Source organism: Mytilus edulis, chromosome 11 (assembly GCF_963676685.1).
Source record: "Mytilus edulis chromosome 11, xbMytEdul2.2, whole genome shotgun sequence".
NCBI classification, from domain to species: Eukaryota; Metazoa; Mollusca; class Bivalvia; order Mytilida; family Mytilidae; genus Mytilus; species Mytilus edulis.
Genome location: NC_092354.1, coordinates 57,534,460 through 57,656,355, shown reverse-complemented (window position 1 = coordinate 57,656,355; position 121,896 = coordinate 57,534,460). Strand labels below are relative to the sequence as shown.

Below are 121,896 nucleotides of genomic sequence, written 5' to 3'. Positions count from 1 at the left end.
ATTGATTTGATTTTATATAAAGTAAATATAAAGTTTGTTCACCTATAGTTTGTTAGGTAATCAAATTTCACAAACCACTGAACAATATTCATAATATGTTTCTTAGGAAGTGCAAATTAGATATCTAGTTATATTGAATACTATACTGTCAGATAATCGCAAAGGAGTTATGCTTTCAAAAAAGGCAATACTTATAGAATTCATTATAAATTATAAAGTAAAAGAACAAATAAAATAAATCTTATTTTTGCAACCAAAGCACTTATCCTTCTTTACCAGGAAATATTAGATTAATTTGATTTGTTAGAAATTGCACGACGTTTTCAATTTACAGCTTATAACGCATGATTGTAAATAACTGGTAGTTAAACATATAGTTAATCAATTTTCATTTGTAAAAAATCTTGTTGATGTGTCTGTAATCCTACGCTTTATTCAAAATGAAAGGACATTGAACATATAAAAGAACAAGTTTTTCCTGGTTTGGATATTTAAAATTCACTGTGAACATGTTGCAAACACCTATAGACACTTTAAAACTGAATGTGTTGGGTGTGAATAAAGGTATGTACAACTATTATGTAATCTTGTTAACTTAAAAATATTAAATCAAAGTGTAAACAAATGTTCATCTTTTTTATTTATAGTATTAATCGATTAAAAAACACCAATAAAAGACATGAAGAAAGGAAAAACTAACGTAAATAAATTTTTGTAGCATACGTTGTAAACATATAATTAAAAATAGTAGGTGTTCTTCTGTGTATAAATGTCGTGTTTTTTATGCTAAAAATATCTTTTATGCTACCGCGTCGCACGTGCTATAATATCTTAGAAAGTTACATTTTCAGCTTTAAAACTTGTACAGCAGTTTTGTCTGAAATGCTATACGCACCACAATGAACATATGGCGGGGTTAAACAGTTTCGAAAAAAAAAAAAACGGCTATGAAGGTCATCTATTCCTGGGATAATAAAATCCTTAGTTTTTCGAACAATTCAAAGTTTTGTTTACAGGAAATTTATGCAAAAGACCATATAATTGATATTCATGGCAACGCCGACGTGCTGAATACTGGGCTGGTGATACCCTCAAAGGTATCAGTATTATAATTTAATAAGTGAGACGCGTATGTCGTCTACATAAGACTCATCAGTGACCCTCAGTTCAAGATGGTTATAAAGCCAAACAAGTAGAAAGGTGAAGAGCATGATATCGCATATATCTCTTTGACGGACATTGAAGATATTGCAAAATGCATACACATCTGTATAAATCAACTGAAAATGGAATAACTAAACAGAGAAGATTGGTATAAAAATATAAATTAACAAGAAATGAAAAATCGCTATTTGAGTTCTGGTTGATTTGATACTGTCATGAATACCCATGAAATATTAGTAATTGTACTTAAAACATAAATCAATGCAGCAATCTAAACTTTTATATTTCAATAATTTGTTTGTGTATTAAGCCCCGGTCACAACAGATCGTACGATTTTTTTTGTCGTGGAAGGTCTATTAAATCGGGGCACAGTCGTGCAAAATGTCAAAAAAATATTTCGAGTGGTCACATCAGCTACGACATGTCTACGATGATACCTCGATGGGTACACGACAGAAAACAAATTGTAATTGTACTGTCTTGGGTTGTGCGACAGTCGTACGACGATCGTTAGTTGTTTGGGGCTATCTTTTTAGGTTGTCATGTCATGGGAATCGCATGTTACTTTCTTGTCACTGTCGTGCCACTGTCGTACGTTTGTCGCACACAGTCACTCGCGAGTTTGACTCCGGTCTACTTGTATAGAAAGAAGGCTCGATTTCTTGGGTTGGTGATGCGAGGGGCGACCATCTACATGAATCCAACTAAATCACCGGCAAATTCCCGCTCCAACTCTTGCATCAGTGTACTATTGACGTATTGTAATTTTACAACACGGGGGAACTAGCGGTAGATTTAAATAAATAAGAAATACACAGGTTGTACTTTCAATGTTCTATTGTTGAATCAAAACTATCTCAATTTATAGTATATATATCAAATATATGGGAGTCAAGAAAATAATAACAACGGCACAGTCTGCTGGAAAGTCCTTAAAAGTAGCAATACGAGTTCCATAGTCAAACGTTCGGAAATCCTCACTGACTATAATTTCTGAATGTCTCTTTTTTAGCAAATGTTGAGTTACTCTAATATAAAAAGACACTAATTAATACAAATTTGATAAATTTGGTCTATTCACAAGAACTTGTATCCGTTATATCAAAATGACATTACGTTCTATTTTACTAATTGTACTTTAAGCAGATTACGACATATGGATTTGTGAAAGTTTGTCTCAACATAAAACAGTATTAAAAATTATGAAATAAAATCACAGAAATTTACACCATGACACTATCAGTCGCCGTTCGATCAATTGCTTTACTCCCCAATGTCGAGCGTTTCGATGGTTCCTATGCTGTGCACGGGCTCGAATCAAGGCTAAGAGTACCAGATTTTGCTCTTGTTGGAGTCCGACAAGGTGCCTATTTTACTGGGCCAAGCGTAATCGTTCTGGTGGAATAAAAATCCTCTTTAAACGGCAGACTGTATGTTTTTTCCAAACATTCATTCCCGCCGTAGTGTATTCACTTAAATAAAACGTCGTACATAAGACAACTAATGTTGTGCGAGCATCGTACGAAATTTGGTATTTGTGAAACAATTGTGCAACTGTATCACGAGTGTCTTGCGACAGTCATGAGATTATCTTACGACCGTCGTCCGACAGTAGTACGATTATTTTTTTTTTTTATTAAAATGGTTAATGGTGGTACCGCACGACAGTCCCACGACTGTGGTAAGACACTCTCACGACAGCCACAAGGCAGTGACACGACAAAAAAATGTCGAGTAAAAAAGGTGCATGTCCAATTTTCAACCCACGACACACTACAGCGTGACAATGCTCAAAATATCTTGCGACTGTCATATGACGATCACAGATGACCCGTGATTTGACAAAATTTCATCTCGTTGAGCTGCATAGATGTGGCGTGGGTTCGTTGTGACCAGGGCTTCACAGAAAGGAATGGCTGTACCAAGCCTGAAATACGGCAGCTGTTATTCATTCGTTTGATGTATTTGATCTTTTTATTTTGACATTTTTTATTGGACTATCGCTTTTGAATTTTTCTTGAAGTTCGGTACTTTTGTTATTTCACTTTTTACTTTTAGTTTGTACTGACTGATTTTTTTGCACTTGCCAAATCTTTTAAGTAATTAATGAAGGCAGTATTTCACATGTTTACTAGAGAAATTATTATATTGGTTTAACCGATAAGGAGATAATACCTCATCGGTTAAACCAAGATAATAATTTCTCTAGTAAACATGTGAAATACTGCCTTCATTAATTACTTAAAAGATTTGGCAAATGCAAAAAAATCGGTCAGAACAATGAATTTTCTGAATTGTAAAAAAATGATAACAATTGATGAAAACGAGATCAATATTCTATAATTATAAATACATGCACTTAGATAAAATATCATAGTTTCATGTGAGCCGTAGTAACAGCAATTTCATATTCAGAAATAAAACAATCACATCTTTCCTACACGTTCAACGATTGAGTTTGTCATATTTTTTTTCCTCTCACCAGATGTGAATGTATTTTTAATATGTTTGTTACAGTTAATAATTGTAAAAAAAAATCATATTTTGATTCAAGTGCCTATCGATAGCTTAACATAGCTATGAAATTTAACAATATCTTTAATAGGAATTGAAAAGTTTTTACAAGTAAGATAAGTCAAATATGATACTAATAATGTCGCATCAGTATTAAACTCAAAACACAAACAACATTTAGATTATATATCTCAAGAAAGTCAGTGACATATTTTTGGCATGAAATTGCTTCTGATTATGTAGCACGTTATCAACCCCTGTTTTGATGAGATTTGTATTGCTTAATCGTTAGTTTTCTAAGCGTGTCTTGTATACTCGTGATTTTTTTTTCATGGAGTTTTTAGATTGTTTTTGGAGTTTGAGTTTAAATATCCCTTTTTGAAATCTTTCGCCTTTCATTTCATAGACATCCTTTTCAGTAATCAGAATATCCCAGGAGAATTACACAGGTTTAATAACTAAACAAGCATTGGACAGGCATTAAAAACGCTGCACTCCATAATACGATTGTATAAGCTATAGCCACAAAACGGATGCAAGCCAAAATAACTCGGTCTCAGTAAATGCTTGTAATAGCTAAAACATTATAAAAGTATTTAACCTAGCAGATATATTCGTAGTAATTTAAAATTTCTATGAACTCTCTGTATCTCCCTAAATTTCCTTTAAGAACATTAAAATAAAATAGCAGGGAACAAGTAACAATATACAGTTTATTCAATAGGATTTTTTCACCAAAGTGTACGTGAGTTTTCTAACTTAAAATCTTATTTTCTTTTCGTATCCCTTTACTATATTCATGATATTCTGACAAAATAGAAATATTCATATGACATTATAACAATTTGTTTTTCAAATAATATAACAGAGGCTTATGTAATGATCTATAAGCATTGCCGTGAAACGTTTAAAATAACGAGCAATTTAACTAGTCTTGTACGTGTACTCTGTTTATTCATAAGCCGTTTCCTCATTACCATTTCTATGACTGACTTTTCTTCGACTGTTTAACTAGCAGACGACATTATGTTTTTAAACTAATTTAAAAACGATCTGGCATTTATTTGTGCGTTTTATGCTACGAAAATTAAAGAACAAAGTTGTATGGCATACAATAGAGGAAACATTCATCCTTGGAAGTATGAACAACTAGCTATGTATGATACTAGCATAATTTTAGCAGCCATGCCTTTTTTTACAGACAGTGTATGTGAGGAAAGTTACAAGAAATAGATAACAGATGTGACCATGCATGAAAGAATTATCTTCAGCATTGTAATCTGTTTATGCCACATCATTTGTAAGTTTTATGTTTCTTTGTATAATTCAAAACTTAAAACCTGAATTTTGCTATTCACACTAACCTGAAGATAGTTCAGATTAGATTCTAAAAACAAGAGGCCAACTTGATCAAACAGAATAATGAAAGAGAGTAATTATATTTTGAAAAAAATTAACTTTCAGATTTAGCATAATAATTATATGAAACATATAAAAATTTTACTTTCTTCATATATTTTACGTTCGAATGATCTGTTTTTCAATAGTAAATCGCCATTTAACATGTTTAAATGGGAACCAACTATGCTTCATTTCTTTCTGACTTTTTCCTTACTTCATATGAGGCAAATATCATACTTGATTTTTAAAAAGGTATAGTAACTATGTTGAATTCATCTATACAATTAAATAAAGGGTACTACGAATACAGTCGTGGACTGATGAATATAGTATGACGGCTATCTTGTTTTTGATACTGACTTTATTAACAAGATCATCAAGCGAGCCCGTAAGGGCGAGCTGTTGTTCTGACTGATGAAATTAGTATCAAAATATAAAATACCATTATTCTTTTATCGACAATTTGTCTTATTTGTATAGGTATTTTCTGGTTCAAAATCTGAAGTAAAGTGAATTAGATATTTAAACTAATTGTACGCGTCTAAAACGTTGAGATAGTCTATGAATGAAGTTGTTTGCGTTTTATATGACGTCAGACAAATGACGTCATTGCCTTATAATTTTTAATGTTAAGTCCTGTACATAATCTATCAAATATTAGGCAGATCAAATGGAAAATGTACAAAATACCGATAAAAAAGTAAGTTTAATTATATTTTGGAACGCATGACCGGCAAAAATATTCATACTGTGTTTTTTTAAATATACTACAATTTTATAATTCTGTCATTTATACATTTACAATAATGTGTTTGTTAGTTTTAGAGGCAATAATCCAAGTGACCAGTACAGAATCAAAAACATCAGTACCTTTGAATAGTTTTGCTAACATAAATGTTCAGTTTTCCCAAACACCAGTTTCAGTAACCTGGGTTCACCGGAATTTTAATGGATCTCAGACAACAATTACTATAGATGAGAACCACTTCTATGAATCGCCGTTTACGGTACTCATCATATTTGCAGTAGGTCGTTATGACCTGGGATTTTACGATTGTTTTGCCTCTGACGGAGTAGATAATTATCATCTTGCAATACCTATACTACTTTGTGAGGCAGGTGAGTGAACAGATTTGTTTTCAAATGTGTAATAATGTTGCTAGAATAAGATTTGTAACCCTCTTGCTTCCAGTTGTTTTATAAGGTTGCATTTCTTGCGCCAGACAATACGGCAGCTCGACATCTGTGACGTCAGATGCTCAAACCGAAAATTGGTCATGCCCAAATGACCATTACATTTGGGACCCATTGAAGAAAAAATATTGTAATGTGTAATCTTTGGTATTTTATTTGAAAGATATACAGCAATGAAGAGAAGTTTGCATACTTAAAACATGGACATCGTGATTAACGGAAATTCTGTTTAAAGGTGGTATGGATGTCTTTCGCAATCTTGGATTGTAAAAAAAACAGAAAATCTAAGGTCCAGATTTTCAATCAAGTTAGCAAAATTTGATGCAGGACTGCAGATAACTAATATGAATTTGCATATAAAAGAAACAAAATTTATAAGATTTTACCTTAAAAATAATAATAATTTTACTAGTGTAGATTATTTTTGCTTGATTTTCAAATGTTTTTAAATTGGCATTTTAAGGGGAGGTAACTCTGAAATAGCTCATTTTCTGAAGGAATCCACATGGTTTTTTGTTATTTTGTATTTTAGCCCGAAAAAACGCACGGTGACCCTACCTTTTCTTTTGATATTCTGAAAGCATTTTCCAAAAGCTATCTTTTCGTGTTTTATTTTACAATTCTATCATTAAGTTTACCTTTTATTTACATAGTGATGTTTTTTCCTGTATAATCTATACAAAATTTGTCATTTTGTCACAACCTGTGGCTTGAGAAAATGCGTGGTGACCTATTATTTTTATTATATGTTTGAACATATATCAATATATACTACGTTTTGGCAAAGTATGAATACATTCTATCATTTTTGATTTAGACAAACATACCACCTTAACTGTTTTAAATGCTTGGTAAGGTTGCTCATCTAATCTAATTTCATGAATATGACCTACCGAATTAGAATATTTACCGGCTTTGTAATAACATTAGCAACACGAAGGGTGCCACATGGGGAACAGGATCTGCTTACCCTTCCGGGGCACCAGAGATCATTCGCAGTATTTGGTGGGGTTCGTGTTACTAAGTCTTTAGTTTTTAATGTTGTGTCATATGTAGTATTATTTGTCTGTTTGTATTTTTCATTTTTAGCCATGGCGTTGTCAGTTTATTTTCGATCTACGAGTTTGACTGCCTGGTATGTTTCGCGCCTCTTTTATCTTCATTAAAGGGAACGTTAACAAAAATATTCGGATAATAATATGTTATTATATATAAAAAAAGAAGATGTGGTATGATTGCCAATGAGCCAACTCTCCACAATAGACCAGATGACACAGAAATTAACAACTATATGTCACTGTACGGTGATATATGTTACATGTATTACAGATACTTTTACTCGTCACTTCGTTAACTAAAATTGAAATTAAAATAAAATTGACATAAAAAAGTATTCAACAATTACAAAATGTCAACTATTTTAAGGAAAATATTTGATTTCAGGTACCCCGTCCGTAGAATCGTCAATGACATCTCTGGATATTGACCCGAGAGGTCAAACACTCGAACTGGATTGTACCTACACAGACTCGCATGTACCCTCTGATCCTAGTATGGAACCTGATGTTAGATGGCTTCATTGTGATATATCGCATATCTGTAGTCGTATAGACAAAGGGAACACTTTGAAATATTCCGGAAGTAATGTAACACATCCGTCCCTAACTATTCTCCTCTATGCTGAAGATGATTTTGGTACTTATTGGTGTCAGGTGGAAAATGAACTGGGTACATCAAGCAGTCACGTGATAAAACTAACCGGTACAGGTATGTTCAATTCTGGGATTTATATGCCTAAAATTTAATGTTTAAGTAGATGTAGATGAACAAGAAAATAATAAAAGAATCCAAGTTTTACATGTTCGCTACAATTTCTATTCGCATTATTTTTTGGCTCGCGAAAGTCGTGAAATACATTGCTGGCGAAAATGAGTTGGTTTACAGTCTATGTTGCGTATTATACTACTTGAAGAACATTCGACCATACTAGTAATACGTAAACTAAAATTGAAACTGTTTAAACAAACAGGGAATAGCTGCCATAAAATGAGTTCAACAATTCCTAAACTAAGTTCGTTGTTTTTTTAACGAAAGGATATGTAGGGAAACACATTGATGACAGTCAAACAAAACAAATGAACAAAATATGTTCAGGTTAACTTGCGATTCCTATCAGACAATAAATATATGTATACGTATACACATTAAATACAAAAATGGAAATAGAAAAAGGAAATGTATCAAAGAGACAACAACTCGCCCGAAACGCACAAAACGGCCAAAGGCCACTAAATGATCTTTAAAGATACGAGTAAAATCCCCGACCTCAAGCGGGTTTCAACAACAATATTTACTAGATTAGCGTAGATGGACCTTACATTAAATGTAACAGGGTTGATAATGCTTTATGATATCTCAACCCTGCCCCGATACCTCTATCCAATGCAGAATTAACATAACAACACGCACAGTAATAATCATTTAAAAAAAAAGTCTTATGTTAAATAACTGACAGAACTTGGTCAAAACTCGTACAAAGAAAAGCGTGGAATGTATTGGTATTTGAATAACAAATATACAAATGATGACTTAATTTGAATTTTCGTGTCATATTTTATTGAACAATATATTAGTTACTCACACTGCTTAGCACATGTACCTTCATGCTTTAACAAATATAGGAATGGTGTGTTCTTAGCTGCAACAGCCTACTTAAGGGTTGTGTGAATCAGATGTAATCAACAACTTAAACCCTCTGTTGGAACAATCAGTCCGTCTTTTGTTAAATTTATTTAAATTTTGTAGTAAATACTATGGTGGAAACAACAACAACAACAATAACAATACCAGACGCAACCACAACAACAACAATACCAGACTCAATCCCAACACCACCAGACTCAATCACAACACCACCAGACTCAACAACAACAATACCAGACTCAATCACAACACCACCAGACTCAACAACAACAATAACAATACCAGACTCAACAACAACAACATTACCAGACTCAACCACAACAACACCAGACTCAACAACAACAATACCAGACTCAACAGCAACAACAACAAAAATACCAGATTCAACCACAACAACACCAGACTCAATAACAACAACACTACCAGAAACAACAACAGCAACAACAATACCAGATTCAACTTTGACCTCAATATTTATAACCAGTGAAAATGTAACTACAGGACAATGTGGTGGCTATAATAGAGGTATATAAACATGATAAAGTACTGTCAAATAAAACACTAACCGTTCCGAAGGACATGAGATCAACCTCAATTTTGGTAGTATTCGCGTTACTCTGTTTTTAGTTATCTATGTTGTGTTTTTCTTCTTTCTATACTGTTGTTTGTCGTTTTATTGTTTATCATTTATTGCCGTGGCGTTGTTTGTTTGTTTTAGACATATTAATTGAGTGTAACTTTGGTATCTTTCGCCTTTTTTTGACATTGGCATTGTACCATTCAATACAGGTTTTCGTTCAAATTAATACACTTAAGCCCCAGTCCCACTAGACCACGATCGCACCACGCTCACCGCGATTTAAAATAAATTTAGATCGTGGTGAGGTCGCGGTTTGAGCGGCATGAAAATGTAAATTTTCGTTGCTACTACGTCCTCTCTACGCTTCTACAAAGATCCCGCTACGAATATACCACGTTCTCACCGCGCTTATTCTGCGACCTCACTACGCTTATCATGATCTTTCTACGCTCTTCACGTTCTCACTACGACCATACCACGAGTTATCCTATTGCAACACGATCTTACTGCGATTATAACACGTTCTTACCACGATTATACTACGTTCATAGCGCGATCTTACTACGTTCTCAGCAATAACGTCAACATCGTGTTCCATATCAATACAGTTAAAAAAAATAGGGTTCAATTCCTTCTATTTCTGATTAAAGCGTAGATTTCTCGGAAACAATACAGTCATGCCACCAAATCTACCAGAACACGTGGGCATGGTGGTAGGAGTTGATGTAGAGGCAGAGGGAGCAAAGTAACGAATCCTGATCAAGCAGAGATGTCGGACCGACCAATCCAACCTAAATTACAACCTATTGCTGGTCAATAAAGCTCAATGACAATATTTTAGTGATCAATAGCAGAGATGACGTAGATGTATCAATTTATATAGGAAGATGTGGTATGAGTGCCAATGAGACAACTTTCCATCCAAGTAACAATTTATAAAAGTAAACCATTATAGGCCAATGTACGGTCTTCAACACGGAGCCTTGGCTCACATCAATCAGCACACTATAAAGGACCCAAAACATTACTAGTGTTAAACCCTTTAAACGGGAAAACCAACGGTCTAATCTATATAAAAACGAGAAGCATGGTTGAGCCGTTAGAGCAAATGGATAATTACATTCAAACAAACAAAATGTAGGGAGCTTTTTTATATATTTTATGTGAAAATGACAATGATAATGATGGTCGTAGTGTGAACGTAGTCTGGTCGTAAGAAGAGCGTGATGAGGACGGCAAGGGCGTGCTAGAATCGTACTATGGTCGTGAACAGCGTGGTATAGTCGTAGTGGAAGCGTAGTTGGGTCGCAGTGAGAACGTGATGGTCGTAGTGAGGTCGTGATAACGTCGCTTTGTGATCGTAGCGCAGTCTCTCCGAATAGAATCACGCTTTCGCTACGCTCTCTCTACGATTGTACAGCGACCTTTGCGATCTTACTACGATATTAGTGCGCTCTCACTACGCTTCTACTACGACCTAATTCTGCCACGACCGTACCACGATTGTTTTGAACATGTTCAAAGTTGGCCACGCTCTTCACGATCTTGAAGACCTTACCACGACCGTGATACGACCTTACTGCGATCTACACGATTGCACTACGATCATCAAAATTTGCATTTTTATCACAGATCGTAGTGCGATCGTGGCCTAGTGGGACTGGGGTATTACATAAATAAAAAATATACGATAAATTTTGACATTGTATTTTTCTTGTGTCGATTTACAACCAGGTGTGGAATCCTTTTTGACTGTTTTAAATGCGTTTTTACTGTTATAGTTTATTCGTTCTTAGCTTGATTTTATATGCTTTAGCTTATCTTGATTGCGTTATTAAATATTGTTTCGTTTTGTAACTTTATTTGGGTGTAAAAGCGTTGACCAAATATAAAAAAAGAAGATGTGGTATGATTGCCAATGAGACAACTATCCATAAAAGACCAGAATGACACAGACATTAACAACTATAGGTGACCGTACGGCCTTCAACAATGAGCTAAGCCCATACCGCATAGTCAGCTATAAAAGGCCCCCGATAAGACAATGTAAAACAATTCAAACGAGAAAACTAACGGCCTTATTTATGTAAAAAAATGAACGAAAAACAAATATGTAACACATAAACAAATGACAACCACTGAATTACAGGCTCCTGACTTGGGACAGGCACATACATAAATAATGTGACGGGATTAAACATGTTAGCGGGATCCAAACCCTCCCCTAACCTGGGACAGTGGTATAACAGTACAACATAAGAACGAACTATAAAAATCAGTTGAAAAAGGCTTAACTCATCAGTTGGACAAAAATACAAGTGGACAGTATTTAATCCTAAGAATGTGCGCACGGTCACCACTTTTACAACCCTATGAAGTTACAAAAAGAAGAATACAATACTTATAATTAGATGTTTTAGCTAGGATCATGAACACTCGATTTTTATCAAGTTGTTATTTAATGTACCTGTGCACTTTATTGTGGAACCTAGTGTCACCATGATGATAAATTTCATTGTGTAGTGAAGTTGATTAAGGAATAACGTGAGATTTCAGTTAGCCAATCAGAATAAAGTATCATAATGAAACATACAACTAATGTAATTATTTGTTTTAAACTAGGTCAATAATTTGAGTCTTACTGTCCGGAATCCCTCAGGTTAATAAATAATAACTGTATTTACTATTAGATGGTTTACTCACAATATTAAAGTCTTATTTGTGTGACTTTTGGCTAACAGTCCTTGCTTTATGTAAAGTATTTTAGTTGTCTGATTAGATCATCGATTATTTTTGACGTGCCAAAACAATTTTATGAAAACTGCTAAACCCCCATATATGGTAAAAATAAGGTCACAATTTCTTATTTTGAATTTTTGTTCCATAGATCCATTGTTTCCCTAGAAATATAATACTCGTGCAGAAAATACGATCTGGAGCGGTGTTGAGTTTGAAATATACCGAAAACAAAAATATCATTTAACCATCTAAATCCATTAATATAAATATGTTGAGTATTGTTATACGAACTAGTATATGGATATCAATATTTTTTTTCCTCTGTAATACATGTAACATATATCACCGTACAGTGACATATAGTTGTTAATTTCTGTGTCATTTTTTTTTAATTTATTTTTCAGATGAAAAGGCTATCTTTATTCAATATGCAGGTGCGAAGATTTTAACTGGACGCATAGAAGATAAGATGAATATACGGAGCAGTATACGATGTGCTCTGTATTGTTTACAGTGCGACAACTGTAATGGGTATAATTATCAGAAAGCAACCGGATCTTGTCAGTTATTACAGTCCTCGCTATCCAATTATATTATCAGTAGTAGCTGGAACTTTTACTCTCAGCACATTTGAAGACTGAAGGCTATGTATGTCCTTGATAAAACATTTAAAAAATATTGGATAGCTACATGTATTTGGACACATTTTTTTGGCCCTTTATAGCTTGCTGTTCAGTTTGAACCAAAGATTCGTGTTATAGACCGTACTTTTACTTATTACGTGTTTTCTTTTCTAAATTGTTACTTGGATGGAGAGTTGTCTCATTGGCATTCAAACCTAACTTTTTATGTTTACATACATTAATAGCATCGTCCACAATTATACTAGCACTTAAATCCACAGCAACAGCTAGTTTCAAAACAGCTCTAAAAGCACATTTATTTTTTAAAGTAGTTTTTTTTTTTATTTGTGTGTGTATTTTGTCATTGCGATTTGTTTATCCTAGACATGTGATGTGCCAGCCGAGGGACGCCTCCGGGTGCGGTAATTTCTCGCTACATTGAAGACCTGTCGGTGACCTTCTGCTGTTGTTTTTTCTGTGGTCGGGTTGTTGTCTCTTTGACACATTCCCCATTTCCACTCTCAATTTTAGATAACTATATATTTTAATTTCGAAATCATATCCAGAGTTTCCATCTATTCCATATTATTGTATTATGTGAATGCAGAACAGATATCAATAATGTGGTTATTTTTATAAATTTCCTGTTTACAAAACTTTGAATTTTTCGAAAAACTAAGGATTTTCTTACCCCAGGCATAGATTACCTTAGCCGTATTTGGCACAACTTTTTGGAATTTTGGATCCTCATTGCTCTTCGACTTTGTACTTGTTTGGCTTTATAAATATTTTGATATGATCGTCACTGATGAGTCTTATGTAGACGAAACGCGCGTCTGGCGTACTAAACTATAATCCTGGTACCTTTGATAACTATATCCCGGTTAGAAATTTTAAATGTTAATACTCAATATAATTTTTACGTGTGTCATATTTTTTATACCAAAATGACTCTTGGTGATTTCTTTTTATCCCAATTATTGTCAATTTTGTCATAAATAAATTTTATGATAGTTTTAATTATTTTGTTTTATTATCAAATAATATATTTTGTACGTTGTATCAATACATCAATAAATGTAGTGGCTTTCTTTGGGAAAACAGTCTGCTCAAATATGTAATTAAATGCTGATTCAAACAAATCAAGGTTAAATGATTGAACATTTACATAGTAACAAATGAATTATATAAAAATTATATACTTAATATAAAGTGTAAACATCATAAAAACATAAGGAAATGGTATAATGCGTTCGCTTAATCAAAATATATTCATAAATAAAATGTTTATATTAATTACTAAGGATTTTCTACCCCGGGAATGTAATACCGTCTCACAATTTATGTAACTTCGTACTTGATTTGGCCCTTAAACATATTATTTCAGCGTTGCTAGTTCGTCATTTGTAGACGAAACGTGCGTCTACCATACAAATTATAAGCCTGATATCTTTATCTCTCTTTTTTAAACATTGCAAACCTAAAATGTTTCTAGGTATGGCTGTAAGATACATCCCAAGTTTTAAACATGCAGTTTTTCTTTCAGTGTGGTCAAAGGGGATATCGTCCGAAAAGGTAAAAACACTAAATGTGGGATAAATCAACAGGATATAGATAAGAAAAATAGTAAAAAACTGAAGAGCAAAACCATTATCTCTTTTTTAGGTAAAAAGATACAGTGAAATTCTGTTTCAAATTATTACGAAGCTAAGATTCAAGTTCGATTATGCAAAGTTAACCTCAGATGGATACATTCTTTACATCTCGGTCTATTCCGTACCTCAAGATGGAAAGAAGCGGAGTCATCTGATGTTAGTCGATTGCAGATTGATATTGACGTTTTTGTATTAGGCCTCTTATGATCATATACTCCTCATGCATGCAAGTCATAAAATATGCATGGCTTTCGATTATTTGGGTTTGACCGATCCTGGTGAAGATAACTCTCGAAAATAACCTGGAACGAATAATCGATATTTGAAGTTGTGGATGGGGTTTACAGAATAGTGAAAACTTGACAAACAATACAAAGAATAATGAAAATGAATGAAAAAAAAGGAATAAAGAATAATGAGGTGCTAAATTAAGAAAAAAAAGAGAATATGGGCAAAGGGTACAAAAAATAAAGTAAAATAGCATATAAAATAAAGAAAACAAACATAAAAAAATACCCCTTCCAGACCCTTATGATATGGTATATTTCTTGATTTGGTCAACTTAACTCTAGTTCTACAAAATTCTTTGTTTTCGAAAATTTAGATTTTACGTTCATGGTAAAATTAAATTTTAGAAATTACATCGGACCACCAAATTTAGAAATATTTTTTATTTATTATTTCATTCCAGAAGCATATATTTATAAGGACTTACTAAATATTCATCATGTTGTTATATTTTTTTTGTTGTAATTTATGTAATCGATGTTATAATAAATTACTTATATAAGAACGCTTTCATTTGTAATTGTTTCCTTTGTTGAAGAAACACATTAAGCATAAGAAAACACAAAGGGGAAAAACAAAATTTAACCAACCTTACGCATTCGTCTCAACTCGGCCGATTCCGTAGTAGCGGATTCTACCGAGGATTGCCGAATGCAACCTTAGGGAGAAATACTTGAAAGTCGAACAGCAACACTTTGCAAACAACCTATTGAAATATGAACATCAATTCTTAACTAATGTATCAAAAAGAAATAATAATGTGTAGGAACTATTTCAGAATTTAAGCTGCATAGTTAAAAACAGGATATTGGGTATCAATCCATGACACATAATCAGTATGTGCACATCAATAAAAACTCACATATAGCCAATGAACAGTACATTTATTGCTGTACTATATCTCAAAGTGACAGTGATAATAAATCTCATAGTTTGATTCAAATTTCACAAACATTCTGTTTCAGCAGTCAAATAAGGTCCGCACAAAAAATGCATATTTAAAAAAGTCTTTTTCACGTCCAAAAACTTGTTTAACACTACATCTGATGTTGTTGTAATATTTCAACTCTATGTCATTGCGGTATTTATAAGTATTGACAGATTCTGAAAGTCATTTTAAAATTTGTTATCAACTTTTCTTGCCTAAGCGCGATCTACAGCTTTATATTTTGTATGGATAGATGTTTATTGTTGGCAATAACGGTTCAATGGGTTATTTTTAGTATTCCGTTAACATCGGAAAGGTTTCAATTCTTCAGGGAGATAAAACTATGATTATTCTTATGTTATATCAATTTGTAATCTCTTCATCTAACGTTATTAAATTATCGCAAGGGTTTCACCAGTATTCATGATATTATAAACATAATGTCAAGTAATTTAAAAAAAAAAGAAATGAGAGGTTAAATACTTTCCATTGGTTCATCAGGTCCTTTTGATTTGTTTTCTTGGATTCATAAGTACCCGGTGGTCTCATCATGCACCAACCTGGGGGAAATCTAACCAGTAAGCCTCACAATGAATAAAATTTGAGAATGGAAATGGGGAATAAGTCAAAGAGACAAAATCCCGACCAAAGACCGGAAACAGTAAAAGGTCACCAATGTGTCTTCAACACAGCGAGAAAATCCCGCACCCGGAGTCGTTCTTCATGCAGCTGGTGCCAAAACTAAAATGTTTAGCCCCGCCACATTCTTTATGCATGTGTCTGTTCCAAGTTAGGAGCCTGCAACTCATTGGTTGTCGTTTGTTGATGTGTTACATGTTTGTTTTTCGTTCATTTTTTTTTTTACATAAATTAGGCCGTTAGTTTTCTCGTTTGAATAGACCACTTTCGAGTTCATCCGTCACCGGCAAAAACTCGTCAATTATGCACGCCTTTATGACGTCATTTACCAGATAGAGGGGCTCGCCTGTATCCCTGCACTATTTACGTTCATCAAGCGTCTAAGTGATCGTTTTTGTGCAGGATAAACTAGAAATAATGGTTGCTCTGTAGGTACTTACTGACAATTCCCTAATGACAGCAGTGTTGATTGTCTATTTTCAGAATTCAATTTGCCGAATAATTCGTACAAAATAGAATTATAATTTTTCAACCACTCGCTCAACACTGTAAGGAAGTGACGACGCCCCTAAACGCACAGATGACGGTGATAAAGGCGCGTATAATTGACGAGTTTTTTCCGGTGACGGATGAACTCGAAAGTGGTCTAGTTTCACATTTGTCATTTAAGGGCCTTTTATAGCTGACTGATACGATATGAGCTTTGTTGAAGGCTTATGGTGACATGTAGTTGGTAATTTTTGTGTAATTTGGTCCCTTGTGGATACTTGTCTCATTGGCATTCATACCACATCTTCTTTTTTTATAATATAAACCCGTATGCAAAGAATGGTCATCTCATGGAGAGTTAATGTCTTTGCGTCGGAACTACATGTAAACACATTTATTAAAAAACCAGTTGTTGGCATGACACGGGTTATATGTTCTTCTAGATCTCATATATGTTATGATGGTATGATACTAAACCCCTAACGGAAAGGATTGTGCCTAATATTCCTATAATGTAATCATAATTTTTCAATCAGTTTAATTGAAGTCTGGAGCTGGCATGTCAGTTAACTGCTAGTAGGCTGTTGTTATTTATGTATTATTGTCATTTTGTTTATTTTCTTTGGTTACATCTTCTGACGTCAGACTCGGACTTCTCTTGAACTGAATTTTAATGTGCGTATTGTTATGCGTTTACTTTTCTACATTGGCGAGAGGTATAGGGGAGGGTTGTGATCTCATAAACATGTTTAACCCCGCCGCATTTTTGCGCCTGTTCCAAGTCAGGAGCCTCTGACCTTTGTAAGTCTTGTATAATTTTAATTTTAGTTTCTTGTGTACAATTTGGAAATTAGTATGGCGTTCATTATCACTGAACTAGTATATATTTGTTTAGGGGCCAGCTGAAGGCCGCCTCCGGGTACGGGAATTTCTCGCTACATTGAAGACCTGTTGGTGACCTTCTGTTGTTGTTTTTCTATGGTCGGGTTGATGTCTCTTTGACACATTCCCCATTTCCATTCTCAATTTTATTTGAACGTTGTTAATATTTGTATCATTGGCAATCCTTCCACATTTCTTTTTTTATATTGAGTAGGAGAATTGCAACCTTGATTCATTTACAGGACTATGGCATCACTTATGAACGTGACTTTTCTTTGAATAATAAACCAACCGTCCTCTGTTCAATATAGAATGTCTGCCGAAAATGAATAACTAGTCATATGAAAATGTTGTACGTGCATATTTAGTTTTCCCGCGAGAACAGTGCTTTATGTCCCCGTTATTTATATAGTGATAGTTGTGTTATCCCACATATAGGGAGATAGATTGATTCTACGATAGTAAATCATAATTGTTTATGAATCTGAAACTTTATGAAAATAAATGTATCTTAAAACAAGTCTTGTCATATATTTTATTAATAACAATGGGACAGAAATTGGTATATATGAATTATTTATTTCAATTAAAGGATTGTTTCCGCGAAACCATTTAGCTTTTCACTAGCCAAAACTATTCATGAAACATTAAATATTCGAAAGCAAATTAAAGAGCGTCATGAATTGCTTGTCCGAATTAAATAATTCAAAGGAAAAATTGAAATGAATTGAAAAACAAATGTAAAATGTGCATAAAATACTGATGGCATTTTAATAGTCGTCTAATTGCTTTCCTTTGATTTATAGTCTAAATATATACATTCACATATTCTTTTATTCCATAAAAATTCATTATTGAATTATTATCTAGGTTAAAAAGTTTTGTTTCTTTTTTAAGATCATGTTTGTATAATAATTGAACGTGCACACTTAGTCCATTTTGCCATTTATCAATCGATCCAGTATAACAACGATACCAACATCCCTCGCCCCTTTTTTAAAGTTATCTTTCAGTATACGTTCTGTGGTTCAGCATAAGTATTCAAGAGATTTGTGTTTTTAGTTTTTTATGGTCTCTGTATTCGTTAAGATTTATTCAATGATTCGTAGATCTCATTTTGGTAGTTTCCGTCTTCCTTCTGTCATATGGAGAATCCTAAAATTTGTGACTGTATCTTCTTTATTTCTGGGGCTTGTTTTAATTTATCTAAATGGAATACATTCAAATAGAACATACAAAATTCACACATAATACATCATGCCTTCATATCATATCTCTATTTATCGAAGAATCTGCTAACTAGCAGACTGCATGTGCTGACACACTTGGGTCTTACAGGCGTCTTTGAAACCAAATTGTACAATATTTTGACTTCTAATGAATGAAATATATTTGAGGAGAAAATAGTTTATCCTATTAGTATGTGCCTGTCCCTAGTCCGTACAATTTTTTCAGTAGCTGTCGAGTGTATGTCATATCATAATGTTTTCTTTATTTATCATATTTGGATGTAATGTCGGAATTTTGAGATTTTTTTTAAGACTTGTTTAATGGATTCATTCACAATGTAGATTTAGACTCGGGCCGATGCAAAGCTTAGCATTATGTTCAGATACATGTTAATGGTTAAAGATTTTAAATGTCGCTCTCTAAATTTCGTTTGATATTTTTTGTCATTGTCTTTCTGCCTCATCGAAAATTGACGAATAACCCACATCTCCTCTTTTTTTTATTACGTGAAATCAACATAGCGAATATTTGCCGCTGTCACCTACATTTACCACACTCGTGTCGACTCATTTATGACCATTTTAAAAGAGGTATAAAACCAAACAAAGACAAAAAGCAACATTTAAACACTTCTCATGTTGACATGAATTAATAAAGTCGTTAATTAAAATATGGACCAGTCTTTCAATTTCAATTTCGGTTAATGTCATCAGTTTAAATAAAATGTCGTTTAAATTAATATGTTAAAATTGTGCAAACATTTAAAGTGGTTACCTTTACATGCATGAGTTTGACAGCTATAAAACAGATTTCAATATTATTGACTTAGTCTAGAAATAAGTGAAATTCCTACATTATAATTGATTCAAATGTCTATTGTCTGTCTTAATTACTTGTATCAGAATTGCTTAATTGAAGAGGGTCTGGAAGAAAACCTCAATTATGTATTCTTTAATTTCTAAGCCAATTTTCTTTGTATTTTTTGCCCATTATTCTCAATTCGTTATATTTTAACAACCAAGATTCTCTTTTCTATCATTTATTTTTTTCTTAGTGGTTTTCGTTCTTTTGTGCTGTATTAATGTATTGCTGAACACAATTTTAAACAACTTAGATTTATTGGAGCCACCTGCGGTCTTCAGACATGTCGTGGGATAAACGCTAACTTAGAATTTTGCTTCTAAACAACCTGCATGGTGTCTTTTACAGAGAAAATACTTTCGCAAAACATTATTTCGTATGGCTGCTAGCTTGAGCCTGGTTATTTCGTATGGCTGCTAGCTTGAGTCTGGTTATTTCGTATGGCTGCTAGCTTGAGCCTGGTTATTTCGTATGGCTGCTAGCTTGAGCCTGGTTATTTCGTATGGCTACTAGCTTGAGCCTGGTTATTTCGTATTATTGTTTTGTAATGACTTTTGTTTCTCTATCATTTTTGTTTTGCTCCTTTGTTCTATTAGAAGGAGGTGTAGTATTTTGCTACATGTAATGATACAATTATCCACCAAGGACTAAAAGAAAACGGTATGCCAGTGGCGGATCCAGGGGGGTCCGGTGTTGGGAACCTCCATTTTTAAAATGGCTGGATCCGCCACTGTATGCAGAATTGTTGGTTATCGTCAAACCATTAGAAAAAGTAACAAATGCCCACCAGAGCTCAAAACCCTTGTCATGGAAAGGTGCAAGAACTTCCCCTCTTTCCGTAATCTAACCACGCGTCTCAGTCGTGAACTAAATAATAAACTTTCAATTGATTACTTTTTGAGGATGTAAATGATAGATGATAAACTATTATAGTCCGAGTTGTATTTTCCCCAAATTTTGGACTTACGAGATTTGTACAATGTTTGACATAATTTATTGTTGATGGATTGATAGGTGGTTGCTTTACTCCGCATCGTCTATTGTTGATAATATTATACTAATCCCGAGATGTCTCTTTGTTATTTTCGTTGTTAGGTTGCTGTCTATTTGGCATGTACCTCTCATCTCTTCATTCACGTGATGAACGAGTTCTGATTTATGAACAATTTAAATACGAAGATGTGGTATGATAGCCAGTGAGATAACTCTCCACAAGAGACCATATGACACAGAAGTTAAGAGCTATAAGTCACTGTACAACCTTCAACAATGAGTAAAGCCAATACCACACATTCAGCTTTAAAAGGCCTCGTTTTAGTATTTTGGCTTAAAACGTTATGGTTTTGTAAATGTAAAGACTATTCTGACATTTTATCACTAGTGCAGGTTATGTAAACAGGTGATAATTAAAATATTGCTCATGATATAAAATGCTTGTACGATCATCTATTTTTTGAAAATGTTTAATGGCCTTACAACATTTCAAACCTGATAAAATTCCACAATTTGAAATTGATTAATAAATATCATATCGGATCATTTGAACTTAACAAAACATATAAATCTCCACGAATATATAATATTCTGTGTTGAATATTAGTTTATTTTGACACTGTACCGGAATACAATTCTATAGACGACCTTTAATTTTAATTAAAATACAATACGGTTAATTTGTTCGGCTTCAATAGCGGAATTCTCTCAGCTTCGGTTTTGTAAGTTGATAATGTAAACAGAGAAAAGTGTAGGTGGGTATAAAAATAATCAGACAAGTATCCAGCAAAGCTCAGCTGAAGTGGATTTAAGCTATTATAACCGGAGAGCATGAATTTCATTACCAAAATTGCTAATCTCCACCGGGATTCGAACTCGGGACCTCTGTTTTATAAGGTAGCGCGTATACCGTCACACAATTATGGACAACCTTATATATAGTCCTTTCTTCATTATTGAGTGTGAGCGCTCGTTCATCTAGAGCCAAAGAACAGTACACAAATAAAAATGTGTTCATATAACTTCTTTTTGGTTGCTTGGTTTTAAGTTTGAAAGATTTTTGTTTGTTTCGCTTTCTCATCGTCATGAATATGCAAGAAATATTTGCCACTGGAAGCCAAAACAAACAGCAATAAAGCAATATATGTGTCTTATTAAAATTGTTCAGTTGTTACAGATAGGCAATATGATACTAGAGCTTGATGAACGAGTGATGCAAGTAGTTCAAATACACACAGTCTCAAATCTGTCTGCTTATTAGGACTGTCATATGCACATGACCTAGTTACTCTTTTGCAATTTAGCTGTTTCACCTACCTACTATAGTTTTTAACAACCAAAAACAGCAAACGTTTACGTTTCAGGGGCAATAACTCAAAAGAGGGGATTGAAATTTTCATAGTAGATGATTTTGTTCATGCTTATAATTTTTGCAGTTTGCTCTTTTATGATTTAGCATAGCTTCTCTTGTTTTTAAAAATCAGGTTTGTAGTTTTACAAAATTCAGGGTAGATAAATGTAGAACGCGGATGTTACATGTATGATCATGTGTACCCCGTCACTTTTTCTCTTAATGCTATGTTAAGCAATATTAACCCAAACAGCAGTTTGACTTTTATGTCTAATAAATATCTTTAGACACTGTGACCATGCTGGTTGATCAACCTGGACGAAAATCACAATATGTGATGTTGAAGTTGTATAGATAAGATAGAAAAACTTATTTTCAATCCATTGAGCATTTTCAGAGATGATTAAAAAAAAGTTTACAGAAGATGGAAGACAGAAGACAGAGAGACCGATGAGAGATGGACCATCAACAGTTGTAAAGTGATGGCAAATGCTCACACATTTTTACACAATATAGTTATCAAGATAGACTTACTTTTTATGCATGAATGGTGAATGTATAATCTCAAATGTCCCTACCCTTGGTCTTTAGAAGTCAGACATTGAACATTCTTGGTCTGTGTTTTGTGGTAATGAGTTTTGCGATTAAGTTTCATAACATGTAGTTTAGGCAAACTAAAGTTAGAGAATGGAAACCAATTTTGGGAGGTATGTATGGGCTGATGTTAGTACAAACAGACGGACAAGGGTAAAACTAATCCCCCCCCCCCCCCCCCCCCGGCTACAGGGTGGGTATAAAAATGATCAAGTTTCCATATTCATGCCATTTAAACTTTAAACCAACATCACAAGCTCTCATCTTGAAACTGTGTCCATTCGTCCTTCAATCCTAGCCAAAAAACACATGTTAACTCAACTTACGAATTAGATCTAAAACAAGCGAAGAAAACTCTGTTGATATTAAGACTTCATATAAATGTGATGTATGTGGTATTGGTTCAAATATAACAATATCCCTCCACAATCATCACATTCACATTCAGTCTATTGTTCTGTCTGGTCCATTTACAATAGGCCAAATACATCTGTCATAAATATATCCATCCAAAAACATCCCATTCGGTCCATTGTTCTATCTGGTAATTTGACAATCAATTAGCCCATTACATCTGTATGACTCATTTATAACAATATTCTAATAATAAGATGTGGTATGATTGCCAATGAGATAACATTCTACTAGAGACCAAATGAAGTAGAAGTTAGCAACTATAGGCTATCATTCAGCCTTCAACAATGAGCAAAACCCATACCACATAGCCACCAATAAAAGGCCCTGAAATGACAACTGCCAAATCAGAACACTATAAAAGGTCTGATTTATGTAGAAAAACAATAAACTCAAAAACTGATAAACCCAATATTTTCAACTTGCTTATTTAAAACTGTTGAATCATACTACCTATCCTAGGCCTGTTCACCTCAAGTCTATTTCATAATCTATCTACAACTAGTGAAATTTCTAGTCATACTTCAAGAAATAAAATACAAAAGCGACAACTATTTCTATCAAATTGAACTTCAAATCCTGTCCCAATTCTGTTGTTAAAATTTTCAATATTTTTTTAATATAAAAAAGAAGATGTGGTATGATTGCCAATGAGACAACTACCACAAAAGACCAAAATGACACAGACATTAACAACTATAGGTCACCATACAGCCTTCAACAATGAGCAAAGCCCATACCGCATAGTCAGCTATAAAAGGCTCCGATAAGACAATGTAAAACAATTCAAACGAGAAAACTAACGGCCTTATTTATGTAAAAAAAATGAAAGAAGAACAAATATGTAACACATAAACAAACGACAACTACTGAATTACAGACTCCTGAGTCAGATATATTTGTTCATATACTAATCAGATTATGAATTTTATTAATTGCTATAATAAATATACAATAGTATGTATAACTATATCTCATCAGGTTTGTATAGACACTAAAAACAAAAACAAATTTTAAAACAAAACGGTAAAGAAAACAAATATATATTTCAAATTCATTGAAACATTAATACGTAATAGTACATTAGATACCATTTCTTAAACAATATATATAGTTCTAAATATAGCACACACATAAAGTAAATTGCACATCCATGTCTTAATGCAGGTCTAAACACCATTTTACAATTTCTCCACTTTACGAGTAAACAAAAATATGAATTTATAAATTAAAAACAGTAATGAATTTCATTGATGTACAAAATGTACATGCTCAATTTTGATTTTATTTAAAAAGGTTACTTTCTTTCAAAATTTGTGTTCCTTGTGTTTAAGAGGCTGATCTTTCAGCAATAAGTACTAGAAATAATTTCAAAATGTGCCAAATATTTGAGCATAATTTACAAACATAAAAAGACAAAACAATATTTTTTTTTATGTTATTCATCTAGACAAAATTAAATAAACACTTAAACATTGTTACAAAATGCCCTATCATCAAGAAATATCCTGAATATAGACCTTTTGAAGACAGTTCTATAAATGCTGGTACTAACATTTAAGTCATTTACATGTATGTATTAAAACCTTTATATAAATATTTATTTAAGAATTCATGCAGGAACAAATATGCAAGTAGAGAAATGCAACTCAAAATATAGTAAGGGCTATTCAAGAATTATTGAAAGAGGATAGAAGGTAAACAGGAAGCAGTCAATATTAATTATAGTGTGGTAGTGGGTTTTGAAACAATTTTGACAAGCTTAGGCATACATATTTTTCATTTGATTTTTTGGCTAAGGCAGTAGTCTCTCAGTTCATTAAAGGACAGTGGATCTCATATCTTATCAATCAAAGCACAATAAATGACTGGCCTATTGTGATATCTTAATAATCAAAACATTGTAGAATAGTTTTTTTCCAAGTAGTATTAAATTGAAGATGAAATGTTATCTGCATACTGATTGGTTACAGAATGTGATGGATTCACATGGTGAAACTTAGCTGTTGATTTGACTAAATTGATTTTAAAAAGTCTTTTCCACCCCATCCTCCCCCATTACATTTATTCAAAAATTTATAATATTTTATTTATATCTTTCTTGTGTTTTCCATAGATGCTAGCATACCAGTAGTAAAAAAAAATGAATTGAATACTCATTTCATTTACGCTGCTGGAATGATTAAACAGTTGTCATATTTATTCAAAAGTATAGTTTGTTTTCTCGACACAAAAAAAATGAAAAACTGTTAACATATATCCTCTTATTCTAAAAATAATAATAATATATTCTAACATATGAAACTTAGTACAAAGAATATTTTGGACCAATCATTTACAGGCTTTTCACAACTATGAATTTAAAGGTTCACATTTTACCACTGAGGTATTAAATTCTACATTAACCCTTGAACTAACTACAGGATTTTCTGCTAATGCTGATTCATCAATGATTTCTTCAGGTTCTACCTTAACAATTGAAGGATCAAAATTAATATATTTGTTATCGCCTAATCTAGATTTAAGTTCGTTAAACCCTATTGGCTCAGTTTTAATATCAGTATCTGTAAAATTGTCTGCATAATCCTGACTAGCATTTACAAACTCAAGCATGTCAGTTGAATTGTCTGTTTCCTCCGTACCGAACTGTCGACTTTCCGGGGACCCGTCTATATCTGTAGCAATGTGCATGATCATGTCAGAATATGCATCAGCTTTGTCCATTTCTTCATCACTGTTATCTTTACTTTCTTCTTCTGATGTTATTTCTTCTTCATCATCATCATCCATTATATCCTTGTATGTCCCTAAAATGGAAATCATTGTCTATTATTTCATTGTTTGTGCTTAAAAGTAAAAATTAGCTCTCAAATTATCCTTAGAGGTAAGTCTGTTAAAATTCAAAAATGGCATGGTTTTACATGTTTTACATTTGTCATTCAAGCCTTTTATAGCTCACTATAAGGTATGGTTTTGCTCATTATTGAAGGCCATTTGAAGACCTTTAGTTCTAAACTTCTATGTATGGAGAGTTGTCTCATTGGCAATCATTCCCATATCTTCTTATTTTCAAATGGTATTCATTTTACTATCAGTGCTGAAAATGTGAACAAGTCAATGCTCGGTCCTCATATTTTTAATTTCCAAACTATACAACTTGATAGGTAATAAGAGAATTGACTTTGAGACAAAAGGTTGAAAACATGAACTAAGCACATGTTACATGTACTAAAGTATATTTTTTTCAAACCATGTGCAAAGGGAGATAAACCTTATGATTTTACAAATTCAATATTGTAAATTCAGAAATTATTGTGAAGTTTTTCTTTATGCAAACAATGCATCAGGGGGATTCTTGAAATACTAAGAAATCACATCCTAATATCCAATATATGTATTTCTGTATGTAGCTTTTCCTAAAATTGAAATAATTTATCTTGCATTTATGTTCATTCTATAAAAATTACAATAATAAATGCACACAATCATTTCTGAATTACATTATTCTCAAAGAGTGAGTGTTATATATGAGAATTCTTAAATTCAAAAGTATAGAAAATGAAAAAAAACTATACTTTTGAATTTAAGTATGGCTATACTTTTTGGACCTTTTGGATTATAGCTCTTCATCTTTTATATAAGCTTTGGATTTCAAATATTTTGGCCACGAGCATCACTGAAGAGACATGTATTGTCGAAATGCGCATCTGGTGCAAGAAAATTGGTACCGTTAATTTTATTATAATGAGAATGATAATATATTTTAAGAACATGTGTTGTTACTAAATGAACCGTTAGAGTTGAACATATGGCATTTTATCTTAAAGTGCAAATTTCAATCATGAATTAGTACGAACATGAACATAAATGTATTGCTAATTTTTCATCTGATCCTATTTTCTTTAATTTCCAATCTTATCAAAATACAGTTCCTGAGACCAAGCTTTGCTTACAACGATCTGATTTTAAGATCCTCTGATTGTATCTGATCAATAACACATCTTCAAAATTTGAAGGCTGACATTTCATTTGCTAATGCTATATTCCAGAAAAGTAAGTAAAACGGAGTGATGTCAGATCTTGTATGCAAATCTTGGACACCTCACCTGTATTTTAATTTAATTGTTTCATTTCAAACATTTATTCCTTTTTAAACCCAAAATTGTAAAAAAGTATTTCATTAAAACAAATGTTGGATAGAGGAGGTGAAGTCCTAATTTTGAAAGTGTACTATGTGTCATTAATCATATTTAATGCTGAAAAAATGATTGGTAAAATAACAAGTTGTAATTTGACATAATTTGCCATGTTTCTTTTTTTAGACCAGTTGGTTTTACAACCAGAAATTTCATCAGGTCCACTTTATAAATGTGACCCTGTATAGTTTTCAATGACCTTAAAGATATTTGCTATTTAGGTATATGTTAATGCAACATTGGGAAGTTAAATTATGAATAACTGGCTTATTGTTTTTTCTGCCTTTAAAATTGATAAATTTTGCAGAAAAGCCCTACTTTTCATTCTATACGAAGGTCTATTCTCCTATATATATCAGTAATAATAATTATATGGTAAACACCTGATTTTAACAGTTTGAAGAAAATTTGAAGAACAACAAGGACTGTTCTTCTGTCATGATAGAATCTAAACATTTGTGGTGTAAGTCAAAGTGCGGTGCAATATTATTTTCTAGGCATACAAATTTTAAAATCAAACCGTTAAATGATTTGGCTGAGTTTCTCCTGCCTCTACTTGTGGTGTCCTCTTTGTCCTTGTGTACTGTTGCTATATGGTCTTTTAAATCCTTTCTTAACTCAAACCTCTCAGGACAGTGTGAACAATCAAAACCCTTCTCACCTGTGTGGAACTTCTTGTGATTCTGAGAAACAAATATTCATAATTGATTTTAAAGTTTCAAAAAATCAATGACATTATGTTAATTGTTTTTTTTTTTTTTACTTTATACTATAAATTTTGAAGGCAAAAAGTCCATATAAAATACAAATACATCGAGAATGTAAAACCAACTTCATATGCAGTATGAATGATGCCAGTATCTACATGTATATGTAAATAAACATCCAATTTATTTGAACTTTTGTGGATAGTTGTCTCATTGGCAATCATACCACATCTCCTTATTGTAATATTATTGTTTGCATATTTTGCTAACTACATTTTAAGTGTGCATGATGCAGAATGAGTTCTTGTGTTTGCAGTGTATGCCATTAATTGTTTTAAATTGTCTTATCAGGGCCTTTTATAGCTGACTATGCGGTATGGGCTTTGCTCATTGTTGAAGGCCTTACAGTGACCTATAGTTGTTAGTGTTTGTGTCATTTTGGTCTTTTGTGGATAGTTGTCTCATTGGCAATCATACCACATCTTCTTTTTTGCATTGTATTTCACAGTTTGAAATGCATTTAGTTGTTTTCTTTGTGAGAGAGTTGTTATATTTTTTTTTTTTTTTTTTTTTGTCTTTGCTTATACTCAGCTATAGGTTAGTTGTATCATTGGCAATCATACCCAATCTTCTTATTTTCATACATTTTTTATGTTATAACTTTGGTTAAGAAGATATCTTACCCTTAGATAAGCAACTTGAACAAAACTTTTCCCACATTCATCACACTGATGTGGCTTAGACTTGAGATGAGTTCTGGTATGCATTCGTAGATTGAACTTGTCCGTAAATCCTTTACCACATTCCTCACACTTAAACGGTCTTTCTCCGCGCTCCTTCCTCATGTGTTTCTCGTAGTGAGCTTTACGTGAGAATCCTGACCCACATATCTCACATTTGTAAGGTTTATCCTCTGCATGAACATTCAGGTGGAGGCTAAGTCCATTGCTTTGGCGGAAAGTTTTACCACATATACTACAGGTGTAAGGTTTTTCACCCGAGTGGATTCGCATGTGGATTGAAAGTTGTGACTTTCTGGTGAATCCTGTTTGACAAACATCACACTGATACAGTTTTTCACCTAAATGCATCCGTTTGTGAATCAACAAATTTTCTTCACTAGTGAATTCTCCCTGGCATGTTTCACACACTAGTTGTTTTGTCGGCACAGGACACGATCCCCTTTTCTGATGTGTTCTCATATGAATATCAAGGTATCGTTTAGCAGTGCAGAGCTTACCACAAATATCACATTTGAATTCGCTGGTCCCGCTTTCCATTACATGAGTCCGCATATGAACACTCAGTGTGCCATGATGTTGGAATCGTTTACCACATATCTTACAGGAGAAGATTAAAAATTTACCATCTTTATCTTGCATGTGTTTTATATTTGTGATTATTGGCGACACAGGAACTGGTTGAGATTTGACAGAACTGGTTTCTACTGGTTTTGTTTCCTCTGCATCATTTTCTGATGGAATAATTATATATTCTATAGGTGCTTCTTGAACAGGTGTTTCTGGTTTTGTCCTGTTTACATTTGATTTATTTGTTAAGCCTATTAAATTTGAAACTAGCTTTTTCACTTCTTCTGGTGGGACAGTTGGAGCAGAGTTATTTGTAGAACTCAGAAGCTCCTTTTCTATTTCAAGTTTTTGGACAGTAGGCTTTGAATTAGTTGGAATTTGTTCATGAAAAGTCACTGTATTACTGTGATCCGATTCACTAGCAGTAGACATGGTAGATGAAGCTAACAACTTTGCAATATCTTGTGAACTTTTCTGAATGTTTTGACATACATTTATTAAGTTGATATCATCTTCCACATTCAGACCCTTTGCAATGTCCTTGATTCCACATCCATTTACTTTATCTGCAAGCGACTGTAATAAACAACTAGCTAACGATGAAACTTGGTTCTCTTCACCTGTTACTGGTTTTTCTGTACAACTTGCAGATGTTGGCGCAGGAACAATTGGCACAGGATTAGTGGAAGAATCTTTTATACTGTCAATTATAGCCTTCTTCACAAAAGAGTTTAATGTTGCGTTGACATCTTTAGAGAATTCAGCGATGACTTTCTGTGTAATAACTTCTGTCCATCTATTTATAAAATCAGTTTGTAGTCCAGCAGGTACACCATTATTCTGTGGACTACAATTCACAATGGAAGACTCTGTTGGTACTATTTTGCCAGGATGGGGGTCGGGCAATAAAGTTTTGTCAATTATTGGATTTATCTTTGTTAAATTGGCTTCTGTAAACTTGGTCACAGATTCATTAATTGTGCTTAAATTTTGTCTGTCATTAGAGTTTTTCTTTAAAGGAATATCTGGTCCCATTTTCAATAAAACAGGAAGTTTCCTTTTCGTTGTAGATTCTGGTGTAGAGTTTGACCTATTTCTGTGAGCTTGAATAGATGGTACTGAATTAACCTGGTTTGAGTTAGCTGTAGGGGTTGAGAAAACGCTGTCAATGGTTGACTCAGTTCTTGTAGGGGTCTTTAACATTGAAGACAGCAGGGGACTTTTTCCACTGTATGGAGAAGCGAGCATTTTTTGTAAAGTAGAACTGCTCCCTGATTTTGCGGACGATGGTGCTGTAATGTGTGTTATATGAACATCATTTTCAATTTTATCTGTAACTACCAAAGTCTGAGGTATAGGAGGAACTGTGCCATTTAGTAAACCATATAAAGTAGGTTGAGACCTTTTACGATTTGTTTCACTTTTTTCATCTGTTACCATGGTTACATTTGATCCATTGTGTTGAGGGCTAGCATTGAGAATTTTTAATAATGAACTCGACATTCTCGTCTTCTTTCTGCTGCTGATACTTTTGTCATGGTCCTCTGAATTACTTCCCTTGTTTTTATTATCTGGTTCAGATTTAATATGTTCGGCTATAAAGAGAACATTGTCACCATTGCCATCTATGATCGAATTCCTTTCAGAAATGGTATTTTGCTCTATCTGATAAAAATCTGGAGCTCTCCTGTCATGAAGTTCTGTTCCTAAATGAATGACTGCAATAACAAAAGAATAAGGTTAATCTAACAATAACAGTGAAATTCAACTGAGAGATAAATATATCCACTACATCTGGTTATTTTCACACCTGGTTTTGATGTCTGTTGTGCATGAGTGCGAGGCCAGGACACTAGTAAATTCTTTATCTGTGCTTTGTCGCCTTACACAATATATTTGAATGAACAGTGAAATGTTTGTGTAGCTAAATCTTGTGGTAAAATGCATATGTCTGCTTGTACATGTTGTACATTGTTGTACAAAAATAAATATATTTTTTCAGTGATTAAACTTCAAGTACTTATAAAATATATTTGAAAGATTTCAATTTTCATTTGAGGAATAATTTGAATTATCTCCCTTTAATATTCTTGAAACATTTTTTTTTTACACCTTAGTTTCAAAATTTTGGAACATGTAAGTAAGGTTAAAGAGTTAGAACATGCTGTTACTTTTGTTTTCCTGGTTTTAGTGAGAGTTCAACTTTTTATCTTAAGAACGAAACAAAGAAATCTACTGCAAAACAATGTAAAATAACCTTGGTAACCATGGTAACATTGCATCTATAGCCTTTAAACATGTTATAATTCAATTCTTAAATGGCCCAAGACCACAATTAATGACCCCGCTTTTCGTTGTTCACGAATATAGTTCCCTTTAATTATAGTGTATTTTTTCTTTATTTTTTTTCTTTCCCTTTCTCATTCATTTCTTAGCTTTTCTGGGGTGGGAATGAAAGAAGAGAGCTGAAATAAACTTTTGGATGTTTTATTTTAACTGATTTTAATAAGGAAAGAGTGATTAGGCCAGGTGCAAAAAGGTTATATTTACACTTTTCGGAACATCTCTTGACTTGCCTATAGGGGTATGGATGTGTATTGGCCAAATTTGTATGATGTAAACATGCAATTTTTCTGAAAATTGCATATGTTTTGGGACTTGAACTGTACATTACTCACACAAAAAATTAGACAAAAAGAACAATTCAATTTTTTTTTAATGCGACAAAACGTTATAAAGAAATGATAGGAGAATTAATTGTGGTCTCGGGCCTAAGAGGTGCATTTCAGCAAATTTTGAATTTATACTTTGACAACTTCTCTGAATGATCTATTGGTATTTATTTGTCAAACTATATGAGAAGAAATGGTTTCCACTTTTATTTGATAGAAATTTGTAAAAAAAGTCACTATTCAGCTAATATGCCCAAAAAGTAGCTTTTTCACTTTTTTCAATATTTTTGCAAAAGCAGCATTCTTAATTTTTCTCTGACATTTTTTTTCTGATATCTATTTGTGTTTGTGGTATTTATTTCATGTGTTTTACTCATTTGTGAACTCTGAACATAAAGAAAGGTGGATAAAAGCATAAAAAGAGTGCAAAATGTGCTGTTTTAATAGTCTAGGTCTAGCGGTCCGTACGAAGCAAGTGAAATATGAAGTTCTATGCACTTAAAAATTGTATTTCTTTAAACAGATTGCACTGAATCTATATCAAAAGCACTTATTACTGGTTGTTCAAACTTGTCTGTTTCACAGAATACCTTTATTTTCTTCTTTTGGATGGCTGGTGGTTAAAATATTGGCATTTTAAGACTGAAATTTCATGCAGGTTTTAAACAGTAAATTGAAAAAACTTTGCTTCAGACCATACTGTCTACATATATAGTTAAAAGCAACAGTCTTGTTACATCCATGCTTCATATTTGATCATATCTTAGCAAGGATTTGGGCAAAAAGAAGCATATTTCCATCTCCAATATCATTTATATGCAATTAAATATGGAAATACAGGGAACGGCCTAAATTGACAACTTGTTATTTTAAGCTTGACATTGCTTAAGACCAAGTAAAACTCATGTGTTATACTATTTGAAACTTATATTTACATGAAAAGAATATTTATGATATGTTAAATGTTTTGTTTTAACTTAACAACTTCAGAAAATTGTTGTAAGTGGAAAATATTACATTTCATATAAGGCCTCGCTTCATTTGAAAACCTCTATTTTTTGGCATAGGCACATATAAAATTAACTTTTGTCAAATTTTTATAAGTCTCATACATTAAGTATGCTATCCTTTACTTTGAATAGATAATATCTTATACATTGAGACATAAAAAAGTGCAATTTGGTGTTTTGGGGGGATTTTTGAAGCCAAAATTTGAAAGTTGAAATTTTTCTATCTATACGTCATAATTCAGCAACCGAAGTTGAGATATAAAAAATATCACATTTTCTAAAATATATATCATATGGCTATGAAACTTTGTAAACTGACTCATAAAACACTAAGCTTAAATCATGCCAAGTTTTATTGGAATTGGTCAAGTTTTTGGCACCTAATAGGCCCAAGACCACAATTAATGACCCCGCTTTTCGTTGTTCACGAATATAGTTCCCTTTAATTATAGTGTATTTTTTCTTTATTTTTTTTCTTTCCCTTTCTCATTCATTTCTTAGCTTTTCTGGGGTGGGAATGAAAGAAGAGAGCTGAAATAAACTTTTGGATGTTTTATTTTAACTGATTTTAATAAGGAAAGAGTGATTAGGCCAGGTGCAAAAAGGTTATATTTACACTTTTCGGAACATCTCTTGACTTGCCTATAGGGGTATGGATGTGTATTGGCCAAATTTGTATGATGAAAATTGCATATGTTTTGGGACTTGAACTGTACATTACTCACACAAAAAATTAGACAAAAAGAACAATTCAATTTTTTTTAATGCGACAAAACGTTATAAAGAAATGATAGGAGAATTAATTGTGGTCTCGGGCCAAATATAGGGCTTAAAAATAAAACTACTTTAAATACAAAACTCTAATCAAATAACTCTTGTGTGTAATGGACATTAATTAGGTCATTAGTTTTCTCATTTGAATTATTTTACATTGTCATTTCGGGGCCTTTTATACATGTACAAATGTACATGTAGCTGACTATGCAGCATGTGCTTTGCTTTTGCTAATTATTGAAGGCGGTTACGGTGACCTACAATTGTTATTTTCTGTGTTATTTTGGTCTCTTGTGGAGAGTTGTCTCATTGGCAATCATACCTTCTTTTATCATACAGTTCAAAATGTTCACCTTCATAGGTTTCATCCATAGGCTCTTCTTTGACCTGAATGATATAATCCATTATTCTTTCTTCATTCTTTCTATCTGTAAAAACATCATGTAAATATATTATCAGGGGTGCTACAAAGGATTTTGGTACATCATGATTATTGCTATATATACATGTATATGTTAAATAAATCAACTTATACATGTATATTTATGAAATAAATTGAATTTGTAATATAATTTGCATTTGTGTTGTGGTTGTACATGTTCATGATGTTTCAAAGACATAATTTGCTTAAACACATGTTAAAAAGTGCTTAAGGGAAAAATGATTGATTATGAAGATTTGCAGTTTGATGTACATGTACCATACCAACTAAATAAAGGCAACAGTAGTATACCGCTGTTCAAACTCATAAATCCATGGACAAAAAACAAAATCGGGGTAACAAACTAAAACTGACGGAAACGCATAAATATAAGAGGAGAACAACAACACAACACTACAATGTAACTAACACACACAGAAACGGACCAAGCATCAGACATAATCCCACGAGAATAACAAATATAACATCAAAACCAAATACATGAATTTGGGATAGACAAGTACCGTGACACCTCTTATCGCAATGTCAATTTACACTCAAAAATAAGAGAAAACAAACGACGCAACGTTAAATTGTAACACACACAGGCCTCTACATTAACATTTTTTCTAACTTGTCCCTTCGGACAAGTGGCAAGAAAATCAGCTTGTCCGAACTCTTAACTCACTTGTCCGAATTCATAATTGAAAATCTAACATATTGATGATTTATGCAATAATAACACTTGGGCTTTGATTGTACCTAATAAACATGATAAAAGGAGCATTTTGTAATGTTATATGAATACCGCATCAAAATACATTTCATTATTTCAGAATGAAAGTATTTTTGCAAGACTGTGTTCTCTGACTCAATGTCACTATCATTTGTCAATCATTAAATCATCATTTCTTCCCAAACCACTACGTTCCCCTATGTACCTATTCATTCTTTAGTAGTGGTATGGGTTAAACCAAGGATGTAAATACACCTGGCCACCTTGAACATGTATATGAGTAAACCTTTTTAATTTATTGATGATGTCAAAACAAGCTTTTACAATTTATTTTGATTTGTATATACATTGATATATGATCATGAAGTACATACACATTTCACTAAAAAAATCTGCCTTTTTAGATTTTTTTTTTTTATTTTTTTTTCATCTTAAATTTTTATATCACATGTCATAGATCTTATCAAATAAAACCTCTTTTAATGTATTGTTATGCATAAAAGCAAAATCAAATGAAACATACTTTAATTTAATATTTTAAAGTTTAGGTAAAACTCCATATGAAGGTGCTCCTAATTCAAGGAAGCTAATACTAAGAAGATACATTAACATTGGTTTCTTTCCCCTTACTTATCTCCCCCTGGTCAATGGCTGCCAGCATGTTCAATACTCCAAATCAGAGACATATTATACAAGTTTTATATGTCTCTGGTTCAATCAATGAATAATTATTTCATTAAGTATGATCAATAAAACAATCATTCATATTTTGGGAATGTATAAGTCTTGAATTTGATTTATTTTTATCTGACCTTGATTTTTCACTTGTCCCATCGGACAAGTAGTATGGTGAATCTACTTGCCCGACACCTGTGTGCACTTGTCCCGGACAATCGGACAAGCGTTAATGTCGATATGGCCATATTCCTGACTTGGTACAGGACATTTTTAAAGGAAAAAATGGTGGGTTGAACCTGGTTTTGTGGCATGCCAAACCTCGCACTTTAATGGCAATGTTAAATATAACATAGAAATGACAACATAATATTACAGGACTACAATACAAATAAATAGGAAAACGTATTAGACAAAGAAACACATGACTAATGAATAACAAAAAGCATCAGGTTTAAGATTTAATACGCCAAAAAAGCGCCTCGTCCACACAAGACTCACCAGTGACGCCCAGATATAAAAGATTGAAAGCGAAAAAAAGTACAAAGTTGTACAGCACTGAAGATTTTTTTAGTAAATTTCTGGATTTGCCACTGTTGCTCAAGACTGACGGTTGACAAGTGCCTGATCAATTCATTGGGTTATACCACAACTGTGTCCCAAAAAGTAGGAAATCCTAAAATCATATCTTATAACAATATTATGCTATTTCGCCTAAATTTCTATATTCATGATATTAGGGCCAAACTTTTTTTTCCCTCGACTCACTTTGACTTGAGATTTCTAAAATCTGTAAAACTTGATACAGTTTGTATGTCTCATTAGGAATGTCTAATCCTGTATCTAGCTTATTGATTTTTCAGAATACATAATTTCTGGAAAATTGTCTTTCAACAGAAGAGATCATTAATTTCCCACGCTTTAATGACGTCGTTTACCAGATAGAAGGCCCTTCTATCCCTGTTTTATAAAAAGTTTCTAGCGCTTTTATACCCATTCTGTAGGGTCCTGTATGAACTGTGACGCCCTTATATGACACGGAAACCAGGCGTAACAGTCATACTTTATCCTGGCGGCATTGAAGTGTTTACAAAATGCATGTCCAGGCGTCAACCAGCGAAAAACCAGGCGTAAACCAATCGTAACTGAGGCGTAAACCAGTCGAAAAATTAGGCGTAATATTTAAATGAGTACGCCTGGTTCACAAAAAAATAGGCGTAATATGCAAATGAGTATGTCTGGTCAATAAATAAACCAGGCATAATATCCTTACATAACATACATAATACTACACTTATTTTAGTTCAGTGTATTAACCTAGCTGTGTACTTGATACAAACTTCTGTACTGTTGCTTTTATTTCTTATTGTTTGACAAAAAACATGAAACATTAACCATTGAAGAAGCTAATATAGAAATAAATACATTTCAGGCAGACACTGGCTCAAATAAGTTTAAGTTTAAATAAGAATTATGGGTATTTCTATTTACGCCATACCAACAGTTTTACGCCCGTAAAAAAATTTATGCCTTGCTTATTTCAATTTAAGCCCGTAAGAAAACTACTGCCTTGCTTTTTTCAATTTACACAAGGTTTACTGCTTTTTTTCTACGCCCGTTAGGACTACAAATTTACGTTTCCTGCTCCCTTACGCCTGGATCTAGACATATAACTACCACTTACGCCTGGATTACGCCTTATTTCCAGGCGTAATACGCCTTATAATTTTGTACGGGGTAGTATAGAAATAATTTATGTTACATAAGTATGTAATCATGATTGCCATACAACTGAGGGAATGTGATCACATCTTATTAGACTTTAATTTCCCAAATATTTTGTGCAGTATAAAATAAAACTTTTTCAATTGTTTGCTCAACATGTGTTTGAAATGACGGTTTTTTGTTACATGGTGACTGAAGTCACATGACAGATTTGTCTAAAAATTGTATCCCGGAACTGGCCTAGCCTGTATCATACCTATTGTTGTGATTATTACACTCAGAAGTTATAATTTCTTGAGTGCTGTCTGATTTTGTTTCCTGTTTTCATGGTTAAAATTCATGCAAAATACTTCACCTTTCAAATGTCACACTTGCAATACATATTGGGAAACAACTGTATATATATGTATTTAGTTTGAATAAATCCTATATCAACATGATCAAACTCGGGTCTCACTAATTAGCGACAAGAAGCGTCAAGAAGCGACAAGAAGAATAATTTTAGCGACAAGAAGCGACAAGAAGCTACAATGTATTTAGCGACAAGAAAACTTTTTTTTTATTAAATATAAAAAAATATGCATTTAGTCTTTTTTATTATACGGGCAATGAATTGATAATTTTTATTATTATATTGATATATGAAGAAATTAAACATTTGTGAGGAAGGGATCGTGTAGTTTCTAATATTATATGAACAGATGAAGAAATTAAACATTTGTAAAATGAAAGAAAATGCACATGCTATAAAATGAAAATAAAAACAAAGATTTTTCACCTTTCCTTTGAAGGATTTATTGAAACAAAAACATGAAATATCATTTACTTCAAACTGCACAATTCATTTTTCCTGATAGGACCAACGTTAGCTGTGGCTTCACCATAAGGTAATACACAATGTAGAACATCAAATGAGATTAACGAGGCGCGCGTCCCTTGTTTTATTGCTACAATAACCATGATAACATCCAATTAACACCTTCAACTTTGTACACGCGTCAGACTAAACAATTACATGCGCCAGAATATACAATTATTGTAAATACTTATAGTGAACACCTATTGAAAACTCAAGATTGTCATTGATTTCCTTAAATCTTCAATCAACAAGGTTGGCAAAAAAGCGGTCAATACTAGTATTGACCATGCCAGTGGTAAATACCGGTATTTACCCGGAAATACTGGCAAATACTGGGAAATACCGGCAAATACTGGTCTTAAAAACTTAATTTTAAATCAGTAGTAAGAATAAGTGTTATAAATGAATAAAACATATCAAATTCATTACCTTTATAAGCTGACACATTATATTTGACTTTTTATCAAGATTTTACTTCTTTTTATAGTAGAAACAACCATGAAAATTTCAATTGACCAGTATTTGCCAGTATTGACCAATTGGGGAGTATTGTCCGGGGCGGTAAATACCACTGGTAAATACCGGGGGTGGTATTTACCGCCCAACCTTGTCAATCAATATGCATAAACATGATAAATATCGTTAAATGAGGCAATACACAATATAAAATGATGAAAAAGATCACATTTTAATTATGTTTTCCTCTTGTTTGATTTCAGTTCTTTTGTATTGCACCATTTGTGCATGTACGTTTATTATATATTGTACAAAGATAGTTTTAAAAACAAATTATAAGATAAATATATTATTGTTCTTAAACACAAGTAAAAGTTATATAATAATATGACAGGGTAAACGTAATACTTGCTGTTATACATGTACATAATAAAATATCATGTAAATAAATGTAGCAACTGAATTAGATCTATGTTTCATTTTATTTTCTATCAATATTAACTTTCTTGTCATTAAAATTGTTTTCTTTTGCATATTCTTTTAATATTTATTTGGAATAAGTAATTTTGATAAAAAAAAATATGTTTTCTTGTCGCTAAATAGTTTCTTGTCGCTTCTTGTCGCTAATATTATTCTTTTTGTCGCTTCTTGTCGCTAATTAGTGAGACCGTCAAACTCAGCTGTATTTCACCTTATCGCTATTTGTCTGCCATTGCTGGATATCACACGGTCCCATAAAATTTCGACGTCATAAAACAAAATATCTGACGCCACAATGGAAAAGTAATTGTTGTTGAGGTTAAAAGTTCAAGCCGGGAATAGGGATAAGGTTAGTCAAAATAATTATGACCTCTGAGTATATATTATCTAATTATAAGGCCTAACAAGGTTCAGCAAACCTACAGTTGGCCTTAAATTAGGTCACCTAATACAATACACCTTATCCTAGTAGTCCAAATAATTATGACGTCTGGCAAGGCTATTTCATTTTTTTCTAGGACGAAGGCTGGCATTGCCAGAGTCATAATTATTTGGACTAGGATTATAAAGGTGTATTGTATTAGGTGACCTAATTTAAGGCCAACTGTAGGTTTGCTGACTCTCATTAGGCCTTAGATAATATATACTCATTATTATAAAGTACAAACCTCTGATAAAGCAAAAATTTGTGTCAAAAATAAACAAGTCTTTACAGGCCAGGTTGAAAGCCACATCATAAATTTATTTATGGATAGTTAGCCACTAATCAAATTTATAGAAAAAAAGTACGACTTCATCAGTAGCCAACTAACGTGAAAGGTTTTAACTTTTAGTTTAAAGTGAAAAAGTTTGAAATGAAGGAAATGATAAGAGAATGACATAGTATAATGTCGGCTTTGTTTATTACAGTAAATGGAATACAGGTCAAACTCAGGTCAAGGCCAGATACATCAAGAACTAATTGGGTCTTGATTATGGCGCTTATAAAGTATTAAAATATGCATCATTCCAAATAAATACTTTGATGCTACTTTCTACAATATCTTGTGTGTGTGCATCCTTACCTGTTTAAGTGAAATTCTCGCTTCACGCCATTTCTGGATGCTACAACCTACAAAAAACAACAAAATGGCAGGTGCGACCTATTTACCGAATGACAGGAGAGTTTTCGGTTATGTCCCTTAGTACCTGATTTTGCTTAGGGGCTCTGTTTGGGTTAATTTCTCCTGTAAACTGAAAAAAAAAGAAAATTTGTAAATATTTTCTGGGACTATTATACTATACTATTAAACGTTATAGCTTTAGTATAATAGTCCCAGATATTTTCTAATAAATAAATGAACATAAAATAAATAATTACATATTCTGTATCTGTAATCGTAATTCTGCCAATCAAGGCACACCTCCATTCACACAGAGGAAAATGTCAATACGCAATATAACACAATACAACGCGCATCACTTCATATATTAAAATTTTCCGCCACCTCAAGAATTTATGTTACATACACAAAATAAAACATTAGAAAAAACTTTGATAGAAATAAAACTAAAATGTTCTTTGAATACAAAAACAACTCATTCTGGGACCATGTGTGCCCGATATGTACTTGCAAGGCCAATCTTACTAAACTACACTATTAAGCAATTAGAAGTTAGATTTTCTACTGCCTTGCTTATCTATATTAGCTAATAAAGCATAGCGTTTGTTATGCATATTATAAAGCAACTGTCTACACAGGGGTTCCAAAATATTACTGGTTTCCTCAAAAACAGCTCTGTTTGCATTAATGTCTACATAACAGAACGGATTGATGATTAGTTGGATAAGATCGATTGGAAACGAAGTTGCAACTTTGGCTAGGATCAGGCTTCCATTATCTAAGATCTTTGACAAAAGTGGTATTCTTGTCTCTTCTAACTTTTCACACAATAGAATAAAATGTTCCACCGTTTCATCCGCTTTACCACAGAGTTTACAAGTTGGACTTATAAAGTTATTCTTTGAAAATGATGCCTTGTGGGTTTGTAGGATATAGTTCCCAGTTGAAATTTTAAGACGTACAGGAATTTTTCTGATGTCCTTTAGATTTGCATTAACTGATATAGCTAAAGGATGTACAGATCCAATATTATATTTATGGTCCATAAATTTAAGAGTTGAGTAACCTTTTGACTCATCAGTAATTTTAGATGTCCAATAGTCATGAATTTTGGATTTAACTAGCTTTTTCCATTGGAATTTTGATAACGGATTGGTTAAATAAGCATATAAGTCATTAATTTCATATTTTAAACATAATTCCTTGACTTCAATAAACCAGCTGCAACTATTATGAGATTTTATCTGTAACTGTCTTTCGGCTATCCGCCATTCAATTGAATCACAATTCGCTCTAGATATGTTTCCAAAAAGATTGATAGCTTTGACGTGGATTTCAGCTTCTATAGGGAGTAAACCAGATAAAGTATAAACTGCAGAATCTGCTACGTTAGAATTTAAAGACAGAATTTGTTTGATCCATTTTTTATATTGAATAGATATATTATTTAGTATTTTTCCTTTAGGTAATAAAATTTCCAAACCATAAGTTAATATTGGCAGAATATATGTTCTTATCAATGCTATTGAAGTTTTACTATCTAGACCATTCTCTCCATGGAGGCCTGTACCCATTAAACTGTACATTGCTCTACGTGCTTTCTTTATATTTTCATTTACTGTCGATTCAGCAGAATTTTTGTCAGATTTTTGAATTCCTATGTGTGAGGCGTTCGAAACAATTGGCATGTTTTTTCCATTTAATTTCCAAAATCCATCTTCAATTTCATAAAATTTGCGGCATGTTTTTACTGGAATAATAACGCTTTTTGTAGGCTGTAATAAATACCCTTCTCTTTTGCTAAAATCCAAAGCAATGTTAATCATGGTTTGTAATTCTAGAGGGTTGTTGGAGACAAGTGCTACATCGTCAGCACATGTAGGAGCACAACAATTTATGTTCCCTACTCTTCCACCAAGACCTGATGTACTTAAAATGTTAAGCATGAACATCTCTTTTGACATTATATTATTCCATTTGATAAGAGAAGATGCATTTACATATAGATTATTTAGTAATAGTATGGATTGTTCCGTGAAGTCTATCTGGAACATACGACGGATCAAATTAGCATGTACCACAACATCGAAAGCTGACTTGCCATCTAATAAGGCTATGTAGACTGGAAGTTTAAGGTCTTTGCTTTCCCTTTCAAATTCTTCTATAAAAAGTTCACAAATCAGTGGAGACGTGCCCTCAGTGAATCCTTTTTGAAGAGGGTTTTGTGAAATTATAATTTTTGGATTTTCTCTTTCTTTCAATATTTTTTCTATAATTTTTGAGTATGTTGGAGTTATAGTAATTCCTCTATAATTTTTGGCATTTTTTACATCCCCTTTATTTTTGAACACAGGAAATAAAGTTCCGATTTTCAGTAAATCCGGTATGTAGCAGAATTTAAAGCAGATATTCAATAGATGTTGTAAATGTTGTAATAAAGATTCGCTTCCATGGATAAAATGTTCAGCTGTTAAACCATAAAAATCCTCAGCTTTGTTTGTATTGAGTTTTGAGACAGCTCTTTTTATCTCTTCAGTAGAAATTTCCTGATGAATATATGTATCTTTACAATTGTTAATAATATGGGTAGCTTCTTTTTCAATTGAATTTAGATAATTAGTGTCAAAAGAGTTATTGTTGGACTTTTTTGCTAGGTCACCAAAATGTTTATTCCAGCCCTTCATTACATTTTCGGGAGATTGGAAAATTTCTTCATCAACAGTTAGTTCCTCAATAAAGCGTGAAAGTCTACCTCTTTGTTTTTTTATAAGGCTGTAGAAAAGTGCCGGATCGTTATACCCTGCATCAATGATTTTCTGCCGTTCTTGTATTCTCTGTAGTGCAGTTTCTATTCTGCATTGTTTACGAAGAGAGGAAGTTGTGATTTTCTTCTGAATAGTAAGAGGATGGTTGGGGTCAGGTGGACGACCATTTTGTTTCCACTGAAAGAATGCTATTTTTTTCTCTGATATTGCTTGAGAAATATTTTCAGTCATAATTTGTAATTTCTTCTTCCGTATCTTTTTTTTCTTTTTGGGAGCAACAGCCAAAGTAGCTTTAGTAAGAGTATGGTTGAGAGTCTGAAAAGCTTGATCCAGTTCATTAGGGTTCATTGGATCGACTTTTAATAGAGCTATGCCTTCTTCAACTAGAATTTTATATCTATCTCTATCTATATTGTTCCATTTGACCTTATGGTGGGTAGTCACCTGTGTTTGACTTACGGAATTAATGCAGGGAAATTTATATTTGAGTTGTAGTAGAATTGGAAGATGATCCGAGACGTTTGAAATAATGTCAGGTTTTTCAATATTTATTATGAAATCTTTAAATTTCTCTTGGTAAAGTATATAATCAATTGCAGAAGATGATATGCCACTGGTATGTGTATAGGTAATTCCAACTTCTGTAGTAGACAAGTTATGGTCTGACATGAAATCAAGTATATAATTTTTTCTATTAGAGTTATTTTCTTTAAAAATATTTTCATTAAAATCTCCACCAATAATTATCTGGTGAGTGGTTTTATAAACCTCCATGATCTCATGTAATTGGTCAATACATTCATAAAGTTCATTTAGATGGTTATCTGACGATTTGCAAGGAAGATAAATAGAAATAAATAAAAGTTTCTGATTTCCAGACAACTCAATACACTGTATTCTCTCATTTCCAATTGGTAAAGTTGTAACAAGTTTGTCAAGATTCTTTTTCCACAATATAGCTACACCTCCATAGCCACGAGGCATATGAAGAGGTTGAATAGGATCATTAGAATCAACTGCTTTACCCGTTCCAGTAAAATCACTATGTAGTTCTTGTAATAGATTTAGTTGGCAGTCATATAGCCAGTGTTCTTGGAGAAGAAATATATCAATTTTGCTTTCCAACTCTTTAAATAGTGGACCACATGTCAATATGTTTTTGCAGTTAAAATCTAAAATTCTCAGAGTAGAGTTGCTACGTACATCTTTATCTTTATTTACACAATGTACATTTATACAGTCATTTTTAAAATCTAAAACATCGTATTCAATAATTCCATCGCTGCTTGTATTCATTTGTTCAGTAAGTAACGTGTCGATGTTTATGACAACATTTTGTGCCTTTCGAATTGGAACAGTTCCTTGTATAAAAAATCCTGCTCCGATTTGTCTTGTGAATAATATAGAGGTTGACCTATTCTTGAACCGTGAAGTATTGGAGAAGTTTTATCTTTCTCTTCTGGAGTGTTCGTTATAGAGGAAGACGAAGAATTATGAAATCTTGCAGTAGATGTTTTTTCTCTACAATTTGCCTCTGTATTACTAGCAGAATTAGCAGAAAGTTGAGTCGGAGTAAGTGAGATTAAATTAGAAAAACAAACATGATTTTCTGCAGAATGCCGATTATGAGAATGATGAAAGGTTTCTGGGGGGACGTTGTGGTAAGTCCCACCATTGCCCCACCAGTTACCTTGGGTATAATAATCTGGAGTACTTGTTTCCGGGTAGTAACTCTTGTGGATATTGTCCTGATAATTATTCCAGTTGTGAGAGTGTGGATAGCACGGATCATGACTATCAGTAGGGACGTTGTGGTAAGTCCCACCATTGCCCCACTGATAATGTGATGTACTATTATAATTAGTGGCTGGAATATTGTAATCTCTGGAATAGTGAGTGTTGTATGGGTAGCTCGGAAAATGTGGATTTGCATAGACAATGTTGTGTTGGACGGAACTAGTTGGAGCACTATTGCGATAATTTGCATATTCAACGTTGTGTTGGACGGAGCTAGTTGGAGCACTATTGACATGTGTAGATTTCTCTTGTAGAGGACTATCTGTATCCAAGGATTGGAGAAGACTAAGTTCCCGATCAACTTTTTTTAGGACGTACTCGGTTACTCTTTCATGTATACCTCTGATGAGATCTTCAGCTGGCTGTTTTTGTTTATGGTTGTCAGTTGTCTTACTATCCATGTGGGCTTGATTCTTCACAGAGTTATCTAAACATTGATTTAGGGTTTTAAGAGATTGTTCTAGTTCTAGGTTTCTACTTTCTGCTTTGAATAGTCTATCTAAAATACTTGACTTGTCATTTGATTTGTCATTTAATATAGCTTCTTTAATCTTTAATTGTTCTTCTTTTTTCTTTAACTTTTGCTCTAGAAGTTTAAAGTCTTTGGCCGAAATTTCTTTACCCTGATCTTTTTTACTTGTTTCTTTTGAATTTGTAACATGATGATTGTGAGGCATAGGAATATCCGGAATGGAAGGATTGGCAGTTTTAGGTACTGCAGACGTGTTGGTACATGCTAATTCAATGTTGTTGTGATTACTCTTAGCTACATGGCTATTAGATTCAATAGATTTGCATGTGGTTTGAACAACAGTTTCTAGATCTGAAAAGGATGTTGATAAGTCTTTAGTATTGAGATTGGGTAACTGTGTGTTGAGACAATCCGAATGGTTTGAAGATTTTGTAGATAATGGATGTCCATCTTGAGATTGATCAATAATGTCCTGTACCAAGATAGAATTTGTAGAGGTATGGAGTTTGTAAACTGTTTCTAATGTATTTGAACTGGACCTCTGATCTAACAAGCCAGCACAAGTGTAACAGGAATTTGTATTGGTATCAAGACAGCTGTTATGACATACTAAATTGCACTCTGGACAGATATTTTCTGTATCATTTAGGGCATCATCACATACAGAGCATTGTATAAGGTTCTCCTCTATAAGTATGGCTCTTGCACTAGTAATATGTCTTACTTCTGACTGGATGCTATTTCCATATGTTTTTAGATGTGTTTCAGGACTAGTAGTACAAGTTATATGGGATTGGTGGTACTTTAACACAGAAGGGACGTTGTGGTAAGTCCCACCATTGCCCCTCTGTGTGTCAAGTATATTTACCTTTGTACTGTCACAACTTTTACATTGATATGTTTTATCATTCTTTTCGATGGAGGAAATATCTTCTACAGACAACTTGTCACATTTATAATGAACCCAGTGATTGTTATGACACAATACTGCCCTAGATTTGCAGTTCCTATTGCACTTAATACAACGTTCCTCATTTGAACTTTTTGTAGATTTGTTCTCAGGTAAGCCAGGATTCGGTGTTGCTGATTTTTTAAGACAATCTAGTGCCTCAATTAATTTTGATGCTAGGTTTTTATTCAGGAGGTCAGTGTTTATATTTGCACCATTGATTTGCGTATTAGACATGATCTTGTGTATGTGTTCAATATCTCTATAGAACAATTTGTCCACATTTTTCCCATTGATTAGTAAGTTGCATTTTGTTAGGTATGCATTGATTGTGTAACTATCAGTTGGATTGTCAAAAATATGGTAGGTATATTGAACATTATTTCCTCCTTTGTCTGTTGCTATGGTTTTGCGGTAATCATGAAACTTGAAAGAAGGATCGTTAAAATATTGCTCCAGAGCATATATGAACAGTTCAAAAGATATGGTGTCCATTTTGATAGTAACGCCACCGCCAGTATAGACATACTCTATTACAGATCTTTTAGTACTTTCAAGCTTTTTCTTCAGTGATTTTTCTATATTGAGAGTGTAGTTATTGTTGTAACTATTTTGAGGAAGTGTATGTACACTAACCAAGTTGGTTTTCTGTATGTTATCAACTTTATACGGTTGGATATTCATCATGAAAATTCTAAATACTTATGATGTAAATGGTAAGAAAGTTGCAATATTCAATATAAATATTATATGTCCATCAAAATATTTATTGCGATTACTGTAAGGACGTTGTGGTAAGCCCCACCATCGCCTTATACAGTTTTATAATAAAAGTGGAATATAAATTTGTTGTATATTAAAATTTAAAAGAACTAAATTATCTATAATAATATTTTTTTTTTTTTTATTTTCTTTTACCAACAGTCCAATTTAATTCTGTGAGCTAATTTACGAAGCCATACTCTGGCTAACGCACTTTTTGGATGAATGCCATCAAGGTATAAGTTAAAATTGTACAAGTCTCTACCATGCCTGTGTGTGTTTTTCGAGTTACAGGAAATTGGATGATATATGTCGGCTGAGAAGCTTGGAGATCTTGACGAGTGATCGTTGTTTAAGGCTCTTATCTGGTCATTTACAACTAGAATTTGCTTGATTAATGTATTGTCGTCTGCTTTAAATCTGTTGGGATCAGGGTGATCATGAAGACGGTTCCAAATGTATATAGAAAATATAGGGATTTCTAGAAATGTGACTTTACATCCAGGATATTCAGCTAGAAGGGTTGCAAATTCTTTTAAATTGTTTATAAGTTGTGATGCTGCTTCCTCAGGGTTATGTTTTAATGTGATAATCTTATCACAACGACTATAATCTGTGAAGTCGCATGTACCTAGCCACACGTACAGGGAAATATTATCGAGATGTCCAATTTTAGACGCTAAGTTGTCTTTTAGCCAAGCAAGACCGCTTGTTGAAGTTTGACCTGACTTAAACCACCATTTGATATCTATCTCGGGAGACAGTTTACATTCACTTTGTAAATATCTTGCTTTGCTGTCGGACAACACAACTGGTACAAGTCTAGACGGACCAATAGGCGGATTGAAAGTTTTTTTGAGATATTTTTCTAGCTTATGCTCAGTCATTTGTGTTTCAATTTAGTACAATATTTGCCAGGTACTAATGTTCTTCCGTATACCCTAGTAGACAGTTGCTTTTCCTTATAATTTTAAAAGCTTAATAAATAATGACAGCTGGAAGCACTAGTGAAGAAGCAGAGTCATGTATTAACTTTATTAATGCAAAAAGTTTAGGTCTATTTGTTTTAGTAAATATATATTTATTTTTATTTAATAATGGATAAGATGTATATAAGAATAATAACTGCTAGTATATTAGTCTTTAGTAGATAATAGATATGATGAAAAGGTTATACAAGGGTGTTAAATGTTTAGTGAGAAGATCACACTAGGTCAGACAATAATTTAATTTATCTGAACTTAAGACTATATTTAAATTATATATAATTATGTATGTACTCCTGAAATGAAATTTAATTGGCAAATAAGATGATAAATATGAAGGAAAACTGTACAAGGGTGTTAAGTGTTTAGTCAAGAAATCCCACTTGAACAGACAATAAACTAATTTATCTGAACTTGAGACTGTATTTAAAATATATGAATTTGTATGTACTCCTGAAATAAAATTAATTCAAATTAATTCAATTGGCAAATAATATAATAACTATGGGGATATAAAAATAATTAAAAAAAAAAATATATATCAAACGCACGTGGCCAGAGAAAAAAAAATGTAAAATCGGTCAAGTGCACTTAAAATAATAAAATTTTAAAGGAAATATGCGTAGGATAATATGTAATATAAGCAAATGGAATGAACTTATTACTTATTAAGTAATTTTAAGGGCACACATGGCTGCAGTATTAACTTTTGTAAAAGCCCGCCATTTTGAATGATTGGCGCGTCAGGTAAAATTTGTTTTTTGTTGGAAAAATTGGAAATGTGATCAATTAATTGCAATTTTCTTTTTAAGTAAGTGATAAATATGTATTGTATGCGTATTCCTGCACTTTCAGCCCAATAAGATGTTTAGGTACTCTGTAAAAGGTAAAAATTGTCGCACGATATAAAAACACATCCACCACCTTCAATGCACACGTCAACAATCATATTAAAAAAAAATCCTTAAAACATTTAATATTTTTTTTCAGAAAACCAAAAATATATTTGAGGGAAAATTGCCTTGAAATACGACTCTTCCATAAGATTAGTAGGTAGAGGCTGAGCAAGCCATACTCCATGTTTTGGGAAGCTTTTCAGTCTAACTTTGTTTTCTTATTTCCTATATTGGGCTATAAAAGAACACTTATTTTTAGGTATTTCTGAAAAAAAAAAAAAAAAAAAAAAAACAACAGTTAAATGTAAATGACTTTGAAACATTGACAACACATCATGCACTTATTATAAGGAATTCCGATGATAATATGTCCCTCTCTCGAACGCTGCCGCGGTAAAGTTATAAGTTTTACATCAGTAGGCCTTATAAATTGAAACCTCCATGGTGTAGGTAAACTTTTATATGGATAGTTTATTCAGCTTTGACAGATCAATTACTCATTTTTTGTCACATTTCTTTCATAAATGTGTGATAGTAACCCCATTTTTTTAAAATTTATTTATTAGCCTAAAATACAAATATTTAGGTATGAGATGTATATAAATGAACCCAAGAGGATCTTATAATGAAAACAAACAGGTACATTAGTGGTGTTTATCTTCTTAAAATCATCTTTTGTATCATAATCCACTGTTTGTATTCAGATTTGAAAATATTTGATCATTAATTTTTGTTGGTGAATACTACATTCATTCATGATGCGACGTGATCTGGATTTTTTTGGAAGAATGGTTGCAAAAAACGGAAGTATAGTTTCCTATAAATATTATAAAAACCAAATGTTATCTAAAACTATTAAGCTGATTATAACAAAACTTGACAGTAATGCTTGAAATAACCAGTCAAATATAAAATCAAGTTGGAAGAACTGTTATTAAATGGGCTTGAATCAATTCTACTATGACAGAAATTGGCAGCTATTCAAAAAAACTCTCTGCTTCTGAAGCATCGAGACGGTGAAGAATGTTTACAATAAAAAAGTCTTCTTTACCAAAATCTAACGTGCACGCAAAGTTAGATGAAAATAAAATTTAAGTAGGAACTAGACACGTATGAAGTTCTTAAAATGCAAGGTACAGGGGATGAGGAAATGCAATCTTCTGGAGATGAGTCCGACCCGTTTTGACTCACTGTTGAGCTTTTAGGTGACTCCTGAGGGTTATATTGATGTGTAATCGGTGGACTAAAAAACAGTAATATGTTTATATATATATGGTAGTAAAATGAATTAGTTCAACGGTGATAACAAAATAATTTCATTTGACTATTGTAATGTTCTTCTCAAAATGTTAACCCTTGAAGTATGTATACTTCTTATTTGCACGTGCAAATCCCTCTCACTTTATATTTATAAAAGAATGCGAACCCTCCACTAACAGAAAAAAAACTTGACCCCTACATTTTAATAAGCCCCCCCCCCCCCCCCTCCCACCGCCCCATCCCAACCTAACTACCACCACACACACATCCTATGTAAAAAATGATATGTCCCTAATGATGCAGTTAATTAATAAAGTATAATTTCTGTCTTGTTATAAAATGAAAAATACTTATAAATGAAATATGCAAAAATTATACTCCGTCACATCTGGAACTATTATAATATATAGTCTTAGGTCAAATTAATGTATATGGGTCATTTTCAAAAAATGTCGAATTTTGAAATTGAAAAATTTATTAAAAGTTACTCATTCAAACAACCCTCTACAGAAGCAAATCAAAACAAACAGTATTTTAAGAACAACATATTAAAAGATGCAATCTTAATGATGTCATACAAGAATATCTTGAAACATTTTTTGATCGGTGGTACAATATTTTGTCTATCCTGTTACCATTTTCAAAAGACATTTTGGGTTATTAAGAAAAGGTTTAGACAAAATGTTAAGCTTGTTTTACGTTACCAATTAGATGGTTTTCAAGAGAATAAACTTCTTTATCGCTATTTTGTGCATTTTTCTTTTGATCTTTTTTTGTGATAATTTTCATATCATGCTTCTCGCTTGAGATGGAAAAATTATCGCTAGAAACTAAGGAGGCCACGTGGCGTTGCTAACGAAATTGACATGAAATTGACAAAGTCCTCACAGGTAAAATAGCGATAAACAGATTATCATTGGTCATCTCAACTCGATTGCTTTTCTCACTTTCGCTGTACCAGCTCAAGCGAGAAAATCAATCTCGTTGAGATGACCAACGATAATCTATAAATTTATACTGCACTCGTTCTATTTGAGCAGTCAAAATGCGTTGACTGTATATGTCTATGCCATATACAGTCACTGACCTGATATCACTTTTCCTCATGAATATTTAAATAGAAATTGTCGAAATTATATTTAATTATTCATACGACCTCTTCAACCTATACTTGTTTCCAATGTAAACAACGATGCGTTTAACGACTCAAACTTGTTTCTTTTGCAATTTTTGGGAAAACATATTTCACTTATTAATTATTTTTTTTTGTTTGCAACCTATAAATCAGTATGTTTTATGTTTATTGTTGATATTTTAGTCTGCAACAAATTCGTTCATCATTGATTGCGGTAATGATGTACATTTCATCGTGTTTTATATTTCTCCGTCTGTGTGATATGAGGCCTTTTTAAAGGGGGATTTTTCCCAATATTTAAATCAAATAAATAACATTAACACAATAAACAACAATTGAAAATGTTTTTTTAGATTGCAGTATAAAGACAATAATAGTGCATTGACTTGACATATCAACGATATAAGGATTCGGCCCGAAACGGGGAAAATGCTCGGCACAGCCTCGCATTTCCCCGTTTCTAAGCCTCGTCCTTATATCGTTGATATGTCAAGTCAATGCACTATTATTGTCTATATATATTCATTCTGTAAAATAATAGATTATTTGCCAATTTTCTAGGTTGTACTGAAAAATGGCTCTAAAAATTGGATTTCAAAGGTTGTAAAAATTACCACCAGTAATGCAAGTCTAAGATAGCAATTTATATTGTTCGGCCTTTTTTCACCCTTTCAAATAAACCCAACATCAAGTAAATCCCTCATAAGTTAATTTACTTTTCTCTTTATTTCGTTGGTAACAGGAACGCACGTTTCTGATATATCACTCTATAAAAGTCTATCTTGTTACCTTTTTGTCTATCCTGTTAGCGATATCAGTATTGCACCTGCAAATGCTTAATTGGGAAGATTAAGACGTTATAACCTTAAGATGAGTTCAAACAATGAAATATTTCATTCGTTTTCCACCTACATGTTAAGATAAAAAATTTAACGACGTTTTTGTCTATAATTGTCTATCCTGTTACTGTAACCATAGCAACCATAGTAACAGGATAGACAAATTTCTTCGTTTTTGATTGCTGTTGTGAAATAACTACTCCCTTTGGTGAAGTGATTATGGTTTTCTATTGTAAAATTGGTTTCCAACACGTTATTGCACTTTTTACAACCAGACTGTTAGTGTAATTAATCAAAATGGTTGGTAACAGCATAGACATGAAAAAAAGTACGCTCTATTTTTTCACTAAATGTCTTGAAATTTCTTTTCTCTACACTGTCGTTCAAGAAACAAGGCGTTTTAAATGTAAAGATTGCTTTGCATTTTTGAAATCGACACTGACTGATTCAATATTCATAGGGAGAATAATTTAACGACTGATTTAAGTAGCGGTAACAGGATAGACATGAACCTCCTGTACGCTGATTGAAATTAGTTTGTAGATAATCTGTTACATACAATGATAAAGAAGCTACGATTTTTCGTTAGAATTATAATTAACGTTCTTAAAAAGTCCCTTTTGCAGAAAATCGGAAAAAAATCAGTTGAAATGTGTTTTTCTGACAATGTACGCACACAAATACCCCACAAATCGGACTAAAATGCAGTTTAATCTTATCAAAATAGATGTAAGGTGTGCTTATTATTAATGTTCTGAATCACAAATCCGACAAGCTTTCATTTAAACCATTACAACTGAAATTTCCATTAGAAATAAAAATTTTAGCATGGGTGTACTGAAAATTCGACATTTTTTGAAAATGACCCATATAGCTAACTTCTTTTCAAAGAGAAGTGCATATGTACTTAACATAAGGACTGGAGCATGTATAGATACTCAATACTATCTTTTAGATCATCAGGTATAACAATATTACGAACTACTATATATATATATATATTAATTTGTATTTGAATACATTATCATGTATATTGATATGATTTATCTATTTGGGGACCGTATCAAACTGATCGTAGATACATGTATGTACCCGGTTATCACAGACGAGGGACGTTTCAAAACAATTATTTAGGCTACTGATTATCAAGTGGACTTTTGGACACTGGCGGAGGCGACACGTATCTTTCACATATGAATTCGTATACAAACTGATTTTAAGATAAAAAGGTATGCTTAATATAATATATAATATTTTCATAAATTACTTATATGTGTACATTAATTTTTAACAATTAGTAGATGTAGCAATTACGATAACTGACATTTTCAGATGCGGATCCAGGATTTTGAAAAGGGGGACCTAGCAAGCCAACGTGTTGAGGGATACTTGTAAAAAGTCTATGTATTTATATAAGAAGTGACATAAAGGGGGTGGGGGGTGGGGGGGGGGGGGGTCCCCTGCTTTGTCACTCGTGTAATTACCTGAACGATTATGTTATCCAGCTTAATGTGTCTAAACGACATATTCAAAAGATGGAGTTTAATATTTACTATATCGTAAACATCGCTAGAAATGAAGTGTTACTCATCCCTGTGGTGCACAAAACACTGTACAAATAAGGTCCGAGATGGGAGGATCCTTTATTTCTTTATTGTCTTATACTTGTTTGCTCTATTCTTTGTATTTAAGCACCCCACCCCATTACTCTATATTCTCTATTATTTTGCATATGTTCTCTATTTCGAATATGTTCGCCCTTTGTTCTGCACTTGTGCCAATTATTCTTTATTTTGTAAACACCATCCAGACCCTCACCAATAATATACAGATTCCAAACCAAACTATGCTGATTGGTTGATTGTTAGTTGATTGACGTACAGTTGCAAATATTTTTCGTTTAGGTAGGTCTTTTAGAAGAGGCCGTCTGCAATGACAGTCGGTGAAAATTTGGACTCCCAAGGAGAAATAAGAGTAAATTAGTTAGGGACAGACAGTTTGCCTGGCAACAGGCCACCTGTGGACTCCTTAAAAGAGTTCCCTCAAGTTAAGAGAGCGTGACACTCTCTCTACACGAGGTATCGGATTTATTAAAGGTCCCCATTCTGACCGAACGTGGCTGCGTATATTTACATCCCGCTAAGCAAACAGACGCCCCACTTTTGAATGGGGTTATTGCCGATCGGAAGATGACTTGCAGTGATCGTATATTTCGATTCCTCATTTACTCTTCGGGTGGAAAAAAAAACCCACAAAAAGTTAACTTCTTGTTGAACTGTGTTTCCGATAAATTCTAGACATATCACATTTCTGAAAGTCTCAGTCAAATATATATTTTTTATAGACTATAGAACCGATTTGAAGTTTAATAACGTATACTTATATTATTTATGACAATGTATAGAACTCTGACCGAGTACTAGCCCATTAATGGAAACCGCCGCATTTTAATTGATATGAAATCACACAGGATTTGTTTTTATTTACGGCTTGTTTGAAGACTTTCGTTTAAGATTTAATATTCAAGTTAGAGAGATATCGGCGTAAATACTTTACCAATTATTGATAAATGAGTATTACATATATTAACAAAAACATGAATGCATGTTAACTTTTTTCTATCTTCATTTTCAAATATATTAAAACTGTCTTCTTTCAATCTCTTTAGACAAACATGTGGTATTGTTTACTTCTTGCCCTGCTGGGAACATCATTTGCTCAAAACTCCGGACCAAAGCATGGACAGGATAGCACTGTCTGTTCAGTTTCACCGACTCCGGCTCCGGGAAGTAAGTTATTAGTTAGTGAAAGAAAACTCATAAGGGTTGCTGGTGGAACAGTAGTATTTCCTGTGCCATAGAGAGGATGACAGCCTTTTTTTTTTTTTTTTAGAATTTTTAACATCTTTTTACACTGCCCAATAACCTTTACATGTATACACAATTATCTAAATTACTTTCATTATGATATAACATTCAGAAATAAATTTGAATATGTACGATAACCATTTATATAAAACTAAAACAGTCGTGTATTGTGGTAAAAAAAATAATTGTTAAGTTTAATGCTTACAAAAATGAACTTGCCCACTGAAGGGTTACTATTGCCGCCTACTCGTAAACTGGAAAATAGACCAGTTTAGAAAATGTAATTTGTTTAATTTAAATTGGTCTGCAAGACAGCAGTGATATCCATTTCCAATTGTTAATGTTTTATGCAAAGAACATACATCTGCTCTAGTATTATACCCCATCGTTGGTTCTGATTTATCCTATTATGTTAAAACAAGTTTAAATTAACTTTAAGGCTGACAGACTCAATAAATCGTTTATGAAAAGAAAGAAAAAAATGGAATTTCTTAATTTGTAAAATCTGCATGAATAGATCGAAAGGAAATATACATTTCTTGTTATAAAAATAGTGGCCAAAAGTGAGACGGTTATAAAAAAAATACAGAGAAACCCTGATTCTGGTATTTACTTTTATGCGCTATTCAATGATGTATTTTTCAGAAAGTTAAATTTCTAGATTAATAAGGCAAAATGCATTTTCTTTTTTCTTCAATTTCGTGTAATTTGTCCTATTATGGTCTTCCTTAAAGGTCAAATTTACAAAACGTATTTGCCAGGGTTTGTTTTTCCACTTTTCCTATTTCATTCTAAACTTTCTTAAAGACCAATTAAGACGAGCTGATATTTTCGTAATTTGGTCTTAATCGCGATATTATCTTGAATAAATAAACCGAAAGATTTCTTACTCTACACATTATACATTTTACACTTTCAATTGTATTTTAAACCATGCAAACAGTATCACTGGTGTCAACGTGATGATCGTAACTGTTACGATCATCCCAATATGGCGGACACAAATATAGGGAAAATTTGTAAGGCTGATTTCTCCACTTTAACAGCTTATATTCAGATATGTATTATGTCAAGAAACATCTTTATAAGCATTACCATTGAAATATTTTTTTCGGACAGGATGGAAACGCAACAAGAAGAATGTATCAAGTCAATTCTCTGCTTACATTAGTCTTTTTACTCTTTCAGTTGTATCTAAAACCATGCCCACAGTGTCAAGTCAATTTTCTGCTCATATTGAATGTGTCATAGTAAATAAAAACATGACAACTGATTTACATGAGTACTATGATGACACCAACAACAGGGGAGCCGTCCATCAACTCGATCTTGGACTGGAACTGGATGCTTGGTATGATTACAACACGAACGAGTTCATTGCATATTATAAACCTACACGTGAGTATAACTGCTTCCTTTGGTTTATAATATATAGACTAAGAAGATGTGTTATGATTGCCAATGAGACAATTCTCACCAGGACACTAAATGACACGGACATTTAAACAACCATATGACTTCAACAATGAGTTAAACATATACCGCATAGTCAGCCATAAAAGACCCCGAAATGAATCACCCGTCGTAGAAACAACGATAAAACTGCTTCGGCACATCTCCAGTGGCTTGGCTCTTTACGTTCCAATCTGACGTGATATACATCTAGGCGGACGCAAAGCTACGTGTTATATCAACAAAACATTACTAGTATCCTGTAACTAATTATTTAATTAAACAAGATAAACGTCTGTCCCGAAAAGTATAATATCAAGCTTTACAAACATTGACCATGATTTTTATTTAGAGCAATGTTTTGTACAAACATCATATCACATGTTTTGTTTGGTAACACACTATATGTTTTATTTTGATTTATTTATGAGCAATGGTATATACAAGCATTATATATAGGCACATGAGATCAGGGATGTAAGTTTGGTCTCAACCGATATATGTTATTTATTAGATCAATGTTTCGTCCAAGCTTTAAGAAGATCAGATAAGATATTTGTTCGGTTTCATCCTATATGGTTTTTTTTTATTATTTTTATTTTAGAGCAATGCTTTGTACAGAAATTAGGCACATCCGATCAGAGATTTTTGTTTGGTTACACACCAAAAGGTGCTGTAGGATCTATTTTCTCTGCTGGGAAGATGTTGCACATGAATGGTCCCGGGATAAACCAGGTTTATACTGGTGTACAAAGTTACAGAGGTATTATGGTTGACACTTGGCAGTCCTGTCAATATTGGGCTGCGTATGATGCAACAATGAAAGTCTCGTGGTATTTCTCAAGTAAGCTTTTGGTATTTTATATCATCAATTGGGACGTAAAAAAAAAACAATCGAGTTACTAAACTATCTATATATTGTACAAAAATTATTAGAGCTACATGTATGGGCTCTTAATTGGTCGTCATAGTCTTGTGGTATTTGACAAGTACAAGTCATGTTTGGTATATTAATGTATCATCAAGAGTAAGATTTTGGCAATTAGAAAAATACTTTATGAGTACATAAACTGTCGAGTTTCTATATATCAAAAGTTATAAGAGCTTTGGGCTCTTAATTGGTCATTTATAGGTTCGTGGTATTTCACATGTAATTTTTGTATTTTGTATCATAAATTGGGAATAAAATAATAATTTTCGAGTAAATAAACTATCGAGTCTCTATAAATCAAAATGTATTTAAGTTTTGGACTCTTAATTGGCGAATGCTAATTTCGTAGTACAAACAATGTACTAGTATTTCATAAGTAATTGTGTTCATATTTTATATATTTTTTTTTCAATTCTCTGAATTTTGTAGATCTACTACAATTGTACATGAAAAATGTGAAAACATTTTTGAATCTGTTGAAACTATTTGAAGTAAATAAATTCGTTTTACTTATGCATACCCGTAGCCACGAGGGCTCGGGGGGGGGTCGGGGGGGGGGGGGGTTCGTTCCCCCCTTGAAACCAAATCAGCGCTGTTAAAGTCAACGTTCTGTTCAAATTGTGACTGTTAAAGTCGAGTTCATGAGTCCAAATACCTCCCCTCCCCCCTTTGGAAATTCCAGGCTACGGGCCTGTCATGTGTTTCCTTTTTTTCTTTTTCATGTTTAATTATTACTAAATTCAAATTGTAATTCGAACAAAATGGTGTAGATGAACATCACTGTGTATCATCGCCACCGGAAATTGGGTACTAACGAAGCGGAGAGAAATAGAAAAAAAAAGTAAACAAGTTAAGAATTCATTCAATTTAAAGCATTTCCACTCATTTGATGAGGGTGCCGCTTAAGAAATGATTTTCTGATATACAATTCTTTAAATTATTAGGCAGATAAGTACAAAATTGATACATGATTTTGTGTAATACTCCAAAACTTGCCACTTAGTACCGGAAAATTTCGAGGTCGATCGTCCTCTGTCGCCCCATTCTCAAGATATAGAACTGTTTTTCATTATTTTTCCAGACACGTTTTTAGATTATTATAGTGTGGCATCATATTTACTGAAATTTGTTGTCAAAAAGATGTATTTTAAAGAATATAGACCATGAAAAATAAAGTCTAGTGTACGGCAACTTGCCCGTGTTGACAAATTTACTGTATGGCAACTTGTTTTTAACTGTATGGCAACTTGCTAATTTTAGAATAGTTATTTACCGTCCTTTCAAAGAAAATAAAGTATTAAGTTCAAATATTTAAGGGGTGTGTGGGGTGGTGGGGTTACCCTTTTATGTTAAACTGTTTTTGTCTTTTTCAAGGTTTTAATTTGTTTAAAACTGTTATTTGACTGATAAATTTGTCTGTAATCTGTTTTGTTAAAATTTGCAATGTTGTTAACTGTTTATTTGAAATTGAACAGTTTTAATTTTACTTAATACTTAAAGTGTTCACTGTTTTTGACATTATTTTCTCTGTTAACTGATCTTAACTGTTATTTACAAGAATCACATGAAAATTTGCTGTCCATTCCTTTTTTTACGTTGCTTCCGCAAAGTAAAAAATCTTTGAGTATAGTAAATCCTTGATAAAATTGAGAATGGAAATGAGGAAAATGTCGAAGAAACAGAAGCCCGACCAAATAGAAGAAACTACCCAACGCAACGAGAAGATTATAAACTAGGATGGGGTGTCAATTCACAGATAGGAAAAAAATAGAATTGACACTCATAATTTTTAAACACCCTCTTTCCCTTCCTTCCTAATAAATAAGGCTTACTATTTGAGTTATGCATGTGTATATTTATGGAAAGAGAATCGTCCATAGATTTGATTTCCAATAGTAATAATGGTGAAATATAATCTTTTTTTGTGTAACCATGGCAACAATCAGCATTTATTTGATACCAAATATTGCAAGATAGGGGGTTGAACATGTCACAAAGATCTCAAAAAATTGGTCCAAAGGAAAATGTCAATCAATAAGAGTGAAACCTTTCCTGAAACCATAGACATATATCTATCAAAAGGTAAAAAAATATATGCATTTCTGTTGGTTTTTTTCCATAAAATTGAATTGAAAAGATCGAGCGTCAAATCTTTGTTGAAAAACAATACAAAATTTTTAAATCTATGGCGGTACGGATAGGAACGTATGGACGTTCAAACTGAAAAATGGCTTCTAAAACATGTTAAAAACAATCTAAATGTTCATATGAACTCACTAGGAAGGCTATATTATTATTCAACTATCTAAAAATCAATTCAATTGTATAAAAACTTTCATATTTAGAAAATTCACCATGGCTATAATGCGAAACTAAACTTGTAACTGTGTATTGATATACCCGAAGCTGTCTCCTAAGTGATCAATCATTTAACTACAAAAAGGGGGTAGAAGTTCAATGTTTGTTTCTTGAAACATGTAAATGAACCAAAATTTAAAAAATAAAATAAATACAAGACTATATACAAATGTAGCAAAGGTTACAGACTCAAGTTGGGTCATGCAGGTGCCACAAATGCGGCAGTGTTAAACATGTTTAGGGATATCTCATACCCCTCTTTATACGTCTAACCAATGTAGTGATATCTGCCTTCTATTTGTTATGTATCAAAAACGTTAAAAGGAAAGGCCACTTCTTATCCAGCTAAAACCCTGGTCAGTCCTATGATGAAAATAATTCAGAAGTATGTGGAATGTTTGATAAGTTATATTGACCCTTAGTACCTGGACGGAATCGTGAAAAATAAAGTACCTTTTCATTTTGCAATTCGTAAAATAACTGAACAGTGTGGCCTGGTAGAAGAGGCCGAAAAATGAGGACTTGGTTCTCAAATTGATGTCAAATTTGCTAGTCTAAGACTTCAGAAATGTAAAGATGGACCAAGGCTTTTTTATATCAGCTCAGAGTTCTTAATTGGGACTTGGAGATGAAAGAGCGCTTCAACTTGTGACACCTTACATGTTACTTTCTGATTTATACACTGGTTTTGATGATTTAAAATAAAAATGAGTAAACCTTCGTAATTCCTTTTAATAAAATCATGTAAGCAATGAGTCGTATGAATACTCTGACTGAGATGTAACCATAATTTAAAAGAGCTCCCGCCATAAAAAAAGATAATGTTCACGCCCTATAGTATTCACTCATTCTAACTGTTTGTTACACTTTCCTACGTCATGACGATAACCCAAGTTTATTACGACTGATTGACATAAAACATTTACTCAACAATAAACATAACCAGAAGAAGCCTCCCTTTTGCTGTTTGAAGCATTTTCGATTATTCATGACATAGTCCTTTTTCTTGGAGTCGATCACTCCGTCTGCTTTTCCATCCGTTCAATTGTCTGTCCATGTGTCAATAAAAAAAATATGGTACTTGCGTGTGCCTTCTGAAAATTAGTCAGCTTTATAAAAGATTCCTTATGGAGCTTGGCATTTCTGCGACTTTGTACAGTGGTTTTCAAACTTTTGAATACATTGAAGATAATTTTGCACTTCCCCTTTTAATTGCTTTTGGGTTCGTTTGGAAAAAATGGTAATTAAAGTTGCTGTTAACTCTTATCAATATTTAATAAAATTTGTTGTTAACTGTTTTTGCCAAAATCGAGTTGTTGTTAACTTGTTAACGGACCCCCTTTCCCCAATCTAATTATGCATTAGATAAAATGGTTAATGCATTTGATAGAAATACCATTTGCTTGACAGCATTTTTAAAAGATGTATATAAGTTATATATTTTCAAAACGAAACTGACAAGAAAATGAATTCGAAATGCAATTCACGATTTGTTTTTCCTTACTTTCGATGAAAACAAAGTATTTTCTTAATTTTGTCTGTCCAAATTCTCGATCCTGTGATTCGGTGGTTGTCGTTGCTTCATCTCTATCTTATTTGTTGTTTTCATAAATTGTTTTGTTACACTGTATATAAGTTAGGCCGTTAGTTTTATTGTTGAGTCCTTCCATATTTTTCTGTCGGTGATTTTTATAGCCGACTATAAGGTACGAGTTTTCGTTGTTGAAGGCCGTACGATAGCATAATTGCTTGCATACACTTTATTTTATCCTGATGAATAGTGATCTTATTTGCTATCATACCACATCTCCACTGTTTTTATTCATAAAAAAAGCTAGCAACAACAAAAGATGAATGGACGGTTTATTTTATTGAACTTACACAATTCAAACCTAACAACAAATAAGACAACAGTCGTTAGTAGTATAACGATATATAAATGTATTTAGGATAATATGGTTGAAAAAAACCTTTTGTACAAAATCTAAAAGCGGTACGCAACGAGGCCTTCTGAACTGAATTAACGGCATATATTTAATAATATTTGATAAGTAAAACATTTTGTATATTTGTAAGCCTGTAAAGCTTTGATATCAACAAAATATCGTCACTTGATATTATTTAAACAGTGATTAATTTCCTCTTAAAATTATAATATATTGCAAGACGCCGTACAGACAAAAGTTGTTATTTTGCAATTCGCCGTACAACGTCCTGCAATTCGCCGTACAACAAACAAACAATGTTTTTGTCCATATTCTTTAAAAAACATGTTTTTGACAACAAATGTCAGTAAATATGATGCCACACTATAATAATCTAAAAACGTGTCTGGAAAAATAATGAAAAACAGTTCAATATCTTGAAAATGGACCGACAGAGGACGATCGACCTCGAAATTTTCCGGTACTAAGTGGCAAGTTTTGGAGTATTACACACAATCTTGTATTAATTTTGTACTTATCTGCCTAATAATTTAAAGAAATATATATCAGAAAATCATTTCTTAAGCGGCACCTTCATCCAATGAGTGGAAATGCTTTAAATTGAATGAATTCTTAACTTGTTTACTTTTTTTTCTATTTCTCTCCGCTTCGTTAGTACCCAATTTCCGGTGGCGATGATACACAGTGAACATTGTAGCCATTTGAAAATAGATAAGTCAAAAAACAAAAGCAAAAAAAACAAAAAAACAAAGAAAGACCATTTTTTTTAGTTTTCTCTACTATATATTTGTTTTATGTTGTTAATGCTTTATTGCATCTTGACATTCTTGAATTAAATGGCATGTCAGAAGATGATGATGCTCAAATTTTGGGCTCCCTGATTGGTTAAAAAAATATCTTATCTTATGATTTTCCAGATCCAAATGAATGGGACACCTCAGTCGGACAAGTCGTACCCGTAGGAGCATACGTGAAAGGTATTGTGTATGATACCAATACAGTGTCACACCCTATGGAACATTACTACAACTTCTTCCACTTTAGACCAACTGTTGATGACCCTACAGTCTTCGAGGTAACTTAGACGCATTCATTTAATTATTTTGTTACTCACCCTATCCCGACCCTACCGTCTTCGAGGTAACTAAGACGCATTCATTCATATCTATATATCCGCAATCTTCTAAATATAAGACATATAGTACCGTTTGACAAGAAAGAAAAAAGATCGAAGATTGATGGATTCATTATTTTTGTAGATTTAGTGGGAACAGGTAAACCACGAATTCAAATGTTCAACGAAAGACAAATTTTCCATAAAGAAGTAAGCAGATATTAGTAAAATCACGATAGTAAAATATTTTTTAATTATCATGTTTCAATTTTATTCTTCATACAATTCCCCCAGGGTACGATATTCAGGGACAACAAAACGAAATACATGTTTCGTCAGTATGCGAAATATTCCAAAACCAAGCCATGTGTCTCTCTTACACATAAAGTACCATTTTGAATTATAATTCTAACATCTATTTTGTTTATATTCTTCGTAGACCCCTGCAGGAGTTCAGTGTCCCGGAAGACAGAATACAAAGAATTTACCAAAAATGCCAAATGGTTTCAGCTTCACCTCAGAATTCATAGACAAGACCAGATATACAATCTCATTCATGCAGGTATTTATCTTTTTGTATATCTTAAAATATAAAATTGAGAATGGAAATGGGGAATACGTCAAAGAGACAACAACCCGACCAAATAGCAGTACCTAGTACACATACTTATAAAAAGGAGAACAGTATTACTTACTAAAATTGAGATCGAAAATGAGGAATGTGTAACAAAGATAACAACCCGACTATAGAGTAGAAAACAGCCGAAGGCCAGCAATGGATCTTCTACACAGCGAGAAAATCATGCACCTGGAGGCAATGAAACTGAACCAGAATTAAAATTCCTACAAGACTCAAAAAGGTCAGAGACTCCTGGCCTCACGGTCATAAAACTTTCGAGCATGATTTTTGTACTCAGACTCGAAAATCAACCAATCAAATTGCTGGATTTCATGTTTCGAGCATGATTTTTGTGCTCCAAGCACTGAGCAAAGTTTAATGCCTTCAAGGCCTGACTTTAGACGGGGTTAATCATGTTTTAAGTGACAGACCACACTAACAAACAACACCCGACTTTTACAAGGGGAAAATATGACACAAACAACATTGAACAAATGGTCGAGATAGCCTCACTTTGTGTAACTTTCGGAATTTTCAATTTTCTTATTGGCATTTCTTATTTGATTTGGAATTTTAACTTTTCATTCTAGCAACACTGGTAACTCCTATTTAGACAAAACGTACACCTTGCGCACCAAATTACAGATCTGGTATCTTTCATGAAATTTCGGTATATAGACACCTTCGAAACATTATGTATTGGTTTAAATCATGTCAAACCTTTTTTTGGGTTACTAAATCTTTAGCATTTAAACATGATGTTTTCTAAATTTTATTGTTTTTCGTTTGTTTTTCTTGACTTATACAGTTTGAATATGCCCTTGGTATCTTACACCTCTTGTTTTTAGTTTAAACATATTTATTTATAGTGGATTGGGAAACAAATTTTGCAACTTGTATATTAATCCCTTTCCACTTTGCGGGCGCGAGTGGTGCCTTGTAGCGGCATTAGCCTACTTTTTTTTTTCGAAATCTACAAGGGTGTCTTTAACGTGCAAGAGATATGGCTCACTCTTAACACGGGTCAGCCATTTATCGTCCCCTTCCGACGGACTATCATCGTTTCCTCAAGACCATACTCGAAGATGGTGTCAGGGGAGAGCTGAAAATTGAGTTCCTGAAATTTTCATCCCAAAAGGGAATCGAACCAGGAACCTTTGTGTTAGTAGTCTGATGCACTAACCACTACACCACGACTCTCTATTTTTATATGCAGACTGCAATATATGCCGTATCATTTTTTGTGTTCCTGTTTCATTGGCATATATTGTACATTTCTATTTCATTCTGAATAAGTTAATACTTCATTTTGTTTTCTTTTGAAGGAATTCTATGACTACAGTGGCCAGGCAGTATTGTACAACTACAGACCACTGAAAATAGAAAATAACAAATTTGGAACTAACACACTGATGGAGGTTCACGATTTTAGTACAGGTTTGAAACTTTTCCCTTTTTAGCTCACCTGGCCGAAAGGCCAAGTGAGCTTTTCTTATCACTTGGCATCCGGCGTCCGTCGTCGTCCGTCGTCGTCGTCGTCGTCGTCGGTCGTCGTCGTCCGTCGTCGTCCTGCGTTAACTTTTACAAAAATCTTCTCCTCTGAAACTACTGGGCCAGATTTAACCAAACTTGCTGTTTTTGGTTATTATCTTGAATATTATTATAGATAGAGATAAACTGTAAACAGCAATAATGTTCAGCAAAGTAAGATCTACAAATAAGTCAACATGACCAAAATGGTCAGTTGACCACTTTAGGAGTTATTGCCCTTTATAGTCAATTTTTAGCCATTTTTCGTAAATCTTAGTAATCTTTTAGAAAAATCTTCTTCTCTGAAACTACTGGGCCAAATTTAACCAAACTTGGCCATAATCATCATTGGGGTATTTAGTTTAAAAAATGTGTCCGGTGACCCGGCCAACCAACCAAGATGGCCGCCATGGCTAAAAATAGAACATATGGGTAAAATGCAGTTTTTGGCTTATAACTCAAAAACCAAAGCATTTAGAGCAAATTTGATTGGAAGTAAAATTGTTCATCAGGTCAAGATCTATCTGCCCTGAATTTTTCAGATAAATCGGACGTTCCGTTGTTGGGTTGCTGCCCCTGAAATGGTAATTTTAAGGAAATTTTGCTGTTTTTGGTTATTATCTTGAATATTATTATAGACAGAGATAAACTGTAAACAGCAATAATGTACACATGGTACAGCAAAGTAAGAACTAAAAATAAGTCAGTATGACGAAAATGGTCAATTGGCCCCCTAAGGAGTTATTGCCCTTCATAGTAAATTTTTAACAATTTTCTTAAAATTTGAAGATTTTCAATAACATTTCTCACAGAAAGTACTGTTATAGATAGAGATAATTGTAAGCAGCAAGAATGTTTAGTAAAGTAAGATCTACAAACACATCACCATCACCAAAACCCAATTTTGTCATGAATCCATCTGTGTCCATTGTTTAATATTCACATAGACCAAGGTGAGCGACACAGGCTCTTGAGAGCCTCTAGTCTTAAAGCAATACAACTTTTAATTTGGATTGAAAACGGTTTGTGTTATATACAAAAGTTTAATTTAGTTGAAATTTAAACAGTCTTTGGGGTGGTCAGTCGTGTGGTAGCATGCTTGCTTTCTTGTACTGAAGGTCGTGGATTTGATTTCTGGCCGTGTCAAACCAAAAACCTGAAAATTAGCATTTGCTCTTTCTCCGCTTATAATTCTACAATTGACGGTGGCAACTCTTCAACTACAGTACTATTATTCCTTGATTGTAGGCTCAAACGCAGGAACTTGAGGAATGGAACCCCTTTTCTATATTTTAATAATATAGTGTAGAGTTTTAAAATTTATAAGCTACAGTTATTGTAATATTGTACGAACAGGAACAAAAACGCTCTGAATAAGTGAAAATAGTTTAAAATGATACAGAATATTTACAGAAAAAGATATTTTGAATAAGAGGGGGAGGGGTCCATTCCCCGTACGCCTGTGTCTAGTTACAGTTCATATTTATTTCACAATACTATTATTTTATCCTGAAATGCATGTGATATTGGCATCTGGACGTAAAATATAATCCATCCATCATAACCTTCTAATAATAATATTAAAAGTGTAAAGGTATTCAAGTATGTTATTGAAAAATCAAGTAATGCCAAGATTGATGCAACAAATCTGGTGCACTGTTTTATTCCTTCAGATATGATAATTTTTTCCTCTAAAACACATAATATGTTCTTTTTTGTATTGGATATTTTGATCGTTGCATGTTTGTTTTTGTTTTTAAATTGTCTATTATCGGTTTTATATTGTACCTATTCAGTGACCGCTATAAATGTAAAATCTATTTATCTCAGTCCACATCTGGGAGTCTGAAGGGGGTTCTTTATTTTTGTACTTTATTATTTTTAAAACGATTTTTTTTCTATTCTTTTAAACTTTTAGCTTATAAATTCTCTATTCCTTATATGTTTAAACCTTACTATTCTCTTTTTTTATTGTGTGGTTCATTTTTCTCTTTATTCGTTATATTTCTTGCCGATTATTCGCTATTCTGTAAACCCCAATCCACATCCTACCATATGAATCGGTATCAAAGAAATTTATTTTCTCTCTCAACAATATATGTATTAAGCAAGTTGAAATTACACTTTATTGATTTGGTGCGATCGAATCGCTTTTTCTAGATTTCAATTCAGGAAATCAGGAACGCCAAAACTCAAAATTGTAAAGCCAAGGACGCATTAATTAAAATGTGCCAAATAAAATAAAACACAACAGAAAAATAGAAAAAAAACCAAAACAAAACAAAGTTACCATATAAACGGACATAGCTCAAAAACTGTAAAAGTGATGCTACCAACATTTGTACTTTGATCTGATTTTTGTGGTGATACGCATTGCTTAAAAGTTTGTAGAGGATGTTCTTAGTTATTAAGACCACAATCAGTTGTCTATCCATAAACTTATTATAATTGTTATCATATCATATAGATTGCTTATAATTACAGGAGTTGCATATGTTACCGATACCATGCACGGAAACTGCACGGCCCAAAAAATAGAAACTACGTTTGATGACAGAAGAGTTGACCTAAGCCATGTTTCAATGAGAAATCCCGCACAATTCTTCTATTTTGACGTCATTAATTATACATACGAAGGAGTGGTGAGTTAATAACAGGACTCGGTTTAAAAAATTGAAAACAACACGTTTAATAATTCTTGCGTCCGAAGCGCTTTTCTGGATTTACCTTCATCAGGAACGCTCAAAGCCAAGCATTTGAAATCCGAAGATGTATAAAGATATGAGGGTAGTAGGAAATGTATGTTTTAAAAGCCAGAGTCACTTAGACGTGAAATACAAATATAGAATTCAATTAGAAAACCTCCAACTTCTCCGGTATTGAATGTATGTTTTAAAAACCAGAGGCAATTAGATGAGAAATAAAAATATAGAATTCAATTAGAAAACCTCCAACTTCTCCGGTATTGAAATATTAAATGTTCTTATAAATATATTCTCTCTTTATATACTAAACAGAATTTTTTTTAAAAATTAAAAAAATACAATGATGAAAAGCATTAGCAAAACACACTAACGTTATAAACGGACATAACTCAAGAACTGAAAATGTGACGCTACCCAAACTTGTACTTGATCTGAGTTTTGTGGTGATAAGCATAACAGGACTCGGTTAAAAGATATGAGGGTAGTAGGAAATGTTTGTTTTAGAAGTCACTTAGACGTGAAATAAAATTATAGAATTCAATTAGAAAACTTATCCGGTATTGAAGTATTGTATGTTCTTTAAAACATATTCTCTCTTTGTACATATTTAAAATGTAACTTTACCATATTATGGCAATATTGCTACATGATTAAAACAGATCAGACAACAAATGTGTGTTATATTCCTTATCAAAATGTTGCATTTTTTCAAACCAGAAAAAGATCCGGAACATTGACTGTGACAGCTGGGTAGGGATCCGGACGAACTGGCCTTCTTCAGGTGTTAACACAACATGGATGTGGTATTTTGCAACAGTAAGTATCGCGATAGATAATAACACGAAGACAGTTAAATGTCATGAGGTGTCCCGTACAAACACTATTGATACACATGAATAAAACGAAATATTAATCCGACGACAAACAAAATTCAACAAATATCATCCCCATGTCACACACTGTATGTAACAAGACAGGATATTCTCTGATTGCATTCACTATTTTCTTATTTCTCAGACGATGTGAACAAAACGTTGTTCTCAGTAGTGAAATATCCCAGTAAATTATTTATTGATTGGTATAAATTTACTTTGGTTTCTTCTGGATTTCCTATTGTGACGTACAAAGGCAACCATGTCTGTTGACATCAAACATTAAGAACTTTTGTAATCTTTGAAAAGGAAGAATACAAATCAAAGGAGAATCAGATTCCGACATAACTATAAAATTTCTGCATTATCATCAATTGAGTTTAAATTATTTAAAAAGATCGGCAAGCCCCGTGCTTGAAATGTTAAAAGAAGAAAAATATCATAACACACTTATTGCGGTGATGGAATCTACATTTCTACAATGTTACAACATTAACTTTATCGATTTTACCTCACAAGATGAACATTTCGACATTTAATGTCATTTCACGTATGTTTGAGGCCGACACATTTGAAACACCAATACTTTAATAAACTTTGATCACACCAGACAGAGCCTATTCCAGACAAGACTGACGCTTTCAATCATAACCGAGTTAAGATTATGAATTACGTTTGCAGACACTGTTTATTTAATCGGGTTTCTTCTTAGATACTTTTAAGACATGTATATTATTCTTATGTCTTATGTATTATATATATTATTGATGTAATAATTCATTGTCTTAGTATTTTCTGTTTTGTGGGATACAATACTGCGATTAAGGATTTACCTTAAATTTCCCGTTGTGTCTAGTTTCTTAATAAAAGTACAATAAGGTACAACATTTTTGGTCCTATTTGTTCAGGCTGATTGGGTGCAAGTAAATACAGGAACGGAACATCACCTTAAATTTCCCGTTTTGTCTAGTTTCTTAATAAAAGTACAATAAGGTACAACATTTTTGGTCCTATTTGTTCAGGCTGATTGGGTGCAAGTAAATACAGGAACGGAACATCACCTTAAATTTCCCGTTTTGTCTAGTTTCTTAATAAAAGTACAATAAGGTACAACATTTTTGGTCCTCTTTGTTCAGGCTGATTGGGTGCAAGTAAATACAGGAACGGAACATCACCTTAAATTTCCCGTTTTGTCTAGTTTCTTAAAATAAAAGTACAATAAGGTACAACATTTTTGGTCCTATTTTTCAGGCTGATTGGGTGCAAGTAAATACAGGAACGGAACAAAGTAGTACACCTATACGACTCACTATTGATAACGGTGACGTAAGTACATTATTTGTTTGTATACCTTTTTAGGATTTTTGCTTGTTTTGCATGCTTTTAACCTAGATTGCTATTTATTTTTTAATTTGTTGTTTTACAATGTTTTTTTTTGTATCGACCTTTTATATTATAGTAGTCATTTTTGTTTTATATTTTATGTTAGTACTTGAATCTAACACAGTGTATATTTTATGTTTTTGTCTTTGATTAGTTTTAATTACCATGCTGAATGTACAGCGCCTTAGAGTAATTTTTATTTTTTATATAGGGCGCTCTATAAATTTTCATTATTATTATTATTACATAAACCTGTTACATATGTGTATGGTAAAATAAAATCAAGATGAGGCAACAGTAGTATACCAATGGTTTGATCTTAAATGAAATTCGTAAAGAAGGTATAAAAGAGGGACGAAAGATACCAAAGGGACAGTCAAACTCATAAATCCAAAACAAACTGACAACGCCATGGCTAAAAATGAAAAAGACAAACAGAAAAACAATAGTACACACGACACAACATAGAAAACTAAAGAATAAACAACACGAACCCCACCAAAAACTAGGGGTGATCTCAGGTGCTCCGGAAGGGTAAGCAGATCCTGTATGCTTCAACAGGAGCGAGACCGTTCGCGTCATCGGGATTTGAATCTGCTATGCATACATCGCCCATTATTAGCGAGTATACGTCATGGGGACAATACACACAAAGAAAGGCTTTATACCTATCAAAGTAATCAGTAGTTACCCATTTAAAATAACTTCTAGTCTAGACTATATTTATAAGACAGGCAGAATAATTCGAAAATTTACTAATGGTATGCATGTTAGACAACCAACATCAATTAAGCGGACAGTTCCCAGGCCTCTGATAAGGTCAAAAAAGTGTATTCTCGACATAGGCATTCAACTATTTGCCTTTTACAATGAAAAGTCAGAAACTAAAACAAAATAGAAACACAGAATAAGATATTGTTTTACTGCATACGGCAATATGCATTTCACAATTATCATTAACAAATTTAGTACAGTATGAAAGAGTAACTGCTATTTTAAACTCAATTGTAATTTTTTTTATTTGTAAATGAAAAAATCTGGTATTTTCCTAACGTTAAAAACTAATATTATAAACAAACACCATACTAATTCAATTGAAATAGAATGCTTAACATCTTTGACAAATAATACAAATTACATAAGTGTTTCGCTTATCAAAGGTTCAACATGTACAGTTATAATCAAATAATCAATCCAAATTGATGTTAAACCTGGTATCATTAATCTAAAGTAAATATTTAGACAGATAACCTTATACATACATGTATCATTGTAATGATAAAGTATATTCGATGTTGAACATTAATCCTATCCCGAATTGAAATATTTTCAAATAATGCTGACTCCATTACAAACACTGCAAATACAACGATCTTCTGAAATTTGAATAAAAAGATCACATTGCGATCAGCGAACGAAAAAAAGTTAAAACCAAATTGTTAGTCAGATCATTACAAAAATGTAGCATTTAATGCTGCACAATTAATGTAATAATTGCCATGACGTAATAGATGTTGGCTCTAAAAGTCAAATAGTTTAATATCTTTGTTTATATGTATTATAAGCTAATCTATAAGCTATAAAACCAAAGTTTCAAATTGGAAAGTTGAAATCATCCTTTCTTTAACTTTGTGGACGCCATCACGAGTTGGTTGACCTTTAAGGACTATCCGTTTTACATATGATATCGGATATTCTCCTTATGTCGTAACTACAGTCCCATTCCTTTTAACGTAAATGACCGAATTAGATTATTTTCTGGGTTTGTAATAACATGAGCAACACGACGGGTTCCACATGTGGAGCAGGATCTGCTTACCCTTCCGTAGTACCTGAAATCAACCCCAGGTTTTGGTAGGGTTCGTGTTTCTTAGTCGTTAGTTTACTATGCTGTGTCTTGTGTACTATTATTTGTCTGTTTGTCTTTTTATTTTTTAGCCATGGCGTTGCCAGTATACTTTGTATCTATGAGTTTGACAGTCCCTTTGGTATCTTTGGCTCCACTTTTAAACACGTTGCACCCTATAAGTATATATTTCGAACAATATATATAATATCTAAGATAAGTGAATGATCTTTTCCAGGCTGGCATACATTATGAGCATAATTTGTATAATTATGTTCTTTTTCAGGCTGGCATACATTATGAGTATAATTTGTATAATTATTTTCTTTTCCAGGCTGGCATACATTATGAGTATAATTTGTATAATTATGTTCTTTTTCCAGGCCGGCATACATTATGAGTGTAATTTGTATAATTATGTTCTTTTCCAGGCTGGCATACATTATGAGTATAATTTGTATAATTATGTTCTTTTGAAGGCTGGCATACATTATTAGTATAATTTGTATAATTATGTTCTTTTCCAGGCTGGCATACATTATGAGTATAATTTGTATAATTATGTTCTTTTCCAGGCTGGCATACATTATGAGTATAATTTGTATAATTATGTTCTTTTGAAGGCTGGCATACATTATGAGTATAATTTGTATAATTATGTTCTTTTCCAGGTTGGAATACATTATGAGTATAATTTGTATAATTTTGCAAAGAACAAACCAGATATATTGAAATTTGACATTAGTGCGTGTTATGTAAACGGTAATAGACGAAAATTCCAGCTGAATTTTCCAGGTAATATTCATTAAATGATTAGATTTCTCGATATTTAAACTGACAATTTTACACATATCTATGCACATGTTACCCTTAGTTATTGTTTTATTTTGAATGCTGCATGGTCTTAAGGAGGTAGACCTTGGTCCAGGGAGATAACTCTTTAAATCAGTTATGCGTTTGTAAAAGTCAAGTTTCGTCAATGAATTTTAAGCATTTACCTGAATCAGATTGGAAATAATCTATGTATCCAAGAAGCTTAGAACATATTTATGTAAATGGCTGACACAAACGTACTGATGATTTTCAGAGTTATTTCCCTTAACCTAGGTCTACCTCCTTAAATGCCTATACATTTGAAAAACAAAAATATAAAAGCATCAATTCACACTTAAGTGAAAATAAAGCTTGGTAAATTTGTTGTGCCTGAGTTCGTTACTGGAACTATTTTTACCCTCAAAGCTTATGATCAAAAACGTGTAGCCCAGGCCCATGATGATTAACTTCCTTAACAGCTGAATGCAAAAAGGCACAAAAGAATAACGAAATCCAACTTGTGTCACCTTTGCCGAAGATTTAAGAACCTTATTTTTTTTTCTTAAAAAATCGACGGAGAATTTAGTTACAAAAGTATTAATAGATCAGTCAGAACCGAAACATCGACTAATGAGCTGATGGTAACGACCCAGATCTAGGAAAATAAAAATGATACATTATAAATTTGTAGCGTCATTTAAGATTTTACATAAACAGGATGGCAGAAAATCAACTAATTAAAAGCTGACGAAGAACTTAAATATTTGAATACTTGATGAAAATATGAATCCGCCAACATAGCCCACACATATACCAATTATTAGTGACGATGTATAAGGCATGAAAACTTCATCCGAAATAGATTAACATAGCTGTATTAGGTAAAACCTACCGACACTTTGGGTTTTCAATGGTCTACAACTTTGTACATTATTTGCCTTTATAATGCTTGTGGTTCCATTGTCAGTGATGAAACTTTTGTAGACAAAACATAAGTATAGCGTACTAAACTTTATTCCTTGTGTCAATGATGAGTTCAATTCTTGTAACAATTAGTGAAGTTATATATTTAAATTTATTTTTGGTACAGGTAGCTATGCAGGTGCTGTCACTCAAAATATGAAACTTTTCAAGTATTATATACTTATTTCGCTGACACAGCAGTTACAAATATCATCTTTACGGGTTGCAAACTTAAAGGTAATACATGAATATACTTCAATCACTGACACCGCAGTTTGATATTTATGCTCGAAGAATAGCGAACTTAAAAGGTATAGATGATTATTTAACTAGCACAACAGTTACACATATCACCTTAATGCGTGGCAAACTGAAAGGTAATATACAATTATCTCACTGACACAGCAGTTACAACTATAAGCACTACGAATAGCAAACTTAAAGGTAATATACAATTATCTCACTGACACAACAGTTAAACATAGCATCTTTACCAATAGCAAACTTAAAGGTAATAGATAATTATTTTACTGACACAACAATTACAAATATCAGCTTTATTAGTAGTAAGATTAAAGGTAATACATTCTTATTTCACTACCATAGCAGTAACACATACCATATCTACGTGTAGCAACTTTAAAGGTGACATATACTTAAAATCTTTCGACAAGAAGCACATTAAAGTAGTTTATTTGATTAACACTTAAAATGGTCAACGAAAACTGCCATAACAAATCCCTTCTTTTGCAGGTGTTTATTGACCAAGACATCCTGGTTGTGTTCGAGATTTTGGACGTGGCTCCAATTAAAGGCGATGTAACCAATATTGTTCAGGAAACACCTCTACTTACAGCTGCAAATAAATTAGTCAAAATGGTTAACAACGATCAGTTTTTTGTATTGTTGCAAGATCCAGCATTCAAAAATGTAAGCTTGTCGGTCAATTATACTCTATTTCAGATATTTTCTTAACCAGGAAATGGTGTTGGCGGGTAACCTCAGTATTTGGCTCAATTGTTTTGGAATTTTGGTCTTCAACTGTGTACTTCTTTTGACTTTCGAACTATTTTGATCTAAGCGTCACTCATGAGTCTTACGCAGACGAAACGCGCGTCTTGCGTATCAAATAATACGCCTGGTACCGTTAAAAACCTTAAATATCAAGAAAAGGAAAAACATATAAAGAGGAAGATAAGATTAAACACTAGTCAAAAGTACCAGACTTAACATATGTTAGACCAGACGTGACTCATTAGTGATGGTAAGCCGTTGGTCGCCATATTCAAAGTGGTTCTGATTAATACATGCACATTTAAGGGCAGAGCGCAATTGAAAACTTGTATTTAGTTAGGCTCTTTATTTCAAGTTTCACTTGGTTTTTTTTCCACAAAGACTTTTTAAACTAAAACGCATATTGCTTTGCTTGCGTCATTATAGATTCTTTAATACTGTGGAAATTAGAAACCTGCTGTTATGACAGGTGGATTGATTGAGAAATAATTTTATCAACATTGCAAATAACAAACAAAATAACAAAATTAACATTGGTAATGTCGACAAAAAACAATTTTTACAAATAAGTATAAGTCTTAATACATATTTGGTAAATCAGGTGACATCATTGTCTTAAGATTTCAGGTTTCACTTGTTTTTGTAATTGGCACACCTCTTCTTACAGAATGTAGGGTTACATATATTTGTTAAACATTCTACTTTTAGCCGAGCAATTTAAACCCGATTCCTTTATTATCTTTTTTATTTGGTATTTGGTATTTAAGAATAACAAAACGAGACGAGCGTTTTCAATGCATGCATTTTTTTAAAGAATGTAGGCGTTAGATATGTTTTATTGTGTTTGCTTCAACTTGTCCTTAATATTGTATTTCTAACATCATTTGTATCGCATACTTACTTTAAATTTTCTACAGTTGGTTGGTATGGTACCAAAGAAGACAGGATTTGTGGAAATAACATACTTACTACAAAATACAACAAGCTCCAGTGATACCGGCAATGGCCCAGGTTAGTGTGAAGAATAAACAGTACTTATAGCTCAAACGATACCCGAAATAAAAAGTGCCAAACTAACAAAGTTTAAATAGAATAGTAACCCGATAGTCGGTGATGGCCTCAAGGAGATTGTCTGACAAACCAAGTTTTGATAATAATCTTATAGCTCAAACCATATTGAAAGAGTTAGTTATTACTAAAACAAAACAAAAATAATTCGACAGGCTTGTGAATACTGTTTATTCACCCAAAAACCAGAAATGAAATTAATGTCATGTAATTGGTTACACGTTTAAAAATACGCATGTGTAAATATGTCATAGAATGCGTATGTATAAATGTAAAGATCGGTGGTTATACGTTATATGGTTGACATTGAGGTCCGTACAGTTACCTTTAATTGGTGACATCAACACCATTTGCATTCAGGTGTAGAGTTCCTCATTTGCAGTCGTACCACATTGAAATCAGCATACGTCCCCATTCTGATCGGACGTGGCCGCGAATTTATACATCCAGCAACGCCAAACGGAAGTCCAACTTTGACAAGATTTTATGACGACCAGAAGACCAAATAATGACCACATATCGATCCCCTTGGAGTTTCAATGAGTCGACAATCTATTGAACTTATAACAAGAAATGGCAATCCATAACTGCAAAACATAAATATGAACTGGATTATAAAGTACAAATTGTTTTTTTGTATGAAATACATGCTCAATGTTAAGGCAGTTACTATAATAACACATAAACGGTAACTTTTGCAATGGATGCAGTACAATCGAGTTTGTGAATGGATGCTTTCATACAAAGTTTCCTATAACATTTATAATCATTTACCATATACATTTTTATTCCATAGGTACTATGGCAGCTGTCGGTGTGGTCATGCCTATTGTTGGTGGAGTCCTTGGCGGACTGTTCTCATATTTCTTCTTTAAATGAACACAATCTCATAATTAATTAAATGTATTTGTTTTACTGTACAATATATACATTATCATATCGTTACAAACATCAATATATCAGGCAAAATCATGGTAAAGCGTTAGTTCCTTTAAATTAAAGTGTATGTTGAATAAAAAACAAAAAAAGAAATATAAAGAGCTACAGTACTTTTATTTAGTGTTATTATATAACAACAAACACACACTAGTGATTTTGTGTAATACAGAAATACATCCTTAAACATCTTCAAAACACATTTTTGAAGGTAATCCGTTAGATTTAATTTGTCAGTACGTTTTGAAAAGTCCTAAGTAGGCTTCCATACATATTCGATATTTAAATCTACATACATAAAAATTGGAAAGATTAAATGTATATAGGTTGAATTACAATTGTGTTATGTTTACTTAGGGAGTTTAGATACGACCAGTTTCTATGATTTATTGTGTACAATATGTATTGTTGCTGTCCTAGCCCCCATAAAAAATCTACCTTGTTATACATCATCTTCCAATAAAGAAAAGTTTTATAATAAAATGTGTCATTTTAAAAGCATTTAGTGTACACAAAGCGCCATTCATAAAATCTTCCATGATAAACGGTCAAACGTATTTGTGCTATGAGTCCTTTTCAATACTGTTGATTCCACTTATTGTTAAATGATTGATTGAAGACATTAAACGGTAAACATAAAAATGCACCAAAGAAGCCCCAAATTCTTGTAAAGGTATATAAATGACAGTACACATGCTAAAGCGTAGATAATTGTACACAAACACACTTTTTAATATAAAAAAAAATCAAATATTGTCACTGTTTTCGTGGTATCAAATATTACGTCTGATACACGGGTGCATTCGGAATTACTTGTTGTGAATATATTTGGCCGGGTCCTGTTTTTGGGGGGCACATATATCTTGTTCCTGTGTTCGTTTGCTGGTAATTATATTGTGCTTGACTTTGGTAATTGTCGTGACCAGCTGTGGATGTATACTGTGAAGGTGGTGGTATCAACCTCCCTCGTTCACTCAACCCTCCTACAAAAAGTTTGATACACTTTAAAAATAGATATAAGAAGATGTGGTATGAGTGCCAACTAGACAACTCTCCATCCACATTAAAATGTAATGATTTTACTGCAGCAAATACGAAGTACAACAACATGAATAACTTATAATTTTCAGTGTAAAAAACAACGAAGAGAATGTGCAAGAATGTGCTTGAAATAATTTTAAAAGGATTAGTAAATATTCAATTTATGGTTAAATACAGTTTATCATTTGATATTCAAAAACACTAAAAAAAGTGATGCCATAAAGAAGGAGATGAAATACTAAAGACATAAGAAAAAGATAAAAGTTTATAGAACGCTACGTATATACAAAAACAAACTAAACAGTGGGCAACATGAACCCAAACAAAAAGTAGACGAACACAAATTGAATGTAATCATTTGCTCCACGTGTGAAACCCAAACAATCACAAACACTTGGATAGCTACAACAGAAGATTTAACATATTCAACAACGACACAGCTCCCCCTAAATAACAAATATATCTAGAAGCAAATTATATATATAAGGCACCTACTCGCCTGTACTTACACCCAACAGCAGTGATAAAACTTAATTTACATGATTTTCTTTCTGCATTTGAATGTGACATTATAACCAAATGAGACTTATTTTGTACTTAGATAAGCAACACAACAACGGCCTTCCATAACACCTGAGACCCCACACCCATTTTAAGTAGGGTAAGTGTTCGGTTTTTGATGTTGTGTTACGTAGACTGCTGATTGTCTTTTCGTAATTTTTTGTACTCTACTACGGTTTTTTATAGTTTGTTCGTTTGCGTGTTAATTTCCGAGCCTCACTAATGAGTATTATGTAGACGAAACGCGCGTCTTGCGTATCAAATTATAAGTCCATGACCATTGATAACCATTTATTGGTATAGTTCGCCCCTCAATATCTTTTATTACAATAATCGAACATTCAACTCCCAAGTAGACACACTTCCCATTTCAATTCTCAATGTTTTTCCTTATGTGAGCTATATAAGGGCCAGCTGTGGATGAATACTGTGTATGTAAAAACTAAAATCACAAAAATACTGAATTCAGAGGAAAATCAAATTGGAAAGTCCCTAATCATGGCAAAATCACATGACAAAACACATCAAAAACGAATGGCCAACAACTGTCATATTCCTGACTTGGTACAGGCATTTTCAAATGTAGAAAATGGTGGATTAAACCTGGTTTTATAGCGCTAAACCTCTCACTTTGTAATGGTATCAATCTGCCTCTTTCACTCAACCTTTCTATAAAATCTTTTTTGATTTTGTTTTTCTTTTATCACTTTGTTACACTTTTAAAACCATTAAAATGAAAATATTTTACTACACCAGATATGCATTACGACAATCTATATTTCGACATTGAATTTCGAATTTAAAATGTTTGAAAATTTAAAACCTAATACAAATGATTGATTGATACGCCACATCAGCACAAAAAAGGCACTATGTCAGCGAGAGTTTGATTTTAAATTGATTTTAGAATTAAATCACTTTCGCAACGAATTGAAATATGTAAGGGGTACCAGTTGTAGTGTTGTTATGCGCTGGTATATATTTCTGTTTTATAAAAGATTGTAGATAACAGAGTATATAAGAATTTGGACATAAAACTGATCCAATTTGGAGTGAAAATTTCAACTTCAAAAAGTGTCATATTACCATTTATGCGAAAATTCTGCCGACTTCCTCGTCTATATAGTGCACATGCTGTTGCAATCAATACACAGAAGATCACCATGCCAACAAATATCCCGAAAAAAACTCCTATTTCGTCACAACAATTTTTAATACCACTTATTGTAGTTGAACCGCAACAACCATTTAGACAGAACTCGTAGACCGTAAAATTGTCAGGGTGGTAGTTTTTATAGTAACATGAACCTGTATCAACTCCAGCTACAGTAAAACAACGTTTATTAATTGAAAATCATTGCTAAATATATATGAATGCATTTAAGAATAATATAAACATATGTATTTGTCTCTTGCAAAACGTCCTTCTCGGTCTTGATGGATGAGAAAAAGGGGGTGCACGTACTAATGTAATGAGCCACTTGGATATGCAACTATGTCGAGTTTCATGAGATATAAGAAGGTCGTAAAATTAAGACGAAACAGATTTGCTGACTAAATCATTTCTCACTACTCAGATGTTCATTTTTTACACAGGTGCAATACAAAAATTTGTCGTAAAAGATAAATATATTTGTCAAAGCTATGTATCTTTCATTGAAATATCGAAATAAATAATGATCGCTACAAATACATTTTGTTATAAAACAAAACGTGATATTGTATTTTTTTTACATTAACAAATTTGAAACGGGTTATCTACCAGATGTTAACCCCTACCAACAATGACATGAAATATCAACCTCTAATCACCCTCTTTTGTACTGAGATAATACTTCTTTATACAACAAACTACATGTAAGCTAATATAAAAAAGAAGATGTGGCACTATTGCCAATGAGACAACTGTCCACAAGAGACTAAAATGACACAGACATTAACAACTATAGGTCACCGTACGGCATTCAAGAATGAGCAAAGCCCATACCGCTTTATAAGCCATAAGGTGACTATACACAAAAGGTAAACATGCAAGACAATAATCTGTGATGTTTCATTCGATGTCTCAAACTACGTATTTGATCAAAGTGCGTGCTGTCGAAAACAAACATTTTGGTCTTACAAAAACATAGAACGGCGAATAATAACGATACTCAAAACCTTTAAATCACATTTGTTTACCTCTGGTAATATTTTAAGCAGGTATGAATTGACATGATTTTTTTTATAAAGGCGGGTCGGTACGTTAAAGACATACATGTAAAATTGAGAAAAGAAAATGGGGACTGTGTCAAAGCGACAACAACCCGATACATGTTTCAAAAATATTTCCACATATATAAATATGAATTAGTTTGTTTTAATTTACACATCTATGATAGAATCGGTAAATGTATAAGCCTGAAATTAAACTTTCCAAACAACGACAAGAGAACAATTTTCTCCATATTTCTACGTACTACACGGCCCAGGTACATGAAGTGTAATAAAAAGTTTTGTTCCTTGTTATATTAAACACGGAAGAGAAACTTAATCACTTCCTTGTGACATTTAAATGCTAACGAGTGTTTCTACATGTCTATGCATAACAAATAGATATAAAAATAAGAAGATGTGGTATGATTTCCAATGACACCACTCTCCACAAGAGACCAAATGAAACGAAAATTTTAAATATATGTACGAACAATGGGTTATAGAAGTTATTTCTATGCTATGTTATGTACCATAGGAACTTTTTCAATTTCTAGTAATCTTCATCTGTCGTAGAAACCCCATAATCCCGAATTTGCGCATCTGGTGTTGACACATTTGTACCGTAAATGCCATTGCATAAGCATTCCAACTATTGCACATGGGTCATTTAAACAAAACGCAAACAATCTTAGTCCGACCCACAATTTGATTATTTCCACAACTTTACTGATGATTAACTAATTGTTATATTAGTTTAAAATGTTAAAGCCATAACTGAAAGAGTATCCGTTAAAAAAACTGTTCTATACAGCAAACACAGACAAACAATAGATGAAAATCAAGATTTGATCAACAAAAAATAAATTCATATTGTCCTATATCGCTCACCAAACATTGACAACTGACAAAAACGCAGCTAAAATCAACATTACTGTGACAACAAATCCAAAACAGGTTGTTTTACTTGTCTTAATAGGTTGGTTGTATGTCTTTTGAAGTACAAGTTTATATTCAGATTTCAAAAAAAGTTCCAAAATGTTTTATTCGTTAAAAGACGTTATCTTGTTGTTTTTGTTTGTTACAATTTTCAGAATAGATTGTCTCAACAGTGTTAAATATGTATAGATATAAGGTTTGCTCGATATGTTTGCATTAAAAGTTGTTATTGAAATCCTAAAAAAGAAGATTTCGTATGGGTATTAAGAAGACATTCTCCTTCAAAGACTTAACAATTATATGACAAAGTACGGCCTTAAACGGGGCTACAAAATGACTAATGGAAAACAATTCAGTTGTTGTCCATTCGTTTGATGTGATTTGTAGTTTGATTTTGCCACTTGATTAGGGACTTTGCGTTTTGAATTTTTCCTCGGAGTTTAGTATTTTTTTTAATTTAACGTTTTTCGAACAGGACAACCAATTGTTTAATCTATATAAAAATTGAGAAACGAGAAACACATACGAACCACATAAACAAACGACAACAATTATACAACATGATCTCTAAATTGTCCAAAAACTGCTTAAAACTTATTGGATAAACATTGTCTGTTATTCATTATTACCATTAACAAGACATGTTATCGTGGATTTTTAATCATTACCAACATTACAGAGCTAAACAGTGGAAAAAGCATCAATGAAACAATATAAAGTTTAGAAAACACTAAATGTGTCTTTAAAATATAAATTTATAATATTGAGTCTTGATACTTTATTTGACCTTTTTTGTTTGATGAGTTTTATAGACGAAATATGCGTCTAGCGTACAATTTTTAAAGCTTGGTATCTAAAATGTGTTTATTGTAAACAAAGTAATATTATGTCTGTTGTACGGACTTTATATAGTACTCTTTGGTGGACACACATTTCTGGGATCTGTTTCTGTTTACTGGTAAATATTCTTTGCTAGTCTGTCTCGTTCCGTCGATCCAGCTACAAAACGAAAATGTTTAAATAAGATATTCTGACGTCAAACACGCGAAGCAATGAATGTGGTATTTAAATTTGATAGATGCTTTTGTGCTTTGTTTCAAAATACTTTTTTGTTTTGAGATTGTGACACAATAATGACTGCTGTACCCATGTTTTGAATATTTTACCTATTATATATGTTTTGTTCACGCATCGTTGTAAATTTTATGGAATTTTATGCAACTGTCATACACAAGTGAGAGGTTAAGCGATATAAAAAAGGCTCAATCTGACATTTTCTACATTTGAAAATACTTATACCAAGTCAGTTGTTGTCCATTCGTTTGACGTGTTTTATCATTTCATTTTGCCATTTGATAAGTGACTTTCCGTTTTGAGTTTTCATCGGAGTTCAGTATTTTTGTGATTTAACCTTTTAGGTTAATTTAAAGTTTTTGAATTTGATTTAATGTGTAATTTGTTTGTTGTGGTATGTAGTAAGTTTGAGAAAATTATATTCTTTGTTACAAAATGATATAAATCAACTTAATAAAAAAACAAATCTTTTAAAAACCAATCAGGTGTAGTTAATAACAGTTTTGGTTTACACATTCTCCCATTATCATTGTAAAGAATTAAATGTTTAACAACTAATAGTCCCTGTTTATACTAGAACAAAAACAGAGAAGTCTGACTGACATTATGCATGATTATGACGTGCATCAAGTTATAACATACTAAAAATCCGATGATCTTTATAGAAATTGTCAAATCAAATTACGGTCATTAGGCTTGACAAAGGCCTCTTTTTACAACTTCAAAAACTTGTATAAAACGTACATGACGTATTTGTTGAATAATTTCTGAGTGTTTACAGATGTGTTGAACAGACGGAAAACACTTTAAATATGTTCCTCCAACCAAAAAATTCTGGATCCTTTAGTGTTGTTGGATTGATAGATGCTTTTCAACATTTTGAACGGAAAACTTCATCGGGTGATGAAAAAGAATGTAAAAAACGGAGTGTTATGTTATTGTATGCAAAGCTTAGGCACAGGATCTGCAGATCTGCATTTTAATCAGGTTGTGAAAAGGACAGTGACACACTCAAACGAATACCATTACGTATACCGAGTAAAAGTCTACGTCTTCGTCGTCTATACATGTATAAAGCTGTGAGCACCAACGCCACGAACACCACTATAGCAATCAGAATCCCGATAGTAGCCCCTGTCGAGTTACAGCAATGTTTTAATACACCAAGTTTAGCGGCGCCACAGCAGCCAGCAAGGCAGTACTCATAAGTAGAGGTATAGTAAGTTGGATCCGTATGTTCGTAGTATCAAGATCCTGCATACACGTTACCTTCAGAGGAAGAATAAAAAACTACGATAAGTTTACGTAAATTATCAAAATGCATTATCGCATTGCCTGGTATTAATCTAATAATTATGTCGGTCAAATTAAATTTCATAATCATGTTATTGTATTAGACAAGGTTTCAGGCTCCTTTGATATACTAGCATATTTTGAATACTAGTTTGATGTGGCTAATCTGCTTGAGAGTATGGTCTTGAGGAAACGATGATAGTCCGTCAGAAAGGGACGATAAATGGCTGATCCGTGTTAAGAGAGAGCCATATCTCTTGCAAGTTAAAGACACCCTTGTAGATTTCGAAAAAGAGCAGGCTAATGCCGCTTCAAGGCAGCACTTGCATCTGCAAAGTGGAAAGGGATTAATATGAGTTGCAAAACTTGTTTCCCAATCCACTATAATTTAATATGTTTAAACTAAACTAAACTAATCTGCTTATAAATAAAAATAATAAATTTGATGATGAGTTGTTTGTTCATCTGATAAGAAAAAACATACTTGTTGGTATTTTTTAGTTTGAATTGGGTCTCATTGAATCTAGGAGAGGAATGCAAAAAAAATCAATGTTTTCTATTACAGAAACTTCACTTTTTTCAAATTATTAATGGATAAAAATAATACTTCTGCACCACAGGACAAAAATTAATAAATACAATAAAATGTTTTTATTTGGCCAATTAAAATTAATTGATAGATTTTCATCCCCACTCGCCCCTCTGAAATCGTCCCGCCCGATTTTTTTTTTATTTTATAGAATTTACGATTTCCGGATTTTGTTCATTTCCGTTACCGGTAACCGCTAAAATATTTCGTTTAATTCAAAGCTTCCTGTTTCAAATTTCGTTTTTTTTTTTACCTCGAGTAAATCTAACCAAAATGATTAAGTCGACATATTCTGCTGCTCTATGATGACAACATCATCTTCCGAGAGTAAAGATTGATTACGAGAATGACGTGAAATATTTGTGTAAAGAGAAACACGCTGTTTCCAAGACCGCAAATCGCAGTATGTCACAAATTTCTGTGATTAGAAATTATTTATGCAATGACTTTGTGTCAGGAAATTTAAACTGTGAATGATATCCAAAGCGCAAGATTCGTGGAAACCATTGATACAGAAAACATGACTGGATTAAAGATATTGAAACACAAGCACAAACTTGTTAGATTTATGACCGTATTTTGAATTTAAAAAGTGGACTAGCATACCCATTTTATTTACGCAAGCCATTAGGTTTTACCCATAATTTTTTGTTTTCTAGTTTTTAAATCTGCAATTAGATATATTTATTTAACGATTTGAAAATAATGTAGGATTTCTCATTCTTGTGTATACATGATATAAGCTTATTATTACAATTGCATATATGAAGAACTCGTCACAAAAGGGTTTCATATGAAATAAAATTAAAAAACAAAAAATACTCCCACCAGTCCCATTTTTTTCAAAAAATTGGATGAAAATCTACTAATTAATTTTAGTTGGCCTTAATTTGTGTTTTTTCTGTTACTGTCTAAGGTGTTAAAAATTCTGTCGTCGTTAACATTGTATTTTTTCTTACTGCACGTCGAGATCAATTGTTTTTTTAATCTGAAAATAAAAACCATATTTGTTTTTTGTTTTTTTTCAATTTCTGTAATGGGTCTGACAATTAGGTAGTAGAAAGTACATCAAATCGTCTTTTTCTACTCCAGTAACTACATTTTTTTTAAAAATAAAATGAAAATAATACTTCTGACCCAACAAAACCAAAATAGAAAAATACAAACTTCAATCAACGATTTCAAGATGTACGAGGCGCAAAACCTCTTCACTTTTAAATTATCTGATATTTGTTAATATTTAAACAAAATATATGATAAATCATTTTGGGTCATTTTACAATTTTAAAAGCATCGCATGACGTTATATTTGTACAAGTATTTAATAGAAAATGTCTGAATACATGTATCCGCAAATTGAACTGAAAACATTACATTTAGAGTATGTAAAACAAAATAAAAAAGAACCAACATATTAATTAATTAACTTACCAATTAACGATAACAACACAAAATTTTTAATGTTTTAATAAACACCTTACATTATAACCTATCAATTTGATATAAATGAATATTTAACTATATTTAAGAAAGAAGTTTAATCGGATCACACCTTAATATGACACTTAAATAATTATAGGGTATCAGCTGTTATCATGTAGTTGATAAGAGGTTTATCAACATCTTATGAACGAACGAAAATTGACCTAACTTGACGTTACCTGCTGTAACGAGAAAAAAAGTGGCAGCATTCATTTATTCAATAATTATGGATAGGCTGTGATCTCCTTACGTTTGAATTTTTTTTAACATACGAAATATATACATTTTGGAATTTAATAGACCATTTTTAGTCGTGGATACACTATATTGACTTGATATATAAAACCGTTGAAAATCTAATTGATCAATAAATTATGGCGAAGAATATAAAATAATTAGACGCAGGACAGTAATCGTATAAAGATTTTGATAAACATGACAACATTATTTCGATTTTTGTAGTACATTTATGAAAAAGGTAAAAATAGAACTTTAGAATGGAAAAAGGTCCTTCGCAAACATGTGGTAAAACTAATCTAGGCGGAAACGCCTCTAGTTTAAATTTGAAAGAATAAACATCATCGGATCCGGTCCCAACTCTGAAATCCAAATGATTACTTCTAGACCTTAAATTATCATAACTAATTAATATTATAGCTTAACAAATTAAGCCAAGAAGGTAACTAAAGGGAAACATTGAAATAGATATTTGCCAAAAAAAAAAAAAGATGTTCTGTAATGTTTTCAATTATTTTTGATTTTTTGTTCTCATGGCAGTTCTAATTTTTTTTGTTAGTATTTATATAAACAATTAATTTTCTTTAGTTTTTATGGAATGCTGTATATGTTTTCTTCGGTTTTTATTTTTCCAGTTTTTTGCTTTTTACTTTGGGAAAGGAATTTAAAGAACTATGTAACTATCAGTTTTGTAGGTGATGTAGCATTCAAACTTTCAACAAGAATACATAAACATCCTTAAATATGGACCGAATAAAGCAGGGTGAGTTTGAGTAAACTCTGTCTCCTAGAATAAAGCACCCTACAGAAAAGTTTCAATGTGTGCTACGTATTTGTTTAATTAACGTACTACTTTCAACCACCCTCGCTTTTGAAAATCCGATTGACAATAAAATATTTGCAAAAACGCAGCTAAAATCAACATAACTGTGACAACAACTCCAACACCGGTTGTCGTACTTGTCTTAATAGTTTGGTTCTATGTCTTTTGATGTAAAAGTTTATATTCAGATTTCAAAAAAAGTTCCAAAATGTTTTATTCGTTAAAAGACGTTATCTTGTTGTTTTTGTTTTTGTTTTTTTTACAATTTTCCGAAGAGATTGTCTCAACAGTGTTATATGTATATAGATGTAAGGTTTACTCGATATGTTTGCATGAATCGTTTTTATTGAAATCCTTAATAAGAAGATGTCGTATGGGTATTAATGAGACATTCTCTTTCAAAGTCACAATAATTAATTACTTAACAATTATATGCCAAAGTACGGCCTTAAACTGGGCTACAAAATGACTAATGGAAAATAGTTCTGCTGTTGTCCATTCGTTTGATGTGTTTTATCGTTTGATTTTGGCATTTGATTAGGGACTTTCCGTTTTTAATCTATAAAAATAATTTGAGAAACGAGAAACACCATACGAACCACATTTAAAATTTATTGAATAAACATTATTTGTTATTCATTATTACCATTAACAAGACATGTTATCGCGGATTTTTAATCATTACCAACATTACAGAGCTAAACAGTGGAAAAAAAGCATCAAAGAAACAATATAAAGTTTAGAAAACACTAAGTGTGTCTTTAAAATATAAATTTATAATATTGCGTCTTCATACTTTATTTGACCTTTTTTATTTGATGAGTTTTATAGACGAAACATGCGTCTGGCGTAAAATGTTTAAAGCTTAGTATCTAAGATGAGTTTATTAATAACAAAGTAGTATTATGTCTGTTGTACGGACTTTATATAGTACTTCTTGGTGGACACACATTTCCGGGATCTGTTTCTGTTTACTGGTAAATATTCTTTGCTTGTCTCTGAAAGTGTGTATGACCATCTGTTGACTGAGAACCTGGTATCACCAATCTGTCTCGTTCTGTCGATCCAGCTACAAAACGAAAATGTTTAAATATGATATTTTGACGTTAAACACGCGAAGCAATGAATGTGTTTTTTTTTTTAAATTTGATAGATGCTTTTTGTGCTTTGTTTCAAAATACTTTTTTGTTTTGAGATTGTGACACAATGATGAGTGCTGTACCTATTTTTTGAATATTTTACCTATTATTTATGTTTTGTTTACGCATCGTTGTAAATTTTATGGAATTTTATGCGATAAAAGCAGAGAAGTCATTATGCATTATTATGACGTGCGTCCAGTTATAACATACTAAAAATCCGATGATCTTCATAGAAATTGTCAAATCAAATTACGGTCATTAGGCTTGACAAAGGCCTCTTTTTACAACTTCAAAAACTTGTATAAAACGTACATGACGTTTTTGTTGAATAAGTTCTGAGTGTTTACTAATGTGTTGAACGGACGGAAAACACTTTGAATATGTTCCTCCAACCAAGTGCACAATCGGACAATTTTAATTAAATACAGTTCCTGTCTCCAAGTTTTGCATAAAAGGATATGAAAACCCTACGTTCTACTCTCTATTCAAAATATTTTTCTGGATCCTGTATTGTTATTGGATTGATACATGCTTTTCAACATTTTGAAGGGAAAACTTCATCGGGTGTGGAAAAAGTAACAAGAACAGAATAAAAACGGAGTTGTATGTTATTGTATGCAAAGCTTAGGCACAGGATCCGCAGATCTGCATTTTAATCAGGTTGTGAAAAGGACAGTGACACAATCAAACGAATACCATTACGTATACCGAGTAAAAGTCTACGTCTTCGCCGTCTATACATGTATAAAGCTGTGATCACCAACGCCACGAAGACCACTATAGCAATCACAATCCCGATAGTAGCCCCTGTCGAGTTACAGCAATGTTTTAATCCACCAGGTTTATCGGCGCCACAACAGCCAGCAAGGCAGTACTCATAAGTAGAAGTATAGTAAGTTGGAATCCTATGTTCGTAGTAGCAAGATCCTGCATACACGTTAACTTCAGAGGAAGAAAAAAAGATAACTACGTTAAATTTATGTAAATAATCAAAATACATTGCCTGGCAGTAATCTAATAATTCTGGCTGTCAAATTAAATTTCATAATTCATGTTATTGTATTAGACAAGGATTTAAGCTCCCTTGGTATAGCATATTCTGAACACTGAACACTGATGAGGCTAATCTGCGTATATATAAAAAAAAATAATTGTGGCTTGATTGCCAATGAGCCAAAATTACACAGAAATTAACAACTATAGGTCACCGTACGACCTTCAACAATGAGCCCATAACGCATAGTCATCTATAAAAGGCCCAGAAATATTTGTTTGGCTTTATTTGTAAACATAGACTGTGTTACCGTTTTATGTGCAATTAGCACAACTGTTCGGAAATGTTTAGTTTTTGATGCTGTTCAACTTCGTATTGGATTTGCCCTTCTAAATGATTTGATCACACCTCCTGGCATTCATACTTATAAACCTTATATCTTTGTTAGGGTATTAAAATTGTACTAAAATCAGCTTGAATTACTTTTAAAAATGTTTTAATTAATTTATGTTATTTGTTTTTTCTAAGGTGTTAAAAATGTTCTGTGGTCGTTAACAGAGTATTATATCTTATTTCACATCGAGATGAATTGTTTATTAATCTAAAATTAAAAACCATGTTTTTTTTTTAATTTCTGAAATGGGTCTGATTTAATCTAGTATAAGAGTACAAAACAAATCATTATTTTCTATTACAGTGACTTCACTTCGTTTTTCAGATAAGATAAAAATAATAATTATGACACCCCCAAAAAAAAAACTCATAAAAACAAGCTTCGATCAACGATTTCAACGTGCAAGATTCGCACAATCTCTTCAGTTTGTTAGTTGATATTTGCTAATATCTATATTGGACCTTTTTACAATTATGCAGCACATGACATTACAATTGAAAAAGTACGTATTAGAAAATGTCTGAATACATGTGTCCTATATTAAACTGAAAACTTTTACGTTTACAGTTTGAATGTAAAACTAAATGCATATGTTCATTAATGAACTTACCAAATAATGACGACAATAACACAATATTTTCCATGTTTCAATTAACACCTGAAGCTAACCTATCAATTTGATATAAATGAATATTTACCTACATTGAAGAAGGAAGTTTAACTGGATTACTTCCTAATAGGACACTTGAATGATTTTACGGATCAGCTGTTATCATAGGGTTAATTTCGAGTAATCAAATTTCAAAAGTACTTGACATGTTTGTTTTTAAAACCACGCACTATTTTGAACCATCCTAGCTTTTAAAACCTATTGATAATAAAATGTTTGGCTTCTCTTTTACTTACTTTTCAGCTTAAATTGAATGCATTACATTAAAAAATAGTCAGTCAAGCGTATAATGTATAAAACGAGAACACATTACATCTTCTAGTAATAGTCGTCTTTACATCACCCTGTATAAACACAAAAACAATAAAGCCGGAAGTAGTGGCGTCTTAGCCATTATTCAGAATTTATTCAATTGGGCCATCTTCATATACCAATGCCAAAGTCTAAATACTTCAAAAAGACTTTTCAATATTCTGGTCGAATCATTTGGAATAGTTTGCCTAATGATATAAAAGATTTCAGACATTTAGAAAGCTTTAAGAAGAAATTTACTAATCTCTTTATCATAAAACAAAATGAGTAGACAAACTTTTTTTTATTACATTCTGGTCATGCTAGTTATACAGTCTGTTTTCATGCTTGTGCATATACATTTGTAATTTTGATTATTGTGCTATATGCATTGATTGTTATATGAATTGTTCATTTACATGTGTGAAGGTCTTGTGTTAGATTAACAATTGTATGTTAAATGAGTTTCTTTCGTAAAATTTTTTTTTTTATTATTATTATTATAATCGAGCATATAATGTTCGGTGCTTTTCTAAAGGTAATGTGAGAACAGATTAAAGTGTATGCGTAACCGTTAGTTTATTAAATCATTCATAAAGTTGGTGCACCTTTCACATGTTTCATCACTTAAATCACACAGGCTAGATGTGTCAGTTAAGTTTCGTATAATGAGTTGAATGTCCCTTTGGTATCTCTGTTCTTTCCTTTAAGCTGAAGTATCTAGAGTTACTTTAGTTTGAAAGTCTTTCTGGTATCTATAGCCCATATTGTGTTCGGTTTTATTATTCAAAAAATTACTCATCTGATTATTGATTTTGCAAAAGGAAATTTAAACCATGATAAACTATTATCCTAAAATAACACCAAATTGATATTGTAAATTGACTATTTAGAATAACTTACCTGATATTTTTTTTGCAAAGTGATCTTTATACCATGATAAATGATTTCCCACAAAATAACACCAAATGTCCTACCTCAAATAATAAGGCACAACATATCATAGTCAGTAAATGCATTTTTAAATGTCGTTAAAACAAACAACCAATTGACCCGCATGAATTGACATCGGTGGCACTTTTTATCTATTTCTATTGTACATTGTCAACTATAAACTTCGGGGAAAATGATGGACAGTGAAATCTTTAGTCATTTAAAGTAAGGATCCACATGTTATATTAAACTCCAATTTTATTCCTTGTAGAATAGAACTGTTCAACATGTAATTCCAGAAAACATAGAATTATGAAAGTTATTTCTGCAAATAAAGCTTCCAGTATAACATAAATCAGATCTTTAGGGTTAAAATTTTGTCATACACCGGACCTTATAGATCTTTCAATTGAGCATTGTATTAGTACTGAATATATACCAGACAAAGAGGTAGGGTAATTTCCTCCTGACTTTTTTTTTCAATTTGATAAGGTAGGTAAATCATGTTTTTAAATAGCCCGATATATACTTATTATAGGACATTAAAATACGTCACATCATCTATTTTACCTTGAACAGGTATTCCTATTATAAACAAGGTCCAACCAATCGATTTGTTGGTTTATCAATATCGATTTAGTTTGCGAATGCCCCTGAGAAGCATAAAAATATGAATTATCAACTAAAAGATATTAAAAAATAGTTTCGTTTTAAAACAAAACATGTTTCCTCAGTTAGCCTGTTAATGGTGGAAGGTGATTTGCAACGTACATGTATTGTATAGCTTTGTTTAACTTAAAATTAACCAAATATTAAAAAAGACAGTGTTTAAATAGAAATACAAAACACTTCTTATTTTGTCGATGATAACAATATCAGTACTAGTCCACAGTTTGTAGATTGGCGATAAAATTATTGTCTACAGTTGTTACATATAATACCATATTCAAAAAGGTTTCAAAATGATTTTTTTTTGGTTGTTTTGAAATTGTTCTGCTATGGCATTTTTTCTTTATGTGTATATTACATACACAACGTTTAGGCTTCATTGCTATTTAGAATTCATTCTCGTGTTTTTGGTTATGTACAAGCATCTACGTGTACTCCAGTTTGACGGCAATTGTTTCTTGCATATATATAATAAATGTAAACATAGGAATAGAAAGTAGGTAAAGAGTATGTATAGTAATAGAAACAGACACAAAAATCAACACATTACTTTTGTTTTCTTTATTGAAATAATATATAATCAAAAAGATGCATAATGACTCTTTGAATTAAAAAAAAACAACATAAAAAATAAAAATTATAGGAACATCAAATTTTAATATTTCAACACAAAAAAATGCTAAATACCTGTGATATTTGTATCTCTTCTTAAAAACAATTTATCACTTAATGTATAGTACTATGCGCTACCGATGGAGCCACGGCGACTCTTAGAAACAAATTTGTTATTAAGCAGATATTTGTTAAAAAGTTGTTTTTTTAGGTATATAGGACAGACTAAACCAATATCATTTTTAAGGAAAAAAGTTGTTTAAATTACAATAACAACAAAAAACGTAACTTTGTTTTGATTTGAAATGCCCAGTAGTCAACACTTCGGTGTTGACATGAATATCAATAATGTGGTCATTTTTATAAATTTCCTGTTTCCCAAACTTTAAATTTTTGAAAAAACTAAGGATTTTCCTATTCCAGGTATAGATTACCTTAGCCGTATTTGGCGTAACTTTTCGGAATTTTGGATCCTCAATGCTCTTCAACTTTGTACTTGTTTGGCTTTATAAATATTTTGATATGAGCGTCACTGATGAGTCTTATGTAGACAAAACGCGCGTCTGGCGTACAAAATTATAATCCTGGTACCTTTGAAAACTATTTACCGGGGAGTTTCCTGTTTTATACGGTGGAGATATTGGATAGTCAGTAAATAGTCGATACAAAATTAGTTCCTCAACTCTGGTTGATAAAATTTTACCCAATACAATATTTAGCACAAGAACTACACAAATTAATAAGGTAACCATTTTTGTTTGGCATATTACCCCAACAGTGTATTGAAGTTAATGAAATTGACAAAAATCGAAGATTGCATATTATAATGAATCCAACATTTCTGTAATACTCCACTTATCAATAGAGCACTTGGTCAATGTTCGATAATTCACAATTATAAATATATATATCTATCAATTGTTATTGTGTTTTCAAAGCCAAGATAATTAGTTTAGAAATGAGGACGTCCGGTTTGCCCAATATAATTTGTACTGTATATAACATGTTAGTTCTTAAAGCCAACAAATAATGCACCAATTGTATTTACAAACATGAATTTTTGAAAAAAAACACTTTCAATAACATGTATCCTACATGTAGTAGTTGATTATTGGTCTTTTGTCAGTCAATGTAAGAGATAAAAACAAAGTCAATTGAAATTAAGTAGGTCAAGTAAATGTCTTCAATAAAGGTGAACAAACTTACTTTTTAAAACAACGAATCCTCTGTTATATATTTACTCAAACATTGAAAATTAATATATCAAAAGTTAAGATAGATCACATTGTAATGCACAGATTGAGATTTTTGTTTATAATGTCTTTATCATGATGATCCATTCCACAATTATTGTAACCGTTCTCGGTGCTGTTGACCATCAGTTCTGGTACGCAGGCGCATTAGGAGTGATTTGATGTGAGTATATGTTTGTATTTCCTGTTTGTGGCGGATATATATACCCAGTTGTTGTGTTTGTTTGCTGGTAATTGTACCGTCCTTGACTTTCATAATGTTTATGGTCAGTTGCTGAAGGATACTGTGTGGCTGTTGTAGTTGGTAGAATAAGCCTGCCTCGTTCATTGGATCCGTCTATAACAAATTTTATTAAATCAAATTAACTTTATTTACATATAATTTGATATTTATATTGCAAAATAATGACTCAAATACCAATAGTTTTTTATAATATTTTCTGCGAAAATTAATAGATGCTGTCATTTGAAATGCAGCTACTTGTATTCGCAGAAGTTTTAAACTTCCGTACAAACATTGTTGGACTATATTGAATTCACCAAAGCAAAGATCTGCGTTATAAATGTGATATGAGACTGCAAAACGACACCATCCGGATTCAACTAAAGCGGTTTAAATCCCTAAGATACATTCATGCTTTTATAAAATACTGGCCAAAACAAATATACTTTATTTATTCGTATAAAGATCCTGGATGCTATATCTACATTGTACATTGAGTTATTGCAGGCAACTTCAAAATCATGTTTAGATTATCAACGTTTGCATCTTTTCCCCGAATCGTGATGAAAACGTGTTTGAAAATTCCAGTGTGGGTATGGTTACTCTATATCATTTACCTCTAACAATTTTGCAACAACTTGCCAAATTGTAAAGGGCAGACAAGACAAAAGTATGCTGGCAAATAAATCTAACAATTGAAAACGTGGTAATTCAAACTAAAATCAACATAGCACAATGCATATAGATACATATAATTCCCTTTAGAAACTGGACCAAGGACAAGTGATTTGAAATTATGAAAAAAAAATCTTGCCTCAAGTAAACAAATCGATCTTTCAAAAGGTCTAAGCACACTTACTTATTACGAATGCATCACTCCGATGTCTTCTTCTACACAGGGCACAAATTATAAGTAGAAAGGCAAGAAATCCTGCTGCACCAAGAAATATTCCTATAATGGCTCCTGCATCCTTACAGCAATGTTTTATGCCATCTATTTTCGTTGAACCACAACAACCAGTAAGGCAGAACTCATAAACCGAGTAATCGTTGTAGTGAATAAAAGGTGATTCATAATGTTCATAATAGCACGATCCTGCATTACCCCAAGCTGCAGTATAATAAAAACTCGTGGTTAGAAAAAAAGGTAATATGTAATGTAATAATTATCATGTTTATAAAATTGCTGATGTCAATCTGAATTACTACTATAGTATCTATTTAAAATGTCCTTTTTTGTGGTCCATTGTGCCGGGTGTAATTTAAATTTAAATTTTATAATATTATACATATTTTGTTATACAAAATGTCACTATAAAACATATTTGTATTGTATTATATTGTAATGTAAATAATGAAATATTTGAATATTTACAATAAAAATAAATAAAAGATATGATTGCCTTCTTTTGAGATGATTTATTTACTCGCTGAATAATTTACTATAAAACTGTTCTTTAATATTCAACCCCAAAAAACATCCTATTTAACGGCATTACTGTTAGATTCAGTATAGGGTTGAGCTATCCATAAATGTTCTAGAATAAATCCGTTGTAAAAATAAAATCACAAAAATATTAATCTCCGAGGAAAATTCGAATCGGAAAAACCCTAGTCAAATGGCAAAATCAAAGACTCAAACACATCAAACGAATGTATAACAACTGTTATATCCCTGAATTTGTACAGGTATTTTCTTGGTGAAGTAAACCTGGTTTATAGCTTCTATTCTATATGTTCTTTTGCAGAAATGCACGAACTTATTCTTATGGTGTCAGTTGAACTGTTCTAGAGACTGTTAAGCACTAGTTCTTTTCATCATCATCCCTGTTAATTTTAATAAAAGTTTATAATTTACCAAAACAATATCTAATTACCATTTAAAACAGATAATGCACAAAATGTATTCGGTGTTGTGCATGTAGCGGATGTAAAGGGCGGTTTATTCTAAATGTCTCTTGTGAGATGCAACATAAACTCAAAGATTTCGCTTATAAAAAAGATATGTTTACACCTTTCGGTCGGACAAAACGTCTGTTGAAATGACACCTATAAACCGACAACTCTGATAATTGAATACACTGAAATCAACACAAATTCATGATCTAGTTTTGTTTTATAACAGTTTTGGAGAACGGTAACATCTATTGGCGTTAAATTCATACACACAAATTTAAGATAAAAGACAACGTTTCCATGTACTATTGTACAAATCTTTTCTTTTAATATGATTGAAAACAACCCATTAATAATTAATGCGTAAAAATTAGAATACAATATGAATAATAAACTTACCGAAGATTGACCATAGCACTAAAATTATCCTCATATTTTTCATCTATTTGTTTGAACGGGTACGTCTCATTTATTTTTATTTGCTTTTTAGTTTATTTCCTGGTTACACTAAACATGCTAAAGGCGGAAGGTTTCACTTCCTGATATGACTAATAATGTGTTCTATTAATAATGATGAAATGGAAAATTATTGATACATGTTGTATTGTTATTTATTATAACTTCCGTGATATGAAGGTCGTGAAATCAACCACAATTAGTTCGAAACATGTTTTATTATTCTATTTATTTAACTATTTTGTACTCACAAAGACAATATTTTTCTTCGTAAAGGTGAATTCGAATTTCGTAATAGACCTTAAACGTGTAGCCAACATATTCTTAGGCGGGAAGACTGCCAATTTTGTATCAGATGAGGTCGGCGTCCAACACACTGTTGTCCACTAGTGATGGTTTTTTTGAACTCACAGCCTAGTGATTACTTAAAGTAGACTAATTAGACAAAATTAGAACCAGACAATGAACATAGCACTTCAAAATATGTTCATGAACTAATCATGAACATCCTTATCGTATAATGCTCAAACCGAAACTTTCGATAGTTTGCAATACAAACCAAATAAGATCAAATAAAAATAAAATTGAGAATGAAAATGGGGAATGTGTCAAAGAGACAACAACCCGCCCAAATAAAAAACAACAGCAGAGGGTCATCAACAGGTCTTCAATGTAGCGAGAAATGCCCGCACCCGGAGGCGTCCTTCAGCTGGCCCCTAAACAAATATATACTAGTCCAGTGATAATGAACGCCATACTAATTTCCAAATTGTACACAAGAAACTAAAATTAAAAATAATACAAGACTAACAAAGGCCAGAGGCTCCTGACTTGGGACAGGCGCAAAAAGGCGGCGGGGTTAAACATATTTGTGAGATCTCAACCCCCCCCCCTATACCTCTAACCAATGTAGTAAAGTAAACGCATAACAATACGCACATTAAAATTCAGTTCAAGAGAAATCCGAGTCTGATGTCAGAAGATGTAACCAAAGAAAATAAACAAAATGACAATAATACATAAATAACAACAGACTACTAGCAGTTAACTGACATGCCAGCTCCAGACTTCAACTAAACTGACTGAAAGATTATGATTTCATCATATGAACATCAGGCACAATCCTTCCCGTTAGGGGTTTAGTATCATACCATCATAACATATATGAGAAGAACATAACCCGTGTCATGCCAACAACTGTTTTTAGAATAAATGTGTTTAGTTCCGATGCAAAGACCTTATCAGTGACTCAATATTAACGCCAAAATATGCAATCTTTAATGACTTGACAACAGTATCGTAATTATATCCCTTCTTAATAAGTCTATTCAAAGGTTTTGTAAGTTTCTGAGGTGAATACTGACACCTTTGTGCTTTATAAAGAATATTACCATAAAAAATTGGATGTGAAATACCTGAACGTATTAGAAGTCTGCATGTTGAGCTACATTTACGAATGATGTCTTTATACCGATGATAAAATTTAGTAAATGTTTTGACTAGTTTGTGATATCGAAAACCCTGGTGTAATAATTTTTCAGTAATACATCAATTTCTCTCGTTAAAATCTAAAACATTGTTACATACACGAGCGAACCACCAAGTTGAGATATATAAACACCGTAAGATGGTGACAAGGGAACGTCACCATCTAAAAACGGATAATTAACGATAGGAAATCATCCCTTTTATCATAAATTTTAGTATTCAGCTTTCCATTAGTGATATAGATATCAAGATCGAGAAAAGGGCAGTGGTCATTATTAGTATTAGCTTTATTTAAAGTAAGTTCAACAGGATAAATTTCATTAATATACATACTGAAGTCGTCATTATTGAGAGCCAAAATATCATCCAAATATCTAAAAGTATTATTAAATTTGTTTATCAGATGTTGTTTCGATGGGTCTTTGCTTATTTTTGTCATAAATTGTAACTCATAACAATACAAAAACAGGTCCGCAATAAGTGGTGCACAGTTAGTCCCCAGAAAGACTGTAAACAATTTAATTTGTTGTCGGAAAGGACAGAAGAAACAATGACAATAAATACGTCCTATCATTATTATCAACACTGGATCATTTACAAACTTGTACCTACAAGAACAACTGGTAGTGTGAAATAGATAAGCCATGACATGTTCATTCTTCTGGAGCATTTGGTATTACCATCGGGTTTTGTTTGAGTTCTGGTTTCTGATTTATTAGATGTTAATGGCTAGAGTTTTAGTGAAACTGTTATAAATGAGACAGCTATCCACCAAAGTTCAAATAAAGTAAATGCAAGCAACCATACGGCATTCAACAAAGATAAAAAAAATATTAGACCGTAAAGTCGGCTTTAAAAAATGTCATAACTGATCATTTTTAAACAATTCAACTGAGAAAACTAACGGCCTAATTTATAACAAAATATTAACGAAAAACAAGTATGACAGACATGAATTAACGACAACCACTGAGTTATGCATATGGGCTCCTGATGTTTTTTTAATATTTGTTTTTTTTTATTATCGTGTTAGATAAGTTAAATAATAAGCAAAAGTGTTAAGGTCAATGAAGCAACTATCCACCAAAACTCCAATTCCTATGACATGATCAATTATACAGCGTTCAGACTTCATGAATGCTACAAACATTATACCTATTAAAACCAAAGCTATAAAAAAGACGACTTGACAAATATAACATAATTCAAACGAGGACAATCACGTTCTTATTTGTCTTAGTACAATTTACAAGAAACTGTCATGACAGCCATTAACAAACAAAAACTATTGAATTATAGGTTTATGACACATTTAGTGTAGATCGTTTAATTATCATAAGTGATATATATATCACAATATAAAATCTAGTCTAAAACACAGGGAAATCATTTAATTTCAATAAACATTTAAGGTGAAGTGAATATCATACAAGTAAAGAATAGTTATTAAGATAGAAAATGTAAAAGACACATATTTCAGAGACACCAGCCCGATCAAAGATCATTAAACAGTTTATTAAAACAAGTTCATTGAACTGGACTCATCACAAAATTCCGAAACACACAATGAAATGAATGAAAAATTTTAAAAAACACACACGTCTATCGAAAGGCTAGAGGTTTATATCTTGGTGTAGGTGGAACAATGCCACGGGGTTAAACATGTTTTGTGAGGTCTCATACCCATAAATACCTCTATCCAATGTGGAATATACAACACAACAATACGCACAATAAAAACTCTTGTGTGTTCAGCCAATGCTAAGACACTGAATATGATTGTTTTAGTAAGAGTGTATACAATCAACACGTAAAGTTACTACATTTCATTTTAATCAAATAGCCATGACAAAATGTTTTCAAAACAAAAGTTTAAAACTATAGCAAAGTCTTTAAATGCATCAAAGTGAAATAAAACAACAAAAACAAACCTGGAGAAAGGTAAAAATTAATAATGTCGGTAAAAAACTATGCAATGTTAGGTCAACTTTGCTGACGCATGCGCAGTATATTGTTATGGACACCAATGGCCAGTTCCTGTTTGTGTTTTCTGGTAATTGTAGTTTGCGTGACTTTGATACTGACTCTGATCATCTGTTGACAGGTTCGACGGAACACCTGGTTTCACCAATCTATCTCGTTCAGACGACACACCTAAAATGAAACTAAATTGTATGAATAAACATAAGATATATAATCCTTTATTGTTTGCCAATTTGTATGTGTGTTTTTCTTTCTTTCTTTGTATGTTTTTATTTCCTTTTATAAATTTCATAGAAATACTAAAAGCCATTCAATACGTAATAAAAACAACACAGCGTCTGAACGTATTTGTAACTCTACTCTTTGATAATTTCAAGAAAGGCTACTAGAAAAGGCAGTCATTCTAGAACCTTTAAACTAGAAATTGACTTGATTTAGACACTGAATGTGGTCGACAGAGGATTTTACACTCCGCCTGGAAATGCTTCACGTATCTAAAAAAAAACCAAGCCTTCATTAGAAAAAAGTTCACGCATTACTTATGCAATATGAACCTAATTTATATAAAAAAAATCTCCAATGACTTTAAAAAATAACAGACATTTATAACACACAATGCCTTACGATTCTAGTAAAAACATGACGATTTTAGATATGTATAATGTTTTGTCATAATGCTTTATTATGGAAAAATTGTTTTAAGTCAATTTGGTAACACTTACAAATTAAATTCACATTATAAGTATGGACACAAACAATTCTTCTAAACATGCTCAATAGTGTACAATTGCAAAAAAGGAAAACAACACCATACAAATTGTTTGCATCCGAAGCTATTTATTGGATTTATCTCCATTAAGAACACTCAACACCGAATAATTAAAAAGCAAAACATGTATAAGAACCATACCATTAACAAGTAAAAGTCTACGTCGTTTTTGTCTATACACGATACCAGCAGTGACTACCAGTCCAACGAAGAGCACCACAGCAATCAGAATTCCAATTGTAGCTCCAGTAGAGTCACAGCACTGTTTCATATCACCGCGTTTATAGGCGCTACAATTTCCAGCAAGACAGTTCTCATAATGCGTCGTTGAATTTGTATAGAATTCAAAAGGCTTTGGAGTGAAGACGTTCATATGTTCATAGTTTACGGAATTTTTGGCCGTCATTGCTCTTCAACTTCCTACTTTATTTGGACCTTTTAATTTTTTTTTATTCGAGCAACACTGATGGGTCGTTTGTAGACTACTTCGAATTCAATTTGCTCATTATCGAGCACATCTGTTTGATGAACATTTTACGTCATTCATAGTTATAAAGCAAACGGGAATGAAAAATATGCATGCAAATGGGCATCTTTTGTAAAGCAACTAAAAAGGAGTAGGACCTTGAATTAAAACAACAATTTTCATTTGTTGTGAAGATACAAAAATGTGTTCATGATCAAAAACTCATTTTTCCATGTGACGAATCTCTAAATATTGGATGACTCAAGCGAAAGCATTAATATAAATGAAATTTCCCTTATAAAAGTATCAATAGTTATTTAAGGTATCAGGATTATAACTTAATACGCCAATCACGAGTTTCGTCTACATAAGACTAATCAGTGTCGCTCGGATCAAAATAGTAAGAAAGCCAAACAAGTACAAAGTTGAAGAGCATTGATGATCCAAAATTCCCAAAAGTTGCGGCAAATACGGCTAAGGTTATATATGTATATCTATAATAATGTAAACATTCTAAACATGCAATTGTAGTCGTTTTACCTTCTTTTCTAAAGAATCTTATCATTTCTATTAGTTTATGTCAATTGAATATCAATTTCATTAACCTACATTTGTTTAACCATACGCCGTTTCCTCAAGTCACTGTTACGTTATTGGATATATTGTAACTGGATCACTGTACCTTTGCAGTTATGGGGCAATTTTTGTGTTCTTTATTAGCTTCAAATGAAAGAGTCACAACTGTTGTTTAATAAAACACCTATCAAGCTGTCAGATTAATCTTTAAGTGGAGGAGTACAAGCATTAATGACTGTAAAAGTATTTTAAGAAATATTATATAATCAATAAGGATTTAAACAAAATTTCTTTAAGGAGTTTAGTCTTTGCTGCATTTTTTTTTTACATCTGTCCTAAGTCAGGAACCTGATGTTCAGTGGTTGTCGTCTGTTTATGTGGTTCATAAGTGTTTATCGATTCTCTTTTTTTTATATAGATTAGACCGTTAGTTTTCCCGTTTGAATGGTTTTAAACTAGTAATTTTTGGGGAACTTTACAGCTTGCTGTTCGGTGTGAGCCTAGGGTCCGTGTTGACGACCGTATCTTGAACTATGATGGTTTACTTTTATAAATTGTTACTTGGTTGGAGAGTTGTCTCATTGGCACTCATATCACATCTTCCTATATCTACTAATAAGTTTTAAATAACAAATGTTCAATACTATATCCGGAAAAAATATTTGTGATACAAATAGAAATTTATTTATACATTAGAACAGTGTTAATAACTTAGTTTTGAAAATATTCTATTGTTCAAAAATGACGAACGGATTAGACACAAGTTTTTCAACTTAGTAACGTCTTCTCCATTAACTTACAGATTAATGATAACAATATCCCTTTTATCATCTCTCTCGTGTTCTTTTTTCAAACTAGTTACTTTTTTAAACGGTCTTTTTGCCCTCACGAATAACAATCAAGGCGGAAACTTTTTTTTTTTATGTTTCCTGCCATCTAAATATTATAATAGAATAATATTATTAAAGGGGAAACGATGTTATTGCAATGAATAGTTTTAATTTAAAAACATATGATGTATGCCCTAAACCGAATATAATACTTATATATTTAGGAAAAGGTTGATTGGTATGGTGGCCGGTTAAGGCCATTTCGCGTTTTCGCGTTTTAGCCTTTTATATTCTAAAGGACAAAACGCGAAAACGCGAAGTCGCGTTTTCGACTTTTCGACTTCGTGTTTTCGCGTTTTCGACTTCGCCTTTTTCGCGTTTTTGACTTCTCGATTTCGCGTTTTCGCGTTTCGCCCTATAGAATATGAAAGGCGAAAACGCGAAAACGTAAAATGGCCTGAACCGGCCACCATAAACAGGTGAACTCATCGTACAATTTACAATGTCAATAATCATCTGTTCTCTCTAGAGGAACAACATGTGGAAATTTTGGACAATACTTTAGACTTTCTATATGGAGACCAGCCCAATCTTTCTTTATTTGCAGACCATGTTCACACAAATGTTGCTGGTGCCAAAGTTTTAAGCCACAACATTATCTCCTGCGTCAACAATCTATTTCAATTTTCAAATTGTACATCAGAAACTGAATCAAATTTTCAATCGGTGAGGTCAACAGGGAGGAGATTTATACCATTCAACAACACAACAACTCAGGAACAAAGTGTGTCCAGTCAAACGTACTGGAGGTAAATTTAACCAATAACTTTTCCACTACCAGAACATGTAATTCTATTTTAGGAAATATTGTCAGTATTGTTATTTTGTATTTATGTACTGCAACACATATTCTATCATCTAATTCCAAATCATCTCCATTTACAAACCCTTTTATATTTCCACACAAGTCACTTAATATATGTCACTTAAACATCAATCATATATTGCCAAAGTTTTCTGAAATTAAATATTTGCTATCAAAATCTAACACAGATGTGCTGTGTTTAAGTGAAACATTTTTGTCAGATTCTGTCCAAAACAAAGAAATAGATATTAAGGGTTATGATACAAACAGAAAAGACAGAATTGGAAAATCTGGCGGTGGGTTTTTAATTTATATTTCTAACATGTTAACCACAATAAGACGACATGATTTGGAAAATGATGATATAGAATCAATGTGGATCGAAATTATTTTTGTTCATCAAAAACCTATATTAATTGGTAACATTTATAGACCACCAAAAAGTAATGCAGAGTGGGTTACAAAATTTGAATTAATGTTAACAAATGTCGATATTGAAGATAAGGAAATGATTATTTTGGGTGACTTTAATATTAATTTGTCGTCGAGAAAGATTCCAGCTAAATGGTCACATTTAAAAAACATTTTTAACTTGTCTCAAATAGTCTCAGTTCCTACTCGAGTCACTCAAACATCTTCCTCTTTGGTAGACCATATTTATAGCAATGAACCACATAATATTCATTTTATATCTGTTCCGAAGTATTCTATCAGTGACCATTATCCAGTATGCATTTCTCACAAAAGAGGGTTAAAATCGAAAAAGAAAATTCATGAATATATTACGTTCAGATCTACTAAACATTTTAATGAAAATGATTTTGTCAATGACATATCACAGTGTTCATTTAATTGTGTATTAGAAATTGATGACCCCGAAGAAGCACTGTTGTCTTTTTTGAATATTTTTACTAAAGTATTAAATCATCATGCTCCACTCATTAAAAAGAGAGTAAAACGTTTGTATCAAAATGAGTGGATGAATGATGAAATTCTAGATAGCATGAAAAAACGTGATTTTTATCATAAGAAAAAAGATATGTATAGTTATAGACTTTGGAGAAATAAAGTCAAATATCTCATCGAAAACTCTAAACAAAATTATTATACCAATATCATAGAACAAAAAAAGAACAACAGCAGTAAATTATGGAAGCACCTACATACTGTCAGCGGTACCGACAATCATACCAGTATAAAAATCATAAGTGATTGTAACAAAAAGGAAATTTTAGAACCAAAAGGCATTGCTGATGTTTTTAATGCTTATTTCACAAATATCACAGATAATCTTAATATAGATCAAAACATCGACAATTCTAGTAGTTGTTTTAACAAACTTGGTGATTTTATATCGGGTCATGTACCAGATGACGTGTATTTTTCTATACCACTTATGAGTAATGATTTTGTGTGTTTACAACTAAAAGCACTAGAGGAATCAAAAGCAACAGGCCTTGATACCATAAGTGCAAAATTTTTAAAGATGTCTTCTCATGCTATTTCACTACCACTTTGTCATATTTTTAATTTGAGTATCAAAACATGTATTTTTCCATCCTCATTTAAACTGGCAAAAGTCATACCAGTTTATAAGAACAAAGGCTCAAAACAGGATGTTTTTAATTATAGACCAATTGCAATTTTACCACTCATTTCTAAAATCCTTGAAAAACATGTGAAAACACACTTAGTAAAATATCTTAATAAATACAAGTTATTGTATAGAATGCAGTCAGGCTTTCGTGCAAACCATTCTTGTCAAACTGCTTTAACAGCTTTAATAGATAAATGGCTTAAAGCCATTGATGATGGCGATCTTGTTGGAGCAGTATTTCTAGATCTAGCAAAAGCCTTTGATCTTCTCAATCATGAACTGCTTATTCAAAAATTAAACAAATACAAATTAGCTTATACTTCATTACGTTGGTTTACATCATATTTGGCTGACAGATATCAGAAAGTATCTATTTCAAATACATTTTCAGACGTACAAAAACAAAAAACGGGTGTACCTCAAGGATCCGTATTAGGACCGGTGTTGTTTTTAATTTTTATTAATGATCTTCCTTTGTCTAATCCTAATCATAACACCGATTTATTTGCTGATGATAGCACCATATCAGTCATTGAACAAAACAAAAGTTGCATCAGTCAAAAACTTAATACGGTTTTACAAGATATTTTTCGCTGGTGTGATGACAATAAGATGGCTGTAAATGTATCTAAAACGAAAGCTATATGCATTGGATCTAAACAAAAGCTTTCCGTTACATCAAATGAAAACATTAATCTTGCTTTAAATGGACAACAAATTATAGAAAGTACATGTGAAAAAGTTCTAGGTGTTTTTATTGATGCATCTCTATCTTGGTCTTCTCATATCGATTATATAATCAAAAAAGTTAACTCTTCTTTAGCTTTACTAAAAAGGATAAAGAAATATCTAAATCATAAAGCTAGACAAATGTACTATAACGCTTACGTTTTACCTCACTTAGATTATTGTTGTTCAATATGGGGAAACTGTAATAACTTTCTATTAGATAGTTTACTAAAACTGCAAAAAAGGGCAGCAAGAATAATTTTAGACGAACATGATTACACCAAACCTTCAAGAGAATTATTTCACGAATGTAACATTGTGCCAATCACACAAAGAATACTTTATCACAAATCATTACTAATGTATAAGGCAAAACATGGCTTAGCTCCAGAATATATGTCCAGTCTTATTGTATCAGCTTCTGCAAACCAAAAATATAATACGAGATTTTCATCCTCAGATAATTTTATTATTCCAAAACCAAATACAGAGTTGTATAAGTCTAGTTTCTCGTACAATGGACCAAAAGTGTGGAATGCTCTTCCTAATTCAATAAAAAAATCAAATACAGTATCCGAATTTAAACATAAATACAAATCTATGTACTTTTAACATTACCATCATATTTTTACTGTAATGCCATATCATAATTGTTTATTGTATTTTAAATTGTACATAATCTTTATTTAATTTATTATTATTGATGCATTGTTTATTTGTAATGTAATTATTATTGTATTAAGAGAGCCTTATTGAAAATTGGTGTAATCCAAATGAGTTACTCTCTCTAAATAAAGATATTATTATTATTATTATTATTATTATTATAACATTTAATTATCAATTTAAACAGATATACATCGAGCTAGTTCCATAAACTGCAAATGGTGTGCATACACAATTTTTTTTTAATTAACAACATTGAAATGCAATGAAATGATTGACTGAAATTAACATCATGGTTTTTTAATTTTCTTTCAAAACAATATATTTTACAACTCTTTCAGCGTCACTGATGAGTCTTATGTAAACGGAACGCGCGTCTTGCGTATTAAATTATAATCCTGGTTCGTTTGATAACTATTTTACACTGCTGGTAGACGTTTCGTCCCCTAGGGTATCACCAGCCCAGTAGTCAGCACTTGGTTGTTGACATGAATATCAATAACATGGTCATTTGTATAAATTTACTGTTTACAAAACTAAGGATTTTCTTAACTCAGGAGTAGTTACACCTTAGCTGTATTTGGCACAACTTTTTACAATTTTGGGTCCTCAATGTTCTTCAACTTTGTACTTGTTTGGCTTTCAAACTGTTTTGATATGAGCGTCACTGATGAGTCTTATGTAGACGAAACGCGCGTCTGTCGTATTAAATTGTAATCCTGGTACCCACCTTTGATAACTATTTCAGACAAAAAAAGTTAAGTCGTTCAATGTCTCATACTTTATTGATGAGTATTTCAATATGTTCTCTTTTTATCATTTAACAATTTTTTTTATTTATTTTTATTTCCGGATGAAGATCTCTAAGTTTTATTTTGGTAGATATGAAATACGCTTGATTCCAATCGTTATCAGTTCGTGAAGGAGTTTGGTTTCAGGTGACATTGTTAAACGTCATTTGTGCGTTTGTTGGCCATAAAATCTATGTTAATTAATTGAACTGTATCGTAAAGTGGTTTTACTAAAAACTGCATATGTAATAAGAAAGACGTCTAAACTGTATGAATTGGTATTGATGACTAAAATACAAGATAACGTCATTAGTACACGACGTTGGATATACAATAAAGCCGCGTTACGTTAACGTTCTCTTCTGTGCGTGATTTCCAACATTCTCCGGCCCACGAAAAGTGAAAGTATAAAACTTGTAAAATAATTAAAGTCTCTTTGTTAAAATAATAAAATGAAATTAATTTTAAAGTCCATCATTAAAATTAAAACTTTTACCACAATTCATAATATAATGTCGCCTTAAATTAACGTTCGATTATCGGTTCATGTTCTCCCTGTAGTCCAAGTCCTGATTCGTTATATTGCTACACATTTTGCCTTACGATCTTTCGGTGTGTTCGAATTATTGTCTTGTTCCTTTGTGTCGCATACATTGACTTCATTCGTACTTATTTCAAAAGGGTAAAGTTTATTGGCCTTGATGTTATTCCGTTTCTCGTTCTCAACATAACTGACCTTATGAGTCCATCTTGTCAAAAAACAAGTTCTTTTATAATAGCTATTTGCCAATTAATCCTGGGAGTTTCATCGTATATTTGAACAATGTCACCAACTTTGATATCCTGTTCATTATTACCGTTGATGCGATGAAATTCGCGAAAAGCGGTTAAATATTCCTTCTTCCATCTACCCTAGAAAAGCTTAATTATCTGGTATTGCACTGTTTAAAGTTTGTTGGGGGAAGAATGCGTGAAGTTTTGTACAAGGTTCTCATCGACGTGTTAGTTGCTAGCATACGGTCATGATACAATTTTCCTTCCATATAATAAATGAGATGGAGTCAGTGGGTCCTCGTCTATCGGATCTGTAGATATGTATGTCAACGGACGGTCATTTAGAATTGCTTAAGTACATCTAAACTCACATTAGATCGCCCTAAAACTTTCTTAATACAGTTTTTTGTTAGTCCAATGAATCTTTCCCAGAAACCGCCATACCAAAGCGCTCGCTTCGGTATGAACTTCCAATCTGTCCCTTGACTATTCAATGTTGCTTGAAGTGTTGGTGATGAAGTTAGCCTTTCAATTTCTTTCGCTGATGCTACGTATGTTGTCGCATTGTCGGATAACATGATTTTTGGTAGTGATTTCCAACTTGAGAATCTACGGAAAGGTAAAATAAACTGTTTTTCTGTTAAATCTGTAACTATTTCTAAGTGTACAGCTTATGGTATGAGATTTCTGTGTTGAATTGGTTGAGTTAGTTTTTTGCCAGATTTTACGTGATTTTGTATTTGTGTATAACGTAGCTGTAGCGCTCGGACTTTCACCTGTTTCTGTACTGTTACCAGACTCTAAAATGGCAAAATCCTTAAAGATAGATCTTCTAAGATCCCCGAGAAACCAATCTGATGTACCGTGCTCACGTGTTAATTTGTTTCTTATTTCACCAGGCATTTTGTTGAGTATGACCGGTACTAATAACGAGCCGTACGAAGTATATGCGGTGCTAACATTTTGAATGGGTTGCAGTGTCTCATTTTGTGGCGAAAAGATTCTAGCGGCTGCATTTAAATTAGATGTTTGAACGTGAATAAATTTACGAATTTTGCGTATTTTCGTCTTTAAATTAAATTTATACTCATCTGTGTCAAGTATATCTTGCTCTATATCCTCCTCTTGTACACAATCTAAAAAGTTCTTATCTAAATCCTTCAGAATATCTTGCTTTTCCTTTAATATATCCAAAATTGTTTCGAACTCGTTCTCTGCCGGTTTATCTTCTGTTTCACTTCTCTCCTCAAATTTTCTTAAAATCCTAAAAACTGCGCTTCTGTGTCCTGCTCGTATAGATTTCAGCTTTGAAGTCATCTTCTTCTGGTCACGGTACAAATATCGTAAAGTGGTTTTACTAAAAACTGCATATGTAATAAGAAAGACGTCTAAACTGTATGAATTTGTATGGATGACTAAAGTACAAGATAACGTCATAAGTACACGGCATTGGATATACAATAAAGCCGCGTTACTCAAACGTTCTCTTTTGTGCGTGATTTCTAACAAACTGAGTGATGAATATGCTCATGTGGATAAGTTCCTAAATGATAAAATTAATATGTTTTATTATGCATGGTTAGATTATGTACATAAGCATAAAGATCAGTGTTTGAAAAGCGCCAAGCAGTCAAAATTGCCCCATCACTGCAAAGGTACAGTGATCCAGTTATAATAAATCCCATAAACGTTACAATGACTTGAGGAAACGGCGTATGGTTAAACAAATGTAGGGTAATGAAATTGATATTCAGTTGACATAAACTAATAGAAATGGTTAGATTCTCTAGAAAAAAAGGTAAAACGACTATAATAGCATGTTTAGAATGTTTACATCATTATAGATATACATATATAACCGTAGCCGTATTTGCCGCAACTTTTGGGCATTTTGGATCATCAATGCTCTTCAACTTTGTACTTGTTTGGCTTTCTTACTATTTTGATCTGAGCGACACTGATGAGTCTTATGTAGACGAAACACGCGTTTGGCATATTAAATTATAATCCTGGTACCTGAAATAACTATTACGTCGGTCATTTAGTTTCTTCGTTGCATAATTGGGGAATATATATGTTTTAATATACATAGATAGAAGGTTGCTGCTCATAAGGTGGTTATTAATCCAAGAGTTCCAAATGGTGAAGTTGAAATCATCCCTTCGTAAATTTGACGGACGCCGGCACATATTTCGGATATGTTCCTTATGACAACTACAAACCCCTTCCTTTTTCATGAATATGACCAACTGAATTAGACTATTTTTCGGATTTGTAATAACATAAGCAACACGACGGATGCCACATGTGAAACAATATCTGCTTACCTTTCCGGAGCACCAATTTTTTTTGGGGTTGGTGTTCCTTAGTCTTTAGTTTTCTACTGTTGTGTCTTATGTACTATTATTTGTTTGTTTGTCTTTTTATTTTTAGCCATGGCGTTGTCAGTTTATGTTCCACCTATAAGTTTGACTGTCCCTCTGGTATATTTCGTTCCTTTGCCATTACATTGGCAACGATTGGTGAGAAAAACATAACCAGATATAATAATTAAAAATGTAAAAAGATAGGGGTAAAGGTGTATACTGAATTCACACACGTAGACAACTGGACATGTGTAGTTCAATAAATATATTGATTCTGTTTTTTTCTGTTTTGTCCACAATAAGCATATGATAGGATTATCACCAGTACATTAGGTTCTAAAAAATATTAGACAACGACTGCTTGTATAAAACCATGTTTATCAAATTCAATCAATTTATTTTTCAAATGAAACAAACATTATTGAAGGTACCTTTTTCAGCTTTTCATTGCATCTTTATTCTTTTTTACCTCAAGGCTAATAGTAGTCACCTTGAATATACAAAGAATCCTATTAGACTGTACAACCATGCTAGCACACCAACAATTTAAATATTTCAAACATCGTGAAAATCTATTTCAATTTAAAAGCATCGTTCATTTATACTTAAATAGGCGATGCAATTGCAAAGACTTAAGTGGAATTTACAGCCACCAAATTCTGTAATGGTCCCAAATCAATAGCCTTTTTTGTTTTGTTCGTAAAATAAATTGAATTTTTTTTTATCATACGTTGTTAAATCTTTATACGTTAACATAGAAGAAACTGTATTATGTTTATACTGTAACAAGGGAAACTATTTTATGGAATTATGTAAACAAAACATGTTGGTTTGAAAATAATTAAGGCGTGTCTCTTTAAATTCTACATTTACTGCTATGCAGATAAACTTACTTTTGCGACAACACTGAGGTTTCGTATGCCTAAATTGATACATAAAGTAAGCAACGATATGAATAGGTACTTTATGAATTATTAACTAAATCACTACAATATGCATATTTTTTGGTACATCGATGTATACACAGATAATCGATGGAAAAATTATAAAAAACACCGACCAATTTTTGATCGTATATGTGATGTGTTTAAATAAAATAAAAAAATAAGGTATGACCATTTTATGTTTTGAAGTTTTCATTGTACAATAGTATGCTATTTAAAAAATAATTGCATAAATTGTACAACTATTGTTAAATTTCACCTCCCCTCCCCCACCACTAATTTGATATATGAAATAAGTGTTGATAATAAGCAGTCGTATAGAATTATTATAATAACTGTTCTCTTCCGAAACATGTAGTATATATTTGTCACTAGACATTGAGCAATCGTAAAGAAAAATTGAAATAAATCTTGATCAATATGTTTATACAGGTTGTGTATAAAATCGTCCACTAATTTTATATAATCAATTATGGGAATAACGTACCCTTTTTCAAAATCCTGAATCTTCCCTGCTGAAATTCTATGAGTTAAGTGAATCATAATTTGTTCGTTAAGGACACCATAACAGGAGAATGTCTGAAGCAAATCAATCATATCATTTTTCATATTGGCCCGAAATTTCCGCTATTCATTTACATGTATGCCTTAGAAGCGATTGTAAACTTATTAAAGAGATGAACTAAATACACACTAAGGAAGATCTTGTCAACTTTGACATATCAATACTATATAAAAGTGAATGCAACACGGAACAATACTTATTTATAGTAACGCTGTATCTTATCTAAGTATATTGTATTCTCTTTAACCTATATATGTGAACGGTATTCATTTCGTATATATAGGACTGAGATCGACAATATTCCCAAAGAATTTAAACAACAAGAGTCCTAACAAGCTATGTTTATTTTCAAATATTTTGTTTTTTGCTGTATAACTGTTGGCAGTAAGTATATGATTATTTTAAAAGATATACTGGTATGAAAGGTTTATCTAAAAAATTTCCTTAATGTAAAATGACTGGGTGTGCTAGTTAAATCTTAATGATTATTTTTGTTTTTATATATCAACGTAATAACGTGATAAAGGTATGTACAGTGTTTTTTTAATTTTTCATAGTTTTTTTTTTTTTTTTTTTTTTTTAAATTTGATCATACTTTATTGATAGTTTGACATTTGTTAGTGGATACATCAAATACCGGTACCTTATCCCGGCCTCGTTAACCGTTAGTAGCATATACAAATATAGTCAATTTGGTTAGTATTTGTTAGTTTTTTTAACTGTAATATATACATTTATAAATCATTGTAAATTATAATATATCCAAGTAAAACATTATCAATACAGAATGATCAATAAATCTGAATAGATAAAAAAAAATAAAATATAAAGAATAAATAAATAAAAATCACAGAAATTTGGAATTTTGGAAAAAGGAAAAAAAAAAAAAAATATATATTTTACTTACAGCATTCATAATGTATCTTGCAGGATTTATTTATTCAAATATTTGCGTACAGGCAATAACTTAGAGGTAGATACATATAGTTATAAACATCGACTAAAACATCAAGCATATATATATATAAACCAACATATAACAGTATCAAATCATTAAACATAGGTGGTGATGTGGATAAGGTAAGAAATGTACATAAAAATAATTCCGGTACATGATGTACCAATTTTTTGATAATCAACCTAGTCTTCTAAAATTGGAAGCCAGGGGTCCCAGCAGATATTGGCCATATGAAAAGGTTTTCTTTTAAAAAATAAATTCTTTTCTAATGCCAGAGATTCTTTGAGGTAGTTTTTAAGTCCTGTAAAATTTACCTTTTTTCACATAGTTTTGTTCTGTAAATATAGAATTTTGTCAGGAGTATTATTAAGTTTTTTATCATATTATTTCCGTTGTTACCTAAATTTCCAAATAAAATAATATCTATATTAAATGGAATCAATATTTGTGTTTGGTTATAAATCCAATCACCAAGTTCAATCCATAAATCTGAAATTTTATGGCATGTCCAAAATATGTGCTCAATATCTTCAATAGCTTCATTACAGAAAGTACATTTATCTGATTGTTTTATCTTAATTTTAAATAAAAATTCATTTGTGCCAATGATTCTGTGCACTATTCTGTACTGGAACCAATGAAGTTTAGAGCTTTTTGTGGTGTAGAAAGACATATTATGCACTTTTTTCCAATCAAAATTTTTATTTAATCTTAGAGACCATTTATCTTCACAACTAGGCCTTGTACTACTTTTTTCTAAGAAAACATTATACATATCTTTTGACCCTTTATTTGACAAAAAAAATGTTCTAATATTATTTGGTAGAATTGGTCCATGAACTTTATTAAGATTTTCTATAGAGATATTATGTTTAAGAGAATTTTGATATGATTTTATTGCTGATATAACTCCATTATAAACTAGAAAGTTAGATTTAATTTCATAAATATTTTTGCATGCTCAAACGACATTAATTTACCCTCATTATCTACCAGATCATTAATCAATAAAATACCGTTATCAGCCCAGTCTTTATAGAACACACTTCTGCTACCTATTTTAATATTTCCATTATTCCAAAGTGAATTTGTTAAAAATTCTTCTTCATTTTTTGGTTTAAGTTTATTTAGCATTTCTGTCCATGCTTCAAAAATCTCTTTCCAAAAGTGGTTTTTACATTTGTTTGGTGGGCCTAGAAATACTAGTTTTTCAATATCAATATTTTCTGTGCTTTCTATAAGCTTTTTGAGTTTTGTATTGTTTTTTAGCAACCGTCGGACCCACGTTAATTTTAACCCTTTTATATATTCTTTAATATCTAACATTTTCAGCCCCCCAAATTTATGTTCCAGACATAATATTTCTCTTTTAATCTTGTCAGGCTTGTTTTCCCAAATAAATGAATAGATTGTACGAATAAGTTGTTTAAGAGTAGTATTGCATGGTGTTGGTAATGTTAAAAACAGATGATTTAATTTTGAAATAATTAGTGTCTTGATAATTGTTATCTTTCCCACTGGAGTAAGTGTTTGTCTAGACCAAATATTGATTATATTTTCAATTTCTTTTATTTTAGGATAATAATTCAAAGATTCCATTTCTTGCAAATTGACAGAAAAGTTTATTCCTAATAGTGTAAACCTACTGGAACCCCATTCCAATCCCCACTTTACACACATGGTGTCTTGACTATATTTTTTCTTTCCTATCCACACCACCTTTGTCTTGTCTAAGTTCATATGGAGACCAGACATTTCAGCATATTTATGTAATAAGCGGAGAGTTGCGTCAAGGCACTCTGGTGAACCGTCAAGAATAATTGATGTGTCATCAGCATATTGAGAGATCAAATATTCAGTATCATCTATTTTAATTCCCTTTATATCTTTATTTTTTCTAATTAATATTCCAAGTATTTCTGCACATAAAAGAAATATATAAGGTGATAAAGGATCCCCTTGTCGACAACCTCTTTGAATTTCAAAGAATTCAGATAAAAAACAATTTTGAGAAACTGCAGAACTTATATTTTTGTAAAAGGTTCTTACCCATTGTTTTATAGAGGGGCCAAAATTGAAAAAGTCTAAAACGTCTTCAATGAAATTCCATGATACAGAATCAAAAGCTTTTTCAAAATCTATGAGAAGGAGCAGTCCTGGTAAATCATTTAGTTCTGTATGAAATAATATATCGTAAATAAGACGAGTATTCTCCCCTATAAATCTACCCGGAATAAAGCCAGTCTGATCACTGTTAATAATTTGAAGTAGAACTAATTTTATACGCTCAGCTATGCAGCTTGATGCTAATTTATATGTGGTATTTAGTAAACTTATTGGTCGCCAGTTTTTCATGAATTGTCTCGGTTTATCTCCCTTTGGTATACAGGTTATAATACCTTGTCTTTGAGTAATTGATAATTCCCCTTTTTCGTAAACATTAATTATAGAACGAAATACAAATTTTCCTATATCTATCCAAAAAAACTTGAAAAATTCATTTGTGAAACCATCTGACCCAGGGCTTTTTTCATTTTTCATTTTTCGCAAAGCAGTTGTCAATTCACCATAAGTAATTTCACCCTCCAAAGATTCTCTAATGGTATTATTTATTTTTTTAATATCAGTATCAGGGATTTCATTGTTTAGGTTAACATTATTCAAACTTTCTGTTTTAGTATATAGCCTTTTGTAATAATTGTTTGCTTCTTTTAATATTTTATCTTGCTCACTGATAGTGTCCCCTTTTTCATTGACTAATTTTGGAATAGTTTTATTTATAAAATGTTTAGTTTCTAAATTTAGAAAAAAAGTTTGAAGGTTTTTCTCCTTCTTCTATCCATTGGATTTTGGATCTGATGTAGGACCCCCTCATCTTTTCTTGTCTTAATACTTTTAGATCAGTTTTCTTTTTTTCAGTTTCAATAAATATTTCTTCTGTCAATATTTGTTCTTCTAGTTTTTTAATATCTTCTGATAGTATTCTTTCTTTTTTATCTTTTTGTTTCTTCCTAAAAGAAGCATATGAAATTGATTTTCCTCTAATTTCTGTTAATAAAGTTTCTAGAAAGAGTTGATCGTTTATAGTCAATTGAATTTCTAAGTCATTTATTTTTTCTAATGTTTCTCTCTTGTATACTAGTGATGCGTATTGTTCTTTAACTTTATTTATAGTCTCTTTAACAGCAGCTGAATATTCAATGTCATGTAAAAGTGAATTGTTAAATTTCCATAGACCTTTACCAATTATAAAGTTATTCATCTTTAAATGTAACATTATTGGGGAGTGATCGGATCTATAACTGTTGAGAATGCGTATATCATGAACATGTTGATTAAGGCCTTGCGATATTAAAAAGAAATCCAATCTTGCTTGTTTAATGGGATTATTTTTTCTCCATGTAAATTTTTTTAGTTCAGGGTACAATTCCCTATAGGGATCTGTTAAATCATAATTTTCTATTATATTTAAAACTTTCTCTTTGGCTTTTGGGTTATTTACATTTTGGTAATTATAAGTATCAAGATTTTGGTTTTGGACTAAATTGTAATCTCCAGTTATTAAAACTGATTGGTTGTTCAAGTCTTCTATTGTATCACTTACTCTAGAATAAAATTCAGGTGAATCTTTATTTGGACCATATAAGCATATCAAAGTTATTCTTTTTCCTTCAATTTCAATATCAATTCCTAACAGATTTCCTTGATCATCTTTTTTTATCCTATATATCTTGTATTCAAAGTTTTTGGTAAAAAATATTGCTACCCCTCTTTTGTTTGTTGCAAAAGAATTGAAAATACAGTCTCCTCCCCATAGATTTTTTATTGATATTTCTTCTTTTTCTGAAAAATGTGTATCTTGTAAACAATATATGTGGCAATTTTTTGCTTTAAGATAATCAAAAACATCTCTCCTCTTCTCCTTTGAATTTAAACCTTGACAGTTGTATGAAACAATTTTTATACCACTATCACTCATTTATTCAATTTTATTTTTATAGCTGAATAATAAATACTTGAGATTTGATGAGAGTATTGCGACCGTCTTCTCCGATAGTGTTTTATATAAGTAAGTGATAATGTAACTCTGAAATGTCTGATCTCCTCTACCTTAATTTCCTGCTGTATCCTAAATACATCATAGTTTCCATACAATAAGTAATACTGTGTCAAAATGAAAAACAAACATAAATAATAAAAAAAACAAAAAGAAAGAAAATTTGAGATCATAGTGTCAATATCAAACATCTAATAATAATTAAAAACAAATTACTATTGTATTGAAGAGTAACCTATCCACTTGTGTTCAAATATTTTTTAATACAGAAATACTGTGTACAAAGGGAGATCAATCTATTTAATTTAAATTATAATAAAAATTATCTCCCATTATATAATGTGTTTTCATATCAAAATCTAAATGCATTAAATATACACTGTTTTGGTTGATTTAAGTAACTTTTTATTTCATTTCAATTCAAATGAGTCAGACCGAAAGAAATAGTGGGTTAATGAAGACAATAAATATGTGTATATTTAGTTTTTGCTTTCAACATGTACAAACAGACAAAACAAATGTTTGATTTTCAATGAAATCAATAGATTTGTTTTGTTTATATTGTTTATGTAGTGTTAACATTTTCAGGATTTTGCAAGTGATTATTTTTTTCTTAATACACTTCATGATATTTACACCATGAGCACAGGAAAGCATGTATAATATGTAACTAATAATTAATAGCAGCTAATCTAAAAGCTCTTGACATGTACAAATTCAGCTTCAGTCATGCACAAATTAAGCTTCAGGCAAATCAACACAAATAAAAATCATATAAATATAAGCTAAGCAGTAAGCAGTAAGCACTAGTAGAAAACATAAAGCATGTTTGATAGGGCTACAGGATTGATTCTCTTTTAAAAGAAATAAAATTTAAAATTTCGCAATAAATTTTCAATTATTAGTACTATTTGTTAAGTCAGCTTCACTTATTCATTCAAGTCATTTGTAATAATCTCACCTTCTATCATGGTATTATTTGAGACAAGATAACTGTAAAAAAATTCTGTCCCATAAAGTTTCATTAGAACAAGGCTTCTAGTGATGAATTTTGTGTAAATTTAACTGGTTTACGGTTTATATTATCTGGTGAGTACTGACCTTACAACCAGTCATTTAAGCGTGAGAAAAAAAAATAATCGTTAAGCTTTAAAATTTGGAGACTATATAATATGTATATATGACATACATAGTTTAACCTAGTATCCTATCTTGGCTATTTTAGTGAGGTAGAAAAACATTCCTGTTTTACCGACATTACATGCTGGAAAGCACTAAAATAAAAATATTAAGCTGTAGCAAACAAAAAACGCACGAAAAAAAATCCCAACATACACACATCACAAAAAAAAAAAAAAAAAACAACAAAAAAAACAGAACATTAACACATCTATACTTACTTTATGTCACACCCTAAAAAATATTAAAGTATTAAATATACATTTTTGTATATTTGTTTATGAATATACATATTTATACCGAACAAGTAAATATACCAAAAAAACAGAGATACATATATATAATTTGTGTACTGTTTGTTCTACATGTACAAGTATTGATCAGACACAACTGATGTCTTTACGGACGTTCCAGACATCTCGTGCATTTAGACGGGTTTCTAAAACCAAGTGTACACCTCTTGCTCTTATCCTTGTTTGTAGTTTTTCTTTAGTCCTGATGTTATAAGCTATTTTCGCAAGATCGTTACGTGCCTCTTTCATAATAACAGGGAGATCATCAACAATTCTTATCCGTTTTTTTGCAAGTTTGTAAGCCTGAGCCATAATACATTGCTTGTCGTCATAATGCATGAACCTAACAATAATTGCATCCGGGCGTTTTGTACCTTCAACTGGAGCTTTAGCGGGAATCCTATGTGCATTTGCAATAGGGAAACTGTCAGCTTTAAATTTTTCGATACCAAGATCTTTAACAAATAAATTATCAATCACTTCCCAAATTATCTCATTTGGTTTTTGTTCGACTCCATAGATGAGGACATTGTATTTCCTATCATGTTTCTCAAGTAGTACTTGACATTCTTTGAGTGAAGTAAGTTTTTTGTCTATGTCTAATTTGAGCAATTCTAATTTCTCGGTTTCTAAACAATTGAACTGAGATTCCAAATGTCCCACACCTCTCTCAAGCTCATTGTGGTCTTGCCTAAGTTGTTGTACTTCAGTGTTTGTGATACTAAGGTCAGATTTTACTTGCCCTACTTCAGATTTCACATCATTAATAAGTTCCGTTAAGTTTTTCTCAACGGAGTCGAGCCTAGAAGAAAAGTTTGTGACCTTACTGTCTATACTCAACATTATGTTTTTAAGGTCAGCAACGTCTTCTTTTGTCGCCATGTCTATTTCATTCAAATATCAATCAATCAAATCAAATTATGTACGGATATTTTTTTCGATATATTGTTTTGTAGTGTTTATTTGTTACCACAATATTCTGAAAGTTATATGACTGTTATATGACTATTAATTTCATATTAATTTCATATTTTCCACAACATAAACACATAATAAATGGATAAGTTACTCTTTTTTCTTCAGCTAGAAATTTTCATGGGCGCCGCCATGACAGGGGCGATAATTTTTCATAGTTGTTTATGCCCAGTTTCGAATAAAATTTTAATCGAGTTTTTTTTCATTTACATAAACACAAAAATAAGGAGGATAAGTATGATTTGCAATGATAAAACTCTCTATCAGATACAAAATGACGTCAAATACATCAAATATATGACTTTTTTGTCATGTATTCCTCTTAAACCATGAGCCAAAACCATACTGTTTGGAAAGTAATAAATCATTTAATCGCAAAAAGTAATCGCAGATATGATAAACGGGACGATTTCAACTTCCCAATTATCAATTTCTCGTTTCTCAGCAGTAACATACCCTCTGCCTCTTCGTATGGTGTTTACATATCACAATTGATACGTTATTCTCGTGCTTGTTCACACTATACGGACTTCATATACAGGAGTGTGCTCCTTACACAGAAGCTGCTCCAACAAAGTTATGAGGAAGGCAGATTAAAATTGACACTCCGTAAATTTTATGGACACCATCACAAATTGGTTGATCAATACGATGTGTCTTGACCAAACTAGCTAAGGACATTTTTACCACATGGTAGATTGTGGTTTGTCATTACGTCGTCTAATCTTTTACTTACCGAACGTGAATTATTCCCGATTGTGACTGTTTTTCTGAGTTGGAATTCGCATTATTATAAGACGTGTTACGGTACTTATCTATCCCAAATTCATGTTAGTTTATGTTAGATGTTATATTTGTAATTCTCATCTGATTATGTCAAATTTGTTGACGTCTTTTCTATTATATTCATGAGTTATGGTAAAGAAAATTAAGCACCGCCTTCATTTATTAGATTTGATTTTGTTCAACGTAATCTGTACGATGTTTTACGTTTGAAGTTAGATTCAAAACAAACCGGACATATATATAATATAGTTAATTGCTATTAATAAGTATTGCAATGTGCATTGTGTTTAAATGTTATAACAGTATTTAGTTCAATTATAATCTTAAATCAATCCTAATTCTATTTTAGTTTTAAAATATAGTTTTAGTCATTCAAATGTGACGTAATTTTTGTGCTGTTTCAGAAATTCAAATGTGACGTAATTTTTGTGCCTTTTCACCACTTCGTATGTGAAGTCATTTTTATGACTTTTTGCGTTGAGGCCTGGACTAAGTCGAGTGTGTCTATTTTTTGTGTTGGTTTTTGTATTATGTATCCGGGTTTTGTTTTCTGTAATAAGTTACTACTTCAGTTTTATCATATATCTTTTATATCCATTTGATAAAATTTACTGTTTGCAATAGCATAGTTTGTTCTAAATAATAAGGATGTTCTTATCCCAGGCAGAAAAACCTAGCCGTATTTGGCACAACCTTTTTCAACTTTTGATCCTATGTGCTGTACAACTTTGTACTTTTTTTTAACTTTCGAACTTTTATATCTGGGCGTCTATGGTAAGTCTTGTGTGGACAAGTCGCGTTTTTGGCGTATTGAATTTTAAACCTGATGCCTTTTGTTATCTATTATTCATGTGTTTCTTTGTCTAATATGTTCTCCTATTTATTTTTATTGTAGTCCTGTAATATTATGTTGTCATTTTAATGTTATATTTAACATTGCCATTAATGTGCGAGGTTATGCATGCCGCAAAACCAGGTTTAACCCACCATTTTTTTCTTAAAAAATGTCCTGTACAAAGTCAGGAAAATGGCCATTGTTATATTATAGTTCGTTTCTGTGTGTGTAACATTTTTACGTTGTGTTTCCGTTGTGTCGTTTGTTTTCTCTTATATTTGAGTGGGAATTCACATTACTATAGGTTGCATTTCTGTAAATATTGAAAATGCAATTTACCATAGGAACTCCTTTTACGGCTAAAACTGTACCACTTTTTCTATGAAGTTTTGAAAAAAATCTTATCCTAGAATTAAAAGTTCATATGCACCACAATATTTTTCAAAGGTCAAAATATAGGGCTGTGTGTATATTTTCAACGTTTATATGCCCTGAACTTCTCAGAGTTTAAACTAACACCTATTTTCTTAACTACCCCTACCTCAAATGAAAGGTTACTATAGATTTCAATGTAAACAATATGCACATGTTTATTTACTGGTAACATTCCCAAGTTATGTCTCTGTGAGATGGAACACAGAGAGCATAACTGGGAACCAGTATGTAAACAAAATTGATTTTCTATGAATATCTCCCCAAAAGAGGCGTGTTTTGAGAAACAGCTGCATTTTCAAAGTGCAACCTGTAAGACGTGTCACGGTACTTTTCTATCCCAAATTCATGTATTTGGTTTTGTTTTTATATTTGTTATTCTCATCGGATTTTGTCTAATGCTTAGTCCGTTTCTGTGTGTGCTACATTTTAATATTGTGTCGTTGTTCTCCTCTTATATTAAATGCGTTTCCCTCAGTTTTAGTTTGTTACCCCGATTTTTTTTGTCCATAGATTTACGAGTTTTCAACAGCGGTATACTACTGTTGACTTTATTTATAAT

General features: G+C 32.2%; 4 protein-coding genes and 2 long non-coding RNA genes across 6 annotated transcripts; 2 read left to right on the top strand and 4 right to left on the bottom strand.

The window, feature by feature from the left end:
• The first annotated feature begins 424 nt into the window (after nt 1-424).
• LOC139495888 (mucin-17-like) lies at nt 425-13,062 on the top strand. Its single transcript, XM_071284291.1, has 6 exons — nt 425-564; nt 4,881-4,979; nt 5,900-6,199; nt 7,718-8,041; nt 9,080-9,502; nt 12,701-13,062. Exons 2-6 carry the CDS (start codon nt 4,928-4,930, stop codon nt 12,928-12,930), a joined length of 1,329 nt encoding a protein of 442 aa, XP_071140392.1. The 5' UTR covers nt 425-564; nt 4,881-4,927; the 3' UTR covers nt 12,931-13,062.
• Nucleotides 13,063-24,157: 11,095 nt separating this feature from the next.
• LOC139495902 (uncharacterized) lies at nt 24,158-40,447 on the bottom strand. Its single transcript, XM_071284309.1, has 5 exons — nt 40,329-40,447; nt 34,266-34,340; nt 28,830-31,174; nt 27,960-28,122; nt 24,158-26,050 (listed from the first exon to the last, which is right to left on the bottom strand). Exons 2-5 carry the CDS (start codon nt 34,315-34,317, stop codon nt 25,596-25,598), a joined length of 3,015 nt encoding a protein of 1,004 aa, XP_071140410.1. The 5' UTR covers nt 34,318-34,340; nt 40,329-40,447; the 3' UTR covers nt 24,158-25,595.
• A 12,866-nt stretch (nt 40,448-53,313) lies between these two features.
• On the top strand, nt 53,314-77,128 carry LOC139495886 (uncharacterized). The gene is made up of 15 exons (XM_071284290.1): nt 53,314-53,457; nt 54,897-55,017; nt 56,284-56,493; nt 57,152-57,391; nt 62,700-62,857; nt 63,336-63,458; nt 64,841-64,952; nt 67,530-67,687; nt 68,468-68,566; nt 69,874-69,948; nt 72,523-72,646; nt 73,755-73,864; nt 74,381-74,557; nt 75,559-75,652; nt 76,506-77,128. Exons 2-15 carry the CDS (start codon nt 54,903-54,905, stop codon nt 76,586-76,588), a joined length of 1,878 nt encoding a protein of 625 aa, XP_071140391.1. The 5' UTR covers nt 53,314-53,457; nt 54,897-54,902; the 3' UTR covers nt 76,589-77,128.
• A 4,879-nt stretch (nt 77,129-82,007) lies between these two features.
• On the bottom strand, nt 82,008-86,466 carry LOC139495885 (uncharacterized). The gene is made up of 3 exons (XR_011657493.1): nt 85,767-86,466; nt 83,489-83,722; nt 82,008-82,378 (listed from the first exon to the last, which is right to left on the bottom strand). It is a non-coding gene; the product is annotated as an uncharacterized lncRNA (long non-coding RNA).
• Nucleotides 86,467-87,746: 1,280 nt separating this feature from the next.
• Nucleotides 87,747-90,130, bottom strand: LOC139495884 (uncharacterized). The gene is made up of 3 exons (XR_011657492.1): nt 90,018-90,130; nt 88,728-88,961; nt 87,747-87,946 (listed from the first exon to the last, which is right to left on the bottom strand). It is a non-coding gene; the product is annotated as an uncharacterized lncRNA (long non-coding RNA).
• Nucleotides 90,131-92,516: 2,386 nt separating this feature from the next.
• On the bottom strand, nt 92,517-96,501 carry LOC139495883 (uncharacterized). Its single transcript, XM_071284289.1, has 3 exons — nt 96,354-96,501; nt 94,918-95,169; nt 92,517-94,172 (listed from the first exon to the last, which is right to left on the bottom strand). The coding sequence occupies exons 1-3, from the start codon at nt 96,394-96,396 to the stop codon at nt 93,961-93,963; spliced, it is 507 nt and encodes a 168-aa protein (XP_071140390.1). The 5' UTR covers nt 96,397-96,501; the 3' UTR covers nt 92,517-93,960.
• Nucleotides 96,502-121,896: the final 25,395 nt, after the last annotated feature.

Coding starts and splice junctions, on each gene's coding strand:
- LOC139495886 (XM_071284290.1), top strand. CDS start 54,903: ATGTGGTATTGTTTACTTCTTGCCCTGCTGGGAACATCATTTGCTCAA. Junction 56,494..57,151: donor TGCATATTATAAACCTACAC/GTGAGTATAACT, acceptor TTTTTATTTTAG/AGCAATGCTTTGTACAGAAA. Junction 69,949..72,522: donor TCACTATTGATAACGGTGAC/GTAAGTACATTA, acceptor GTTCTTTTCCAG/GTTGGAATACATTATGAGTA.
- LOC139495888 (XM_071284291.1), top strand. CDS start 4,928: ATGCATGAAAGAATTATCTTCAGCATTGTAATCTGTTTATGCCACATC. Junction 4,980..5,899: donor CTGTTTATGCCACATCATTT/GTAAGTTTTATG, acceptor TGTGTTTGTTAG/TTTTAGAGGCAATAATCCAA. Junction 6,200..7,717: donor TATACTACTTTGTGAGGCAG/GTGAGTGAACAG, acceptor ATTTGATTTCAG/GTACCCCGTCCGTAGAATCG.
- LOC139495902 (XM_071284309.1), bottom strand. CDS start 34,317: ATGGATTATATCATTCAGGTCAAAGAAGAGCCTATGGATGAAACCTAT. Junction 28,123..28,829: donor TTCAAGTTGCTTATCTAAGG/GTAAGATATCTT, acceptor TTTGTTTCTCAG/AATCACAAGAAGTTCCACAC. Junction 26,051..27,959: donor CTCAGCCAAATCATTTAACG/GTTTGATTTTAA, acceptor TTTCCATTTTAG/GGACATACAAGGATATAATG.
- LOC139495883 (XM_071284289.1), bottom strand. CDS start 96,396: ATGAAAAATATGAGGATAATTTTAGTGCTATGGTCAATCTTCG. Junction 95,170..96,353: donor AGTGCTATGGTCAATCTTCG/GTAAGTTTATTA, acceptor ATTATACTGCAG/CTTGGGGTAATGCAGGATCG. Junction 94,173..94,917: donor GAGTGATGCATTCGTAATAA/GTAAGTGTGCTT, acceptor AATTTGTTATAG/ACGGATCCAATGAACGAGGC.